We start from the raw sequence: 144,179 nt of genomic DNA, 5'->3' as shown, positions 1-144,179 counted from the left end.
CTTTGACACCAGACCCCATGAAGTTTCACGGCTTCAGTTCAAACATGGGCAAGGAAACCTCCTGCTGATTACCACCTACTCAGCTGATGAATCATTACTCCTCCATGTTGAACACCACTTAGAAGAAGCACTAAGGTTAGCAAGGGCATAGAATGTACTCTGGGTAGGGGACTTCAATGTCCATAACCAAGAGTGGCTCGGTAGCACCAATACTGACCGAGGTGGCCATGTCCTGAAAGAAATAGTTGCTAGGCTAGGCCTGCAGTAGTTGGTAAGAGAACCAACACAAGGGAAAAACCTACTTGACCTCATCCTCATCAATCTACCTGTCACAGATGCATCTGTCCATGACAGTATTGGTAGGAGTGACCACCGCATAGTCCTTGTGACAAAGTCCTGTCTTCATACTGAGGATACCCTCCATCGTGTTGTGTGGCACTACCACCGTGCTAAATGAGATAGATTCAGAACAGATCTAGCAGCTCAAATCTGGGCATCCATGAGGCACTGAGGGCCATCAGCAGCAGCATGGCCCTACATATTTCTCACTCTAACATTACCATCAAGCCAGGGTACCAACTCTGGTTCAATGAGGAGTGTAGAACAGAATGCCAGGAACAGCACCAGGCATACCTAAAAATGAGGTGCAACTTGGTGAAGCTACAACACAGGACGACATGCATGCTGTAAGTCGACAAAGTCAACAAAGTCAACTCTGGAGAGTTGTGTTGATATCCCTGTTAGCTGTACACCCTGAAAAAAGTACATTTGAAATACTGTGACACGAGATGGCTGGTCTGGATTAGGAAGAAACCTGTTGCTGGGAGAAATAAGTGGGGGCGGATCTCTCCCACAGAAACTGGTGAAAGAAGCTGGGTCTGTTTGAATACTGGCCTGCCAGCAGCCAGTGACATTAGAGCTGGGTGCTCTTAGGAAGACCAAGGGACTCATTTGTGTGTGGAGCCAGGCTGTCTAGAGAAGAGAGCAAAGTGCTAAGAAAAGACTGACACCTGTATTGTCTCCACAACGGTCCAGCAATCAAGACTGCTAGGTTATTTAACACTCACTCGGGAAGCCTGCAGAGATTGATCGGCTGCCTTTGTTCAGAGCCCAGTACATCTCAGATAAGCTCTGAAGAAGCCAGAAAGGTTCCCCGGAGGTAACAGAACCATCCAAACCCAGCCAGAATTGTGGATTAACAGGTGTATAACTGTCGAGCATTTTGGAAGTTCGATCTTCGTTCTATCGCATCCGATGTGAAAGCACGTTTGCCCACTCCTCGAGGATAAGGACTGAGAGCGAAGCCTTGCTTCTCCAACCCGACGGACTTCAACTTCAACCTGGACCTTGCATGCTTCAGCAAAGCACGAGGCCATGGAGTCGAGCTGCTGAGTAAGGACCAGCGAGCAAGGAAGGGCGGATTGGGTGAAAACTCAATTGTTGCACGCTCACCAACTGATCCACGTAAGTGTGTGAGGGGGTGTCAGTGTGTCCTAACCAAACCAGAGAGGGGTTTAGAGCTAGGTGGGTCCTGGGAGGGTTTAGCCCATGGGAAGGGATGGTCTGTTGTAAAGCTAATAAGGGAAGTGCACTGTTTTACTGGGTGTTACTGCACTGTGTGGTTCTACTTCACCAGCATCTGGCAAGTGGGATGGAGGTGTTGATCTGTTGTAATAAACCTTGTGTGATTTTGAAATTGAAACGTTGGTCGCACTATAAGACAATCCGTTGTAACTCTTTTCGCCCGAACATAAGGACAGGGTTAGTGTGTTGACTATAAGCATGTGGTAAATCTTAAACAACAGATTGGATAACTGGTCTCTGCGGAAAATCAACCCGTAGCGCAGCAAGCAAGGCAGGGTCGATTTGGCACCGGTCTCTGCCAAGTAGAAACGCTTATGTATTTGGACCCGACAGCGAGGCCTCAACAAACTCGGGAAATAACCGTAGACTGACCACTTACAGATTTGGCGACCACGAAGGGACGAAAAGGTTATGTATATATCTGTGAGAATGACCAGTGTGGAAAGTAAAAGATCTGGTATGGAGGATAGGATAGCCTCATACGTTCTTACAAAGATTTATGTGTCCCAGCAGTGGGTGCTGGGACATGTTACACTCAGACTGAGTGGACAGAGGGAAAGGAGCATAAGAAGTCCAAAGAAAAGGCAATTTGGCTCATAGGCTTGCAAAAATAGATTCAGCTGTTAAGGAAGCAGGTAAACAAGCTTCAGGGGCAGCTGGAGGAATCTGAAAGGGAATCAGATGCATGGGGTATAGTGGGTTGGCAGTTGGTGGAGGAATTAGCTCCATCAAAGCAGGAAAGGAGGGCTGTAGAAGAGAGTTCCCGGACGGCTGGGAAGTATTTACAGTGCCAGGTTACCGAGGCTAAGTTCAACGAGCAATCCTCCGAGAAGAAAATTCCCGACTAGTAGTGAAAGCTGAAGGGCTAGTTAAGGGACATTAAGGCTGCATACAGGGTAGCTAGGAGTATGAACTACAAGGATTGTGGCCACGGTTCCAGCGAGGAAAGAATTAAGAACTTGACCCAAGCTTTTTCAGGAGCCTGAGGCATGATCTGCCTTATGGTGCTGGGCAAACCGTGGGTTGAATGGGAAGGGTAGGAACGTCCACTGGTACAGGAGGAGGAAGCTCAGGTTAGGGTAGTCCCAACGGCGCCAGAGGTACAACCGAGACCGATGTGTCCTCTGCGGCAGCAGAGGTACGGTCCACTCACACCAAACAGTGACCAGGAACCATTACAGAATGATTATATGGTCCCATTCACCACACCTCAGTTACAGGCCATGGTAGCTGGGCTACCAAAGTTAAAACAGGATGGGATCCCTCGGTTCACTTCACGGAAGTCGAGCAAGTAGGGGGATTAATGGGTGTAATGATGATGAGACCCACAGGCCGATACTATTTGCCCTGGATGCGAAACTGTATCAGAACTTGTTCGCAGACATGAAAGCGAGGTGAGGCACCATAGAGAGGTTAAAGGAAGAAATCCTGAGAGCGATGGGGCATACCCAGAGTAGTCCGTTCTCACAGGTAGAGCGGACCCGACAGTTGGCCTGCGAGGCGCCAGTTGCCTTTGCGGACAGGCTACGGCCAGTGTATGCGAGGGCAACTGAAGGGGTGCAAAACCTTGCACAACTGATCGGTGCACGCAGAAATCTCTGGCTCAGGATCCTAATCGCGAACAGCTTGCCACGCGTTAAAACCAAGGCTGAAGCATGGTTCGACGCCGAGAACCTCGCAAACACGGAGGCAGGGGTGCTCTGTAAGTTAGGCATTTAAGACTGGCATTTAAGACGAGCTGCGGGGAAGAGATCAAAAGTAAGGGCAGGATCCACGTGATCAAGGCCAGTAAAGGGGATAGGAGGGAATGGTGTCAGGAAGGGGCCCCACACTGACGAGTCTAAGATTGTTTTCGGTGTGGCGAAACGGGATACTGGAGATGGGACTGCCCGCTCCAGAAAACAGGACCTGGCCAAGGAGGGCCTTCCGGGAGGAAATCCCAGTCCACCATGGCAAAAAGGGTGACCGAGGAACCGTTCGAGGTCCTGGTGGCAGCCCTCCGCACGGCGCTGGGGAAGGACAGAGGGAGGCTAGACGTTGTCGTGAGCAGCATTGTGCCGACTGAGCCTATATGCCCTTCCTCATCCTGACTCGAACATGCCCAGCCTCAATATCTGTGTTCATTCCTCTATGATGAGTGGGGCAGGCACTGTGTGACGATGGGGGTCGAGACGGTACAGGGGAAGTATTTGATGGACACCGGAGCTTCAAGCATGGTGGTCCACTCAAAGGACCTAACCAACTTGCCCTGACCGAACAAGGTCCCATTAAGTTTAATGGTGTAATGCTTGTAAGCTGGTAATGCTTGTAGCTCCATGCTGTGGATGTGGATGTGGATGTATTGTGTACTGCAGCTGCAGAGTTATAATAAACAGACAGGCAGCTTCCGGTAGCTTCCGGACAGAGCAGCCTCCATGTTAAGAAGCTGTGTGTGTGCTGTGCTCTGTAAAGATATGACAGTTGGCGACTGAGGATGGAGATTTTTCCGATGTTTAAAGCTTAACTTTTGTTGGTGAAGAATTCAGCCAGCCGACAGAAGACTTTGGAAGTTTCTGTCTTTGAAAAAAAAGCTACAAAATCCGAGGTAAACTACAGCACATGGTGAGAACAATTAGAGATTAAACATGGCAGGTGTAATCGGATATTTGAGTGAATATAGACATGACCAGGAATGTTTTAAAATGTATGTGGATCGGCTAGAAATGCATTTCACTGCAAATAACATAATCGAAGTTCCAGACAATGCAGTCCAAAACCAGGCTGTGTTGGAACATAAGAAAGTGATTTTCTTAACAGTGGTGGGTCTGGCATTATACGAAACCCTTGTAAATCTGCTTGTGCCTGACGAGCCAAAGGACACAACGCTTCAAGAGATTTTAACAAAGCTGGAGCAGCACTATAACCCCAAACCATTAGAAATTGCTGAAAGTTATCGTTTCGGGATTCGGAATCAAAAGGCCGATGAAAGTATCAATGATTATATTGTAGCATTAAAAATGCTATCGATGCACTGTAATTTTGGAAACTTTCAAAACCGTGCATTAGAGGATCGTTTTGTTTGTAGGGTGAAAAATGATGTGATCAGAAGGAAGTTATTGACGACGGATGACTTGACTATTGAGATTGCTTGTCAGACAGCGAGGTCGATGAGCATGACCGAACAATATTCCCGAGAATTAAATAACGATTACGGTCATTAGTCAACTGAGGTAAATTACCTGCAGGTTCAAAGTAAAAGACGGCCATGGCCGAAAGTCTCAGAAACTAGAAATTCTAACAGAGCGACAAAGTTATGCTATAGGTGCCTGGGACAACACATTGCTCAAAGTTGTCCATACGTGAAGGCAGAGTGTTTCTTCTGCAGAAAGATTGGACATCTTGCGAAGGCATGCCGACTGAAGGGTAAACCAGCTTTTAAAGCTATGAGACCAGCCTTCAAAGCTATGAGTAGTAATCCAAAGAGACTACATGGCTTGCAAGAACAACGACAGGACGAGGAGATGTTATAATTGCACGTCATCAGGAGCATGAGGTTAAAGGACAGCGATTCGGAAAGCATCAAAATCCACATAGATGTTGCGGGATTCACGATACCAATGGAAATTGACACGGGTGCCTCCGTGAGTATAATACCGGACTCACTGTACCATGACAAATTGCGTGATTTTCAACTGGAGAAATCCAAGATAGAGCTACGAGGCTACTAGGGAGAGAAAATTCCTGTGGTAGATCGTATCACCGTACTGGTGAAATATAAAGATCAATTTCAGAACTTGCCTCTAATAATAGTGAAAGGAGACAAGACTGCTTTACTAGGAAGAAATTGGTTAAGCTCACTGAAGCTGGATTGGAGTAAGATCTTCTCTGTGGAAGCGAGATTTTCATCATCGGATGAGGTTATCAAGCAGTATCCGAAGTTGTTCTGCGAAACGGGCATTCCGATCCAAGGCTTCAAGGTGAGTTTCAGGGTACAGAATGACGCTAGATTGGTTTATTACAAGCCACGTTCCATACCATATGCACTCAAAAAGAAAGTTGAGCAAGAACTAAAAAGACGAGAGACTGAGAACATTATTTGTAAGATAGATCGATGTAATTGAGCTACACCCATTTTGTTGTACCTAAGTCTGATGGTAAAGTAAGATTGTGTGGTGATTATAAGGTAACCGTAAACCAGGTTCTAGAGGGTAATGTCCCCAATACATTGCCGAATATAGAAGATTTGTTCACAACACTGACAGGTGGTCAGATCTTCTCAAAACTGGATCTTATAAATGCCTACTTACAGCTTGAACTAGATGAGGAGTCCAAGTCATGTTTGATTATAAACACTCATCTAGGCCTATATCAATTTAATAGGCTACTGTTTGGAGTGTCTTCCGCCCCTGCCATATTCCAAGGGGTGATGAACCAGATTTTGCAAGGTATGGAAGGGGTAGTATGTTATTTGGATGACATACTAATTTCAGCACCAAATAGGCAAATTCATAATAAGATATTAAATGAAGTCATCAAATGGCTAGAGAAGCACAGAGTACGAGTGTCTGCTCGTAAGTGTGAGTTATTTAAAAACTCAGTGGAATACTTAGGGTACAGAGTAGACAAAGATGGTTTACATCCAACCAAGGAAAAACTGGATGCAATTAGAAAAGCATCCACTCCCAGGAATGTCACTGAACTTTGTTCATTCTTGGTTCTTTGAACTGTTATGGGAAGTTCCTACCAAATTTGGCCATCGTATTACATCCACTGAATGAACTTTTGAAAAAACAGGTCCAGTGGAAGTGGTCAAAAGAATGCGATACAGCATTCAAGGGGTGGAAAAATAAATTGGTAGAGAGCACCATGTTAGTTCACTATGACATATCTAAGGAAATTAAGCTAGCATGTGATGCCTCTCCGAATGGAGTTGGGGCAGTAATCTCTCATGTATTAAGTAGTGGGGAGGAGAGACCAATTGCTTTTGCTTCACACACTCTCAATGCCAGTGAGAGAAATTATGCGCAAATTGAAAGGGAAGCTTTGGCATTAATTTTTGGGGTCAAGAAGTTTCACAAATACTTGTATGGTCGTAAATTTACCATCGTTACAGACCATAAGCCCCTAACAGCAATCCTCCATCCAAAATCCCCAGTTACAACATTAGCTGCAGCCCGAATGCAGAGCAACCATCATCAGTACCATTACAGCCATGGAAATAGCCTCCCAGGATGTGACAAAGGCGACATATTGATTTTGCTGAGTTAGATAGACAACAAATGTTCATTGTAATTGATAGCCATTCAAAGTGGGTTGAGGTGTTTCCAATGTGGAAAATAACAACAAGTAAAACATTGGACATTTTACGAAAATTCCTGCATTTGGCCTCCCTGAAGAAATTGTTTCGGATTATGGACCACAATTTCGTTCAGAAGAATTTGCACAATTCACGAGCAAAAATGGTGTGAAACATACCAAGGTTCCACCATACCATCCTGCTTCAAATGATGCAGCAGAGCGCACTGTACAAATTGTGTAAATTCTTCTGAGAGTGCAGGGGTTGACCGAACCCAAGTTAGCAGCTATTATGATCTACCCAGGGACAGCCCATATGTGCATGGCGGAAGGGTTATGGGATGTGGAGGAGGAACTCGGGGACGGGATACATCCGATGGGCCGGGACATCTATATGGATGGGTCGAGCACCGTGTCCGATGGGGAGCATCTCACCGAGTGTGGGATCTATGACCCAACCTCTAAGGTTGAGAAGGCCATAAAGCTCCCCAACACCATGAGCACTCAGCACGCCGAACTGGCAGCAGTGGCCTATGTGGTGACCCATCCCGACGAGTTCCCTACTCCAGACACCATTTGCTCAGATTCGATGTTCAAGTGCAACTCCTGCACGGAATATTTGACAATCTCGGTAAGGCGAGGTTTTAAGTTTGCCGATAAGAGACCTCTGGCCACAGCGTGGCTGCTGCACAAGATTTTAGAGGCCACGGGCACACGAAGGGATTACTTTTTCCACAAGATGAAAGCTCACTCCAAAACAGAGCCGACAGGGGAAGGGAACCAAAAGGCCGACGAGCTAGCCAAAAGGGCATTTTATGGGATCCAGGTAGAGCAGGTCCAATAGCGGCAATCCGGGAAAGGGGAGGCACACAGGAGGTAGCTCTAGCCCCGGATCTCAAACAAGCACAGGCCCAGGATCCCGTTCTTAAATCCGTCCTGCTCGGCAGAGAGAAAGGGGAAAACGTAGAGGGTCCCTTCGGTGCTGCAGACATTTACATCCGGGACGGAATGCTGTTCAAGAGGGACCGGTGAGTGGTCCCAGCACAGCACCGAGAGGAATTCCTCCAGCTGGCCCACAGGGGCCCAGGGGTAGGACACCTGGGGCCAGAAATGATTGGCAGAGAGTAGAGGAGGCAGGGTGGTGGCCACAGCTGAGGGAGGATATCCGGGACTTCTGTGCACGTTGTCTGGTGTGCACAGCAAACAATCCCGATCCCCATCGCAAGAAGGCTCCCCTGGGACACACCAGGAGGGTGGAGGGGCCGTGGCGATCATTGCACATCGATTTCATCAGGCCCTTACCCACCACTAAATCAGGGAATAAATACTGTTTCGTCCTTGTGGACGTCTTCTCAAAGTGGGTTGAAGCCTTCCCTTGCCGGGCGGCCATAGACCTGACCACTGCTCGGATCCTGGTAAAGGAGGTATTCTCCAGGTGGGGGCTGCCCCAGGTAGTGGAGTCTGACCAGGGAATCCACTTTACGGGTCAAGTGATGCAAACCACCCTGAAACTCCTGGGGATAGAGGGGAAATGGCATGTGGCTCACAACCCACAGTCATCGGAGATAGTGGAGCGCATGAACCAGACCCTGAAGGAACGTTTGAGGAAGGAGGTGGCCCATAAACCTGGGGTGAGGTTCTGCCTCTGATTCTCATGGGGTCTGGGCCAGGCCCTCCAGGAGCACAGGGTACACCCCTTACGAGCTGATGATCGAGAGGACCATGCGCACTCAAACCCATGTGTTGTCGCCGGTCCTCATAGAGACACAGCTCCGGGAGGTAGACCAGGATAAGTTTGTACAGCAGCTGTACAGTACTTTAAAACAAGTTCACATGCAGGCAGCAAGCAGCCTGGGGAGGCAGCACCAACAGAATCGGCTGTTGCTCGAGCCCCAGTACTTACATGATGGGAGGTGGGGGACCAGGTAATGGTCCGTAATTATGCCTGAGTTTGAGCCACTGTACAAGGGGCTGTACAACATCGTTGACAAGGCAAGCCCCATGGTTTACACAGTGAAGCTCCTCGGATGCACAAAATGCTTCCACATCAACCATAGCAAGCTGGTCAAGCCCGATGATAGAAGGACCAGGGCTAAAAGGCACCAGGGCACCATCATGAGCCTGGTGGAGGTGGGTCTCCCTCCCCTGATATTAGACAATGACAACCCGGTGGACTGGGGGTAAGGAGGAGCAGTCGGATCCCACGGCCTTGAGTGCCATGGTCACCTCCCTACTCGCCCACCGCGAGCCACAAGAGGCCCCAAGTGTAGAGTCATGGGGCCACCGGGCCCACAGTGCATACAGTTTGTTTCACATTTCATTTTGTTATGGGTTTGTGTCTGTCCTGCTGCTTGTGTATAATCTGATGGAACTGTGGAGGAGAAAATACTCTCACAGAATGGATTTTTGCTTGTGTTTTGTGTTATAGGAAAGTAAGGAAGTCCAAAAAACACCAAGAAAACGGCAGGAACGTTCGCTGTTCCTAAGCTGGTTTGGAATTGGCAGCTTGGAAAGGGGAGATACCGAGGGGTCCATCCTCTACGGCTGCACCGGGGGAAAGGACCCACCATGGTACGGGGGGTAGGACTGGGGACACCGATGGTGTGGCAGCCTACTGACCATGATGTGAACTACTCGGTCACCTCGGTTATCTTAAACCTGACCCAGGTCCACATGCCACGATGGTGTCCTGCAGAGACCGAAAGGCTTTACGAGGTTCTGCTTAAAGAAATGTTCAGGAAGTTGTTATGTATAGAAGAACTCCACGAGGCTGAGTACTGTGAGCTAAACCTAGTGTGACCTTAGTCTTCTTTATTACAACTCCAGGGTGCCTAAACAACATGGCAGCCAACCTTTTATACTGGCCCTGCACGTGTGTGCAGGTGACCATTAGGACTCCAACAGTCGTGCCCTCTGGTGGCAAGTATTAGATAGTTACATACATAACAGAAATTCTATGAGTTCAGTTAAGGTGGCGTGAATCAGGACAGTGTGTATGATCTGACCTCAGGTCAGCGTGGGGATTCGGAAAGGTACAAGGGGGGCTGTTTAACGACGCATAGCATTTAGCACTGGCACGTCCATTGTTAACGGTATAGATGATGCTCAGTTGCAAATGCAGGTAAATACCTTGAGGGATCGGTTGCGCAAGATACTGTGAGAAGGTAACGCGAAAGAGGGGTCAGAGTTGCTGGATAATCAGGCTATGACCATCCATTTGAAGGAGATCATAGCCGAGCTGGAGTCACATGCTCAAATGATTAACAGTTTGATCGGAATGCCTCAGCTCCGGCAGCAAGGAATGATACGTGTGTGTTGTACGGTGCTTGGCTGCTGAATGAAGGATGCAGTAATTTGGAGGACCTTCAAGACCGCGTTTCTTCATGGATCAGCTACTGACACGTCACCGCGCTCAGCCCGTACAAAGGTTCCATGAGCCCGTGCCAACACCGACTCACCTCAGAGGCTTACCCAGTCCCGGTAGATTGTGGCCGGTCCAACGCTACAGTAATGGGGGTTGTACTTCGGATGCTGGTGATGAGCAGGTCACCACGACCGGCACCAGTATACCGAGTACAGAACATTGGCGTTCTGAGGGATGGGGTACACGTGCGACATCATGGGGTCCCACCGTTTGTTGTAAAGTGGTGGTCCACCATGACTGACACAGACCTTAACGGGTGCCAGAGCAGGGGAGCGCACGTGGTACTATGTCCTCAGTGTTTGTATGTTTTTGATCAACTGGTGTGTGGGTTTAACTCAGAGGGCGCAGAACCCATTCATTGCACCATGGAGGTGATGGCCCAGAGCGACGCTCCACCCCATGTAGCTTACACGGGCTCAGTACCGAGTGTGTAACGACACTTGATGCCCAGTTACAGATCAGATGTTCTGCTTCAAACCCCACACCGAGGTCCAGATAGCCCAAGAATGCATTATCCCCATCGCGGAACCCACCATCCGTGATTTGTACCGGTATGTAACTCAGTTTGGTTATGAGATTCCACTCTGCCCGACCACTTCACAAAACTACTCAAAGAGGTTGAACTATCCCAAAAACACTTTTACACCCTGGTACAGCAGAACCGGGAAATAGAAAAGGAGATAAAACAGCTTGTATCTCCACCATGGTGGGAATTTGGCGTTGACATCGAGGTCCCTCCATGGATTGGGGTCATTTCTCAAGTGTTGGTGTTAACTCAATGTGTGATAACCGTGTACCTGGTTACTTTATCCTGCACAAAGCGTGGAAAGGCGCTCAGAAATCGGCGGCTAGCGTTGATCGACAACCAGCCCCGAATTTGAAACGTCTCTTGCCTGTTTCCGCAGGATATGTGTAAATACCGATGTATTTCATCTGGCGAATGTACATATGTATTTTCTGTAACTGTTTGTAAGGGCACTCAAAACCTGGTTGCTGATAGTTGATTAAAGTTTCGGCCATGGTGGCGATTTTCCTGGTTTTAAAGGAACATTCATAATGCCCTTTGTAAAGTGTGTTGTAAATGTTATATGCTGTAACCGCAGAGGGGGACCCACGGGGAGTAGGTAACTTCGGTTTGGTAGGGGTATCACGAGGCACTCTCCTGGGAAGGATAAGGAAAAGGATATGGATGATATTTTCTCCATAGAGGACGGTGTTAATATCAAAGGGGGGTGTAAGTTGACAAAGTCAACTCTGGACTGTTGTGTTTATATCCCTGTTGGCTGTACACCCTGAAAAGGACTTTTGAAATACTGTGACATGAGATGGCTGGTCTGGATTAGTAGGAAATAAGTGGGGGCGGATCTCTCCCACACAAACTGGACTGCCAGCGGCCAATGACGACAGAGCTGGGTGCCCTTAGGAAGGCCAAGGGACTCTTTTGTGTGTGGAGCTAGGCTGTCTAGGGAAGAGAGCAAGGTGCTAGGACAAAACTGACACCTGTGTTTGTTATATCCTTGGATGCTCTAATAATGACTCCACGAGGCAATGTGTTGTACTTGAACTGTAGTGATCTTAGTCCTTTATTGATAACTCCAGAGTGAGGTTCACACCTGGTGGCCTGCCTTTTCTACTAGGCCAGGCACACCTATACAGGTAACCTACAAGTCTCCCACTGCTGTGTCCTCTGGTGGCACACCTTGTGATAGTACAAACAGTAGCCATGTAGGATACATGACATCACTCTCCCCCAAGCCTTTCGTGCAAATCGCCTCTGCATTGACTGTGCTCTGGGCTTAGCTCTATCTGGTTGACCCTTGGCGGGTCGTTTCAATCTTGGGTGAGTGGTTGGTGCAGTAGAGTGCAGGTGGTTGCTGTTTGTGTGTGTCCCTGACCACTCCATTCTCCCCCTCCCACATATAGGTTATGCCAGAGGCTCAGTGCATTCATATTCATTCAAGTTCAGAAAAACAAGTTTGCATTAATTTGTGGTTCAGTTGTGAGACCGGTACATTCGACTGGTGAGATATATTATCAATGCGTAAAAGGGGATCGGTAATCGGTGCGTAAGGACAAACTCGTTCCAGAACTGCTGGATTGTGTCCCTGCAGTCTGATGGCGGCGCGGTGCCTAGTGCTGGCAGTGGGAACCTGGTTGTCTCAGGTTGCCTGCTCTTGGAGCTGTTGCCGTGGTCCCTAGTGTCGGGCAGCTTCACAGATGCCTGTGACCTCCCTGTCCTTTCTTGCGCCCTGGGTCGCTGCTGCTCCCTGAGGAGCTGTCGTCTAGCAGTGTACAGGGAACTGCTGACTCGCTAGCCTGGGCGTTGTTTGGTTTGGGATCCTGGGTGGTCTCGGTCCCCTTTGGGAGGACTGTAGCAGGTGACCCTTCGTTCTCGGGTATGGCCTTGGTGGCGATGGGGTCTGGGGTCTGCGCCTTAGCACAGTTTGCTCTTTCAGGCTCATGGCGGTTGATGCCATCGGGTACCTGAGAGGTGGAGCCGATCTGGGGCAGGGTATCGATACCGGTGCCGTTGCCCTCTTGAGATCACTTGCTCTGCAGCTTGTATATATTGGCTGCTTGTGGTCATACTCCATGGTGCATAACTCTGGTCCCGGGGATGCAGGCGACAGCATTGGGTAGCTCGCTGGACCTGTGTGCTCCCGATGGGTGTCTGTCTGCTGCATTGGCTGTGCGCAGTTGAAATTCTACATCGCACAATGTTCATTACTTATTGTGAATACCCTGTAGCTCCGATTGCGAATGCGTGACTTTTCCTCGCTGGTTGCATGTACACAATTCTGATCATGAATTACACATTTTGTCTCTCACTTACAGTTGCTATTACATTGCTTGAGTGTGTGGAACTGTCCCTTTAATTGTAGTGGTTTGCAGGCCTCCTTTAAGAGAGCCTTGCTTGCTTTACCCCAATCCTCTTCTCCGTTTGGTGCCACGTGTTGCTCCATCAGCACTGCACTTCATGGTCTGGCCGCGGCCATCTTTTTCTTCAGCACATCACCCCGAGGTTTGGGCGCCATCTTTCCTCCATCCATGATGTCGACAGCGGTGATCCTCTTCTCCCCGGGTTCTGCCACTGAAGCTGGGAAGTCGCCTTTGGATCCGATTTTCTTCCTCCGGAGTCCTGCCACTGGAGCCTGGAAGGTGCGCTTGGGTCGTCTCAGCTGGATCATCTCCACGCAGTCGTGCTGAGTGGTCTGTGCCTCGGGTGCTGTGCTGGCCTGTTTTCTGGTGCCGGGCTTGCTGTGCCTCTGAGCGCGGAGGACGTCGATTGCTGGAGGGGTGAAGTCTTCCCACTTCTAATGGATCTTCTCCATCCACCTTCTTCCGAGTAGCGTTGGTCCATCACCTGCAACAATCCACAGAGGTAACTTGTGCACCGCGCCATCATGGAGTAACTTTACATTCACACTACCAACGACTGGGATAAGTTCATTGGTGTAGTTGTGCAGCTTTGCCTGAACCTGGACTAACTTGGGTTGTTCAGCTTGATTGTCCCATAGCCTCTCAAAGGCTTCTTGATGCATTACTGACTGGCTCGCCCCCGTGTCCACTTCCATGAAGATTGGAATGCCATCTATCTCGACTTCCATCCTCAACGGGGAACACTCGGTGGTGCAGGTAAACATGTTATATACCTCATTATGGGGTTGAGCTGTCTCTCTGACTATCGTTTCATAATCCGCGCTGAATTCATGGCCATCTGCAGACTCTCCATCGACACAGTGAGTCATATTTCTCTTACACATTCACTTGAGGTGGCCCTTTGTGCTGTAGCCCTTGCACACATAGACTTTACAGTGGCACTGGTCAGCCCTAGTGATTCCCTCCGCAAAGCCAGCATGGAGCTACTCGATTAGTCCCCGCCCCCTCCCCCCCACCGGCCGACTCTTGAGTTAAGGGACTCAGGGGCCTGTTCTCTCTTCCCTGAGAGGGTTTGCGTTCTACAGTCCAGCGTCTAAAAGGCGCCACTCGGTCCACAGTACCTGCTGGGTCTGAGTCCTGAGGATGAGTCATCTGCCTAGAACCGCAGGTCGAGGTCATGAATGCCTGGCTCACAGAAAAGGCCTTCTGAAGTGTGACTGTGGTATCCGCCGACAGTAGCTTATGAAGAAGGCCCTCATGGCCTGCAGCGCTTCGTTGAGGTGGTCGCTGAAATCACACGGTGCCGCCAGCCTCCTGAGATATGCGGCGTATTTCGCGATTTCCTGGCCTTCAGGCCGTCGGTGGGTGTAGAACCAGTGTCTGGCTGTGAGGATGCTCTCCTTGGGCTTGAATTGCTCATGGATCAGTCGTACATCTTGGTCGTTGTCTTCGCTGGTGCCAGCAAGTCCCTGATGAGGCCATAGACAGTGGGCCCACAACTGGTTAGCAGGATAGCTCTGTGCTTATCAGCCAGTGTGGTCGGGTCATCTCCTGCCAGGTCATTTGCCGTGAAGAAATGGTCGAGCCTCTCCACAAAGTCGTCCCAATCATCACCATCGGTGAACTGCTGCTATGTACCAAGGGTAGCCATTTTCACGTGAAAGTCCATAATCTCGTCGCCAATTGTTATATCCTTGGATGCTCTGATAATGACTCCACGAGGCAATGTGTTTAACTTGAACTGTAGTGACCGTAGTCCTTTATTTGCTAACTCCAGAGTGAGGATCACACCTGATGGCCTGCTTTTTATACTAGGCCAGACACACCTGGACAAATCTCCCATTGCTGTCCCCTCTGGTGGCACACCTTGTGATAGTACAAACAGTAACTATGTAGGATACATGACAGTATTGTCTTCACAACAGTCCAGCAATCAAGACTGGTAGGCCATTTAACTTACTCGGGAAGCCGGCAGAGATCGATCGGCTGGCTTTGTTCAGAGCTCAGTACATCTCAGATAAGCCCTGAAGAAGCCAGAAAGGTTCCCCGGAGGCAACAGAACCTGCCCAACCCAGCCAGAATTGTGGATTAACTGTTGAGCATTTTGGAAGCTCGATCTTCGTTCTATCGCATTCGCTGTGAAAATACGTTTGCCCACCTCTCGAGGATAAGGACCGAGAGCGAAGCCTCGCTTCTCCAACCCAACGGACTTCAACTTCAACCTGGACCTTGCATGCTTCAGGGGCCGTGGAGTCGAACCGCTGAGTAAGGACCAGCGAGCAAGGAAGTGAAGATTGGGTGAGAACTCAATAGTTGCACGCTCACCAACTGATCCACGTAAGTGTGTGAGGGGCTGTCAGTGCACCCTAACCAAACCAGAGGGGGTTTAGAGCTAAGTGGATCCTGGAAGGGTTTAGCTCACAGGAAGGGTTGGTCTGTTGTAAGGCTAATAAGAGAAGTGCACTGTTTTACTGGGTATTACTGCACTGTGTGGTTCTACAGAGATTTAAACCAGATGAGGAGAAATTTCTTCTTGTAAAGTCCTGTCCCCTCAGTACAGATTCACATGAGGCATGTAGTGAAGTCAAGGTCACTCTGGACCTGCACCTTTATTTTACAGCTCTGGAATGCTGCACTTGCCTGAGACCTGTGCTTATATACCTGTCTCTTGCAAGTGCACCCCTGGTGGTGAGGTATGCTGGTGGTTACAGGTCATATCTTATTACAGTCATGTATAGCATGTTAGGATACAGTTATATATAATAATGTAAGATACATGACATCACCCTCCCCCAAGGTCTTATTGTCTTTATAGGTTCAGTCTCTAAGATGGTCTACGCTCTCGCGTGGAGCGTCTGAGTTGTGGTTCAGTTGTTTGCCTTGGTGTCCGTTTTTCTTTGGGTGTGGTTGCTGGTATCTCGCCTGGGCTATCTGTTTCGATTGGTGTGATTGTTGTTGACTCGCCTGGGCTGTCTGTTGAGATTGCCCTTTCCTCAGGTTGTTCCCTCTGTCTGTCCACCAGGTGTGGTGCGAGTTCCACATTGTAGTTTGCCTCTGGTTCCGCAGTGTTGTTGGTAAATCTGCTTTTGACTTGGTCTACATGCCTCCGGCAGGTTTTGCCATTGTCCATTTGTACTACCAGTAGCCTGTTTCCTTCTTTGCCTGTTACTGTCCCTGCAAGTGATTTGGGACCCCTGCCATAGTTTAGTACAAACACTTTGTCCCCTTTCTCATTCCATCTCCCCCTCGAATTTCTGTCATGGTACTCAGTCAACTTACGGCGCTTTGCCTCAACGATTTTGTGCATGTCTGGGAGGATTAATGAGAGCCTTGTTTTTAAAGTCCTTTTCATCAACAGTTGCGCGGGGGAGATCCCAGTCAGTGAGTGCGAACGAGATCTGGATGCCAGCAGCAGTCGCGACAGGCGATCCTGCAGCGTGGGACCTTGAATTTTAAGCATGCCTTGTTTAATGATTTGCACTGCTCTCTCCGCCTGGCTGTTGGAGGCCGGCTTGAACGGTGCCGTCTTGATGTGATTTATGCCGTGGTCAATTATAATGTCTTAGAATTCTGCGCTGGTGAAGCATGGACCATTGTCACTGACCAATGTGTCAGGGATTCCATGCGTTGCAAACATGGTTGTGAGGCTCTCCACAGTGGTGGAGGTTGTGCTTGAGTTTAAAATGGTGCATTCGATCCACTTTGAAAATGCATCTACAACTACGAGGAACATTTTGCACATGAATAGGCCCGCATAGTCTACGTGCACCCGCGACCACGGTTTGGTAGGCCAGAGCCAGGGGCTCAGTGGAACCTCCCTGGGGGCATTGCTGAGTTGGGCACAAATGGTGCACCTTCGGACGCAGAGCTCCAAGTCCGTGTCAATACCAGGCCACCAGACGTGGGATCTGGCTATGGCATTCATGAGAACGATCCCCGGGTGCTCGCGGTGGAGCTCCCGGACAAATGCCTCTCTGCCTCGCAGAGGCATGACTACTCGGCTGCCCCACATCAGGCAGTCTGCTTGTTGTGATAGCTCATGTACGCGCCTGTGAAATGGTTTTAATTCCTCGGGGCAGGCATCGCGAGCCTCTGCCCAGTCCCGGTTAGGACACATCTTTTTACTAAGGATAACGTGGGGTCGCTGGCCGTCCAGGCTCTGATTTGGCGAGCTGTCATGGGCGAACCTGTGGACTCAAAGGCATTGATTGCCATGACTATCTCACAGTCCTGTTCATCAGACCCTTCCGTGGTCGCCAGGGGTAGCCTGCTGAGTGCGTCGGCACAGTTGTCTGTGCCTGGTCTGTGCCTTATTGTGTAGTCGCAGGATGCCAGCATGAGTGCCCACCGTTGAATTCGCGCTGAGGCGTTGCCGTTTATTGCCTTGCTCTCGGATAGGAGGGACATGAGGGGCTTGTGGTCAGTTTCTAACGCGAACTTGGCCCCGAAAGGTATTGGTGCATCTTTTTGACACCGTACACGCACGCGAGCGCCTCCTTCTCTACCATTCCGTACCCGCGCTCCGCCCGCGAAAGTGACCTGGAGGCATAAGCTATGGCTTGTAATTTGCCCGCACTATTGACATGTTGCAAAACGCACCCGACCCCATACGCTGACGCATCGCATGTGAGAACTAGCTTTTTACCTGAGTCAAAGAAAGTGAAAACACTGTTGGAACAGAGAAGGTTGCGTGCCTTATTGAAGGCGCGTTCCTGGGCGTCCCCCCAAAACCAATCGCACCCCTCCCTGAGTAGCACGTGGAGAGGCTCCAGCAGCGTGCTTAAGTTCTGCATAAAGTTCCCAAAGTAATTGAGTAGCCCGAGAAAGGCGCGCAGTTCTGAGACATTCCGGGGCCTGGGTGCCAGGCGAATTGCTTCTGTTTTGGACTCTGTTGGGCGGATTCCATCAGCGGCAATCCTTCTGCCCAAAAATTCAACCTCGGGTGCAAGAAACAGGCAGTTGGATTTCTTGACTCGTAGGCCTACCCGATCCAACCGCTTTATACTTCCTCGAAATTACGGAGATGGGAGTCGGTGTCCCTGCCCGTGATAAGTATGTCATCTTGAAATACAACCGTCCCCGGGATGGACTTGAGCAGACTCTCCATGTTGCGGTGGAATATGGCAGCTGCCAACCTGATGCCGAATGGGCATCGATTGTACATGAAAAGGCCTCGATGTGTGTTGATGGTGATGAGTAGCTTGGATTCCTCGGTCAATTCTTGTGTCATATACGCAGATGTGAGGTCTAATTTTGAGAAAAGTTTACCTCCAGCTAATGTGGCAAATAAGTCCTCTGCTCTGGGCAGCGGGTACTGGTCCTGTTGGGAGACTCTGTTTATGATAGATTTGTAGTCCCCACAGATTCGTACGGATCCATCAGGCTTCATGACAGGGAAGATGGGACTTGCCCAGTCGCTAAATTCCACAGGTGATATAATGCCTTCCCGCAGAAGCCTGTCTAGTTCGTGTTCAATCTTTTCCCTCATCACATAGGGTACAGCTCTGGCCTTGTGATGGACCGGTCTAGCATCTTGTGTGATGTAGATTTTGACTTTGGCCCCTTTGAAAGTGCCCACACCTGGCTGAAAGAGATGTTCAAATCACTTTATAACTGTTGAGCAGGAGGTCTGTTCCTCGAATGACATGGCATGGACATCATCCCATTTCCAGTTTAGTTTTGCCAGCCAGCTTCTCCCCAGCAGTGCTGGGGGGTCTCCGGGGACAATCCACAGGGGAAGTCGGTTCACTGTCCCTTTGTGTGTGACAGGGAGCATGGTGCTGCCGAGGACTGATATGATTTCTTTGGTATAGGTCCTTAGTTTGGTGTCGACCCTTGTGAGTTTTGGTCTGTCTCTTTTATGCGGCCACAGTTGTTCGAATTATTGAGCGCCCATGAGAGACTGACTCGCTCCCGTATCCAGCTCCATGTTGACAGATATCCCGTTGAGTAGGATCCTCATCATTATAGGAGGCGTCCTGTTGTAGGAGCAGTGGCCATTGATCGTGTTGACCCGCTGTACATCGGTGTCCCGGGTACTGTCCCCACCATCTTCTGGTCCGCTTTCCGACCCATCCGATTTGTATACCAGCTGAGCTGCTGTTTTTTTGCACATGCGGGCCAAATGCCCTGTATATTCACAATTTCTGCAAACAGCCTGCTGAAATCAACATCCCCTTGACGAGTGCCCACCCCCACAACTCCAGCACAAACCTATTCCATTGTTCAAAGTGTTTCCAAAGAATGAGCTGCGTCTGGCTGATCTCTCTTGAGCTTCTCTCAGTTTGTAGTTGATTGCTCGCATTGTGGGTTGATGAGGTGTGAACGGTCGTTCCTGTAGCCCTTGATGGCTTCTGCCTGCTGTCGAGAGCCTGTTCTCCCGGTTTTGTCTGTGTGTGGTGGTAGCAGCTTGTTTAGTGCTGTGAACTTCTTGTTCCAATATTTCGTTAGTTGTCGTACCTGTAAATCAACCTCGTTTCTTCTTCCCCTACCAAGAATGTCTGTGCAACCAGTGCTGCTGCCTCTAAGGTCAGGTTCTTGGTCTCTATGAGCTTTCAGAATATGCCTGTGTAGGCCTATTCCTTCAATGAAAAAGTCTCTCAGCATTTCTCTCCTCAGTTCATCGGAGAACTCACATAATCTAGCCAACCTCCGAAGTTCCGCCACGAAGTCGGGTATGCTCTGGCCCACACAGCGTCTGTAGTTGTAGAACCTGTGTCTGGCCATGTGTAGGCTGCTCGCTGGCTTCAGGTGGTCTCTTACCAGTGTGCTCAATTCTTCAAACAACTTGCTTGCTGGTTTCTCGGGTGCCAACAGATCCTTCATTAAAGCGTATGTTTTCGAGCCACAGCTAGTCAAGAGATGGGCTCTTCTCTTGTCTGCCTTATCGTCGCCTAACCAGTCTTTGGTTACAAAGCTTTGCTGGAGCCTTTCTATAAAGTCCTCCCAATTGTCTCCCGCATTGTACTTTTCATCTGATCCGTTGTTCGCCATTCTGTGGATTCTGTAATCCAGTAACCCGTCGCCACTGTTAAGTCCTGTCCCCTCAGTACAGATTCACACGAGGCATGTAGTGAAGTCAAGGTCACTCTGGACCTGCACCTTTATTTTACAGCTCTGGAATGCTGCACTTGCCTGAGACCTGTGCTTATATACCTGTCTCTTGCAAGTGCACCCCTGGTGGTAAGGTATTCTGGTGGTTACAGGTCATATCTTATTACCATCATGTATAGCATGTTAGGATACAGTTATATATAATAATGTAAGATACATGACACTTCTCTCAGAGGGTTGTAAATCTGTGGAATTCGCTGCCTCTGAGAGTTTTGGAAGCTGGGACATTGAATAAATTTAAGACAGAAATACGCAGTTTCTTAAACGATAAGGGGATAAAGGGTTATGGGGAGCGAGCGGGGAAATGGAGCTGAGTCCATGATCAGATCAGCCATGATCGTATTGAATGGTGGAGCAGGCTCGAGGGGCCGTATGGCCTACTTCTGGTCCTATTTCTTCTGTTCTTCTGTACTTCACAAGCATCTGGCGAGCGGAGTGGAGGTTGTAATAAACCTTGTGTGATTTTGAAATTGAAACGTTGGTCCGTGTCTCACTATAAGACAATTCGTTGTAACTTTTTTTGCTCAAACATAAGGACAGGGTTAGTGTCCTTGTTATAAGCGGGTGTTAAATCTTAAACAGCAGATTGGATAACTGTGAAAGACCTATTGGCACCGGTCTCTGCAGAAAATCCACCCGTAGCACATCAAACAAGGCAAGGCTGATTTGGCACCAGTCCCTGCCAAGTAGAAACCCTTACCCTACAGCGAGGCCTCAAAAACCTCGCGAAATAACCATAGACTGACCACTTACAAAGCTAAGCAGCAGAACCAGCATGCTATAGACAGAGCTTAGTGATCCCACAAACGACGGATCAGATCAAAGCTCTGCAGTCCTGCCACATCCAGTCATGAATTAAACAACTCAAGGGAAGTGGAAGCTCCATGAGCATCCCCATCCTCCATGATGGCAGAGCCTAGTACGTGAATGCAAAAGACAAGGCTGAAACATTTGCATCCATCTTCAGCCAGAAGTGCCAGGTGGATGGTGCATCTCGGCCTCCTTCTGAGGTCCCCACCATCACAGAAGCCAATCTTCAGCCAATTTGATCCACTCCACATGATATCAGGAAACAGATGAGTGCACTGACTATAGCAAAGGCAATGGGCTCCGACAACAACCCGCCTGTTGTGCTGAAGACTTGTGCTCCAGAAACAAGACTTGGCTATAACTAGCCAAGCAGTTACAGTACAGCTGCAACACTGGTATCTACCCGACAAAGTGGAAAATTGCCCAGGTATGTCATTAAATTTGTGCTTGGCCATTTGCCACATTTTGTATTTCAGTATTGATTTCCTTATGGACATGCCACAAAGTGATATTCATTTAATTGTACCATTCATAGTATAGAGATCAGTGTCAATATAATTAAAATGGAACTGAAGAGTTTGGCAAGTTTATGCATTAATGAGAGTATTTTTCAGCAGCATATATTTGGCTTAATGTAGAATTATTTTGGAACAATGGTAGTGGGACTGTAGTATTTAAATGTACAGAGCAAGAATCTAAAATGTCCAGATCCAATCAGTTTGTATTAGTGATTTGGACTTGATGGTGACACATAGAAAGAACTCTTCCAGATGCATATGAAGTATCATTGGGTTTGTTTCTTTTTTCCTTGCTGCCGCTTCCTTTTCAGGCATATTGACCACAAAAACGTGACTTATGATTAGTCCCAATTTAAAAAAATTTTCTTCCGGACCTTGATTTAGCATCACTGTTGCCTTGTGCTGGAACAATGCAGACACTAGCAGTGTGAGTGAATCGCACGCAGCTATACTGCTCCACTTGTCCCGCTGCTCGATCGGGTAAGTGAGAGCAGATTGGGCTGTTCGCTATTTACTAATAATGGGCCCAATTTTGGCCAGTACAAATTTCTGGCGCACTCACCAAAGATCTGCTGCTTTTGTGGAGCGATTAGGGTGCCATAAATCTCCAGGCCCATTTTGCTCGCTCCCCAGCCTCTCCCCGATGGTGGCGCAGCGAGGCAACTCGATTCGGGGGCGGAGCCAGGTCCTGATGCTGAAAACAGTGCCGGGACCTCTGCACATGCGTGCTAGAGTATGCACACACGTGCAGTAGCTCCTTGCAGCCCGACGCTGTGTGGGAGGGGCCGAAGCACGGCGTCCCACAATGGCAAGGAGAATTCACAGAACACCAAAGAGGAGATCATTGACAGCCAAAAGTGCCCAGTGTGTGAGGTCATCTTCCCCATCAACCTGGAGGACTTTGATTTCGAGCAGCACGTTGTGAAGCACTTTGTTTATGAGTGTCCAGTGTGCCAAAGCACCTTTCCAGAGAACAGACAAGCTGCCTATGAAGACCATGTACAATCCCATTTTATGGAGGTCAACTGAGGGGCAAACAACAAACCAGTTTGAGTTCTACTTTATAAAGATGCCGTCGAGACCAGCCTTTCCTCTCCCTCCCCCACTCCCGACCCGATCCGCAGCCTTCCCCGGCTGATTTCAACTAAAGGTAGGATTTAATACAATTTTTTAAATGTTGTTCAATTGTTTACCCTATTTTTATGTAGTTAATTGAACTTTTATATTCAATGTTTGCTGCTTGGTGCTTGGTGCAGGTCCTACCTGCGCCAATTTGTTAACTGTCCGCAAGGTTTTTCAGAGCTGGCCACATACGCTGACCTAAGTGGATTTGGAGTAACTTTTAGCTGGCCAAAATGGCATAACTGGCCAAAACTGGCGTAAGTGTCTGGGAACGCCCCCTTTTGAAAAAAAACTGAACTAAAAAAAATCGTATCTAACTGACTTACTCTGGAGAAAATATTTTGGGGAAAATAGTATTTTTTTAACTTACGCCAGAAAAAACAACTTTCTCCAAAAAACTTGATGCACGGCATGGCCAAAATTGGGCCCATTAACACTTAAAATGTGCTAGCATATTTTATTGAATTGACGCATCATTGAAGCTGATCTCACATCAATTCTGAGAGATCAATTTGCGCTCAGATTGGTTCCCTTTAACTGCAGTTGTACAACAGATTCCACATCAGTGGAACACAAAAACTACATTGGATTGACCTACATATGTGGTTTAACTGGCCCTTAACCATTACTAAAACACTGTAGAAGAACACATTAGGAATAAATAAAACATTTGTGGAGGCCAAATATGTAGGAGTAGTTTAGATTGCTAGAAGTGTTAAAATTATATGCAGGGCCTTTAATGCTTCAAACATACAGCATACCAAAACCTCAAAGGTTTGGCTGTCATCACAATTGTAGCCTAAGGAAATATGCCCAGAGCTGGGAAGGAGAATTCCCAGACAGAAGGACGTAGCATCAGGATCAGCAATGAAGATGTGGGCTGAAATGGATGTTGTGAAGCTGATATCTTACTTTCTTCCTAAATGAACTGAACCTTTGGTATAGCCCTAAATATTGTACAACATTTTTATAAGTTTCAATAGTTATTAAATTCCTTTGTAATCCATTCTTGAGTGATTGTGACTGATCATTAACAGTCGTGTAAATCGTAAAGATATTAAAGATATCTAATTCATCCACATTTTTGCACAACAAGGCACTGTACCTGTGCCAGTGCTATCTCACTGCTCTTTTCCCTTATACTTTTATATTTTTCCTTTTCAAATCCTTATCCAATGCCCATTTAAATGATGTTATAATCTCTGCCTGATTAGCCACTCGTCGTAAAACATTCAATATTCTAATAACAATCTGTGGAAAAATGTTTTCTGACTTCTGCTTTAATTTTCCTCGTAATTAGCCTAAGCTTATATCACTTGTTACTGATTAACCAACCAGTGGGAATAATCTTTCAATACTTGTTCTCAAAAGATTTTATAATTTGAAAAAAGCTGTTTATTTCTCCAGTGTATTAAGAAGAGTATGTCTAGGCTGTCTGCTGGGATGAAATTGGGCTCAGTAGCAATCATTTTTTGGGTGCTACAAGACCCCTTATGCGTCCAAAGTGGCGACCGTGACACACTCGTGTGCACTTCCGATGGGAAGTGTGGCGGGCGCCATATTTGTCAAGGGGTTAGCGTGCGTGCACGTAGCATCTACCGGCAGTATGCAGAGGAGGGAAGATCATGACATCAATCAGCGTGCAACACTGATTTGACACCAGTGCTGCCATTTGGGAGCTCCACACTCCAGCTGATGCCCTCTCTTACCCTTGCACAGCTGATGATGTTAAGCAACATCAAGGAACCCCGCCACCAGCACTATTCAATGGATCACCAACTAATACAGCTTAGTTGCTGGTTTATTTCTTCTGGTTGTTGCTGCAACTATACACATTTTGGGTGCTTTCTGTAGTTGGTTAAAGTTTCAATAGTGTACAGGGAGTGGGATGGCAGGTGCAAAAGTACTTTTTTTCAGACCTAAAGGCTTCCCCACAGATCAATTGCTCCCAGACATGGATGGACTAGTGGGCCTTCCTCTTGGCATTGGGAGAATGAACAGCGGCCACGCAGAGGAGGACAGGCTGCTAGAAGAGGGAAGAGGAGGAGGCAAAGGGCTTACAGCAGGAGACCATATCCATAGAGGGTCTTTAGGGAGAAGATCTGTTGGAGAACTGATTGCTGGAGTGCTCTGATGCCCTTTGTGTGTCAGTGAGTGTGGTGCAATCTGTGTGGGTGATGTGACTGTCATGGTTGAATAACTGGCAGTGTGTGCAAGTTGTGAGATGTCGGTTTGAAGCTTTCAACAGTGCTAAGTGTGTGAGGGTGAGATGAAGCATATGAATATTAGGTATGAGTCCTTAAATTGATAGAGATTGTTGGTATCCAGAGCCATGATGGCAGCAGTAAGGGCTTCCATGGCAGCAAGCTGAGATTACATGACAGCAGTCTGAGCTTCCACTGCAGTATTCAGGTGTTGGGTGGATGCTGCTCGTATGGCAGTGAAAGCTGAGACATCGACCATCAGATGCAGCATCATGGTTAGTTCTACAGGTGTGCTGCTGAAGGTAGCCACCTGTTCCATGTTGGAATGGATGGACCCCAAGCTCTGTGCAAAGCCCTGTGCCAAGTTGGTGCTGGATTGTCCATGCTGCTTGACATTGTGTGCAGGATCTCTGGCAGGCTGCCCAGTGCACCAAGTATTTGGGTGTGTACATCCATCAGCCGCCTTCTGCAGCCTGGACCATCGAAGTCCTCATCTGGTTCCTCTGCAGCAGAACGAGTGAGTAGCCTCGGCCTTCCTTGTGCTCGCCTTTCCCCCTGCCCTGGCCGTAGCTTACTTGTGCTCGATGTCTTACCATGAACACATCTCACCTCGATGCTATCCTCTAAATTATGCGCAGTGTCAGTATATGAACTGATGGCTGCGACTGTGAAATCGAGTGGTGGTGTGTCTTCACCTTTGCTGTCTTATTGCCCTTCTTCCACTGCTTGGGCAGGTTCTCGTTCTTGGATATCTGAAAGGAAAAAGGAACAAGGATAGGGGTGTGATGAGGGTGGAACGAGCAAGTAAGAAGTGCATGCTTACACCATCAGCAGCTCCTCTGTCAGAAGAGATTGTGGGATAAGGGAAAAGTGGGATGAGAAAAGGAGGCTTATATGTGTGGATACCTTCATCTTCAATGACTCCAGCCCCACCGGTCGCCACTTCCTCAGCAATGGCCTTTCCCATAATGGCTAGCATTGTCTCCTCCACATGGGTTAGAGCATGCAGGTGCACCTCCCCCCCTCCGGTTAGTTCCTACTGCCTCTGGTTGTGCGCCACTTTCTCCTGCAAGAGAGAGGGAAGTATGTCAGTGAGTGTGGTGCAATCTGTGTGGGTGATGTGAGTGTCATGGTTGAATAGCTGACAGTGTGTGCAAGTTGTGAGGTGTCGGTTTGAAGCTTTCAACAGTGCTAAGTGTATGAGGGTGACTTGAAGAAAATGAATATTAGGTATGAGTCCTTAAATTGAGCGAGATTGTTTGTAGGTGAGCATTGGAGTGTGGTGAATTAAACAGTGGCTGAGGTTAGTTGTGCAGTTAGTAGGATATGGCATTTGAAGATACATTCACTGACATTGGTTACTCGTGTGAGATCATTCAATTTCTTCCTGCGCTGCATCCATGTTCTTAGATCTATAACCTTAGCATTGTCCTTCTCTGTTATCTCTTGCCACTGCCTTCTGAGCATATATCTGGAGGGGCTCCAGCCCCCCCTCACTCCCTGAGCTACAGGATATCTCTCTAACATTCTACCAAGACCTTGGTGTCTGCTCTGTCCCATGGTCAGTCATTGTTGATTGTTGCCCACCACACTATTCTCAATGATCTCAGTGCCTACTCTAGCCGTAATGCTTTAAGATGTGCAGTCTAGCTTTAAGTATTGCTCGACAGAACCGATATTGGGTTTGCTGTTGATGTGTTCAGCTAATGAGCAGAGCATGGAGCATTGGCTGCACACAGAAATCATTATAACTTAACTCCCTACATATCTTGACCAGTTAACCTTGATTAGTTTAGTGACTCATTTTCCAACTGCAAAAAGACAATTTAATGCTTTCTCATTTTTTTCCTTCATGGCTAGGACAAGTGACTTCTATGTCCACTGCCTGTCCATCAGTCTACTCTCAATCATTAGCAAAGTGATGGAAGGTGTTGTCGACGGCACTTATTCACCAATAACCTGCTCACCGATGCTCACTTTGGGTTCCGCCAGGACCACTTGGCTCCAGACCTCATTACAGCCTTGGTCCAAACATGGACAAAAAAGCTGAATTCCAGAGGTGAGTTGAGAGTGACTGCCCTTGACATCAAAGCAACATTTCACCAAGAGTGCCATCAAGGAGCCCTCATGAAATTGCAGTCACTGTGAATCAGAGGGAATACTCTCCACTGGCTGGCGTCGTACCTAGCACAAGGGAAGATAATTGTGGTTGTTGGGGTCAATCATCTCAGGCCCAGGATGTTGCTGTCGGAGTTCCTCAGGGCAGTTTCTTCGGCGCAAGCCTCTTCAGCTGCTTCATCAATAATGAGTGGGGATGTTCGCTGATGATTGCACAATGTTCAGTTCCATTTGCAGCTCCTCAGATAATGGAGCAGTTTATCCTCACATGCAGCAAGACCTGGATGACATTCAGGCTTGGGCTGATAAGTGGCAAGTAACACAAATGCCAGGCAATGACTATCTCCAACAAGCAAGAGTATAACCACCCCCCTTGACATTCACCAGCATTACCATCGCCAAATCCCCCACTCTCAAACTGGTAGTCACCATTGACCAGCCACATAAATACTGTGGCAACAAGAGCAGGTCAGAGGCTGTGTATTCTGCGGTGAGTAACTCACCATCTCAAAGCCTTTCCACCATCTACAAGGCACAAGTCAGGAGTGTGATGGAATACTCTGCACTTGTCTGGACGAGTGCAGCTCCAACAACATTCAATAAGCTCGACACCATCCAGGACAAAGCAGGCCACTTGATTGGCACCCCATCCACCACCTTAAACCTTCACTCCCTCCACCACAAGAGCACCATGTCTGCAGTGTGTACCAGCTACAAAATGCCCTGCAGCAAGTCGCCAAGGAGACATCATCTCCTAAACCCGTGACCTCTACCACCTAGAAGGACAAGGGGAACAGGCGCATGACAAAACCATCACCTCAATTTCCCCTCCAAGTCACACACCATCCTGACTTGGAAATATATCGCTGTTTCTTCCTCGTCATTGGGTCAAAATCCTGGAACTCCCTCTCTAACAGCACCGTGGGAGTAACTTCACCATACAGACTGCATCAGTTCAAGAAGGCGGCTCACCACTATCTTCTCAAGGGCATTTAGGGTGGGCAATAAATGCTGGCATTGCCAGCGACTCCTTCACCCATGAACAAATAATTTTTAAAAATGCAAGGTTTTCTGAAATAGAGTTGAGAATTTTACCGCTGAGCGAAGACTGACACTTCGGCCCCAAATTTCCCAGCTGCTTAGAGTGGCGTAGTTAGATGTGGTGCGTCGACTTCGTGGGGGAAAAAACGTGCGAAAACTTACCGGGATAATTTGGCCGTTCCTGGATCTCTGTGGGCCTGTGGCGTGGTGGCGCTGAGAAACCAGCGGGGTGTCATGTATGTAACCATCATGCAACGGTAATCTTAATGTAACTGTAACCTTCATGCAACTCCTGTACACTGTACTTATACCCTAGAAATGCATACCCTGACCACAGAGGGTGAACTTGTGGGAGACACTCCTCACCTGGGTTGTCCAGGTATAAAAGGGGAGGTCCCACCCAGGATCAACACTCCTTGGTCCTGGCAATAAAGGTTAAGGTCACTTAGTGACTGTGTCTGCGGTACATGCCTCGTGTGAATTTGTAATACGGTGCAGGGACACCACATTTGGTGATGAGAAACGGGAATCACTGATCCACAAAGATGGCCACCGGTAGCACAGAAGAACGTTACTGTGTGGGTGAGGACTGGGACAACTTCGTGGAGTGACTCCAGCAGAGCTTTGTCACGAAGGACTGGCTGGGAGTGACAGCGGCTGACAAGCGGAGGGCGCACCTACTGACCAGCTGCGGACCACAGACGTATGCGCTGATGAAAGACCTGCTCGCACCCCAAAAGCCAGCGGACAAGTCCTTTGAAGAGCTCAGCCAGCTGATCAGTGAGCATCTCAAGCCGGCGAGTAGCGTACACATGGCCCAGCACCGGTTCTACACATACCGGCGTCGGGAGGGACAAAATATCTCGGACTTCGTTGCGGACCTGTGGCGTTGTCCAGTCTTTGTAAGTTCACAGATGCCTGCAAGGGGGAGATGTAAAGAGATTTCTTCATTAAGGGCATAAATCATGCCGGAGTTTTCAGGAAGCTCATAGAGACCAAGGACTTGACTTTAGAAGGGGCAGCGTTGATAGCTCAGACTTTCATGGCAGGGGAAGAGGAGACCAAGCTAACTTACGCATGCAGCCCTGGTCCCAACATGGCGATGGACCAGGGAGTTAACATGATGAACGCAGCTCAGGACCCCGCAGGCAGGCAAGGACATTTAAAAAACGCCCAAGCAGCAACAGACTCGAAGGTGAGCCCGCAGCAGGGACAATGGGGTACTGAAGTTGCATGTTCAACCATGAACTCATTGAATGGCGGTGCAGGCTTGAAGGGCCGAATGACCTACTCCTGCAACTATTTTCTATGTTTCTATGTTTCTAATGGAAAGGGGATTGGCAATTCACACCATCACGAGGAACAATGCATCCCACGATGCGACCATTAACACCCACCATCAGAGTGCTTAGAAACAATCAAATGGGCAATCAGAAAGGAATGCCTGGTATCAGTCCTTTTGTTAACAACAATCTCAGCTTATGCTGGAGGTGCGTGAGTAGACATACTGCGAAAAGCTGCAGGTTTCAGCAACATACCTGTAGGATTTGTAACGTCAGTGGACACTTGGCCAGGATGTGCAAAAAGGCTGCAGCGAGGCTAATCTACAAGACCGAGGAACCAGATGAGGGGTCTGCAATGCAGAATGATGCCTGGGGAAAAGCCATGGATGCTGAAGTTCAGCAGGTCCATGTGGCTGACGTCCACAGCTCATACATTAAAATGCCACATGATGATGAAAGTTTTATTGAATGGCATCCCGGTGCGCATGGAGCTGGATACGGAAGCTAGCCAGTCACTTATGAGCACCCAACAATTTGAGAGACTATGGCCACACAGAGGTAGCAGGCCCAAACTAGAATGCATTGACATGCAGCTACGGGTGTACACCAAAGAGATCATCCCAGTGCTAGGCAGTGCAAACTTGGTGGTAACACATAATGGATCACAGAACCGGCTGCCACTCTGGATCATCCCAGGAAATGGGCCCGCGCTCTTGGGGAGGAGTTGGCTAGCTGAAATGAATTGGAAATGGGGGGATGTGCACGCCATTTCATCTGTGGAGCAAAGTTCATGCTCACAGGTCCTACAAAAATTCAGGTCGCTGTTTCAACCCGGTGTCAGAACGTTCAAGGGCACTAAAGTAGTGATACACATCACTCCGGACGCCAGACCAGTGCACCACAAAGCCAGATGCGTGAGAAAATTGAAAGTGAATTGGACAGGCTGCTCAGAGAGGACATAATTTCGGCTGTGGAATTCAGCGACTGGGCAAGTCCCATCGTTCCTGTGCTTAAAGTAGGTGGCTCGGTCAGGATTTGTGGTGACTACAAAGCTACCATCAACCAAGTGTCGCTGCAAGACCAATACCCGCTCCCGAGAGCGAAGGACCTTTTTGCCACGCTGGCAGGTGGCAAGCTGTTCACGAAGCTGGACCCCACTTCTGCCTACATGACTCAGGAACTGGCTGAAGAATCCAAGCTTCTGACCACCATCACGACGCACAAGGGATTATTTATCGACAACAGGTGTCCGTTTGGCATTCGTTCGGCAGCAGCTATCTTTTAGAGAAACATGGAAAGCTTGCTCAAATCCATCCCTGGCACAATTGTATTCCAAGACGACATCCTTATAACAGGTCAAGACACACAGGAACACCTCCACAACCTGGAGGAGGTACTACGCTGACTGGATCGGATAGGCTTGTGGCTGAAAAAGGCCAAGTGTTTTTGGCCCCAGAGGTCAAGTTTTTGGGCAGGAGGGTTATCGCAGACGGAATCCGGCCCACTGAATCAAAGACGGAGGTGATGCTCCGGGCGCCCAGGCCCGGCAACAGGTCTGAGTTGCGATCGTTCCTGGGACTTTTGAACTATTTTGGGAATTTTCTGCCGAACTTAAGCACATTATTGGAGCCGTTACACATGCTCATCTGTAGGGGTTGTGAATGGTTTTGGGGGGACTGTCAAGAACGGGCTTTCAATAAGGCGAGGACCCTGCTGTGTTCTAACAAACCGTTGACTTTGTATGCCCCCTGTAAAAAACTGGTTTTAACGTGCGATGCATCATCCTACGGGGTTGGGTGTGAGTTGCAGCAGGGTAATGATGACAGCCGACTCCAACCGGTGGCTTATGCCTCCAGGTCACTCTCCCAGGCAGAGTGTGGATATGGCATGGTCGAAAAGGAAGCACTTGCTTGTCTTTACGGTGTGAAGAAGATGCACCAGTACCTTTTCGGTAGATGGTTCGAGCTAGAAATGGACCACAAGCTGTTAACATCCCTGTTGTCCGACAGCAAGGAATTCAATGCCAACACGTCAGCTCGCATACAGCGATGGGCTCTCATGCTGGCTGCGTATGACTACACCATACGGCACTGGTCAGGCACCGAAAATTGTGCTGACGCGCTCAGCAGGCTCCCTCTGGCCACCACCGAGGGGGCGTCGGAGCATAGCGCTGAGATGGTCATGGCCGTTGAGGCTTTTGACACCGCAGGCTCCCCCATCACAGCCCGCCAGATCAAACCCTGGACCAACAGAGACCCCCTCCTATCCATGATAAAGAAATGTGTTCTAACTGGGGATTGGGCGCCCGCACACAGGGCGTGCCCCGAGGAGGTCAGGCTGTTTCAGAGATGGAGCCTGCTATGGGGCAGCTGGGTAGTCATGCCCCAGAAAGGTAGGGAAGCCTTCATCAGGGAACTCCATAGCGAGTGCCCTGGCATCGTGTTAATGAAGGCCATTGCCCGGTCACACGTGTGGTGGTCAGGGATTGACTCAGACCTGGAACACTGGGTTCACAGGTGCACGACATGTGCCCAGCTGGGCAATGCCCCCAGGGAGGCTCCACTCAGCCCGTGGCCCTGGCCCACCAGGCCATGGTCACGTATTCATGTGGACTATGCGGGCCCTTTCATGGGGAAAATGTTTCTGATCGTTGTCGATGCATACTTGAAATGAATCGAGTGCATCATATTAAACAGAGTCGGCGAGAGGTGCGTGGAGAGGCGTCGGGATTCCATTGGTGAAGCCTATAAAAGGCACAGCAGGGAGTCCGGGGCCCAGAGTCGGCGAGAGGTGCATGGAGAGGCATCGGGAGTCGGTTGGAGAGGCCAAAAAAAAGGCACAGCAGGGAGTCCGGGGCCGAGAAACGTCAGGAGTCCGTTGGTGAGGCCTATAAAAGGCATGACTTGTGCAGCTACAGGGAGAAGGCAAAAAAGAAGTAGAAAGAAACAGAAAGGTGACGTCACAGCCAAGGGGGTAAGTGATTGGCTGGTGATTGGTGAGTAGTTTTTCTTTTTTCTCTTCGATAACAGTGAGCAAACTTTAGCATTGTTGTTGCCTATCTAAGGGTTAAGTCATGGCAGGACAGCTCGGTCACGTGTTATGCTCCTCCTGTACCATGTGGGAACTCAGGGAGGACTGAGTGTCCCTGACGACTACGTTTGCGGGAAGTGTATCCGCCTCCAGTTCCTGACGGACCGCGTTGCAGAGTTAGAGCTGAGGGTGGATTCACTCTGGAGCATCCACGATGCTGAGAATGACGTGAGTAGCACATATAGCGAGTTGGTCTTATCGCAGGTGAATGGTCCACAGCCAGATAGGGAATGGAAGACCAGCAGGAAGAGCAGTGCAAGGAAGGTAGTGCAGCGGTCCCCTGTGGTCATCCCCCTGCAAAACAGATACACTGCTTTGAGTACTGTTGAGGGGGATGACTCATCAGGGGAGGGCAGCAGCAGCCAAGTTCATGGCACCGTAGCTGGCTCTGTTGTACAGGAGGGCAGGAAAAAGAGTGGGAGAGCGATAGTGATAGGGGATTCAATTGTAAGAGTAATTGATAGGCGTTTTTGTGGCCGCAACCGTGACACCAGGATGGTATGTTGCCTCCCTGGTGCAAGGGTCAAGGATGTCTTGGAGCAGGTGCAGGACATTCCAAAAAGGGAGGGAGAACAGCCAGTTGTTGTGGTGCACATTGGTACCAACGACATAGGTAAAAAAAGGGATGAGGTCCCACGAAACAAATTTAAGGAGCTCGGAGCTAAATTAAAAAGTAGGACCTCAAAAGTAGTAATCTCGGGATTGCTACCAGTGCCATGTGCTAGTCAGAGTAGGAATCGCAGGATAGCGCAGAAGAATACGTGGCTTGAGCAGTGGTGCAGCAGGGAGGGATTCAAATTCCTGGGGCATTGGAACCGGTTCTGGGGGAGGTGGGACCAGTACAAACCGGACGGTCTGCACCTGGGCAGGACCGGAACCAATGTCCTAGGGGGAGTGTTTGCTAGTGCTGTTGGGGAGGAATTAAACTAATATGGCAGGGGGATGGGAACCAATGCAGGGAGACAGAGGGAAACAAAAAGGAGACAAAAGCAAAAGACAGAAAGGAGATGAGGAAAAGTGGAGGGTAGAGAAACCAATGGCAAAGAACAAAAAGGGCCACTGTACAGCAAAATTCTAAAAGGACAAAGGGTGTTAAAAAAACAAGCCTGAAGGCTTTGTGTCTTAATGCAAGGAGTATCCGTAATAAGGTGGATGAATTAACTGTGCAAATAGATGTTAACAAATATGATGTGATTGGGATTACGGCGACGTGGCTCCAGGATGATCAGGGCTGGGAACTCAACATCCAGGGGTATTCAACATTCAGGAAGGATAGAATAAAAGGAAAAGGAGGTGGGGTAGCATTGCTGGTTAAAGAGGAGATTAATGCAATAGTTAGGAAAGACATTAGCTTGGATGATGTGGAATCTATATGGGTAGAGCTGCAGAACACCAAAGGGTAAAAAACGTTAGTGGGAGTTGTGTACAGACCTCCAAACAGTAGCAGTGATGTTGGGGAGGGCATCAAACAGGAAATTAGGGGTGCATGCAATAAGGGTACAGCAGTTATAATGGGTGATTTTAATATGTACACAGATTGGGCTAACCAAACTGGAAGCAATACGGTGGAGGAGGATTTCCTGGACTGCATAAGGGATGGTTTTCTCGACCAATATGTCGAGGAACCAACTAGGGGGGAGGCCATCTTAGACTGGGTGCTGTGTAATGAGAGAGGATTAATTAGCAATCTCATTGTGCGAGGCCCCTTGGGGAAGAGTGACCATAATATGGTGGAATTCTGCATTAGGATGGAGAATGAAACAGTTAATTCAGAGACCATGGTCCAGAACTTAAAGAAGGGTAACTTTGAAGGTATGAGGCGTGAATTGGCTAGGATAGATTGGCGAATGATACTTAAGGGGTTGACTGTGGATGGGCAATGGCAGACATTTAGAGACTGCATGGATGAACTACAACAATTGTACATTCCTGTCTGGCGTAAAAATAAAAAAGGGAAGGTGACTCAACCGTGGCTATCAAGGGAAATCAGGGATAGTATTAAAGCCAAGGAAGTGGCATACAAATTGGCCAGAAATAGCAGCGAACCCGGAGACTGGGAGAAATTTAGAACTCAGCAGAGGAGGACAAAGGGTTTGATTAGGGCAGGGAAAATGGAATATGAGAAGAAGCGTGCAGGGAACATTAAGACGGATTGCAAAAATTTCTATAGATATGTAACGAGCAAAAGGTTCGTGAAGACAAACGTTGATCCCTTGCAGTCAGAATCAGGGGAAGACATAACGGGAAACAAAGAAATGGTGGACCAATTGAACAAGTACTTTGGTATTCACTAAGGAGGACATAAACAACCTTCCGGATATAAAAGGGGTCAGAGGGTCTAGTAAGGGGGAGGAACTGAGGGAAATCCTTATTAGTCGGGAAATTGTGTTGGGGAAATTGATGGGATTGAAGGCCGATAAACCCCCAGGGCCTGATGGACTGCATCCTAGAGTACTTAAGGAGGTGGCCTTGGAAATAGCAGATGCATTGACAATCATTTTCCAACATTCCATTGAATCTGGATCAGTTCCTATGGAGTGGAGGGTAGCCAATGTAACCCCACTTTTTAAAAAAGGAGGGAGAGAGAAAACAGGGAATTATAGACCGGTCAGCCTGATATCGGTAGTGGGTAAAATGATGGAATCAATTATTAAGGACGTCATAGCAGCGCATTTGGAAAGAGGTGACATGATAGGTCCAAGTCAGCATGGATTTGTGAAAGGGAAATCATGCTTGACAAATCTTCTGGAATTTTTTGAGGATGTTTCCAGAAGAGTGGACAAGGGAGAAGCAGTTGATGTGGTATATTTGGACTTTCAGAAGGCTTTCGACAAGGTCCCACACAAGAGATTAATGTGCAAAGTTAAAGCACATGGGATTGGGGGTAGTGTGCTGACATGGATTGAGAACTGGTTGTCTGACAGGAAGCAAAGAGTAGGAGTAAATGGGTACGTTTCAGAATGGCAGGCAGTGACGAGTGGGGTACCGCAAGATTCTGTGCTGGGGCCCCAGCTGTTTACATTGTACATTAATGATTTAGACGATGGGATTAAATGTAGTATCTCCAAATTTGCGGATGACACTAACTTGGGTGGCAGTGTGAGCTGTGAGGAGGATGCTTTGAGGCTGCAGAGCGACTTGGATAGGTTAGGTAAGTGGGCAAATGCATGGCAGATGAAGTATAATGTGGATAAATGTGAGGTTATTCTCTTTGGTGGTAAAAACAGAGAGACAGATTATCTGAATGGTGACAGATTAGGAAAAGGGGAGGTGCAACGAGACCTGGGTGTCATGGTACATCAGCATTGAAGGTCGGCATGCAGATACAGCAGGCGGTTAAGAAAGCAAATGGCATGTTGGCCTTCATAGCGAGGGGATTTGAGTACAGGGGCAGGGAGGTGTTGCTACAGTTGTACAGGGCCTTGGTGAGGCCACACCTGGAGTATTGTGTACAGTTTTGGTCTCCTAACCTGAGGAAGGACATTCTTGCTATTGAGGGAGTGCAGCGAAGGTTCACCAGACTGATTCCATGATGGCGGGACTGACCTATCAAGAAAGACTGGATCAACTGGGCTTGTATTCACTGGAGTTCAGAAGAATGAGAGGGGACCTCAAAGAAACGTTTAAAATTCTGATGGGTTTAGACAGGTTAGATGCAGGAAGAATGTTCCCAATGTTGGGAAGTCCAGAACCAGGGATCACAGTCTAAGGATAAGGGGTAAGCCATTTAGGACCAAGATGAGGAGAAACTTCTTCACCCAGAGAGTGGTGAACCTGTGGAATTCTCTACCACAGAAAGTTGTTGAGGCCAATTCACTAAATACATTCAAAAAGGAGTTAGATGTAGTCCTTACTACTAGGGAGATCAAGGGGGGTTGTTTGCTAGTGCTGTTGGGGAGGAGTTAAACTAATATGGCAGGGGGATGGGAACCAATGCAGGGAGACAGAGGGAAACAAAAAGGAGGCAAAAGCAAAAGACAGAAAGGAGATGAGGAAAAGTGGAGGGCAGAGAAACCCAAGGCAAAGAACAAAAAGGGCCACTGTACAGCAAAATTTTAAAAGGACAAAGGATGTTAAAAAAACAAGCCTGAAGGCTTTGTGTCTTAATGCAAGGAGTATCCGTAATAAGGTGGATGAATTAACTGTGCAAATAGATGTTAACAAATATGATGTGATTGGGATTACGGAGACGTGGCTCCAGGATGATCAGGGCTGGGAACTCAACCTCCAGGGGTATTCAACATTCAGGAAGGATAGAATAAAAGGAAAAGGAGGTGGGGTAGCATTGCTGGTTAAAGAGGAGATTAATGCAATAGTTAGGAAAGACATTAGCTTGGATGATGTGGAATCTATATGGGTAGAGCTGCAGAACACCAAAGGGCAAAAAACATTCGTGGGAGTTGTGTACAGACCTCCAAACAGTAGTAGTGATGTTAGGGAGGGCATCAAACATGAAATTAGGGGTGCATGCAATAAAGGTACAGCAGTTATAATGGTTGACTTTAATATGCACATAGATTGGGCTAGCCAAACTGGAAGCAATACGGTGGAGGAGGATTTCCTGGAGTACATAAGGGATGGTTTTCTAGACCAATATATCGAGGAACCAACTAGTGGGAGGACATCTTAGACTGGGTGTTGTGTAATGAGAGAGGATTAATTAGCAATTTCATTGTGCGAGGCCCCTTGGGGAAGAGTGACCATAATATGGTGGAATTCTGCATTAGGATGGAGAATGAAACAGTTAATTCAGAGACCATGGTCCAGAACTTAAAGAAGGGTAACTTTGAAGATATGAGGCGTGAATTGGCTAGGATAGATTGGCGAATGATACTTAAGGGGTTGACTGTAGATGGGCAATGGCAGACATTTAGAGACCGCATGGATGAACTACAACAATTGTACATTCCTGTCTGGCGTAAAAATAAAAAAGGGAAGGTGGCTCAACCGTGGCTATCAAGGGAAATCAGGGATAGTATTAAAGCCAAGGAAGTGGCATACAAATTGGCCAGAAATAGCAGCGAACCCGGGGACTGGGAGAAATTTAGAACTCAGCACAGGAGGACAAAGGGTTTGATTAGGGCAGGAAAATGGAGTACGAGAAGAAGCTTGCAGGGAACATTAAGGTGGATTGCAAAAGTTTCTATACATATGTAAAGAGAAAAAGGTGGGTAAAGACAAACGCAGGTCCCCTGCAGTCAGAATCAGGGGAAGTCATAACGGGGAACAAAGAAATGGCAGACCAATTGAACAAGTACTTTGGTTCGGTATTCACGAAGGAGGACACAAACAACCTTCCGGATATAAAAGGGGTCAGAGGGTCAAGTAAGGAGGAGGAATTGAGGGAAATCTTTATTAGTCGGGAAATTGTGTTGGGGAAATTGATGGGATTGAAGGCCGATAAATCCCCAGGGCCTGATGGACTGCATCCTCGAGTACTTAAGGATGTGGCCTTGGAAATAGCAGATGCATTGACAGTCATTTTCCAACATTCCATTGACTCTGGATCAGTTCCTATCGAGTGGAGGGTAGCCAATGTAACCCCACTTTTTAAAAAAGGAGGGAGAGAGAAAACAGGCAATTATAGACCGGTCAGCCTGACCTCAGTAGTGGGTAAAATGATGGAATCAATTATTAAGGATGTCATAGCAGCGCATTTGGAAAGAGGTGACATGATAGGTCCAAGTCAGCATGGATTTGTGAAAGGGAAATCATGCTTGACAAATCTTCTGGAATTTTTTGAGGATGTTTCCAGTAAAGTGGACAAGGGAGAACCAGTTGATGTGGTATATTTGGACTTTCAGAAGGCTTTCGACAAGGTCCCACACAAGAGATTAATGTGCAAAGTTAAAGCACATGGGACTGGGGGTAGTGTGCTGACATGGATTGAGAACTGGTTGTCAGACAGGAAGCAAAGAGTAGGAGTAAATGGGTACTTTTCAGAATGGCAGGGAGTGACTAGTGGTGTACCGCAATGTTCTGTGCTGGGGCCCCAGCTGTTTACATTGTACATTAATGATTTAGACAAGGGGATTAAATGTAGTATCTCCAAATTTGCGGATGACACTAACTTGGGTGGCAGTGTGAGCTGCGAGGAGGATGCTATGAGGCTGCAGAGTGACTTGGATAGGTTAGGTGAGTGGGCAAATGCATGGCAGATGAAGGTTAATGTGGATAAATGTGAGGTTATCCACTTTGGTGGTAAAAACAGAGAGACAGACTATTATCTGAATGGTGACAGATTAGGAAAAGGGGAGGTGTAACGAGACCTGGGTGTCATGGTACATCAGTCATTGAAGGTTGGCATGCAGGTACAGCAGGCGGTTAAGAAAGCAAATGGCATGTTGGTCTTCATAGCGAGCGGATTTGAGTACAGGGGCAGGGAGGTGTTGCTACAGTTGTGCAGAGCCTTGGTGAGGCCACACCTGGAGTATTGTGTACAGTTTTGGTCTCCTAACTTGAGGAAGGACATTCTTGCTATTGAGGGAGTGCAGCGAAGGTTCACCAGACTGATTCCCGGGATGGCGGGACTGACATATCAAGAAAGACTGGATCAACTGGGCTTGTATTCACTGGAGTTCAGAAGAATGAGAGGAGATCTCATAGAAACGTTTAAAATTCTGACGGGTTTAGACAGGTTAGATGCAGGAAGAATGTTCCCAATGTTGGGGAAGTCCAGAACCAGGGGTCAGAGTCTAAGGATAAGGGGTAAGCCATTTAGGACCGAGATGAGGAGAAATTTCTTCACCCAGAGAGTGGTGAACCTGTGGAATTCTCTGCCACAGAAAGTAGTTGAGGCCAATTCACTAAATATATTCAAAAGGGAGTTAGATGAAGTCCTTACTACTGGGGGGATCAAGGGATATGGCGAAAAAGCAGGAAGGGGGTACTGAAGTTGCATGTTTAGCCATGAACTCATTGAATGGCGGTGCAGGCTAGAAGGGCTGAATGGCCTACTCCTGCAGCTATTTTCTATGTTTCTATGTTTCTATGTATGGCGAGAAAGCAGGAATGGGTTACTGAAGTTGCATGTTCAGCCATGAACTCATTGAATGGCGGTGCAGGCTAGAAGGGCCGAATGGCCTACTCCTGCACCTATTTTCTATGTTTCTATGTTTCATGCACGACGTCCATCACCATGGAGAGTCTGCGTATGGTTTTCGCGACCCACGGCTTGCCGGACATCCTGGTCAGCGACAATGGCCCGTGTTTCACCAGCCATGAATTCCAGGAGTTTATGTCGGGCAATTGGATCAAACACATCCAGACAGCGATGTTCAAGCTGGCTTCCAATGGTTGGGCAGAACGCGCGATCCAAGTCATAAAACAGGGCATGCTACGCATCCAAGGACCCTCCCTCCCTCCAGTACCGCCTATCGCGCCTCCTGCTGGCCTACAGATCCCGCCCACACTCACTCACGGGAGTTCCGCCAGCGAAACTACTCGTGAAATGCACGCTTGAAACGCGACTGTCCCTCATTCACCCAGCCCTGGCAGACATTGTTGAGGGCAAGCGCCAGTCCCAAACCGAGTTTCATGATCGAAACTCAAGGGGGAGCTGTATAGAAATGGATGACCCGGTATTTGTTCTTAACCATGCTTTGGGACCCAAATGGCTTGAGGGCACAGTAATTGGCAAAGAAGGGAACAGGTTCATAGTGGTCAGACTAAACAATGTGCAGATATGCCGCGAACACTTGGACCAAGTAAAGAAAAGGTTCAGCATAGACATGGAGGAACCTGAAGAAGAACATGAGATGTCACCCACACCACTGCCAGTGGACGAGCAACAAGGACAGTCCACAGCATGCACAGTCCCTGCGGCCAGCCCGGACAGGCCGGAATCACCTCAGGTGACAGAGATGCATGCCCAGGCTCAGCCACCAGAACCACAACTGCGGCGCTCCACGAGACAGCGTCGGCCACCTGAAAGACTTAACCTTTGACACAAAAAGATGTAAGAGGGAAAGTGATGTCATGTAGGTAACCATCATGCAACGGTAATCTTAATGTAACTGTAACCTTCATGCAACTCCTGTACACTCTACTTCACCCTAGAAATGCATACCCTGACCACAGAGGGTGAACTTGTGGGAGACAATCCTCACCTGGGTTTCCAGTTATAAAAGGGGAGGTTCCACCCAGGGTCAACACTCCTTGGTCCTGGCAATAAAGGTTCAGGTCACATAGTGACTGTGTCTGCAGTACATGCCTCGTGTGAATTTGTAATACGGTGCAGGGACACCACATGGGGGGGCGGAGCTTGGGCCGCGCTTGGTTAGCACAGCCGGCAGGGGGGCAGGCTTGGGCCCCGCGTGTCCTCGAGTGCCGGCAGGGGGACGGATGACCATTTGTGCGGGCGCGCATGCGCAATGCACGTTAAAGCGTGCGCGCAGGCGCAATGGGGCAGGAACCTTGGCACTCGCCCATTTAAAGGGAGAGCATCCTCAGTGCCTCAGCAGCATTAGCAGTAGGCCATATTAGAAGGTAAGGTGTGAATTGTGACTTTTGGGTGGCTGATTGAGTAAAAAGGAGTGCTGCAAAGATGCATGAAAGGTGAGAACTGTGTATTTTCAAGATCACCTGAGTGTAAATCCAATACACCAATGACGCAAGAACATGCAACAAGGACGAAGAACTTCTTGCATGAGGAGGTGGAGAAACTAGTCACTGTCATTGAGGACAGATGGCAGGAGCTGGATATCATTAAGGGTGGTCTCGCAAAAGTTCCACCCAAAGAAATGAGGAGACGCTGGAACCTAGTTGCAGAAGAATTCTCCACAGGGGTGAAGACCGCAAGAACTGGAAGCCAGTGTAAAATGAAATGGCAGGACATTAGTCAAGTGGCGAATGTAAGTATTATCTTGAGTTTTAAATGAAATTGCAATTGTTATTGTGAACATCTGTATATGTCCCATCCATCAGAAGCTCACCATGTGGCAAAAATTATATTTTCATCTGTTCAGAAGAAATTGGCCCACAACAAAAGGGAGAGAACTAGAACAGGAGGAGGGCCGGCATATCTGCACCAACTGTCACCCCTGGAACAGAGGGTCGCTGCCTTGCTGAGTCGCACCTGCAGAAAAAGAATCAGCTCTGCACAAGCTGGGCCCACACGCGAGGGTGAGGGTCAATCATGAAAAAGCATCGTCAACCTTCAAATCAACCTGCTACATGTGAGACTACTCATTCCACCCATCCTGCCCCCTCCTTTCCTGCTAACCATTTGACTGATCTGTTGTATTTTGCAGGTCGTGGCCCCCCCCCCCGACAGCTCCGCAGGTCAGGCTATAAAAGAACTGGAGCAGCATACCACTTCAACCCTGGGACGTCGTGGCCCCCCGACCTGCGGGCTACAAAAGAGCTGGAGCAACATATCACTTCAACCTCCAGCACGAGTTGCTCCAAGGATTTTGAGATGGGCGACTGGGTGACGTCATCAAAACCCTGGTTGCTGCTTTGGAGCATGGGCAGGAACATTGGCAGAGCCCAGGTACAGAGGAGTGGGAAGGTTGGGGTGGAGGAGCGGCTAGTGTTTGTGGCGGAGGTGCAACAGATGAGGGTATGGGGTCCAGAAGAGCCGAGGGCCCAGGGGCAGCACGGGCCAGCCCACACTGCGATATGTGTGCATGCTCGGTTCGTGCAGCAGAGCAGGTCTCCAGTCATCTTGGATAACCCTTGCCACTGGGCCAAGACCTAGCTCTGTCAAGCCTGTGTGGTGGCTGGTCTGCAACAGCCACCACACGTTAAAAAAATCCACGCACAGGCATCTTCCACCCCCTCAATTGGAGTTTAGGACTGGAACATCGGGTCCTTCATCGAAACACCTGTGAACTCGTGGAAGCAAGTCATCCTCGTTCATGATGATGATGATGTATTTTGCATAACAAGAAGATAATCCTGAACATCCTGAAGATCAACAAGAAGATCCAGATGCGTCCGCTCCAGACCAAGGCGGGTGGGGGGAGGAGGGGTCCATGGATCTGAGTTCACGGGAGAATGTTGATCCTGATATGGATCAGTCCAGGGCATCACTTTGCCAGACACCTCCATGAACTCTGCCATGACATTCCTTGGTTTCACACCTTCCAAGGTTGTGGGTCCCAATGTAGATGGTGGAATGCAGGTTGGAACATCCAGGGCCCCACCGTCCCAGTCTGTGCCTCGCACTGGAGGGGTGCCGCTATGCAGACTCATGGCGAGAGGAAGGAGAAGCCGACCAGTCTCTCCTGAGATGCAGCCTTCATCAGATGTACATCAGGTTATGTCATTGGGTGAGGATACCAATGCCCTTACCCGATCACTCGTGGCTGCCATCACTGGGGTGCGTGATGAGGTTGCGACACTGTCGGGAGAAATATCAGCACTGAGACGGGAACTGAGGGGGGACATGTCAGAGGGAGTGCAAATGATGGCAGAGACCATGAGGGAGCTAGCTGCTGCAATAAGGGCACACAGGCCTGACAATCAAATGCCACTCCCACTGCAATCCCCACACCAACCTCTGTTGAGATTCAAGCTGGGCCCCCAGCACCCCCACACCCCCCATCCCCCCATCACCATCACTGCCCCTATGAGGAAGTGAGGAAGTGCACAGTCCCCAATATGTGGGTTAGAGATGGGTGCAGCCTTTCTTTGTTGTTGTTGTTGTTGTTGTTGTTGAAGTGCATTGTAAACTTTCCAATCAAAGATTTTTTGCATTAAAACTGAATCATGTTCCATTATCACCACACAACATTCAGGAACAACTGTAAAAAAAAAACATCCCTCACCCCTGCAGTCATGCGTGCCTGCCGCCCCTAGCCCTGGCCGAAGGGCTAGCTGGTGCGTTCTGCAGTTGGCAAGGCAGCACTGCTCTATTTTCAGTTTTATCTTTCATTTATTTTTGATAATGTTGTGAAGATGTTGTGCTGAAGTTGTTTTGATGTTGTGCTGATACTGTAAAGTTTAGTGCTTTAGAATCCTCTAACTCACCTTTGCCCCCCTATCTATGGCTATGTACGCTGATTTCTTAAATATAGGTAAGGTTTTTCTGTGCCTACAAAAGTGGCCACATATACTGGCCTAAGTTAGTTTGGAGTAACTTTTAGCTGACCAAATTTGCTTCCATGGCCAAAACAGGCGTAAGTGGCTGGTCAGGCCCCCTTTTGGAGAAAAAAAACTAAACTTATAAAAATCCTAACTAACTGACTTACACTGGAGCAAGTTAAACGGGGAAATTTGCGATTTTTAAGTTACTCCAAAAAAAGCTACTTGCTCCAAAAAAGCGGGGCAACTCCTAGGGAAATTTGAGCCCAGAAAGTTTAATCTAGTACTGGGAGATGATTATGTGTACCCCATGGGAGGAAGATTTATTTTGTGTGCTTCAGATAGTAATTATCAACACACTCTTTATAAAGGCATTTTTTGTTTCGCTATAAACAGCATACAGAGGAAATTATTCCCCAGAAAGATGGATGATTGATAAGAGGAAATGTTGAATTGTGTATTTGTTTTTTCAGATGAAAAGATGAAAAGTAATTGTTTCCAATAAGGGAGTACTAAAAGAGTGAATGAATAGCTAGAAAGTTGACAAGTAGACGGCTTAGCACCTGCCACATTTAATTCAGGCTATTTGAATGAAATCACAACAAAAATTGCTATTAAATAACATTCTGGATGCAAAATTCAGTTCTATAGCGCCCGTTTTTTTGACGCTACAGGTGGTGTTTTGGGTCCAAAATGGTGTCCACACACTTCTGGTGTGAGCTGCGCTGGACGCCATTTTGGATTGGTCGCTAGGATGGGCCCATTGCTACAATAAAAGCCACTACAAAACAAACATTCCGAAGCAAATTTAGAAATGATACCATCCAATAGTAAATATTAAAGTCAACTTTCGCTTGGTGCCTGATTGTTTTGTGCCTTTGCCTGTCCTAGTGCTCCTACGCAGTGCTATCCCAGTGGCTGCAGCATGGCTGGTGAAAGGCTGATGACTTTCAGTGGGGGAGACTGCAGGTGGCCTTAGAGGAATACAGCAAGCAGCTCTGGGCCTAGAAGGCCTGGCTTTGGATTGCACCATCTCGGCATGGGTGGCAGCAGTCTGGGCTGGCTGGCTGACAGGAGGAGTGGCAGTGGTGGGAGGAGGAACGCTGTCATCCTGAGAGTGGACAGCTGGTTCGTAACCCATGGGGCCACTGCCAGTCCCCGGGGCAGTGCCTCAGCAATCCTAGTAATGTGTTGCCGGACAGATTGCTGGACTGCTGTGACACATGGCAAGCCCCTTTCAACACTGGTAAACGCAGCCACAATGGCAACAGTTTGAGCTTCCGCTGCAGCACTCAGATGTTGGGTAGTTTCTGCTTGTGCTGCAATGGAAGCTGAGATATCAAACATCAGACATTACGTCATAGTTGGGTCTACAGGTGTGCTCATGGAGTTGGCCATCACCCGTGTGGGCCACCATCCATCCTCCCTTAAACAGGGACAAAGGGATAGACTGAGTAATTGCAGTAACCTCAGTGGTGCAAACATAATTGGAAAAGATCCTGAGGGGCAGGATAAATCTTCATTTGGAAAGACCTGGATTAATCAAGGGCAGTCAGCATGGATCTGTTAAGGGAACATCGTGTCTTACTAACTTGATTGAATTTTCCGAGGCGGTAACCAGGAGGGTCGATGAGGACAGTGCATATGATGTAGTGCATATGGATTTTAGCAAAGCTTTTGACACGGTCCCACATGGCAGACTGGTCACGAAAGTAAAAGCCCATGGGATCCAGGGCAAAGCGTCAAGTTGGATCCAAAATTGGCTCAGTGGCAGTAAGCAAAGTGTAATGATTGATGGGTGTTTTTGTGACTGAAAGGCTGTATCCAGTGGGGTTCTGCAGGGCTCAGTGCTGGGTCCCTTGCTTTTTGTGGTATATTTCAATGATTAGACTCGAATGTAGGGGGTATGATTAAGAAGTTTGCAGATTATTCAAAAATAGGCTGTGTGATTGATAATGAAGAAGAAAGCTGCGGACTGCAGGAAGATATCAATGTACTGGTCAGGTGGGCAGAACAGTGGCAAATGAAATTCAATCTGGATAAGTGTGAGGTTATGCATTTGGGGAGATTTAACAAGGCAAGGGAATACACATTAAATGGTACGCAACTGAAAAGTGTAGAGGAACAAAGGGACCTTGGAGTGCATGTCCACAGATCCCTGAAGGTAGCAGGCCAGGTAGAAAAGGTGGTTAAGAAGGCATATGGAATACTTGCCTTTATTAATCGAGGCACGGTATACAAGAGCAGGGACGTTATGCTTAAATAGTATAAAACACTGGTTAGGCCGCAGCTGGAATGCTGCGTGCAGTTCTGGTCACCACATTACAGGAAAGCTGTGATTGCACTGGAAAGGGTGCAGAGGTGATTTATAAGTATGTTGCTTGGACTGAAGAATTTTGGCTATGAGGAAAGATTGGAGATGCTGGGTCTGTTTTCTTTGGAACAGAGGAGGCTGAGGGGCGACCTGATTGAGGTATATAACATTATGAGGGGCCTGGATAGAATGGATAGGAAGGACCTGTTTCTTTTGGCAGAGGGGTCAACAACCAGAGGACATAGATTTAAAGTAAATGGGGGGAGGTTTAGAGGAGATATGAGGGGAAATTTCTTCACCCAGAGGGTGGTGGGGGTCTGGAACTCACTGCCTGAAAGTGTGGTAGAGGCAGAAAGCATTTTAAAAATACATGGATGTGCACTTAAAGTACCGTAACCTACAGAGCTACAGACCAAGAGCTGGAAAGTGGGATTAGACTGGAGAGCGCTTGGTCCTCTGGCGCGGACACGATGGGCTGAAATGGCCTCCTTCCGTGCTGTAAATTTCTATAATTCTATGATTACAACAGTGTCAACACTTTAAAAGTACGTAATTCGCAGTGAAGCGTTTTGGGATGTCCTGAGGCTGTGAAAGGTGCTATATAAATGCAAGTCTTTCTGTGTTAAACACAAAGATCAATGTCTCCCCTGAGTTCCCTGTTGGAGGAACAGTAATTATATTTTAAATTTACATAATGGGCCAGAATTTGCTGAAACTCTAATGGTGTGTGAATGATACTCCCCCTTATTAATGTGTAAATCATCCAGAATCTTGTAACGAGGAAGATACCCTTTGAATTGAGAATTGCCATAAGTTGCTGGCTGATTTACCACCATTAATGATCTCCTATTAGCTGCGTGAAAACGCATCTCATCCTCAACCTCCCTGTGAGTGTCAAGAAGTTGCTGCATTTGTGTCTTAATCACCTGGTAAACTCGCCACAGAAAGTTACGGCTGGTACTTAACAGCGTAAGTACATTTTTAACAATATAATAATTGTTAATGACTGATATCAACCACTCTTGCCCAGAAAGTAAACAATTATAAGTGTGGAGTCTCATTCCTTCAAATTATGATTTGTTTTAGGAGATTTAAAAAAAATTTCAAATTTACAATTTTGCATTTTTTTTCTTTTCCTTTTTGTCACTTTTTCCTCTCTTAGTCCAATCTTTCCGCCCCTCTCTTTATTTATCTTTCTGTATCTGATTTGACTCTAGTTCACCCTATTTCCATCTCCGTCATTCTTCTGGTCATTTCTCAATCCTTAAATCTTATTGGTTAAGGAGATGGACTGTGGGTCCACTGAGGTTGCAGATGCCCCGTTGCCCTCACTGCACCATTATCAGCTCGCACTTCCAGCAAGTTACAGAGCAAAAAATGTCTATGATTCTGTGATTAAACTTCTTGTGGAACTAGATCCAGGTCCTCGGGGCTATATTGCTGGCATTGACCGCGATGGCTAACTGCTCCCATTGCCTTCGCACAGTTTGTCTGGAGGGCCTCTGTGGTTAGAGGACCACCCTCCTCCTGTCCACCTCCTGCACAAAGGAGTCTAGTGCTGGTTGTGGGAACCTTGGAGCATGCTGTCTGCCCTGTTGTACTACATGTTACAGTGGTGTTTTGATTATTCTGTCATCTTTGTTGTTGCCCATCAGAATGTATTTAAAAAATCAACGTGTTCTTCAATGTAGTTAAATTTTCCAGTTGGAGTGTCACTGCAGGTGTAGTATGCCATGGATCAATTTACTTCGCACACACATAGGCCTCGACATTAGCCTCCCATGATGGGTGGGAGAGTCAGGAGCAGGTTAAAAATTTTTAAGTAGGGCAAATGTCTCCAACCCGCCATCTACGTGCCTGCCACCATTTTCACGCCGGCAGGTATTGTGGCGTGCAGGTATTCTGCTGTGGAGAGGCGAGCACTTCATTAACATATTTAATTCTGGCTCAAGAAGGTAAGTGCCTTTTTCAGCAGTCCTTATGGGCCAGGTGGAGCAAGAGTAGTCTCACCTCTGCTGATCCAACCTCTCTCTCCCCCCTGCCACAATTGCAGGCCACCCCCCAAGCACCGATCTCCAACCTTCCCCCTTCCAATTGCTGGGAACCATCCCGAGGTTGCAGCCTCTTGCAGCTTTTTTTCCCGCCAGTCAGCCTGTCAATCTGACCAGCTGCCGGGCAGAAACTGGAAGAAAAAATTCAATGAGTTCTTGGCTGATCTGTATCTTAACTCCATCCACCTGCCTTGGCTCCATATCCTTGTATACCTTTGTCTATCAAAAATCTATCGATCTCAGATTTAAAATTATTAATTGAGCTAGCATCTGCTGTTTTGAGGGAAAGCGTTCCATACTTCATCCACCCTTTGCAAGAAACAGTGTTTCTTAACTTCTCTACTATGTTAGCCACGACTCAGTTGGTAGTTCTCTTGCCTCTGAGTCAGAAGGTTGTGGGTTCAAATCTCACTCCAAAAACTTGAGCCCAAAAATCTAGGCTGACATGGCAGGGGAGTGCTGCACTGTCAGATGTGCTGTCTTTTGGATGAGATGTTAAACCGAGGCCCCGTCTACTCTATAAGGTGAGTGTATAAGATCCCATGGCAATATTTTGAAGAAGAGCAGGGGAGGTATCCCTGGTGTCCTGGCCAATAATTATCCCTCAATCAACATCACTAAAAACAGATTATCTGGTCATAATCACATTGCTGTTTGTGGGAGCTTGCTGTGCGCAATTTGGCTGCTGTGTTTCCTACATTACAACAATGACTATACTTCAAAAAATACTTCATTCGCTGTAAAGTGCTTTGGGACATCCTGAGGTCGTGAAAGGCACTATATAAATGCAAGTTTTTCTTTCTTTCTTGAATGACCTGTCACTGATTTTAAGGTCCCCTTTTCCTCGACTCCATTACCAGCAGAAAAGGTTTCTCTCTAGCCTATCAATTCCTTTAAAAATCCTAAAACCGCAATCAAATCATCCCTTAAGCATCTATATTCCAGGAAATACAAGCCTAGTTTATGTAATATTTCCTCTAATCTAACCCTTGGAGCTTTGCTAACATTCTGGTGAATCTGCACTGCACTCCTTCCAATGCCAATCTATCCTTTCAAAGTGCCCAGAACTGTACACAGTGCTCCAAATGTGGTCTAAACAGGGTTTATGTAGCTGTACCAAAACCTCCTCCCCTTTATATTTTAGCTGTGCTGTTATAAAGGCTGACTTTCCATCCGTTAATACGTATGGAAAGGTTATACTTTCCAGACTCTAGTTAAATGTGGGATTGGAAGATCTCCAAAAATGGATACCAAAACTCAGTATCACGTGATGACAGCACTGGAAAATGTATGTTACAAAGTCATCAGCGAGACTCTCTGTGACAGACATCCCATGAAAAGAGCAGCAAGAGTATTCTAGAAAGAGGGGAAGTTCAAGATCTTTATGTGAAAAGTTAGTAATTTTCATAACTATCCATGTGCCTTTGGGGGAGTGTATGGAAAAGAATACCCTTTGTAGTCTTGTTCAAAAAGCTGACAATTATTGATGTCCTTTAAAGATCACATAACCTTCAATGGAAATTTGAATATGATTTTTCACTACCCTCACATTTTGATTCTCAAAAGGGAAGTGAACTTGTTGTTTATCCTTGATGTCACTTTATAGAGGAGCAAGCAGTTCTGGTTCTGTGTGTCTCTTGAAGGGCAGATTTTTGTTCAAATGCTAACATTTCATCACATTTCTTGATATTTCTTTTGTTCACTTGGAAAATGGAAATTCATGTGTTGCATGGTTGGTGAAAAAATGGAACAAAACATTGTACAGAAATGATATTTGCCTGTTTTAAAATGATTCCTGTTGTTATAGCTTTCCATTATGCAAGAAGGAGTTGTGTAATTGAGAATTTAGTCCAATTAAGTATAATGAGAAGACCAATTAATTGATTTACTAATCAATTACAGGTTATAACTACTTGACTGCCCTTCATAATTATCATTGCATCCCAATCGACTACAGTCAGATTGCACTCTCATCTGCTGAATCCCATTGTTGATTTAATGTGACGTATCTGAAGAGCACAAGGTCAAGCAGCACTTTCTTATTGTCCTTCAGAACAACTCTGTTGCAAGAACTGGTGAAAGAAGAATGAGTGTAGAGCGTTTCTGATACGTCCTTACTATACAGTATAAATGCACACAAGGCCCATGCTTGAGAGAAGGTCAGTCTGTGACCTGTCATTTATTTCATAACCCGTTCAGTCTCGCCCCCCCCCACTCCCTTCCATTCAGCCACACCCCCCTCCCGTTCAGCCCCCCACCTCCTTCCCGTTCAGCCCCGTTGCCTCCCTCCCGTTCAGTCCACCCCCCCACTCCCTCCCATTCAGCCCCCCTCCTGTTCAGCCCCCCCTCCCGTTCAGCGCCCTCCTCCCTCCCGTTCAGTCCCCGCCTCCCGTTCAGCCCTTCCCCCTCCTCCTCCCTTCCTCCTCCTTCCAGAATTGTATGCGTATACGGGGATCACGTGAGCCTGGACCACCAATCGCAATTTAGTATTCTCATTCATATTAATGGGAGCTCTGAGCTCTCATTACTATCAATGAGAATATCCCTAAAATCAAATAAAACACAAGCATAAATTAAAAAAAACACTTCATTTTAAAAAAATTATTAGAAATTGCAGTAAATTAAGTGGTCGAAATTCAGTCCTGCCATTTTTGAGGTGGTGTCATCGTCTGAATGGAGATTTAACCGCTAGGCAGCAGATGTCGCCACCAACCGTAAAATTCAGTTTTCCCGCCTGAAAAAGGGATTTCAGCGGTAAATCAGGCGTTGCATGCTACTCAGGAGGTGGTAAATGGCGGCAAGTGAGGTGGCAGCATCCAGGCGGCAATCATCATTTGTAACTGCGCCACAGACATACTGCCGCCACCTGGATCCAATTGAGGCGGTGATTGGGCGCGGCACCGTCTCGTGCGTATATTCCCTTCCTACGCACTCACTCACAGGGTGAGGATGGCAGATGCAGCAGCAGCTCGCCAGCGCGTTCACCACTTCTCGGACGCCGCCGTCGACGCATTGCTTGATGCCCTGGAGAGGTGTTGAGAATTACCGAGGACGGAGGCTAGAAGGAGGCCACAGCCCCAGACATTTCGAAGGCTCTGGCGGGAAGTCGCTGAAATAGTCTCAGAAAGTGACACGGTGCCCAGGACAGCGACCCAATGTCACAAGAAGTGGAACAACATGACTCGGTTGCTGAGGGTGAGTATTTTTTACAGTAAACTGAGCATGCCGTGCTCTGAGCTCAATGTGCAGTCTCTCCTCAATGTGAATGTGTTGGACCCCATGCTCTACGTGGGTGAGACCAGAGGCAACGCTCGCATTTGCAGCCTCACCCACTCCACGGGCCTGCATGCTGTTAAACTTCCTACTCCGTTGTAGAGACCCAGCCCTCATCTTGTTACCCCCTCAGTCTTCATATGCATCTGGAAGATGCTATCCTCACAGTAACTGTTAGGTCCTCGCCCCCCTCCCCCACCAACCCCCCTCATTCAAGCATTACCATAGCAAGTACTCGCAGTTAATGGAAGTTACCTCGAGCTTTAAAGACTCTGATAAATTAACACGTTCTGAACTATGTTAGGCTCTTTGGACATACGGATAGAAGGGCATAAAATCGCAGGCCAAGCTCGCACAGATCAGAACAGAGCAGATGCAGACTGGAGAAGGAGACTTTGAGGTGCAACACTTAACTCCTGGAGAAGAATGCATATCGGCCCTGATGGGCGCACAAGTGGGTGTGGTGGTGCTGGGTCAGACCGAGCCCCTTCGGGACAATGATGGTATGTTGAGTTCCTTTGCAGCCTGTAGCAGGCCATTTAGCCCTGACACCACAATTCTTCACCATTTTCCAAGAGACTGGCATTTCCAAATGTCTTTCCCACTCATGGCCTCTTCCCCTGCAGGTAACCATTCTTCTCTGGCTTTGTACTATCAGATGATGACACAGATGGCCAGGGGCCTGCACATCAGCCTTCGACTATGGGTGATGGTGGATAGGAGGCAGAGGCAGAGGACACCTCTATGGACGTGACAGAGAATCCAGCAGCCTCAGAGAGCGGGGCCAGCAATTTTTTGGCGTGGTCGGGATGATGGAGGTGGGTAATGCTCTTGGACCTAGTGGCCTACAGCAATGCCACGGAGGAGGGGAAAGCTGGGAACCAGCTCAGCAACACTCTGATGATGAGCCTGAATTAAAGGGTCTTGCAAGACATTCATTGCGGATGCACAGCGATCTGCTGGGTGCTTTGGCAAGAGTGCCCGAGAGTATCGATGCTCTAGCTGTAAGGATGGAGGAATCTGCCTCAACTGTTGCACATGAATCTCAGCAGCCCATGGAGCCCTTCCTTGGTAGATACCAACAGATGTTGAATGCTTCAAGTGACCATGGGATCCCAGAAATGGTGGCATGGGCTATAGCTGATGTGGCAGTAGCCATTGAGCACCAGGCCAAAGCCATGGTAGGCCTGCAGACTGTCATGTCGTCAGTGCGTGGTGACATCAGTCAGCTCTGTGCTGTGCTGCAGACACAGTCTGCCCTGATGCAGAGCCAACTTGATGCCATGCAGGCACTGACCGCTGCCATCGTGTCTGGGGCCCCATCAGTTCAACTGGGACCTAACATTGCCGAAGAAGGGCAGCAATATGTACTCAGCCAGATTGCTCCAGATGCTGAGGCTCTACCCCGGGGGAGTAGCAGTGTGTCGGGCCCATTGGAACATGATGTCCTCTCTCAGGATAATATCATTCCGCCCTTGCCCCTGCCACTCTCTGCAACCCATCCATCATAGAGTGCTGCCGCCCATACTGAGGGACACAGTCTGCAGCGGGAGGGGAATGTCCAACTAGGCCATCAGCTGTGGTTGCGGTGCCAACAGAGCGACCTGCTACCAGCCTTGCTGCAGGCATGAGACCCCATTGAGGAGGAGAAGAGAAGGGATGTGCTAGTGGCTTGAGATGGTGACCTTGCTCGAATATGAACTCATGTAAATAGTTACACTTGCATGAGCAATTAAAGACTTGTGTGTGATATTGGCCAGAGATGCTGTTCTTGTTCGAATATGAACTAATGTAAATAGTTGCATGTGGATGTGGGTGAGAATGTTTCAGGGGGTCTGGTTTCAATTATTGTTTGCTGTGAGGCTCCTTTCTACCTCCTCATCATCGTCATCCTCCTGAGGTGGATCATCCATCCCTACTGGTAATGGCTGGCCTCTCATGATGGCCACATTGTGCAGCATGCAGCACACAACGGTGAAGATGGAGACTCTATCAGGTGTGTACTGAAATGTCCCTCCAGAGCGGTCATGGCAGTGAAAACACTGCTTCAGAACCCTGATAGTTTGCTCCTTACTGGTCTTGGTTGTGATATGGCTGGTGTTGTAGTGCTGCTCGGCAGGTGTGGTGGGATTGCGGAAGGGTGTCATCAGCCAGGTGGCGAGACCATATCCTTTGTTGCCAATGAGCCAGCCTTCATGCGATGGCTGGAACAATCGTGACACAGTGGTTCCCCACAGGATGACGGCATTGTGGCATCTGCCAGGATAGCGGGCATTGACAGTGATCGCAGACCAGCTGAACATTGAGGGAGTTGCCCTTTTGATTGTGAAACACCTCTCCATTGTGAGGCGGGGCCTACACTGCCACATGCATACAATCAATGGCCCCCTGATCCTCGGAAAAGCCCGCTATCCTGGCAAAGCCACGGAAGCAGTCATCCTGGCTCTGCCTGGACATGTTGAACTTTATGTAGACCATTCGTTGGCTTTACAGAGCGTCGGTCACCAGGCGAATGCAGCAATGTACTTTAAACTGCGAGATGTTGCATCTGTCGCCTACAGGAGACTGGAAGGAGCTGATAGTTTCGAAGTTGAGGGCTACTGTCACTTTCACTGCCACTGACAGCGAGGTCCTGGTGCCGATGTCATTTTCGAGGTCTGTCTGCTGGAGGTGACAGAGCTCAGTGACCACCTCTTTGCGGAACCACAGCCTTCTTATGCACTGCACCTCGGACATATCAAGGTACGAGTAATGTATATGGTAAACCCTGCATTGGTACAGCCTCCTGCCCCAAGGTCTGGGGGCTCTCCTGTGAACCCACATTGGCCTGATGTTGTCTCTGTAGCCGGCGCCTTTCAAGTCTTCACCGCAGGATGACGTGGTTGCCATCACTGCCCCCATTAAGTTGCAGAAGGTAGCTGTGATATGCTAGTCACCAATGGATGTGACCTGAAACACACCAATGTTTGCGAAATGCTAGTTGTGAAGTTGAGTAGTTGCAGCACGCCAACACCTACACACTCGAGGCTCAATTTTCCCCAATGCTGTTTTTTGGCGTATTGCAAGAGTTACACCCATCTTTTTGGGCTCCGACTACTCCAAAAATAACTAGCAAGTTTCCCCGTTCTATTTTTTGAAATTGCCGCCGCACAACCCGTCCTTTAGCTTCAGGAGTTGGAGCCGAATGTCTGCGCTGAAAAAAATGATGCCCCCCCCCGCTTCTGCGCATGAGCAGAAAAAAAAAAGTTTTTTACGTGACTGCTTTGGGCGTGCACGCCCAGTACAGCTCCCGGTCTGCATTCGGCCATTGATAAAGAGCCAGTTGTGTGTGAGAACTTTAATTCTCAGTGGAAAAATCGGAGCTGCAATATAACTTGCAACGCAGCTCAAGGACCAAGAATTTCTTACAGGATGAAGTGGAGGCAACAGTTACTATAATTGAGGCCAGATTGCACGAGCTGGACACCAGCAGAGGTCACATAAAAGTTTCACCCAAAGAAATGAAGAAACGCTGGAACCAACTTGCAGAAGATTACTGTGCAATGGTGCCAACCCCGAGGTCTGGAGGCCAGTGCAAAAAGAAGTGACAGGACCTTGATCAAGTAGTTAGTGTAAGTAGTATTTTCATTTATTCAATGGAATTGCAATTGTAAATGTGACCATCTGTATGTCCCACCCAGCAGAAAGACACCCTCTCTAAAAAGTTATATTTTCATCTTTGCAGAGGAAGGTGGCAAACAACAAAATGGAAAGAACTCGAACAGGAGGAGGTCCGGCAAATCTGCACCCACTGACACCCGTGGAAGACAGGGTCGATGCTTTGATGGGGCCTGCCTGGAGAAAAGCAACCACCATTGCACAAATTGGGCCCACATTCGAGGGAGAGGGTAAGTCCTGCAAATTCCACAGTCTGGTTTTGCTAAATGTTAAGTACTGCACGGGCTAGCCATGTTTTGGTTCATGGGGATGTCTCCGTCAGCTACGTTTCGGTTGATGCAATGTGCTATCATTCATCGTGGTTCTTCAAATCAGCCTGTTACCTGCGCTGTGTGAGCCGACTCATGCCACCCTGCCCCCTCTTCTGCTGCTAACCATTTGTCTATTCTGTTATATTTTGCAGAACTTCAGTCCAACCCTGATGAGGCTGAAGCTGATGCAGAAGAAGATTCAGATGCAGACGCGCCTGAAGAGGAGAACATCTTCCAATCCCACCTTCCAGATCAAGGGCATGGGGGTGAGGGGGAGGGACAGTGGGAGGGGATAGATAAAATCCCCACTATTGTATTCATTCTGGAGGAGGTGCAGGTGCCGCCCATTGAGGTGCCAGGCCCTTTCCTGAGAGGTACGAGTATTGGGACATTCCATGGTTTCTCACATTCCGAGGTTGAGGATTCCAGTGGGGTGCAGCGAGCCACACCCAGGGCCCCACCGCCTGAGGCGGCGGAACCCAGTGGGATGCAATGAGCCACAGCCAGGGTGAGGAGGAGAAGGAGAGCTTGACAGCACTCTCCTGAGCTGCAGGATCTAACAGATATGGTTCAGGTGATGGCAATGAATACGGACAGCACTGACCTGACGTGATCACTCCGGGAAACCATCAGTGGGGTAGGTGATGAGGTATCGGGACTGTCAAGAAAAGTAACCACATTCTCACGAGAAATGGGAACACTATCCGGGCACACGAGGGAGGGAATGTCGCCGGCAGCTGAAACAATGTCGGTGCACATGAGGGAGGGAATGTCACAGGTAATTGATACACTGTCGGTGAACAAGAGGGAGGGAATATTGCAGGTCGTTGATACACTATCGGTGAACAAGAGGGAGGGAATGTTGCAGATAATTGATGCACTGTTGACGAACATGAGGGAGGGAATATCGGAGGTAGTTGAGACACTGTCAGGGCACATGAGGGAGGGAATGTCGGAGTTAGCTGCTGTAATAAGAGAACACACCCAGACCTCCCAACCATTGACAAAGACAACTGCCACTCCCACACCAATCCCCAGACCAGCCTCTGAAAAGGCCCAATCCTGGACTGCCCATCAAGAAGTGAGCGTTACCTGAGATGTTCGAAAGAATAAGCTTGGAACCAACCCAGGAAACGCTGTGCCACCGCCTGCGGGCAGGGGTGGAATCAAGAAGACCAAGTGCAACCTTTCTTTGCTGCATTTGTTGTTGTTATTATTGTTGTTACTGTTGTAACTTTTCTCAAATTAAAAGTTTTTTGTAAGTTATGTAAATTTACAGCTTTAAAAGTGAGCTTAGCGTTTGTAAGTGATCTTAAAATTTGTAAGTGATTTTAAAGTTTGTAAGTGATCTTAACTGAAAACGTTAATGTTTGATACAAAATATTTTTATTAAAATTAAGTTAAGTACAAACAAGTGTTAAACTTTTGAATAAAATATATTTTAAACTATAACTGAATAATTTACATTATTTGTTCCATTATTAACACAACTTTTGAACTAAAGAAGAACCATTTCCATTATTTGTTCCATTAACACAACACAACATTACGGAACAGATCCAAACAGTAAACATGGTCCATTTGGAATGTTGCCACTGAGCCTTCAGGCAGCAAAGCATTTATGGATGAACTACTGGAGCAAGGCTCGAGCAATCGGTAAAGGGGCATGATGGCCCGCCCTCCTCCACCGTTGTGCTCCGGGTTCAGGTAGTTGCATGGCTTCTTCGTCCTCCTCCTCCTCGTCATCTGCATCTTCCTCCTCATCATCAGCCACTCTCATCTCAGGTGGGTTTTCGACTACCAGCTGCTGCTGCCTCATGATGGCTAAGTTGTGCAGCATGCAACAGACAATAGTGAACTGACCGACAATCTCAGAGGAGTATTGCAAGTAGCCTCCGGAATAGTTCAGGCATCGGAAATGCTGCTTCAAGATACCAATGGTCCTGTCTATTATGCTGCCCGTCACAATGTGCGATATGTTGTATTTCCCAATCAGCTTCCGTCCGGGTTACACGTAGGGGTGTCAGGAGCCAGGTGGCAAGGCAGTCAGCTCTGCCCTTCTGGCTGCTGCTGAAACATGGCAGATATAGTGCTCTCGCGTAGGATGAATGCATCATGGGTGCTCCCAGGATATCTTGCATCAACTGACATGATGCGATGCATGTCGCCACACACGAGCTGCACATTCATGGAATGGAAGCCTTTTCTTTTCCTGTACATCTCTGAATCCTCCCAAAGCTGCTCACAAGGCGATTATGGGCAAAATCAATGTAGCCCTGTACCTTTGGGAAGCCAGCAATCCTGGAGAAGTTCACAGCCCTGTCACGCATTTCCTGGGCGGTCATGGGGAACTTTATGTAGTCATTCCTCCGAGCATATACTGCAACAGTCGCCTGCCGAATGCAGATATGTGTTTCATGTTGAGAAATGGAGCACACATCCCCAATTGTGGCCTGGAATGATCCAGATCCATAGAATGAAAGTGCAGCTGTAACCTTCACTTCAACTGAAAAAGCAGTCCTCCTGATGCTTCTAGTTTGCAGGTCTGCTTTTACTAACTCACAGATCTCAGTTCCAACTTCTTTGCAGAACCACAGCCTTCTCACAGTCTGCATCACTCAGGTGCAGGCATGAACACCTGTTTCGATATACCCAGCGTGGGTAAGGCCTCCTACTGATCATCTTACGTGCTCTGAGGTTCCTCATGCAATGACGTCGAATCAATCGTCTCCTCTGCAGCACCATGATGCAGAAGGCTTGCACGAGGTATGGCATTGTCAATATTGCCCCCATAGTTAAATTGTACCTTTGCAAGAAGCTCAAAACAGCAGGACAAGGAGATAAAGCTTCTCTCTTCTCTCTCTCCCCAAGGACAACGCCCTAGTATGGACCTCACCCTGGTGTGCGCATGCGCAATAGGCTTGCTTAGAATGGGAAGCTAGGCATTCAATGAGGACATTTGGGGCAACAAATTCGAATGAAATTCTTTCATTTTAGATTCTTTTCAAAGTATCACCCTACCACCGGCCGAACGTCTCCTCACCGGGCTTGAGTGTCGGCCGGCAGAATCGCTCCCTCGCCTGAACATAGGGGCTCGGCAAACAGCCCCACTCCACCCACATCCCCCCCCCCCCCCATCCCTGGGGTTCTTCTTTTGAAGCTGCTGCATAGTGTAAGCCTTCTCATCCCTTCAGTTCAGCTTCCACCACCTCCCACCCCCTCCCCGGGCTTCTTTTGAACCCTGAGCCCCTGTGTTCGGGCGTGTGACCGATTCTGCCGGCCAACGCTTCGACCCTTGAGCCCAGTGAGGAGACGTTCAGTGGTGGCATGGTACTTTGAAAAAAAAATCCAAAATTAAAGAATTGCATTAGACTTCCATTTTCTCCATTTTGAGTTTGAAAAATATTAAGCTTCGTGATGCATTTTCAATGTCTTCTTGACTCCCTCCAAAACTTTGCATAAAAACAATGGTGTCTTTCTGCGCCGATTTTTTAATGTGCGCTGGTTTTTCTTAAGTACCCAGAAGGTTTTTTTTGGAGTGGTCATATACGCTGTCTTAGGAAAAATGTAAGTTGGCCAAACTTGCAGAAATCTGAAAAACCGGCGGAGATATCAGGTTACGCACCCTATGACGCAAAAAAATACTAACCTAAAAAAATTGTAACGAACTAAGTTACGCTGGCGCAGAAACTTTGGGGAAACTTGTATATTTTAATTTACAACAAAAAAAGCGGCACGCGCCAAGAAAACGGCGCAGAAAACTGGGGAAAATTGAGTCCTCTTTGAGGAGAGAACACAGCACTGACTGTGACCTCTGTGACCTGGCTGCAACTCCCTTTAACTACCGCCCCAGAATCTTTATCTCGACTTGAGAACGGCAACTTGTTGTGGCGTGTTCCCCGCCAGCCGGTGACTGAGGCGGCAAAAGTGAATTTGGCGAGACCGGTGCCAAGGAGGCGTACACGTACTGACATCAGGATTTCCATGGCGGTCGTCGGCAAGGCGGAAAATCTTTACGCCCTTGAAAAAGCAGAACCGAATTTACCCCGCCTAATGTCGCAGCCCAGCTGTTTACGTCCCGTTGCCACCTCTCAGCTGGTGGAAGCAACCGAATTTTGACCCCATAAAGTTTTGGAGAAAAATATATTCATTTGAAATTTTTTTTTAAACGTTTTGATCGTGTTAAAATTAATTTACCTTCATAGACAGGGTTTTTAATATAAAAATACGTAATAACAGTTAATTTTTCTATGTTTTAAAATTCTTAGGTGGATAAAAGGAGGCTATATGCCTGCTTTTACTAGGCTTAAGCGTTTTAAGAACATTTGCTGGGCAATAGTTGGGCAAGGAGCCTCAATCTCCACCTGCAAATGTCCCTTTGCTGGGGATGTGTGTAATCTGTCAAAAGAAATTTTGCAAATCATATGCACCCAGAGAGGCCGCAATTTTCAGGCTATTATTTAAATAGTGTTACATTCCTGGAGAAAGGGGCACCTTATTTTGCAGTGATATTCTGATATTTATGCTTGTTTTAGTACCATCACACTATCACTATAAAACAAATCTCAATATCGTAACCATATCTAAGTATCTAATACTCCACAACACAACTGACCATTCCAACCTCAGTCCTTGATTTCAGCTGATTTCAACCGAGGAGACGTTGGATTGCGGACAGCCATTTTCCCCACAGGAAAGGAAAATCAAAGATTGAGTCACCTCTGGGCTCTCGTGACTGCACCGGTGGACATGTGGAAGCTGATCACTCTTTTGTCTGGGGATGTGGCTCAGTTCCCGTACAAATCTCGCCCTGCCTTTCTTGGGCATTACAACATGATTACCCCATAGTAAACAGTTGGACTGGATGGAAAGCTCATCTTTGCAACGGCTGTACGGTTTGGTTTCATCACCCATTTCCTTGGGGATGGTCGACCAGTCCCCGTTAAGAACAGCATGTTTTACAAGCGATAGGGTCGGATCTTGGCTGGTGCAGGTCTTAACTTGTTGAGCAGTGACAAGCGACCCTTCACTCTCAAAGGCATCCATGACCATGAGTAGCTCTGAGGGTATTGGCGTTTCCACCTCCTGTGTGGGCAACGGTAACCGGCTCAATGCATCAGCGCAGTTGTCGGTGCCTGGTTTATGGTGAATGACATAATCATAGGCAGATAATGTCAGCGCCCACCTCTGGATGTGGGACGACGTGTTGGTATTGATACCTTTATGTTCCGAGAACAATGATGTAAGCGGCTTGTGATCGGTTTCCAACTTGAAACAAAGCCCAAACAGGTGCATGTTTTTTACCCCATAAACACATGCTAAAGCCTCTTTCTCTACCATGCCATGGGCTCTTTCTGCCTTGGACAAGCTTTGAGAAGTGTATGCAACTGGTTGTAGTTTGCCTGACTCATTGGCTTGCTGGAGTACGCAGCCGACCCCATAGGACAACGTATCACAGGTCAAAACTAGATGCTTACATGGGTCATACAGTACCAGTAGCTTGTGGGAACACAACAGATTTCTAGCCTTCTCAAAGGCTCTGTCTTGAAGTTCACCCTACACCCAGTCATCTCCTTTCCTGAGCAGCTTGTGCAAAGGCTCTAATACTGTGCTCAATTTGCGTAAGAAGTTACCAAAGTAGTTGAGAAGACCCAGGAACGAACGCAGCTCTGTCACATTCTGGGGCCTGGACACATTTTTGATGGCCTCTGTTTTCACATCTGTAGGCCTGATTCCGTCTACAGCAATCTTTCGTCCAAGGAATTCGACTCCGGTGCCATGAAAACGCACTTCGAATGTTTCAGACTGAGTCGCACTTTGTCCAGACGACGCAGAACTTCTTCCAAATTATGCAGGTACACGCTCGGCGGTGTCACGACCTGTGACTAGGATGTCGTTTTGGAATACCACGGTCCTGGGGACGGATTTCAATAGGCTCTCCATGTTTCTCTGAAATATGGCTGTTGTCAAACGAATGCCAAAAGGGCACTTGTTGTAAATAAACAGTCCTTTGTGCGTGTTGATGCTTATAAGTTTCTTTGATGATTCAATCAGTTCCTGTGTCATGTAGGCTGATGTTAGATTCAATTTGGTGAACGATTTTCCCCCAGCTAGCGTTGTAAACAGGTCATCAGCATTTGGTAGCGGGTACTGATCTTGTTTCGAAACTCGGTTGATCGTGACCTTGTAGTCTCCACAAATCCTGACCGTGCCGTCGCTCTTCAACACCCGAACAATGGGGCTGGCCCATTCATTAAATTTGACCGGTGAGATGACCCCCTTGCTTTGTAGCCTGTCCAATTCGAGCTTGACTGTTTCTCTCATCATGTGCGGGACCGCCCTGGCTTTGTGTTGGATGGGCCTTGCGTCTGGGCGTAGGTGAATCTGACCTTGGCTCCCTTGAAACTGCCAATTCCCGGTTCAAACAGTGAGGGAAATTTGCTTAGCACTTGAGCACACAAATCATCATCCGCTGATGACAAAGCTTTGATATCGTACCATTTCCATTTTATTTTCTCGAGCCAACTCCTGCCGAATAACGATGGGCCATTTCCCGGGATAATCCATAATGGTAGATCATGAACTGTTCCCTTGTACGACAATCTTACTGCTGTACTACCGATCACTGGTATGAGTTCTTTGGTGTAGGTACGCAACTTCGCATTTATCGGACTCAGCTTGGGTCTCTCTGCCTTGGTCTCCCACAGCTTTTTGAAAGTCCTCTGGCTCATTATCGATTGACTCAAACCCGTGTCTAATTCCATGGATAGTGGCACGGCGTTTAATTTTACCTCCATCATTATCGGTTGGCTCTTTGTTAGGAACGCACGTATGCTGTACACTTCCTCCTCGGAGCTCTCAAATGCCTTGGGCTGCATCGCCAGATCCACGCTGAATTGACCATCATCCACTTGGTGTGTCGCAGCTCGCTTGCTCTGCTGTGAACACGTCCATTGAAGATGCCCGGTCTTTGCACACCCTCTGCATACATACTGCCTGAAGCGGCACTGATGGGGTCAGTGATTGCCCCCGCAACGCCAACACGTTGAGCTCGGATTTGAGCCCGATGGCGAGCTTTGAGCGGCTCCCGTTCTCGCATATGCAGTCGAGTAGGCCCTCGATGGTGAACTTTGAGCGGCTCCCGATCTTGCAGATGCAGTCGAGTAGCTCTGCCGGCCATCGATACAATTTTGTGCACAGTGCTTGCCATGGAGTTCCTGTTTTGTCGCGATATCTACTTCGTGCTTTTCTGCGTGGACATGCAAGCCTGGGCGATGGTGATGATCTTGCCTCTCCGCAGCCAGCAGCTTATTTAAGATCGCCTCGTGGTTGACCCCGATCACGAAAAAGTCACGCAACATGTCTTCCAATGCAGGCCCAAATTTTCAAGGCCCTGCAAGACGTCTTGGGTCAGCAACAAATGCCGCTACATCCTGGCCTTCTGGACGAACATGCGTATAGAAGCGATATCCGGATAGGAGGATTCCTTCTGTGGGTTTAGGGTATTCCCGAACTAGAACACACAGTTCTTTGTAATCGTTTTCTGTAGAAAGAGTGGGTGAGAGCAGATTCTTGATGAGTGCATAGATCATGGGGCTACAGACGGTGAGAAGAACTGCCCTGCGCCTCTCTGCATCCTTGTCTTTGTTTAGGTCGATTGCCACGAAATACTGGTCAAGATGATCCGTAAAATCTCCCCAATCCTCTCCCTCATTGAATCTTTCGAGAATTCCAACAGTACTCGATCGTGCTGTGCTCGCCATACTTTTACATGGGTTCGTATTTGCCTCATCGCCAGTTGTGGGGTATGAAATGATACAATGTGAGCCAGTGACTAGGTGTAACCTGGTCAGTCTTTAATGGCTTCTAGAATTGAAGTTACAATGGTGAAGTTCAGGTTATATACCGGGTCCAGCATGAGTGTACCTATGACCCTAGGACCTCTGATAGTAGTGCCCCCTGTTGGTGGGCAGACCTTATGTACATACATTACAAATTCATTCAAAGGTTAATTGCTATTCCGGCTGTCGATCAGGTTGCAGATATTGTGGCTCTGGTAGTTTCTGTTCCTGGAGATTTTTTCTATACGTTCCAAATGGCAGCCTTTGCTTCTTTGCACTTTTTGAAATTGTGACAGAGACAGGTTGTGATGGCAGGTAGTGTATGCTAGACATACACCTGAATTCCCTGAATTCGCGGTTGGCAGCATAGCTAAAGAGTACGCTGCTGACATCCGCACAAAATCCGCACTTGCCTCATGTGAACCCCGCCCCCCGCCACCCCACTTTGTGAAGTTGCTCTCAAACGGTGCAGAGTTGTGTGCAGCGTAGTGGCCCACAGATCCTAGGGGGCACTGTTGTACGTATGCAAACCTGGGACTACATGAAACGGTGTTCCTTTCACTTCCTCTTAGCCAATCAGGAAACAGAGGAGATTGCTGATTTGCCCACAGCTCATTTTAAATAATTTAATAGCCAGAAATGCTATTTTATTAGTAAATTAAGATCATTGCAATTGTATTTAATACACAAACCAAGATTATAATACACAAGCCTATCATTCCAATCTCCTCTATGAGATTAACTAGTTTTGATTAATTTAAAACATCTAAAATTGAAAGTTTAAATGTCTGATATCATGAGGAAATCATGAAAGTGAATTAAATCCTATCTAAATAGAAGTTGGGAAATCATTAAAGCAAAACTAAAAAGGCTTTTAGGCAGCAAAGACGGTGATACAAAATGGCCCTATTCATTTTAAGTTTGTATCCGCTCAGACACAAACCACTGCCACACTGTAGCATAAACTAATACAATTTTCTCATTTACCCCCTCTCCCCTCCCCTTATGCTGTACAACAGGCTCCTGCGCCTGTTTGTTCCAGGCGTAAAAACTTTCAGGTTAATTGATACACATTAGGTAGGCAATTACCCCCACATGCCTCTTCCTTGGATTTAACACTATCCTTAATTTCCCTTGTTAGCCACTGTTGAGCCACGTTCCCCATTTTATTTTTACGCCAGACAGGAATGTATAATTGTTGAAGTTCATCCATGTGATCTATAAATGTTTGCCATTGCCTATCCACCATCAACCCTTTAAGTATCATTCGCCAGTCTATCCTAGCCAATTCACATCTCATACCATCAAAGTTACCTTTCTTAATGTTCAGGACCCTAGTCTCTGAATTAACTGTGTCACTTTCCACCTTAATGAAGAATTCTACCATATTATGGTCACTCTTCCCCAAGGGGCCTTGCACAACAAGATTGATAATTAATCCTCTCTCATTACACAAGACCCAGTCTAGAATGGCTTGCTCTCTAGTTGGTTCCTCAACATATTGATCGAGAAAACCATCCCTTATACACTCCAGGAAATCCTCCTCCACCATGTCGCTACCAATTTGGTTAGCCCAAATCTATATGTAGATTAATATCATCCATGATAACTGCTATACCTTTATTGCATGCATCCCTAATTTCCTATTTGCTGCCATCCCCAACCTCACTACCACTGTTTGGTGGTCTGTACACAACTCCCACTAGCATTATCTGCCCTTTGGTGTTCCGCAGCTCTACCCATATGGATTCAACATCATCCCAGCTAATGTCCTTCCTTACTATTGCGTTAATCTCCTCTTTAACCAGCAACGCTACCCCACCTCCTTTTCCTTTCTGTCTATCCTTCCTGAATATTGAATACCCCTCGATGTTGAATTGCCAGCCTTGGTCACCCTGGAGCCATGTCTCCGGAGTCCCAATTACATCATATCCGTTAACAGCTATCTGCGCAGTTAATTCATCCACCTTATTACAAATGCTCCTCACGTTGAAACACAGAGCCTTCAGGCTTGTTTTTTTAAAATTATGTTATAATGTGGCCCTTTTTGATTTTTGCCGTTAATTTCTCTGCCCTCCACCTTTCCTTATCTCCTTTCTGCCTTTTGCTTCTGTCCCCATTTTACTTCCATCTGTCTCCCTGCATAGATTCCCATCCCCCTGCCATATTAGTTTAAACCCTCCACAACAGCACTAGCAAATACTCCCCCGAGGACATTGGTTCCAGTCCTGCCCAGGTGCAGACTGTCTGGTTTGTACTGGTTCCACATCCCCCAGAACCTGTTCCAATGTCCCAGTAATTTGAATCCCTTCCTCTTGCACCATTCCTCAAGCCACGTATTCATCTTAACTCTCCTGCTATTTTGACTCTGACTAGCACGTGGCAATGGTAGCAATCCTGAGATTACTACCTTTGAGGTCCTACTTTTTAATTTAACTCCTAGCTCCCTAAATTCAGTTTGTACGACATCATCCCATTTTTTACCTGTATCATTGGTAACTATATGCATCATGACAACTGGCTGTTCACCCTCCCCCTCCAAATTGCCCTGCAGCCGCTCCAAGACATCCTTGACCCTTGCACCAGGGAAGCAACATACCATCTTGAAGTCTCGATTGTGGCCGCAGAAACACCAATCTTATCCCCTTAAAATAGAATCCCCTACCACTATAGCACTCCCACTCTTTTTCCTGCCCTCCTGTGTGCAGCAGAGCTGCCCATGGTGCCATGAACTTGGCTGCTGCTGCCTTCCTCTGATGAGTCATCTCCCCCAACTGTACCCAAAATGGTGTATCTGTTTTGGAGGGAGATGACCGCAGGGGACCCCTGCACTACCTTCCTTCCACTGTGCTGCCTGATGGTCACCCATTCCCTATCTGCCTGAGTAACCTTTACGTGCGGTGTGACCAACTCACTAAACGTGCCATTCATGACATCCTCAGCATCGCGGATGCTCCAAAGTGAGTCCATGCGCAGCTCCAGTGCTGCAATGCGGTCTGCCAGGAGCTGCAGTTGGACACACTTCCTACACACATAGTAGTCAAGGACACAATAAGGGTCCCTGATTTCCCACATATCACAGGAGGAGCATGACAGGGGTCTGGGCTCTCCTGACATGACTTAACCATTACATTAATTTAATTTGGTAACAATGACAAGGTGTCTTCCTGCTAAGGAAATAAAAAGAAAAAGAAAAAGATTAAATACTCACCAATCCACCAGCCAATCATTTACCCGCTTGGCTATGACATCACACTTTGATTTCTTTTTACTTCTTTGTTTACTTTCTGCCCCTGCACCAGCTGGCCTCCCGATCTGCTGCCGCTCCCAGTCGTTGCCGCCACCATTTATCTTCCTGCGCTGCCCGCTCTCGCGATGCTGGCCTCCCGATCTGCCGCCGCTCCCAGTCACTGCCGCCGCCCTTTATCTTCCTGCACCGCCTGCTCTCACGAAGCTGGTCTCCTGATCTGCCGCCGCTCCCAGTCGCTGTCTCTGCCCTTTATTCTGCTGCGCCACCCGCTCTCGCGATGCTGGCCTCCCGATCTGCTGCCCATTGGATGCTGTGCTTGGAGAGACAGTTGGATGCTGTGCTTGGAGAGACAGTTGGATGCTGTGCTTGGAGAGACAGTTGGATGCTGTGCTTGGAGGACTATATGCATTTGTGGATGGGTGAACAAAATGAGTCCATTGGCTCTTCTGCTTTGTACTTCACTTGTGATTTGAGCCCCTATGTTAAAATATTGCTTTGTGGGAGCAGGACAAGGGGGCATGTGTTCAAACTCGTAAAAGGTAACATTGGGACTGATTTCACGGAGACAGTGTTCAACACTTCCAGTCAGAGTGGTGGCGGCGTAAACCCTGGATGCATTTAAGAAGCAATTAGATGCTACAAAGGAATGGCTGTAGGATGCTTCTGCATGTAGGAAGTGATGTGGGCCAAATGTGTCTCCAACCAGATCGGTTCGGCGCTGCGCTGGGTCCTTGGACGCTACTCCTTTTATCCCCGTTGCTGCTGGTGGTGTTTTCACCCAGGTCAGATTGGCACCAGATAGGTAAACCAGAAGAAGAACGCTGCCTCCATGGGGTAGACTTCGTCATAAAAATGAGTTAGTTTGGCGTCTCCGAGACTCCCCTTGCAGAATAAATGAATGCCTCATGACCCTTTGGCAGACCCTAGCCTGGAAACAGTTCATTACGGTCATCAGTGCATATGCCCCAACACTGGAAGCTACAGACGAGACCAAAGAGAAATTCTACTCGAGCCTTAAACAATCCCTGTCCCAAGTCCCAATAGGTGACAAGCTGATCCTCCTTGGCGACTTTAAGTTGGGAAGGACACAGACCTCTGGGGAGGTGTGATCGGTAGGGAAAACCAACTTCAACGGTACCCTCCTCCTGATTAAATGCTTAGAACATGGCCTTGTCATAACCAACACCTTGTTCCGTCAGAGAGACAAGTACAAGGCCTCATGGCAACCCTCGCTCCAAGCACTGGCATCTGCTAGACTACGTCATCGTCCGAGTGAGGGACCGCAAGGACGTCCGCATCACCCATGGCATGACAGGAGCTGACAACTGTTGGACGGACCACCGCCTAATCCGTTCTGTCATCTCCATCAATGTAGCCCCAAAACAGTGATGGCAGCAAAGCCCTATTCAGCCAGCGCCTCACAACCAACCTGACGACTCCTGGTGACCCAAAGACGCAGAATGTCCACAGCACCTGATTTTCCCTGAAGGCTCCCATAATTATCACCTGTGAAGAGACGCTTGGTCACTCGACCAGGAAACATCAAGACTGGTTCGAAGAGAATGACCAGGAGATCCAGGAGCTAATAAGCAGCAACACAGGGCATTCTTGAACTGGAAACAGCAAAACAACTCGAAAGCAAGAAAGCAGCTCTATAGACGTCTGAAGGCCAAGGTCCAAAATAAAACTCGTGACCTAAAGAACAGATGGTGGTTGGAGAAAGCACAGGAGGTCCAGCAACCAGCCGACAAACACGACATGCGTAGATTCTTTAGCGCAGTCAAAATAACCTACGTTCCATGCACTCAAGGTCCTCCCCACTGAGGGCCAAGAATGGAGAGGCACTCATCAAGGACAGAGAGGCAGTCAGTGCCCACTGGAAGGAGCACTTTAAAGATCTGCTTAACCGAGATTCTGACTTTGACGTGAGTGGCATTGACTCCACCCTGCAGCTTGCTACCCTCCACCATCTCAGCACAACCCGAGTCCGGCATGAGGTTGAAAAGGCCACCTGACAACTGAAGAACAACAAGGGCTCAGGAGCAGATGGAATCCCACCGAAGCACGAAAACATGGCAGAGAAGTACTATTGGCATGAATCCATGAACTCATTTATCTTATTTGGAAGGAGGAGAGCATGCCAGAGAATCTCAGATACACCTTAATTGTGACCATCTACAAGAAAGGTGACAAGTCCAATTGAAGTATTTACAGAGGAGTTTCCCTGCTGTCTGCCACAGGGAAAGTCATCACAATAATTGTCCCAGTGGCTAAAGAGCTCCTCGCAGAGTCACAACGCGGATTCCGCCCACTAAGGGGCACAATGGACATGATCTTCACCACGCGTCAAATTCAAGAGAAATGCAGGGAGCAGCACCAGCCTCTGCACATGGCCTTCTTTGGCATCACAAAGGCCTTCAACACTGTCAACTGTGAGGGATTATGGAGCGTCCTCCTCAAATTCGGCTACCCTCAAAAGTTTGTCACCATCCTCCACCTCCTTCACGATGCTATGCAAGCCGTGGTCCTGACCAACGGATCGATCACAGACCCAATTCACGTATGGACTGGGGTCAAGCAAGGCTGTTTTATTGCACTAATGCTTTTCTCGATCTTCTTAGCTGCAATGCTCCATCCCTCCCTCAGTAAGCTCCCCACTGGCGTGGAGCTAATCTATAGAACAAACGGGAAATTATTCAACCTCCATCGCCTGCAATCCAAATCCAAGGTCGTCCCATCCTCTGTCATTGAATTACAGTATACCGATGATGCTTGCATCTGTGCACACTCGGAGGTCGAACTCCAAACCATCGTCAATACCTTCACCGTTGCGTACGACAGTATGGGCCTTACACTAAACATCCATAAGACAAAGGTCGTCCATCAACCTGCCCCTGTCACACAGCACTGACCCCCAATTATCAAAATCCACGATGAGGCTTTGGACAACATGGACGGAACAGTAGTGATACCCGCCCTCCTATATGCTTCAGAGACATGGACCATGTACAGCAGGCACCTGAAAGCACTGGAGAAGTACCACCAACGCTGCATCGGCAAGATCCTGCAAATCCATTGGCAGGATACAAGCACCAACGTCAGTGTTCTCGCTCAGGCCAACATCCCCAGCATCGAGGCATTGACCACGCTCGATCAGCTCCAATGGATGGGCCACATCATCCACATGCCCGATACTAGACTCCCAAAACAAGCGCTCTACTCAGAGCTCCGACACAGCAAGCGAGTCAGAGTAGGCAGAGGAAACACTTTAAGGACACCCTCAAAGCCTTGTTGAAAAAGTGCAACATCCCCATCGACACCTAGGAATCCCTGGCCCAACACCGCTTAAAGTGGAGGAGAAGTATCCGGGAAGACGCCGAGCACCTCGTGACTCTTTGCCGTGAGCAAGTGGAAGTAAAGCGCAAACAGCAGAAGGAGCGCATGACAACCCAAACACCCCACACATTTCTCCCTTCAACCACCGTCTACCCCACCTGTGACAGAGACTGTAGGTCCCGCATTGGACTCATCAGTCACCTGAGAACTCATATTAGTGTGGAAGCAAGTCATCCTCGACTCCGAGGGACTGCCCAAGAGAGTCTATCTCCTTAACCAATGTGCTTTAAGGATAGAGAAAGAAACAGAGGAACGATGGGGAAGGAAATATGGTAAATTAGAATGGGTGGAATCAGTGTCAAATTAGATACAGAAAGAGTTGTAAAGAAAGGGAAAGAAAGACTGGATTAAGAGAGAGGAAAAAGAGAAAAAGTAAGAGAAAAATTTAATTTTATGTTAAAAATTTAAAAAACCTCTAACAGGAAGGAGACTCCACAATTTCAATTGTTTCCTTTCTGGGCCAGAGAGGTTGAGTGGCGTTGCAGGAACATAAATCTCATTATTAAAAGGGTCCTAATTTACTGCGGCAAGGTTCATTCGGATTAACAGCGTAAATGCAGCAATTTCTTCATGGGGAAGTCGTCGCCAAGATCTCGTTTTCACAAAGCTAATGGCAAATTGCCCAGCAATTTGTAGTGATTCACAACTCATGGCGTGTTTCTTCCTCACCACAAATTGCTCGGTTATTTACACACTAATAATGACATGCACATTGAACTCACCATTATTTTCTTACCAAATTCTGTGCCAATGTTTTGCAATATAGAAGCATAGAAAACCAAACAAAGTGCTTTGGAGTATGTCTTGGTAATTATATTTAATGCATATGCAGGATTGTTGCAGTGCTGAAAAGGATCTTTTAGAAAAAGTTTGAAATTCAATAGACTAACTTAGTAATGGCTTAAGCTGTCAATTACGAGGGCTTTATGTTAATTATTGCACTGCTGATCTGGCAGTCAGCGTATTCAGTCTCCCAAGGGTGTGTTCTGCTGCTTCAGTCACCCTAAATGACAAGATTCCCTTTGAAAGCTATGCTCTAATTCATAGATTAATGATGGTGATTTATCTTAAAGGGGCACTCATTTAATTTATGAAAGCATTTTTGGCTAATTTATTTGTTTGATACAGAAAAGAGATGTGTTTTTTCACCCTGATTTAATGTGCAATGATATAACAGCATGATTCAGATTTTTACATAAGTGGTGTCCCTTTAAATGATCACTGGCAGAATGATTGTCCAATTCAGTACCTCATTCCTACTCCCTCCTCCATCTCCCCTTCTACACACATGTATTGTATTGAATGAAAATATTGCAATAAGGCAAACTGGAATGAAAGAAACTGGAATGGACACTTAGGGCTAGAAATTCGCCGACTTTGCGACCGGATTTTTGCCGATATTTCACCATCTTTGGCGAAAAATCGGTCGGTGGGAACTTCTGGCACCTTTTTCTGACGGCGCTTTCCACGTATTGCTGGGGAGAGGAGCAGCATCATGCAAGATCCGACACAGCGTTTTCGCCCAAAATTTGGCTCATCTCCGCACCCGTATTCTGCCCCCAGAATAATGGCAGGCTAAAACCTGTTGCACAGCACTGCCAACAGCGGTAAGTATGAAAACCTGCAGAAAAGGTAAGTTAAGTTTTTTATTTTTTTATTCTTTTTACGCGATTTAGTAGGTTAGGGTTTTGTGAATGTTTTGTGAATTTTTTTTGCAATTTTTGGGGGGTTTTTTTGTCCGCCCTTCCAAGGACTCTCGCAGCGCTATCGGCCTCGGACTGAAGTTGCCGAAATTCACGGTTTGTGCCGCGAATCCTCGTGCAAATCCGATTTTTACCGCTGCACAAATTAAAGGCTGAATATCCGGCCTACCGATGGTAGCAAAGCGAAAACGGTAAATTTGGCAAAAAAATACCGTTTTTGCTGAAAACTGAATTTCTAGCCCTTTAGGTTGGTATTTACTGGGCTGGTGCATTACTGCTGCCTGGATAATCTCTGCACACTCCTTTTTTTGAGTAATGGCATAATGTACCAGAATCAACTCCAAATTTTCCTCTTATAATTCCTTTTTTTTTGACCACTTGACTTTCTGGAGTCATTGACAGCAAAACAATAATCCAGAACCATTGGCTCCCAGTTAATTAGAAACTCCCATCATTGTGTTCAAATTCCTTCATGGCCTTGCTCCTTCCTACCTCTGTAACCTACAACCTCCCTCCTCACCCTCCTCCCTCCTTCTCCACCCCTCCTTCCCCTCCACATCCCTCCCCCCTCGCCTCTCCCCCCTTCCCCCCTTCCCCTGCCCCCCCAAACTCTCTGTTCCTCTGATTCTAGTCTCTTGCTGTCTTCCTTAACCCCACCATTAACAGCCATATTTCGGCTGCTTAGGCTCCATATTCTAGAATTCCCTCCCTAAACACCTCCATCTCTCCACCTACTTAGCCTTCTTAAAGACTCTCTTTAACACTTGCCTTGTTCACCGTGTTTGTCGCCTCCCCCAATATCTTCTCCTTTGGCTCGGTATCAATTTATTTTGGATTATGCACCTGTGAAGCACCTCCCATAATTAAAGGGCTTCCTTCCTTACCCTTGTAAAATACACTGACACAATATTAAAGGTGCATGTTTGTGCTGGAGCACAAAGTTCCCACATGAAGTAATTTTATACCAGTTTGTTAGCACTGTTATTATAATATTTGATTAAATAATTTGTGGCATTTCTTTTGCTGTGTATTATTTTATTATTTTCAAGGGTAGTGTCATGTATTCAACCAGCATTGTAACCCATGTATAATCTGACCTAAGTTGTACACTGTGAGAACAATGACCACTAGGTGGTGAACTTGTAGGAGACACTCCTAACCTAGACCTTCACATATAAAAGGGGAAGCTCCACCCACTTCCAGCACTTGAGTGTTAAGAAATAAAGGATAGGTCACAGACTGACCTTCTCTCAAGCTCGGGCCTCGTGTGCATTTATACTGTATAGTAAGGACGTATCAATGGCGACAAGAAACTGGGATTTAAACCACGCGAGCATGGCCACTAGCAGAACAGACGAGAGGTACTGTGTTAAGGAATGGTTGGGACAGAGATTCAACATTGTTAAAGCAGCACACAGTTCTCCAGGCAGACAAGGGCAGTCGGGCAAGCCCCAACATGTAGTCGAACCCAGAGGGGGAGTTCGACCGAGACAATGGCAAGTTGAACGGCGATTCACGCCATTGCAAGGGACAATGCGGCCAGTAATGGGGTCATCAACACCTGTTAATGGCATACTCAAGAGCAATAACAGGGGCAGTCAGGGACGATCGACTGGCAAGGGAGCTTTTGTTTCAAACAGCAGCTCATGCTGGAGGTGTGGAGGCACACACTCAGCCGGAGTTTGCAGAGGTGAGCAAAATACCTGCAGCAATTGCAGAAATGAACGCTGGGGAAAATCGCTGGAAGCTGAAGTTCAGCGAGTTCATGTGGAGCACATACACAGTTCATACACCAGGACGCCACCGATAATGATGAAAGTGCTCCTCAATGGCATCCCAGTATCAATGGAGATAGACACGGGGGGCCAGCCAGTCCCTGATGGGTATCAAACAGTTCGAAAAGTTGTGGGCGTCCAAAGCCAGGAGGCCAAAATTATCGCCGATTGACGCACAGCTACGGACTTACACAAAGCAGATCATTCTGGTGCTAGGCAGCGCCACTGTAATCGTGACCCACAAAGTGTTGGAGAACAGACTGCCACTCTGGATTGTCCCAGGGGACAGTCCCGCACTACTGGGGAGGAGTTGGCTTGCTGTCATGAACTGGAAATGGAGCGATGTCAATTCAATTTCCTCTGTGGAGCGAGTATCATGCTCACAGATCCTGGACAAATTTGACTCATTATTTCAACCCGGCATTGGCACTTTCATGGGGGCCAAGATAGTGATTCACATAAATCTGGACGCCAGGCCAGTACACCACAAGGCCAGAGCGGTGCCGTACATGATGCGGGAAAAGATAGAAGGCGAATTGGAACGCCTGCTGAGGGAAGGCATCACCTTACCAGTCGAATTCAGTGACTGGGCGAGCCCAATTTTGCCGGTGCTCAAGGCGGATGGGTCGGTCAGGATATGTGGTGATTACAAGGCCACCATCAATCGGGTGTCACTCCAAGACCAGTACCCGCTACCGAGAGCGGAGGACCTCTTTGTGACGCTATCCAGTGGCAAACATTTTTCAAAATTGGACCTGACCTCAGCTTACATGACCAGGAGCTGTAAGTCGAAGAAGCTGACCACCATCATGACACACAAGGGGTTGTTTGAGTACAACAGATGGCCGTTCGGGATTCGCTCGGCCGCCGCAATCTTCCAACGAAATATGGAAAGCCTCCTCAAGTCGATTCCAGGGACGGTGGTTTTTCAGGACGACGTCCTCATTACGGGTTACGATACTGAAGAACACCTCCACAACCTGGAGGAGGTGCTATGCAGACCGGACCGGGTAAGGCTGCGACTGAAAAAGGCGAAGTGCGTCTTCCTAGCTCCAGAGGTAGAATTCCTGGGGATGAGGGTAGCAGCAGATGGGATCAGCCCTACTGCATCCAAGACGGAAGCGATCCAGAGAGCACCCAGACCCCGTAACACGACGGAGCTGCGTTCATTCCTGGGGCTCCTGAACAATTTTGGTAACTTTCTTTCCAAATTGAGCACGCTGCTAGAGCCGCTACACGTGCTGCTACGCAAAGGTCGTGAATGGGTCTGGGGGGACAGCCAGGAAAGGGCTTTTAATAGAGCACGCAAATTGTTATGTTCCAATAATCTGTTAACGCTATATGACCCATGTAAGAAACTTGTGTTAACGTGCGATGCGTCGTCCTATGGTGTCGGGTATGTGTCAATGCCAAGGGTCAGTTACAGCCGGTAGCTTATGCCTCCAGAAGTCTGTCCCAGAAAGGGGCTACGGGATGGTAGAAAAGGAGGCGCTCGCATGTGTATATGCGGTAAAGAAAATGCAGCAGTACCTGTTTGGCAGGAAATTTGAGCTGGAGACAGATCACAAACCCCTAACGTCCCTTTTCGCCGACAACAAGGCCATAAATGCAAACGCATCGGCCCGCATACATAGGTGGGCACTCACGTTAGCCGCCTATGACTACACAATTCGGCACAGACCGGGCACCGAAAACTGCGCCGATGCACTCAGCAGGCTCCCACTAGCCACCACTGAGGGGGCTACCGAGCATACTGCTGAGATGGTCATGGCTGTTGAAGCTTTCGGTTGCGAAGGCTCACCCGTGACAGCCCGTCTGGACAAATAGAGACCCGCAATTGTCTCTAGTCAAGAAATGTGTCCTGAATGGGGACTGGGCAGCCACGTACAGGGCATGCCCTGAGAAATTTAAACCATTTCACAGGCACAAGGATGAACTCTTGATTCAGGCCGATTGCCTACTGTGGGGAAACCGCGTAGTCATGTCCCAGATGGGCAGAGAGGTGTTCATCAGAGAACTCCACAATGGGCACCCGGGCATTGTCACGATGAAGGCAATTGCCAGGTCACACGTTTGGTGGCCAGGGATAGAGGCAGATCTGGAACTTTGTGTTCGCAGGTGCAACACGTGTGCCCAGCTGGGCAATGCGCCCAGGGACGCCCCCCTTAGTCCCTGGCCGTGGCCCACCAAGCCTTGGTCATGCATCCATGTGGCTATGCAGGTCCTTTCATGGGAAAAATGTTTTTGGTTATAGTAGACGCCTACTCCAAATGGATCGAGTGTGACATTTTAAATTCAAGCACATCCTCTACCACGGTAGAAAGTCTACGGGCAATGTTCGCCGCCCACAGTCTACCGGACATCTTGGTCAGCGACAATAGCCCGTGCTTCACAAGCACTGAATTCCAGGACTTCATGGCAGGCAATGGAATTAACCATGTCAGAACGGCACTGTTCAAACCGGCCTCAAACGGCCAGGCAGAACGAGCAGTGCAGATAATCAAACAGCGGATGCTCAGAATCCAAGGGTGTTCCCTGCAATGCCGATTATCACACCTCCTGTTGGTCTACAGATCCCGACCACACTCGCTCACAGGGGTTCCACCCGCAGAGCTGCTAATGAAAAGGTAGCTCAAAACCCGGTTATCCCTTATACACCTCACCATGAAAGAAATTGTCGAGAGCAGGCGCCAGTCACAATATGACTACCATGATAGGAATGCGAGGGCGCGATGTATTGATGTAAATGATCCTGTTTTTGTCCTCAACTATGCTGCAGGGCCCAAATGCCAAAGAGGGAAATAGGATTCTGGTCGTTAAACTTACCCAATGGACAAATCTGCCGCAAAATGTGGATCAAACATAAAGGAGGTTCAGCAACCCCATAGAAGAAGCAGAGGAAGAACACGATGTAGAGTTCACTCCTCCACAGGTGACCGAACACCGGAACCAAAGGGAGGAGAGCCCAGTCACTGTGGGCAGTCCGGATAGGCCTGAGGCACCGCAAACAGCAGACACTCAGGCCAGCGCCCAACAACCGGAGCCCCAACTCAGGCGCTCTACAAGAGAGCGTAAACCACCAGAGACTCAACCTGTGATCCCAATAAGACTTTGGGGGGGGAGGTGATGTCATGTATTCAACCAGCATTGTAACCCATGTATAATCTGACCTAAGTTGTACACTGTGAGAACAATGACCACTAGGTGGTGAACTTGTGGGAGACACTCCTAACCTAGACCTTCACATATAAAAGGGGAAGCTCCACCCACTTCCAGCACTTGAGTGCTAAGAAATAAAGGATAGGTCACAGACTGACCTTCTCTCAAGTTTGGGCCTCGTGTATATTTATACTGTATAGTAAGGACGTATCAGGTAGTGCTGTCCCTCCTCATTCCTTTTTGGTCTCTCTGGACCGTAGATCTGGTGTGGCCAAGGAGCTGGACAGTTGGCCTGCTCTCTGGCCTGTGGAAATGTCAGTCTGCAGCTGGCTTTTAGTAGCAGCCCAGTGTTGACTTTCTCTCATTCCCCTTCTTTCCTACTGGGTGGTGCTGTTCGGAGCAGTGACACAGTGGATAGGGATACCGTGTTTGCATCGGAACATAGGAATCCTGCATCCCACCATTACTTGTAGCAACTAGAATCCATATAAGCTGTCACTTTCATGAATTCCAGATATCTGCGATCATTAATCATAATTTTACTCCCTTGAATTTTGTGGGGATGGGGAGAGAATTCTTTGAAGCCACTTGCTTAAAATGGTGATGGTATTTGCAGGACTTTTGCAGTTTCCTTTATGTAGATAAAGGAACTGGGATCTACGTGTAAGTTAGGACAGATGTCACAGAGAGGACCCCACAACCCCTAAATAAGTGTAATTGAACTGAATAAATATAAATATAAGAATTGAAAGTTCATGTGACTTTCTTTCTAAAATGCAAGATTTTGATTTTACTATTGTTAACCCTTTTTAATGCACAGTTGGTCTGATGAGAAACATTGCAATTAAGTACTGAGACTTACTGTTTAACATGATGCAATAACTAATTCAATTGTTTATTCTCATTTTAAAATCAATAAACCATGTTAAAATAAGACTGACATTTATTCTAAAAATGTATATCTCCAGTAATAGCAAATAAGCTTTTAAAGTTTAAAATGATTTTCTTTTCAAATTTCATTGCCAGGTTACAGGTCATACAGTTACAGAAAGAAAAATTTCAAATTCTATTTTTAAATAGACATAATCGAAGAAACATTAAGGGCAAAAAAGACAGGGGACTGAATTCTAGAATTGCACAGCCATTCGTTTATAGTGAGCGAAAATGCCCGAGTGCCACAATCTCCTGCGCCCAGAAGTTGGTGATGTCATCTGGCTGTGTAGCGCCCCGAATCCAAACTTTGGTTCTGCCCCCTGCAGCATCGCCATGCGTCAACACCGCCAGCTGCAGGAGACATTGTAAGCGAGGCCGACTGCTTGGGGAGTGGTGTTAAAAGGTAATGCTGCTTGGGTAAGTAAAAAAATTTGTTTTCAGCTCTGAGATGATTTTTTTTTTGTCCATTTTGTTTTGCTGCGATTGATCAGCCCTGCACTCCGTTAGAGTGCTTGAGACTGATCGTCACGGATCGCGGCTGCCGTCGGTGACCATGGAAGTATACTTAATGCAGAGTCTGTAGCAATGGCCCTTCCCTTTAAGGAAAGGAAGGAGGCTCCGATCCCGGCAGCGCTACACTGGACATTGGGCAGCCCTGTACTGCTGTCGCCTCTCCTGCATGGTTTAGTGCTCCAAGGGAAGTGGTAGCACTTGATTTAGTGCTACACTTCCTTCCTGGAGCGCTTACCTGAAAGTTCACGCCAGCTTCGCTAGTGTAGCGCCCGCTGATACTTTTGCACTTCCTCATTTTTCCAGTGGTAATTAATTTTATCCCGATTATTGGGCTCAATTTTCCCCAGAGATTTGCGCCGTTTTTTTGCCATGCGCCACTTTTTTGGGCCTAAATTTTAAAAATCCAAGTTTGCCCAAAGATTATGCGCCAGCGCAACTCAGTTAGTTATGATTTTTTTTAGGTTCGATTTTTTTTTGCATCACCTGATGTCTGCGGCAGTTTTTCACAATTATGCAAGATTGGACAACTTACAATTCTCCGAGGATGGCATATGTGGCCACTCCCAAAAAATCTTTTGGGCACTTAAGAAAAACCAGCGCACATTAAAAAATCAGCGCAGAAAGACGCCATTGTTTTTAGGCAAAGTATTGGAGGGAGTCAAGAACACATTAAATATGCATCATCAAGCTTAAATTTTTCCAACTGAAAACGCAGAGAATGGAAGTTTCATGCAATTCTTTAAGTTTGGATTTTTTTTTAAAGTGCCACGCAACCACCGAACGTCTCCAAACCGGGCTCAAGGGTCAGAGCATCGGCCGTCAAAATCGGCCCCTCGCCCGGACACAGCGGCTCAGGTTTGGCTTCAAAGGAACCCTGGGGGGGGGGTGTGTGGCGGGGTGTGGAAGCAGAAATGAAGGCATGGGAAGCCTTACGCTATTCAGCAAGCAGCATCAAATAAAGCCCGGGGGGGGGTGGGGGGGGGGATGGTGTTTCCCGATCTAAGCAAGCCTATTGTGCATGCTCAGACCTGGGTGTGGTCCATACTAGGGCATCGACCTTGGGAAGAGAGACAACAAAGAAGCTTGTCCTGCCTGCCATTTTGAGCTTCTTGCAAAGGTACAATTTAATTATGGGGGCAACACTGACAATGCCATACCTCATGCAAGCCTTCTGCATAATTGTTGCGTATGCAATAACTCAATAGGCTTAGTACCATGAACTCAAACAGGTGCGACCTGACTCGACTTTATTAGCTCTCAAAGTGAGTATTAAACATGGAGGCATTCTTTATATACAAGGGCTACACATGTGTGTCTGTGGCCCAATGACCTCCGACGATCGCGCCTTGTGGTGGTAGATAAACCGATAAACCCAGGTACACATACATTACATCACTCCCCCCCAAGATCTTGGTATCAGTCCTATTTATAAATTGAGATGGTCCGGGGCTTTCCGTTTCCTAGTTGATCGTCTCCTCAGTTCAATTCCAGATCTGGGTGAGCTCTTCGAGTCATTCATGACTTGAGGCTGGGTAGCAAATCTAATGGGAGTGTCCATGTCAGGGATTGAAGATCCAGATTCATTGACAACAGCAGAGTGGCTGAATATGAATCGATTGGTCATTGATGGTGTCATCTTCAAGCTGTTCCGGTTCATCTGTGTGCCGCAATTTCGTCTGATCAATGTGCCTCCTGCATGTTTGCCCATTGGTGAGCCTGGCAATAAGCACCCTGTTACCCTCCTTGGCCGTAACAGTGTCAGTGACCCACTTGGGGCCTTGACCATAATTTAGCACATACACAGGATCATTGGTCCATTGGTCAGTTTGACCTGAAACACCCTACTCCCCTCTTTGGCTGCGACCGTGCCAGCGAGACATTTGGGACCATGTCCATAATTGAGCACAAACACAGGATCATTGATCTCAATTTCAAGTGACAAATTTGCGCGGTCCTGATACACACTTTGTTGATGCTGCTTGGCCTCCACGTGATCATGTAGATCAGGGTGGACAAGAGAGAGCCTTGTTTTAAGCGTCCTTTTCATGAGCAGCTCAGCTGGGGGAATCCCGGTGTGTGAGTGGGGTCTGGTGTGGTAGCTGAGCAGTACTCGGGACAATCGGGTCTGCATGGAGCTTTGCTTCATGGTCTGAACTGCCCGTTTGCCTGGCCGGTGGATGCGGGCTTGAACGGGGCAGATGTGATATGTTTGATCCCGTTGCGGGTCATGAATTATTTGAATTCAGCACTGGAGAAGCACGGCTCATTATCGCTGACTAGGACGTGTGGCAAACATGGCTCGTAGGCTTTCAATGGTAGCCATGGATGTGCTTACAGACATTATTGCACATTTAATCCATTTTGAGTAAGCGTCCGCAACAACCAAAAACATTTTGCCTAGGAATGGGCCCACATAGTCTACATGGATCCTCGACCACGGTTTGGATGGCCATGACCACAAACTTAGCGGTGCCTCTCTGGGTGCATTGTTCAACTGAGAGCAAGTGTTGCACTGGCACACACATGACTCTAAATCTAAGTCGATGCCAGGCCACCACACATGGGATCTGGCTATGGCTTTCATCATTATGATGCCTGGGTGTGTGCTGTACAGTTCACAAATCAATGTGTCTCTGCCTTTCTTGGGCAAGACTACGCGATTGCCCCACAAAAGACAGTCCTCCTGCAGGGACAGCTCATCTTTGCATCTGTGGAACGGCTTAATCGCTTCCTGCATCTCCACTAGGAGACTGGAACAGCTCCCATGGAGGACACAGTTTTTTACCATGGACAATAAAGGATCCTGGCTGGTCCAGGTCCTGATATGGCGGGCCATAACGGGGGATTTCTCATTCTCAAATGCCTCCATGACCATGAGCAAGTCTGCAGGCTGTGCCATTTCCACCCAGTGGTGGGCAATGGTAGTCGACTGAGAGTATCTGCGTAGTTCTCTGTGCCCGGTCTGTGGCGGATTTCATAGTTGTATGCTGACAGCGTGAGCGCCCAACTTTGGGTGCGGGCAGAGGCATTGGTATTAATCCCTTTGCTCTCCGAGAATAGCGATATGAGCGGCTTGTGGTCAATTTCAAGCTCGAACTTGAGGCCAAATAAGTACTGGTGCATTTTCTTTACCCCGTATATGCACGCCAGAGCCTCTTTTTCAACCATGCTCTAGGTCCTTTCGGCCTTGGACAAACTCGTGGATACATAAGCGACCGGTTGCAAAATCCCCAATTTGTTAGCCTGTTGTAACGCACACTCGATCCCGTATGACGACGCAGTGCAAGCTAGCACTAATCATTTACAAGGGTTATACAGGACGAGCAGTTTGATTGAACACAACAGATTTCTGGCTTTCTTAAAGGCAGCCTCTTGTAAATTACCCCAGACCCAGTCATCTCCCTTGTGCAGTAGCGCATGTAGGGGTTCTAGCAGGGTGCTTAACCCAGGTAGGAAATTACCGAAGTAGTTAAGGAGCCCCAGGAACGACTACAGCTCCATCACGTTCTGTGGTCACGGTGCATTCTTGATGGCCTCCGTCTTGGCGTCGGTGGGTCTGATGCTGTGTGCTGTGATTCTCCTTCCTAAGAATTCAACGTCCTGTGCCAGGAAAACACACTTCGAGCGTTTCAACCTGAGCCCCACGCGATCCAACCGACGAAGAACCTCCTCCAGATTCTTCAAGTGCTCCAAGTTGTCCCGACTTGTAACCAATATGTCGTCCTGGAAGATCACTGTGCAAGGAACCAATTTTAGCAGACTCTCCATGTTCCGCTGGAAGAACGTTACGGCCGACCGAATCCCGAACGGGCACTGGTTGTAGATAAACAGACCTTTGTGCGTATTGATGCAGGTGAGCCCTTTCAAAGACTCCTCCAGCTCCTGCGTGATGTAGGTCGTGGTCAGGTCCAGCTTGGTGAAAGTCTTCCCTCCAGCCAGGGTCGTGAATAGATCGTCTGCCTTTGGTAGCGAGTACTGGTCCTGCAGAAAAAAACGGTTAATCGTTACTTTATAGTCCCCGCAAATTCTAATCGTACCATCCTCCTTGAGTACCGGGACAATCGGACTGGCCCTGTCATTGAATTCCACCGGCGCAATGATGCCTTCACTTTGCATACTGTCCAGCTCGATTTCCACTTTTTCACGCATCATGTACAGTACTGCCCGAGCCTTCTGGTGGATGGGTCGCGTACCGGGAATCAATTGGATCTGCACTTTCTCCCCCGAAAAGCTTCCAATGCCTGGCTCGAATAAAGAAGGGAACTTGCTTAGAACTTGGGTACATGCGGTGTCGTCCCAGTTCTAGCGCATTTTCCCCAGCCAACTTCTGCTAAACAACGTGGGGCCAACCCCTGGCACAATCCACAGCGGGAGTTCATGTACTGCTCCATCATAGGAGACGTTGACTTCAGCACTGCCAATTACAGGGATTAGTTCCTTGGTGTAAGTAATTAGTTTGGTGTGAATGGGGCTGAGCTTGGACCTGTGTGCCTTCTTCCCCCACAGCATGTAGAAGGTTGTTTTATTCATTATGGACTGACTTGCCCCCGTGTCCAGCTTCATCGACACTGGAATACCATTCAGTTCAACTTTCAACATTATTGGTGGGCATTTCGTCATGAACGTGTGTACCCCGTATACTTCTGCCTCCTCAGTACGAGTTTCCAATTCCGTCTGATCCACTGTGGATCGATCTGCCTCTGCACATGGTGGTTTGCAGGGTTTGCAGGGTTTGCAGCTCGCCTGCACATACGTTGGAGATGTCCCGTTGTTCTGCAGCCATGGCACGCATAGTTCTTAAAGCGGCATTGATGGGGCCGATGATCACCCCCGCAGCACCAACAGGGTGTTAACTGCCTCGCATTAACAGATGATGGCGGACTGTAGGTCAATTAAGGTCAGGCCAGAGCAGCCGGCGTGTACATTCTGCCTTGTACATTTCTACTCAAAACTGACTTTACTTTAGGCACAGTACTGGCCGAAATGTCTTTGTACTGCGAAATCTGCTTGGTGTTGTTGCTGGTGGACATAAATGCCGAGGCTATCGTTATGGCTTTACTCAGATTCGGAGGTTCTACAGTCAACAGTTTGCAAAGGATTGTCTCGTGTCCGATGCCCAGCACAAAAAAGTTTCTGAGCATTTGTTCTAGGAATCTCTCATTGAAACATAGAAATATAGAAACATAGAAAATAGGTGCAGGAGTGGGCCATTCGGCCCTTCGAGTCTGCACCACTATTCAATAGGATCATGGCTGATCATTCACCTCAGGACCCCTTTCCCGCTTTCTTTCCATACCCCTTGATCCCTTTCGCCATAAGCGCCATATTGAACTCCCTCTTGAATATATCCAATGAACTGGCATTAACAATTGTCTGTGGCAGGGAATTCCACAGGTTACCAACTCTCTGAGTGAAGAAGTTCCTCCTCATCTCAGTCCTAAATGGCCTACCCCTTATCCTCAGACTGTGTCCCATGGTTCTGGACTTCCCAACATCGGGAACATTCTTCCCGCATCTAACCTGTCCCGTCCCGTCAGAATCTTATACGTTTCTATGAGATCCCCTCTCATCCTTCTAAACTCCAGTGTATAAAGGCCCAGTTGATCCAGTCTCTCCTCATTTGTCAGTCCAGCCATCCCTGGAATCTGTCTGGTGAACATTCACTGCACTCCCTCAATAGCAAGAACATCCTTCCTCAGATTAGGAGACCAAACCTGAACACAATATTCCAGGTGAGGCCTCACCAAGGTCCTGTACAATTGCAGTAAGACCTCCCTGTTCCTATACTCAAATCCCCTAGCTATGAAGGCCAACATGCCATTTGCCTTCTTCACCACCTGCTGTACCTGCATGCCAACTTTCAATGACTGATGAACCATGACACCCAGGTCTCGTTGCACCTCCCCTTTTCCTAATCTGCCACCATTCAGATAATATTCTGCCTTTGTATTTTTGACACCAAAGTGGATAACCTCACATTTATCCACATTATACTGCATCTGCCATGCATTTGCCCATCACCTCACCTGTCCAAATCACCCTGCAGCCTCTTAGCATCCTCCTCACAGCTCACACCACCACCCAGTTTAGTGTCATCTGCAAACTTGGAGATATTACACTCAATTCCTTCATCCAAATCATTAATGTATATTGTAAAGAGCTGGGTCCCAGCACTAAGCCCTGCGGCACTCCACTAGTCCCTGCCTGCCATCTGAAAAGGACCCGTTTATCCCGACTCTCTGCTTCTTGTCTGCCAACCAATTCTCTATCCATGCCAGTACATTACCCCCAATACCATGTTCTTTGATTTTGCACACCAATCTCTTAGGCATTTTGAAAGTCCAAATACACCACATCCACTGGTTCTCCCTTGTCCACTCTACCAGTTACATCCTCAAAAAATTCCACAAGATTTGTCAAGCATGATTTCCCTTTCACTAATCCATGCTGACTTGGACCGATCCTGTCACTGCTTTCCAAATGCGCTGCTATTTCATCCTTATTAATTGATTCCAACATTTTCCCCACTACTGATGTCAGACTAACCAGTTTATAATTACACGTTTTCTCTCTCCCTCCTTTTTTAAAAAGTGGTGTTACATTTGCTACCCTCCAGTCCATAGGAACTGATCCAGCATCAATAGACTGTTGGAAAATGATCACCAATGCATCCACTATTTCTAGGGCTGCCTCCTTAAGTACTCTGGGATGCAGACAATCAGGCCCCGGGGATTTATCGGTCTTCAATTCCATCAATTTCCCCAACACAATTTCCCACCTAATAACGATATCCTTCAGTTCCTTCTTCTCACTAGACCCTCGGTTCACTAGTACATCCGGAAGGTCATTTGTGTCTTCCTTCGTGAAGACAGAGCAAAAGTATTTGTTCAATTGGTCTGCCATTTTTTTGTTCTCTATTGTTAATTCACCTGAGTCCGACTGCAAGGGACCTATGTTGGTCTTCATTAATCTTTTTCTCTTCACATAGCTATAGAAGCTTTTGCAGTCAGTTTTTATGTTCCCGGCAAGCTTCCTCTCGTACTCTATTTTCACCCTCCTAATTAAACCCTTTGACCTCCTCTGCTGAATTCTAAATTTCTCCCAGTCCTCAGGTTTGCTGCTTTTTCTGGCCAATTTATAAGCCTCTTCCTTGGATTTAACACTATCCTTAATTTTCCTTGTTAGCCACGGTTGAGCCATCTTCCCTGTTTTATTTTTACTCCAGACAGGGGTGTACAACTGTTGAAGTTCATCCATGTGATCTATAAATGTTTGCCATTGCCTATCCACCCTTTAAGTATAATTTGCCAGTTTATTCTAGCCAATTCGCACCTCATGCCGTCGAAGTTAGCTTTCCTTAAGTTTAGGACCCTAGTTTCTGAATTAACTGTGTCACTCTCCATCTTAATAAAGAATTCGACCATATTATGGTCACTCTTCCCCAAGGGGCCTCGCACAACAAGATTGCTAATTTGTCCTTTCTCATTACACATCACCCAGTCTAGGATAGCCTAGTTGGTTCCTCGACATATTGGTCAAGAAAACCATCCCTAATATCCTCAAGGAAATCCTCCTCTACTGCATTGCTACCAGTTTGGTTAGCCCAATCTATATGTAAATTAAAGTCGCCCATGATAACTGCTGTACCTTTATTGCACACATCCCTTATTTCTTGTTTTGTGCTGCTCCCAACCTCACTACTACTGTTTGGTGGTCTGTACACAACTTCCACCAGCGTTTTCTGCCTTTTGGTATTCCGCAGCTCCACCCATACCAATTCCACATCATCCAAGCCAATGTCTTTCCTTACTATTGCATTAATTTCCTCTTTAACCAGCAACGCCACCCCGCCTCCTTTTCCTTTCTGTTTATCCTTCCTAAATGTTGAATACCCCTGGATGTTGAGTTCCCAGCCTTGATCACCCTGGAGCCATGTCTCTGTAATGCCAATTACAGCGTATCCATTAACTGCTCTCTGCGCAGTTAATTCGTCCACCTTATTCCAAATACTCCTCGCATTGAGGCACAGAGCCTTCAGGCTTGTCTTTTTAACATACCTTGCCCCTTTAGAGTTTTGCTGTAATGTGACCCTTTTTGTTTTTTGCCTTGGGATTCTCTACCCTCTACTTTTACTATTCTCCTTTCTATCTTTTGCCTCTATCTCCCTCTTGTTTCCCTCTGCATCCCTGCATAGATTCCCATCCCCCTGCCATATTAGTTTAACTCCTCCCCAACAGCACGAGCAAACACTCCCCCTACGACATTGGTTCTGGTCCTGCCCAGGTGCAGACCGCCCGGTTTGTACTGGTCCCACCTTCCCCAGAACTGGTTCCAATGCCCCAGGAATTTGAATCCCTCCCTTCTGCACCACTTCTCAAGCCACGTATTCATCTGAGCTATCCTGCGATTCCTACTCTGACTAGCACGTGGCACTTGTAGCAATCCTGAGATTACTACTTTTGAGGTCCTATTTTTTAATTTAGCTCCTAGCTCACTAAATTCGTCTCGTAGGATCTCATTCCATTTTTTACCTCTATCGTTGGTACCGATGTGCACCACGACAACTGGCTGTTCACCCTCCCTTTTCAGAATGCTCTGCACCCGCTCCAAGACATCCTTGACCCTTGCACCAGGGAGGCAACATACCATCCTGGAGTCTCGGTTGCAGCGCAGAAACGCCTATCTATTCCCCTTACAATTGAATCCCCTATCACTATAGCTCTCCCACGCTTTTTCCTGATCTCCTGTGCAGCAGAGCCACCCACGGTGCCATGAACTTGGCTGCTGCTGCCCTCCCCTGATGAGTCATCTCCCTTAATAGTACCCAAAGTGGTGTATCTGTTTTGCAGGGGGATGACCGCAGGGACCCCTGCACTACCTTCCTTGCACTGCTCTTCCTGTTGGTTACCCATTTACTATCTCGCTGTCTATCCTTTACCTGCGGTGAGACCAACTCACTAAACATGCTATTCACGTCATTCTCAGCATCGTGCATGCTCCAGAGTGAATCCACCCGCAGCTCCAGTGCCGCAACGCGGTCCATCAACAGCTGGAGGCGGATACACTTCCCGCACACGTTGTCGTCAGGGACACCGGAAGCGTCCCTGACTTCCCACATGGTACAGGAGGAACATAACATGTGTCTGAGCTCTCCTGCTATGACTTAGAAACATAGAAACCTAGAAAATAGGTGCAAGAGTAGGCCATTTGGCCCTTCGAGCCTGTACCGCCATTCAATGAGTTAATGGCTGAACATGCAACTTTAGTACCCCATTCCTGCTTTCTCGCCATACCCCTTGATCCCCCAAGTATTAAGGACTACATCTAACTCATTTTTGAATATATTTAGTGAATTGGCATCAACAACTTCCTGTGGTAGAGAATTGCACAGGTTCACCATTCTCTGGGTGAAGAAGTTTCTCCTCATCTCGGTCCTAAATGGCTTACCCCTTATCCTTCGACTGTGACCCCTGTTCTGGACTTCCCCAACATTGGGAACATTCTTCCTGCATCTAACCTCTCTAAACCCGTCAGAATTTTAAACGTTTCTATGAGATCCCCTCTCATTCTTCTGAACTCCAGTGAATACAAGCCCAGTTGATCCAGCCTTTCTTGATATGTCAGTCCCGCCATCCCGGGAATCAGTCTGGTGAACCTTCGCTGCACTCCCTCAATAGCAAGAACGTCCTTCCTCAAGTTAGGAGACCAAAACTGTACACAATACTCCAGGTGTGGCCTCACCAAGGCCCTGCACAACTGTAGTAACACCTCCCTGCCCCTGTACTCAAATCCCCTCGCTATGAAGGCCAACATGCCATTTGCTTTCTTAACCGCCTGCTGTACCTGCATGCCAACCTTCAATGACTGATGTACCATGACACCCAGGTCTCGTTGCACCTCCCCTTTTCCTAATCTGTCACCATTCAGATAATAGTCTATCTCTCTGTTTTTACCACCAAAGTGGATAACCTCACATTGATCCACATTATACTTCATCTGCCATGCATTTGCCCACTCACCTAACCTATCCAAGTCACTCTGCAGCCTCATAGCATCCTCCTCGCAGCTCACACTGCCACCCAACTTAGTGTCATCCGCAAATTTGGAGATACTACATTTAATCCCCTCGTCCAAATCATTAATGTACAATGTAAACAGCTGGGACCCCAGCACAGAACCTTGCGGTACCCCACTAGTCACTGCCTGCCATTCTGAAAAGTATCCATTTACTCCTACTCTTTGCTTCCTGTCTGCCAACTAGTTTTCAATCCACGTCAGCATTTAACCCTTAGATAAACTTAAATTGGCAACAACAATGCTAAATGTTACTTACTGATAAAGAAGGACAAAGAAAAACTACTTACCAATCACCAGCCAATCACTTACCACCTTGGCTGTGACGTCACCTTTCGATTTCTTTCTACTTCTTTATTGCCTTCTCCCTGAGCTGCACAAACTCACAGTGTCCTGCAAGGCACCTTAGTTCGGCGACGTAACTTGCCACTTCCTGGCCCTCCGATTGTTGACATGTGTAGAAAAGATATCTTGCTATCAAAATCCTTTCCTTAGGATTTTGGTCTTCCCAGACCAGCGTACAAAGTTCTTCGTAGGATTTCTGTGTTGGTTTTGCCAGGGCCAGGAGATTCTTCATGAGGCCATAGGTTGTTGTCCCACAGACAGTTAGGAGGATCGCCCTTCGTTTGGTCGCGTTCTTGTCCCCTTCCAGCTCGTTGGCCATGAAGTATTCGTCGAGTCTCTCCACGAAGGCCTCCCAATCATTCCCTCTGAGAACTTATGCCAAATGTTCTTTGCATTTTCGCGCGGTTATTCGTTACCTCATTGCCAATTGTTACACTCATAATAAATGGTCAGACTGAGCACTGTGTGTAATGAGCAAGTGTGACCTTAGCTCCTTTATTAAGGTTCCAGAGTGCAGGTTTCTCGTGGGTGACCTGCTTATATACTGTGCTCTCAAGGGATGCTGGGATCCCTTGGGACTCCAACAGGTGGGCCCTCTGGTGGACAGGTCTGATGCAGGTTACGAGGGGTTAAATACATAACAGGTACTAAGCTTATTATTTCGAATATCTCCGTTAATACGCACTTCTTGATGGGGGGAGCAGTCGGTAATGTGGAAGGCCCGGCTTTGGCTTCTTCAGAGGCTGCTCTTGGGATTGGAGTGGGAGTGGTAGTTGATTCTGTCAATGGGCGCGGGGTCTGGATGTGTTCCCTTATTGCAGCAGCTAATTCCGACATTTCCTGCCTCATGTGCCTGACAGTGTCAGCTACGTGCAACATTCCCTCCCTCAAGTTCACCGACAGTGTATCAGCTATCTGCGACATTCACTCCCTCATGTTCCCGGACAGTGTTCCCATTTCTCATGAGAGTATTGTTACTTCTCCTGACAGTCCTGATACCTCATCACCCACCCCACTGATTGTGTCCAGGAGTGATTGCGCAAGATCAATGCTCTCCCCACTCATTGCCATCATCTGAACCACATCTGTTACATCCTGCACCTCACGAGAGTGCTGTTTCCCCTCATCCACTTGGGTGTGGCTCGTTGCATCCCACTGGGACCTACAGCCACCGATGGTGGGTCCCTGGGTGTGCCTCGCTGCACCCCACTGGAATCCCCAGCCTCGGACTGATGGAAAACATGGAATGTCCCAGCTACACTCATACCACTCAGGAAAGGGGCTGACACCTCAATGGGCACCACCTGCATCTCCTCCAAAGTGAGTATAACAGTGGGGGCTTCATCCATCACCTCCCTCTCCCCCTCACCCCATGCTGTTGGCTGGAAGGTGGGATTAAAAGATGTTCTCCTCTTCAGGCTCATCCGTGTCTGAATCTTCTTCTGCATCGTCAGGAATGGCCTCAAGTTCTGCAAAATATCACAGAACAGACAAATGGTTAGCAGTAGAGGAGGAGGCAGGGTTGGTGTCATGAGTAAGCTCACACAGTGCAGGCAGCAGGCTCATTTGAAGGACCACGATGAATGATAGCACATTGCATCAACTGAAGCGTAGCTGATGGAGACATCCCCAGGAATCAAAGCTTGGCTAACCCATGCAGTACTTAACATTTAGCAAAGCCAGACTGTGCAATTTTCAGGACTTACCCTCTCCCTCGAGTGTGGGTCCAGCTTGTGCAGTGGTGGTTGCTTTTCTCCAGGCAGGACTCATCAACGCAGCGACCCTCTCTTCCAAGGATGTCAGTGGGTGCAGATTTGATGGGCCTCCTCCTGTTCGAGTTCTTTCCCATTTGTTGTGTACCACCTTCCTCTGCAAAGATGAAAATATAACTTTTTAGAGAGGGTGTCTTTCTGCTGGGTGGGACATATACAGCTGGTCACATTTACAATTGCAATTCCATTGAATAAATGAAAATATTACACTAACTACTTGACCAAGCTCCTGCCACTTCTTTTGCACTGGCCTCCAGATCTCGGGGTGATCACCATTGCACAGTAATCCTTTGAAAGTTGGTTCCAGCGTTTCTTCATTTCTTTTGGTGAAACTTTTATGTGACCTCTGCTGGTGTCCAGCTCATGCCATCTGGCCTCAATTATAATAACTAGTGTCTCCACTTCATCCTGTGAGAAATTCTTGGTTCTTGAGCCGTGTTACATCTTGTATTGCAGCTCTGATTTTTCCACTGAGAATTAAAGTTCTCACACACAACTGGCTCTTTAAAAGTCGCTGAATGCAGATAGTGAGCTGTACTGGGCATGCGCGTCCATAGCAATCACGTCAAAAACACCCTTTTTTTTGGCGCATGCGCAGAAGCGGGGGCCTCATTTTTTTCGGTGCAGACATTAGGCTCCATCCCCCGAGGCTACAGGACAGGCTGTGCGGCGCCAATTTCAAAAAATAGATCGGGGAAACTTGCTACTTAATTTTTTGGAGTAGTCGGGACCAAAAAAAAAGGCGTGAATCTGGCAATATGCCAAAAAACGGCATTGGGGAAAATAATTGTCACTAAAAGTTTCTTCACCACCGACATTACGCTGACTGGCCTGTAATTGAGGTTTATCCCTCTCCCCTTTTTTTAATAAAAGTGTAACATTTGCAGTCCTCTGGCACCACCCCCATATCTCAGGAGGATTGAAAAATTGTGGCCAAAGCCTTGCAATTTTCACCCTTTCTTCTCCATCTAGATTGAATGACTTTTCCACTTTGAGTATTGCCAACCTTTAAAGTACCTCTTTATTTATTTTTATCATATCCAATATCACTGCTACATATTTTTCGACTGCTATATTGGAAGCATCCTCTCCTCTACTGAAGACAAAGATTGAGGACCTCAGCCATGCCCTCTGCTTCCACAACAAGATCTCCTTTGTGGTTCCTAATCAGCCCACCCTTTCTTTTACTACCCTTTTACTATAACTATGTTTCTAAAAGAGTTTGGGTTTCCCTTTTATGTTAGCCATAAATAGATTCTCATACTCTCTCTTTGCACCCTGTTCACTTTTTTAGATCCCCTCTGTACTTTCTGTATTCAGCTTGGTTCTCCACCGTATTAAGAACCTTACAATTGTTGTAAGCCTCGTTTTCTGTTTCATTTTAATCCTATGCGGCTAGACTTTCCACTTTTACCACTACCACCCATACCTCGGCGGTATTCGGGCGGTGTGCACTTCTCGACTTTTCAATATCGGCTGAAAATACTGCGAAGATCCAAAGCCACTAGTTTCGGTTTTTTTCCCCCAGCGGTAGCGGTAGTGGTCGGCAGGAGCAATATTTTTTCCTCATTTCAGGCCGGCGTCTGTGGCAATGACCTTATTGTGCATGCACATTTTTTTTTCTTCTTTATTCCGTGATTCGGGAGTCAGGGGTAAGCCCAAGCACGCACAGATGAGGAAGGGAGGGAAAGAGAGAGAGAGGGAGAAAAGAGAGACTGCCTGCCTGTTCTGGACTCATCTCAGTTTCAGAGTTTTTTTTTCTGATTCATCCAAAGAGATTATTATATATAATGGATAGTAATGAGGATCAATTGATGATGGAGGCCAAGGTAGGAGGGAGGAAGAGGGTGAAACATTTTACAATGGATGCCCAAGCTGCCTTGGTCCACAAAGTGCAGGCACGGTGGAACCAATTGACCTGAGGTGGCCGTGGGAAACCCAGCCCACCTGTGTAGCAGCGAATATGGGCAGAGATTGCCGAGGCAGTGTCTTCAGTTGCCCAGGTCCGTCGGGGGCCAGTCCAGTGCCATAAGCGCTGGAACGACCTTGTTTCGGCCACGAGAGTAAGTAATAACTTTAATAACTTTAATCATGCACTGACTCATTAATTAAAATATAAATCTGCCACATTGTGATGTTGTTAATCTTGGTAAGCTTGGTGTCATGCATTAATTAATATCAACGATATTATTATATTCTTTTCCTGTACGAAGATGTGTTTATCAGGCATCACTTATATGCTAACGGTGCATTAATGGGACATTGTTGAAAGGCATTGAGGGTGGGTAATTGTGGATGTCTATCTGTGTGCTGCATACAAGTACCTGGGCAATTATCTTATACCATGCTATTGTCACCGTTTCAGAAAAAAATTATTTTCAATCATGGGGAACGTCGGCGCACCAGTGGAGGGCTGACAGAGCTGGAAGAGCTCACGGACCTTGAGGAACGGGCCGCAGCCCTCACAGGGGCACATGGTTACTCGGCCACCCATGGGGGTGCAGATCCGGTTTTGGTGCCACGTAAGTCACGCATAATCCTTGGGCCGTGCAGCATTCATGTAATATAGTCATGTGAACATAATGTATATTGGTTCAGTATACACTAAGGAGGACACAAACAACCTTCCGGATATAAAAGGGGTCGGAGGGTCTAGTAAGGAGGAGGAACTGAGGGAAATCCTTATTAGTCGGGAAATTGTGTTGGGGAAATTGATGGGATTGAAGGCCGATAAATCCCCAGGGCCTGATGGACTGCATCCCAGAGTACTTAAGGAGGTGGCCTTGGAAATAGCAGTCATTTTCCAACATTCCATTGACTCTGGATCAGTTCCTATCGAGTGGAGGGTAGTCAATGTAACCCCACTTTTTAAAAAAGGAGGAAGAGAGAAAACAGGGAATTATAGACTGGTCAGCCTGACCTCAGTAGTGGGTAAAATGATGGATTAATTATTAAGGATGTCATAGCAGCGCATTTGGAAAGAGGTGACATGATAGGTCCAAGTCAGCATGGATTTGTGAAAGGGAAATCATGCTTGACAAATCTTCTGGAATTTTTTGAGGATGTTTCCAGTAGAGTGGACAAGGGAGAACCAGTTGATGTGGTATATTTAGACTTTCAGAAGGCTTTTGACAAGGTCCAACACAAGTGATTAATGTGCAAAGTTAAAGCACATGGGATTGGGGGTAGTGTGCTGACATGGATTGAGAACTGGTTGTCAGACAGGAAGCAAAGAGTAGGAGTAAATGGGTACTTTTCAGAATGGCAGGCAGTGACTAGTGGGGTACCGCAAGGTTCTGTGCTGGGGCCTCAGCTGTTTACACAGTACATTAATGATTTAGACGAGGGGATTAAATGTAGTATCTCTAAATTTGCAGATGACACTAAGTTGGGTGGCAGTGTGAGCTGCGAGGAGGATGCTATGAGGCTGCAGAGTGACTTGGATAGGTTAGCTGAGTGGGCAAATGCATGGCAGTTGAAGTATAATGTGGATAAATGTGAGGTTATCCACTTTGGTGGTAAAAACAGAGAGACAGACTATTATCTGAATGGTGACAGATTAGGAAAAGGAGAGGTGCAACGAGACCTGGGTGTCATGGTACATCAGTCATTGAAGGTTGGCATGCAGGTACAGCAGGCGGTTAAGAAAGCAAATGGCATATTGGCCTTCATAGCGAGGGGATTTGAGTACAGGGGCAGGGAGGTGTTACTGCAGTTGTACAGGGCCTTTGTGAGGCCACACCTGGAGTATTGTGTACAGTTTCGGTCTCCTATTTTGAGGAAGGACATTCTTGCTATTGAGGGAGTGCAGCGAAGGTTCACCAGACTGTATCCCGGGATGGTGGGACTGACATATCAAGAAAGACTGGATCAACTGGGCTTGTATTCGCTGGAGTTCAGAAGAATGAGAGGGGACCTCATAGAAACGTTTAAAATTCTGACGGGTTTAGAGAGGTAAGATGCAGGAAGAATGTTCCCAATGTTGGGGAAGTCCAGAACCAGGGGTCACAGTCTAAGGATAAGGGGTAAGCCATTTAGGACTGAGATGAGGAGAAACTTCTTCACCCAGAGAGTGGTGAACCTGTGGAATTCTCTGCCACAGAAAGTTGTTGAGGCCAATTCACTAAATATATTCAAAAAGGAGTTAGATGAAGTCCTTACTACTAGGGGGATCAAGAGGTATGGTGAGAAAGCAGGAATGGGGTACTGAAGTTGCATGTTCAGCCATGAACTCATTGAATGGTGGTGCAGGCTAGAAGGGCCGAATGGCCTACTCCTGCACCTATTTTTCTATGTTTCTATGTTCTATCCTAAGTGATGTAATTAATGTTGGGACCATGAAATCCTATTATAATGCCATGCAGTCTCTGTAAATTCTATTCATATTCATTGCATTTAGCGTATCTCGGTGATATATACTGCAGTAGTGTTGCTCCTCTGCATATGATCGCGCAATGTAAGTGTTAAAATGTCATCCTGACCTTCCCTCCCTTCCCCTTCTGCTTACCTCTTCTGTTATGTTTTCTAGCTGTACATGCAGAGGCCCCTGGTGCACCAATTCTTGTTCAACTGATCTTGGCCGGAGAGGACACCAAGGAGGATGATAATGATGATGACACTGTCCGACTTCTCGACCCCCTCAAGATGTGCCGTTGGATGTTGCAGAGAAGTGGGGTGGTGGGGGGGGGAGGGGTGGGGCGGGAACTGAAGGGTCCATTATACTGCGACCACCTCTTCCTCAGCCGAATCCATATTTTATGGATTCGACTCCAAGGAAGTAACGGGACCGAGCGGTGTGCAGCAGGGCACACTGAGTGTTACAGCCCCAGTGTCGAATCTGCGGAGGGGAGGGGAGGCGTGCTCAAAGAGATGCAGACGTTGACCTGGGCATGGTTGTGCAGTCTAGGGTGAGCGTCGACATTGGTCGAGAGCTCCTCCAGGCTATTGGTGGCCGGGCCGGAAACATTGCCACGCAGTCAGCACGCCAGTCGGAAGAAATGGCGGCGCTGATTGCGGTGATGCAGCGAACCGCCGAGTCCGTTGAAGGCATGCGGCAGACGCTGGAATCGTTCTGTGGCACTGAACCCCAAAATGTTGTCCCACCAATGCCGACAGCACCTGGGAGTCAGGAGCATAGTAATACTTCTGACTCCAAAGATAGGTCAAGGCGCCCTGCTGCACAACGCACTGGTCCCAACTCGGGCAGGGGCAGGGTAGGGGTAATGGCAAAAAACAATTGGGGGAAGGTTAGAAGGGAAGGGGGAAAGGCGGTGGAAATGGTGGCCGTAGGTAGATTTTTTGGTGGGTTGATGGGAGCGGGAGCGGGGAGGAAGGTTGTTAATCAAAATGTTTTAAATCTGAATGAAAAATTGTTGACTGTTGAGGTGGGGGGCAGGGTGTTGTGGATGTTATGGGTTTAATGTTTAATGTTTTAAATCTTGTTGCTTTGTTTACATTCTGTTGCACAGTTACTTTAAAAAAAAATATTTATTATTTATTAATTTACATCAAAAGAATCATTTTTCAAAATTAATAAAATATTTTATTCAACTTAACAATTATTGTGCAGTGTCTCACTCACTTTTACAAAATGAGGGGTTAACAATAAATAAAAAGGTTGCAAACAATGGCCAGGCAAGGTTTAAACTTAACTCTCACCGTTTAAGCAAAGTGTTCATTTATAAGCAGCTGACGTAACAGTTTTGCAACTGTGTAACTACCAAGGGGCTTCACCTGCGATGTAGGGGTGGGTGGTGTCATAGGTTCATCGCAAGACATCTCCTCGTCCTCCTCGACCTCCTCTTCCTCCCCTTCCTCTTCCGCTTCTTCCTCTGCCTCGTCCCTTCTATTGTGAGATGGTCCTGCAGTCCCCTGTGGAAATTCCTGTCCCCTTCTGATTGCTAAGTTGTGCAACATGCAACACACCACAATGAACTCCGCAACCTGCTCCGGATGGTATTGTAGGCTTCCTCCAGAGTGGTTCAGGCATCTGAAGCGCTGCTTCAGCACTCCAATTATCTTTTCGACTACAGTGCGTGTGGCTATGTGGCTGTTATTGTATCGATGATCGGCATCTGTTTGGGGCGAGGCTGGATCCTTTGTCACCAAGCATCCAGCATTGACCTTGTGACGCTTAAAGAGGTTTGAGACAATGCTCTCACACAAGATGTGCGCATCATGAATGCTGCCTGGAAAATTGGCATTTGCTGCCATGATTATTTGCTTGTGGTCGACAAAGAGCTGCATGTTCTGAGAGTGGAATCTCTTTCGGTTCTGAAACACCTCTGCATCCTCTAAAGGTGCTCGCAGGGTGATGTGCGTACAGTCTATTGCATCCTGGGCCTTAGGGAAGTTTGCTCTTCTCAAAAAACCCAAAGTCCTCTCATTCTGTGCCTCCCTGGTCATTGGGAAGTTTATAAAGTCAAACCTGTAAAGTCCTGTCCCCTCAGTACAGATTCACACGAGGCATGTAGTGAAGTCAAGATCACTCTGGACCTGCAACTTTATTTCACAGCTCTGGAATGCTGCACTTGCCTGAGACCTGTCCTTATATACCTGTCTCTTGCAAGTGCACCCCTGGTGGTGAGGTATGCTGGTGGTTATAGGTCATATCTTATTACAGTCATGTATAGCATGTTAGGATACAGTTATATATAATAATGTAAGATACATGACATCACCCTCCCCCAAGGTCTTATTGTCTTTATAGGTTCAGTCTCTCAGGTGGTCTACGCTCTCGCGTGAAGCGTCTGAGTTGTGGTTCAGTTGTTTGCCTTGGTGTCTATTTTTCTTTTGGTGTGGTTGCTGGTATCTCGCCTGGGCTGTCTGTTTCGATTGGTGTGAATGTTGTTGACTCGCCTGGGCTGGCTGTTGGGATTGCCCTTTCCTCAGGTGTTCCCTCTGTCTGTCCACCAGGTGCGGTGCAAGTTCCACATTGTAGTCTGCCTCTGGTTCCGCAGTGTTGTTGGTAAATCTGCTTTTGACTTGGTCTACATGCCTCCGGCAGGTTTTGCCATTGTCCATTTGTACTACCAGTAGCCTGTTTCCTTCCTTGCCTGTTACTGTCCCTGCAAGTGATTTGGGACCCCTGCCATAGTTTAGTACAAACACTTTGTCCCCTTTCTCATTCCATCTCCCCCTCGAATTTCTGTCATGGTACTCAGTCAGCTTACGGTGCTTTGCCTCAACGATTTTGTGCATGTCTGGGAGGATTAATGAGAGCCTTGTTTTTAAAGTCCTTTTCATCAACAGTTGGGCGGGGGGGATCCCAGTCAATGAGTGCGGACGAGATTTGTATGCCAGCAGCAGTCGTGACAGGTGACCTTGCAGTGTGGGACCTTGGATTTTAAGCATGCCTTGTTTAATGATTTGCACTGCTCTCTCCGCCTGGCCGTTGGAGGCCGGCTTGAACGGTGCCGTCTTTATGTGATTTATGCCGCGGTCAATTATAAAGTCTTGGAATTCTGCGCTGGTGAAGCACGGACCATTGCAAAGCGACGTAAGCTGACTGAGTACCATGACAGAAATTTGAGGGGGAGATGGAATGAGAAAGGGGACAAAGTGTTTGTACCAAACTATGGCAGGGGTCCCAAATGGCTTGCAGGGAAAGTAACGGGCAAGGAAGGAAACAGGCCACTGGTAGTACAAATGGACAATGGCAAAACCTGCCGGAGGCATGTAGACCAAGTCAAAAGCAGATTTACCAACAACACTGCGGAACCAGAGGCAGACTACAATGTGGAACTCGCACCACACCTGGTGGACAGACAGAGGGAACAACCTGAGGAAAGGGCAATCCCAACAGACAGCCCAGGCGAGTCAACAACAATCACACAAATCAAAACAGACAGCCCAGGTGAGATACCAGAAACCACACCCAAAGAATGAGCTGCGTCTGGCTGATCTCTCTTGAGATTCTCTCAGTTTGTAGTTGATTGCTCGCATTGTGGGTTGATGAGGTGTGAACGGCCGTTCCTGTGGCCCTTGATGGCTTCTGCCTGCTGTCGAGAGCCTGTTCTCCCGGTTTTGTCTGTGTGTGGGGGTAGCAGCTTGTTTAGTGCTGTGAACTTCTTGTTCCGATATTTCGTTAGTTGTCGTACCTGCATTGTAAATCAACCTCGTTTCTTCTTCCCCTACCAAGAATGCCTGTGCAACCTGTGCTGCTGCCTCTAAGGTCAGGTTCTTGGTCTCTATGAGCTTTCGGAATATGCCTGTGTAGGCCTATTCCTTCAATGAAAAAGTCTCTCAGCATTTCTCTCCTCAGTTCATCGGAGAACTCACATAATCTAGCCAACCTCCGAAGTTCCGCCACGAAGTCGGGTATGCTCTGGCCCACACAGCGTCTGTAGTTGTAGAACCTGTGTCTGGCCATGTGTCGGCTGCTCGCTGGCTTCAGGTGATCTCTTACCAGTGTGCTCAATTCTTCAAACGACTTGCTTGCTGGTTTCTCGGGTGCCAACAGATCCTTCATTAAAGCGTATGTTTTCGAGTTACAGCTGGTCAAGAGATGGGCTCTCCTCTTGTCTGCCTTGTCGTCGCCTAACCAGTCTTTGGTTACAAAGCTTTGCTGGAGCCTTTCTATAAAGTCCTCCCAATTGTCTCACGCATCGTACTTTTCATCTGATCCGTTGTTCGCCATTCTGTGGATTCTGTAATCCCGTAACTCGTCGCCACTGTAAAGTCCTGTCCCCTCAGTACAGATTCATGCAAGGCATGTATTGAAGTCAAGGTCACTCTGGACCTGCACCTTAATTTCACAGCTCTGGAATGCTGCACTTGCCTGAGACCTGTCCTTATATACCTGTCTCTTGCAAGTGAACCCCTGGTGGTGAGGTATGCTGGTGATTATAGGTCATATCTTATTACAGTCATGTATAGCATGTTAGGATACAGTTATATATAATAATGTAAGATACATGACAAAACCTTAATCCGTAAAGCACTTCTGACACCTGCCGAATGCAGCGCGCTGAGAGATGCAGCAAATGTTGCCAGCTGATGCCTGGAAGTAGCCCGATGCATAGAAGTAAAGTGCCGCAGTCACCTTAACCTCAACAGGCAGTGCTGTCCTGATGGTGTTGGTAGGCTGCAGATCTCCTTTAATAAGCTGGCATATCTCATTGATGACTTCCTTTAAGAACAGGTCCAGATATGCCCGCTTATCCCTGTAAATGCGTTGGGGGTAAGGCCTCTTCCTCCTCCTCAGCAGTATGCCATCTCTTTGATTGGGCTCATAATGCTCTTCAATTAACCTTCTTCCAGCTCTATTCCGCAGCATGTAATTAGTAGCAATATTGGCAGAGATATTGCAGGCCCCATTCCTTTACAAGTCCTCTAAACTGTTATATAAATTATTCAATTTTCCTTAAACAGCCAAAAACATAATCCAGATAGACTACTATATCCTCAGATTATAAGCATTGATTTCAAACACCCTTAAAATCCACTCATGAATGACTTTTATGCTCCCACCAACTTAAAGCAGCCTTTTCTTCAAGTTCATCCATTTTAAACCAAGGCGTCCATACTGCTGGGTTAAGGTCAGGTGAGTGCAGCTTTTTCAGGACGGTACATTATTCCAGCGGTTATTTGGCCGAATTGCCGAATTTAGCGCCCGACGGTATTTGAGCGGTGCTTATTGAAGTGCTGGGAAAATCAGCAAATACAAATGGGTGGGCGGTACCGTTTATGGCCAGTGGTAATAGACTGACGAATTTACCACCGGCGATATATGGGCGGTAACTGGGTGCTAGTTTCCACTTTATGGATGAAATGGGCGGTAATGGCTTAGTGAACGGTAAATGGGCTGTAATACGGGCAGTAAATGGGCGGAATGTTGCCGAAAGTCTAGCCCAATATTATGTCTTTAGTCATCCAGAGGTTCGAGCTTTAGATGCCCTTCCTTTCCCCCTCATGTGAATGTGTCTACTCTGTACCTGAACCATCTCCTCTTTGAAGCTCTCCCATTGTTCAATTATTGCTTTGTCTGCCAATATTTGATTCCAATCCACTTGGGCCAGATCCCTTTTCAACTACTGAAATTAACTCTCGCCCAGTTAAGTACATTTATGTTTGATTGTTTCTTATCCTTTTCCATAAATATTCTAAACCTGCTGATATTATGTTCCCCAAATGCTCCCCCAGTGCAACATTCTCCACTTGCCCCACTTCATTCTCCAGCACTAAATTCAGCACTGCTTCAAGCGTCTGTTGTTGAGCTGTGATGTCCCCCTCTGGATGAATAGCTTATTTACACTGTGTTTTATCCCATTAATCAGTCGGTCCCAGCATCAGAAAGGTCACATTATGCAGACATTAGCAACTGAACATGTTCTGAATTATGTTAGAACATCATCCTGCATAACAGGTAGGTGGCTAAAATGCAGCTTTTTCAAATCATTGTTGAATCATTTTAAAATCCAGCCCACAGTTCCTGTTAGGGGAGAATGAGATGCACTCAATTTATTGTTACTGCTAGTGTTCTTTTTCCAAAGGATATTTCATTTTTTAGTGATGATCGATGCAATTTTCACCCTCAGAAATTCTGAGTAAAGATCAGAAGATATGTCTTTGTCTGTGGCCTGAATGATAATCTGCCATTGTCCGCATGCCTGACACAAGACTCCCAAAGCAAGCTCTCTACTCGGAACTCCTAAACGGCAGGCGATCCCCAGGTGGGCAGAGGAAATGTTTTAAGGACACCCTCAAAGCCTCCTTGATAAAGTGCAACATCCCCACTAACACATGGGAATCCCTGGCCAAAGACCACCCTAAGTGCAGGAAGAGCATCCGGGAGCATGCAGAAAACAAGCGCATGCAGCGGAAGGAGTGTGCATGAAGGAATGCAAAATTCATAAGAAACCCCCCCTGTGTTTGGGCTCATTCAAAAGGAAATTTAAGTTGGGACTGTCTACCGAAAAAGTTGGAACTCTAAAGTGCTTATGGAAGAAACTACAAACTTTAATAGAATTTTGGATTTTAAAAGACAAACTCAAGGCTGTGGGCGGACCTATAGAACTAGCAAGAGACAGTCTAATCAAGTAAAGCTACCTGGGTGTGAGGGCTGAGTTAACCTGTCTGGAAGAATGAGTATTCGAAAATCCTTCCCCCACAAGAGACATTAACATCACAAAATCACCCAGAGATAGCTACCCATCAACATGGGTCTGGACAACCATTTCAGCATATACATCACAAAGAGGCCCAATCCAGCCTGTGTGCGAAAGACTAAGCATAAAAGGACATTGCAATTACCAAACTAATATTTCCATCAGGAAACAGTTTTCGAACATCAACCCACCCAAGACATATCAACTTTTAACGAGCCCGACAAAATGTTACAAAGAAGAACCAAGCCCGCCAAAATTATACAAAGGGTTTTGAACAGATTTGGCGGCAAGATTAGAACACTGAAATCGTATAACCGACCCCTGTTTTCAACAGAGTTGAGGTGGTTGCTAGGTAGCGACAAGGCTGCTACCACCTCAGGTGACACTTTGACTGACAGACTAGTACTACACTACGTTGTGTCATCAAGACAAGGAGAGAAACCAACGCGACAGTTGTAAACTAACTTCTCCAGCCTTGAAGTCCTGAAGTCCTGAAGGAAGGAAGAACATCAACATCGCAGCAGCGACCCACCACAGTCAACATGGTATCAAGGGAAAAACAAAACAACAGCGATCTACCGTTAACTGTCAAAAGGTTTGGTAAGCATCGTCCCTGCCTGCCCTGGAGTCTAACCTAGCTAGAATAAGTATTGGGAGGTGGGAGGTATAATTTTACTGCAACCCCCGGAGGTATAATTTTACTGCAACCCCCTTTGAATGTGTAATGTATGATACTTTATTAGAATGATTATAAGTTTGACCTTGTACCTTTCCTTGTATTGTTCTTTATTAGAGTGATTGTAAGTTTGGCCTTGTATTTTCTTACTAGAGTAATAAGCCTGTATTACTTTGACTGTAATAAAATCAAAGTTCTTTGCATCAAACCAGTGTCCTTTGCACTTTTGTCACACCCCCCAAATAAATCCAGAGTACAGAACCCAAGGGAGTGGGAGCGATTTGAACCGCTCAAGTAGGTCAGAAGGGAACCTGACCCCCTCATAGAGAGCACCACTCCCCTTACATGTGGCAAACCAGGCTCCCAACCCACCCTTTCCTTCAATGACTGTCTGTTCCACCTGTGACAGAGACTGTAATTCCCATATTGGACTGTACAGTCACCTGAGAACTCACTTAGAGTGGAAGCAAGTCTTCCTCAATTTCGAGGGACTGCCTACGATGAATCTGCCAGAATGGTGATTGAACTGATAAAATACAGAAAGCGATTAGGAACATGGGCTAGTGAAAGACTTGCTAATGGCATCAGCATCCAGGCTCCAGTGGTCACTGTGGTGTTGCTTTATTCTCATTGAAGGGGCCGATGGAGAGTGTGATATCATCAATTACCAATTTCAAAGATGTCAGTCAGATAGCAGTCTCTGGATGCAGTACTTCAAAGAAAGGAGTTGCCACATTCACCAATACTGACAGGTGGCAGATGATTTTTCTATTTGAGACATGCAGAGCAAAATAAATCCATTGAACATTGAACAGACATCTTGAGTTACAGATCAGGAGCTGGCATTATGATTTTATGTTGTGAAAATTAAAGTGTCTTCATCAATTGATGTTCATTAAATCAAGAATATGACTGAATCAGCAAAACTGAATCAAACTTAAGTGCCCTGGGACATGGTTGGTTTTCAAATACTTTTAAATAAAGCATTAATGTACGATTACAATTATATTATTTACTTTTTAGAATCTTTGATATATGGCATGATTACTGTCTCAGTGCATGAGATGTCAGTCTATTAGTCTGCGGCTGTCCCAGTGTGGATAAGGTTGGAGATACAGTATTATTTTTTGCCTTAAATTTGTTACGTCTCATTCTCTGGGATTCTCTCTTTCATTCGCTCTCCTTTCTCTTTTCCATTAAGACCCTCCTTAAACCCTAATCCTTTTCCATTAATGCCCTCCTTAAACTCTAACTCTTTGACCAAGCATTTGTTCACCCCTTCTAATCCCTCGCTCTTTGGCTCAGTGTCTATTTTTCATCACACCTCTGTGAAGCATTTTTCTACATTAAAGGCGTTACATAACTTTGAGCTCATTGCTCTTGACATCCATTATGACATGTTGTACTGATTCGCGCAGGGAGCCAAATCCCTATTAGAAGAACTAATCACATCTTTAGTTTTATTATAGTTTTATTATAGTGCTGGCAACTCTACTTAAAGGGGGTTTGTTGCCATGTTAAGTTTTCAGGAGATTCAGATCTTTGTATAGCCAAAAAGAATTCACTTCAGCCCACATGAGGTGTTGCCCAGGCTACTTGCTACTAATCCTCAGCTGATTTAGTTTTCAAGAGCTCCTTAACTGAAACTCTGTCTTCGACGTGAGTGTCCTCGACTCCATCCCGCAGCATGCTACCCGCCACCATTTCAGCACAACCCCAGCCCGGCACGAGGTAGAAACGGTCATCCGTCAGCTGAAGAATAACAAGGCAACAGGAGCAGATGGAATTCCTGCCGAAGGACTAAAGCATGGTGGGGAAGCACTATTGGCATGAATATATTACCACATTTCTCTTATCTGGAAGGAGGAGTGCATGCCAGGAGATATCAGGGACTCCGTAATCGTGACCATCTTCAAAAAAGGGGACAAGTTCGACTGCGGTATGGAGGAATCTCCCTGCTGTCAGCCACAGGGAAAATCATTGCAAGAATCCTCCTCAACCGCCTTCTCCATGTGGCTGAAGCGCTCCTCCTAGAGTCGCAATGTGGATTCCGTCCTCTAAGAGGTACAACGGACATGATCTTCACCGCGCGACAACTACAAGAGAAATGCAGGGAACAGCACCAACCCTTCTAAATGGCCTTCTTCCACCTCACAAAAGTATTTGACACCGTCAACCATTTTCCATACCTCAGGAGCCAACTATTAGCAAAAGCAGACATTGACGAGGTCGAACACAGCCTCCAGTGCACCAGCGCAGCTTTCAGTCACCTAAGGAAGAGAGTGTTTGACGACCAGGACCTCAAATCTGACACCAAGCTTATGGTCTACAGGGCAGTAGTGATACCCACCCTCCTGTATGGCTCAGAGCTCAGAGACATGGACTATATACAGCAGACACCTCAAAATACTGGAGAAGTACCACCAGCGCTGTCTCCACAAGATCCTGCAAATCCATTGGCAGGATAGATGCACCCAAGTCAGTGTTCTCACTCAGGCCAACATCCTCAGCATCAAAGCACTCGATCAGCTCCGTTGGGTGGGCCACATCGTTCACATGCCTGACATGAGACTCCCAAAGCAAGCGCTCTACATGCAGCTTCAACATGGCAAGCGAGCCCCACATGGGCAGAGGAAACGCTTCAAGGACACCGTCAAAACCTCCTTGATAAAGTGCAACATCCTCACTGACCCCTGGGAATACCTGGCCCACGACCGCCCAAAGTGGAAGAAGAGCATCTGAGAGGGCACTGAGCACCTCGAGTCCCATCACTGAGAACAAGCAGAAATCAAGTGTAGACAGTGGAAGGAGCGTGCGTCAACCCAAGCTCCCCACTCACCCTTTCCTTCAACCACTGTCTGCCCCACCTGTGACAGAGACTGTAGGTCCCGCATTGGACTCCTCAGTCATCTGAAAACTCACTTGTAGAGTGGAAGGAAGTCATCCTCAACTCCGAGGGACTGGCTATGATGATGATGATGATGATGGAACCAAGCCTGTCCAATTACATTGCTCAATAAGCCAATACCTCTCCTTTTAGATTCGAAGAACGGGGTTTGTGCAACAATTTGAATTTTCTTCAGTAAAGAACACAAACAAAATTACTTTCTTCTACTCTTTAAAACCCAAGTGAGGATCAAGAACAGGATATTTGGTTACATCCTCAATACAATGCGTACTGAGTCTAATAACGATGGCTCTGGTCTTTTAATTCTTTCGAGCACTTCTTTTTAAAATAAAGCTTTCACCCCCTAAAGGTTAATCAAAAAATGCAGATCCTAGACTATCTTGTGATGTTTACTGATCCATGACTTTTAACTTTTAACATTGTTATTACCAGTTTAAGTGTATCTAAGGGTTAAGACATGGCAGGAGAGCTCGGTCGGGTGTTATGCTCCTCCTGTACCATGTGGGAACTCAGGGACACTTCCGGTGTCCCTGACGACTATGTGTGCGGGAAGTGTATCCGCCTCCAGCTCCTGACGGTCCGCGTTACGGAATTGGAGCTGAGGGTGGATTTACTCTGGAGCATCCACGATGCTGAGAATGACGTGAGTATCACGTGTAGTGAGTTGGTCTTACCGCAGGGAAAGGGTCCACAGCCAGATAGGGAATGGAAGACCAGCAGGAAGAGTAGAGCAAGGAAGGTAGTGCAGGGGTCCCCTGCGGTCATCCCCCTGCAAAACAGATACACCGCTTTGGGTACTGTTGAGGGGAATGACTCATCAGGGGAGGGCAGCAGCAGCCAAGTTCATGGCACCGTGGCTGGCTCTGCTGCACAGGAGGGCAAGAAAAAGAGTGGGAGAGCGATAGTGATAGGGGATTCAATTGTGAGGGGAATAGATAGGCGTTTCTGCGGCCGCAACCGAGACTCCAGGATGGTATGTTGCCTCCCTGGTGCAAGGGTCAAGGATGTCTCGGAGCGGGTGCAGGACATTCTGAAATGGGAGGGAGAACAGCCAGTTGTCGTGGTGCACATTGGTACCAACGACATAGGCAAAAAAAGGGATGAGGTCCTACGAAACGAATTTAAGGAGCTAGGAGCTAAATTAAAAAGTAGGACCTCAAAAGTAGTAATCTCGGGATTGCTACCAGTGCCACGTGATAGTCAGAGTAGGAATCGCAGGATAGCGCAGATGAATACGTGGCTTGAGCAGTGGTGCAGCAGGGAGGGATTCAAATTCCTGGGGCATTGGGACCGGTTCTGGGGGAGGTGGGACCAGTACAAACCGGACGGTCTGCACCTGGGCAGGACTGGAACCAATGTCCTAGGGGGAGTGTTTGCTAGTGCTGTTGGGGAGGATTTAAACTAATATGGCAGGGGGATGGGAACCAATGCAGGGAGACAGAGGGAAACAAAAAGGAGCCAAAAGCAAAAGACAGAAAGGAGATGAGGAAAAGTGGAGGGCAGAGAAACCCAAGGCAAAGAACAAAAAGGGCCACTGTACAGCAAAATTCTAAAAGGACAAAGGGTGTTAATAAAACAAGCCTGAAGGCTTTGTGTCTTAATGCAAGGAGTATCCGCAATAAGGTGGATGAATTAATTGTGCAAATAGATGTTAACAAATATGATGTGATTGGGATTACGGAGACGTGGCTCCAGGATGATCAGGGCTGGGAACTCAACATTCAGGGGTATTCAACATTCAGGAAGGATAGAATAAAAGGAAAAGGAGGTGGGGTAGCATTGCTGGTTAAAGAGGAGATTAATGCAATAGTTAGGAAAGACATTAGCTTGGATGATGTGGAATCTATATGGGTAGAGCTGCAGAACACCAAAGGGCAAAAAACGTTAGTAGGAGTTGTGTACAGACCTCCAAACAGTAATAGGGATGTTGGGGAGGGCATCAAACAGGAAATTAGGGGTGCATGCAATAAAGGTGCAGCAGTTATAATGGGTGACTTTAATATGCACATAGATTGGGCTAGCCAAACTGGAAGCAATACGGTGGAGGAGGATTTCCTGGAGTGCATAAGGGATGGTTTTCTAGACCAATATGTTGAGGAACCAACTAGGGGGGAGGCCATCTTAGACTGGGTGTTGTGTAATGAGAGAGGATTAATTAGCAATCTCATTGTGCGAGGCCCCTTGGGGAAGAGTGACCATAATATGGTGGAATTCTGCATTAGGATGGAGAATGAAACAGTAATTTCAGAGACCATGGTCCAGAACTTAAAGAAGGGTAACTTTGAAGGTATGAGGCGTGAATTGGCTAGGATAGATTGGCGAATGATACTTAGGGGGTTGACTGTGGATGGGCAATGGCAGACATTTAGAGACCGCATGGATGAAGTACAACAATTGTACATTCCTGTCTGGCGTAAAAATAAAAAGGGGAAGGTGGCTCAACCGTGGCTATCTAGGGAAATCAGGGATAGTATTAAAGCCAAGGAAGTGGCATACAAATTGGCCAGAAATAGCAGCGAACCTGGGGACTGGGAGAAATTTAGAACTCAGCAGAGGAGGACAAAGGGTTTGATTAGGACAGGGAAAATGGAGTACGAGAAGAAGCTTGCAGGGAACATTAAGGCGGATTGCAAAAGTTTCTATAGGTATGTAAAGAGAAAAAGGTTGGTGAAGACAAACGTAGGTCCCCTGCAGTCAGAATCAGGGGAAGTCATAACGGGGAACAAAGAAATGGCGGATCAATTGAACAAGTACTTTGGTTCGGTATTCACTAAGGAGGATACAAACAACCTTCCGGATATAAAAGGGGTCAGAGGGTCTAGTAAGGAAGAGGAACTGAGGGAAATCTTTATTAGTCGGGAAATTGTGTTGGGGAAATTGATGGGATTGAAGGCCGATAAATCCCCAGGGCCTGATGGACTGCATCCTAGAGTACTTAAGGAGGTGGCCTTGGAAATAGCGGATGCATTGACAGTCATTTTCCAACATTCCATTGACTCTGGATCAGTTCCTATGGAGTGGAGGGTAGCCAATGTAACCCCACTTTTTAAAAAAGGAGGGAGAGAGAAAACAGGGAATTATAGACCGGTCAGCCTGACCTCAGTAGTGGGTAAAGTGATGGAATCAATTATTAAGGATGTCATAGCAGTGCATCTGGAAAATGGTGACATGATAGGTCCAAGTCAGCATGGATTTGTGAAAGGGAAATCATGCTTGACAAATCTTCTGGAATTTTTTGAGGATGTTTCCAGTAAAGTGGACAAGGGAGAACCAGTTGATGTGGTATATTTGGACTTTCAGAAGGCTTTCGACAAGGTCCCACACAAGAGATTAATGTGCAAAGTTAAAGCACATGGGATTGGGGGTAGTGTGCTGACGTGGATTGAGAACTGGTTGTCAGACAGGAAGCAAAGAGTAGGAGTAAACGGGTACTTTTCAGAATGGCAGGCAGTGACTAGTGGAGTGCCGCAAGGTTCTGTGCTGGGGCCCCAGCTGTTTACATTGTACATTAATGATTTAGACGAGGGGATTAAATGCAGTATCTCCAAATTTGCGGATGATACTAAGTTGGGTGGCAGTGTGAGCTGCGAAGAGGATGCTATTAGGCTGCAGAGTGACTTGGATAGGTTAGGTGAGTGGGCAAATGCATGGCAGATGAAGTATAATGTGGATAAATGTGAGGTTATCCACTTTGGTGGTAAAAACAGAGAGACAGACTATTATCTGAATGGTGACAGATTAGGAAAAGGGAAGGTGCAACGAGACCTGGGTGTCATGGTACATCAGTCATTGAAGGTTGGCATGCAGGTACAGCAGGCGGTTAAGAAAGCAAATGGCATGTTGGCCTTCATAGCGAGGAGATTTGAATACAGGGGCAGGGAGGTGTTGCTATAGTTGTACAGGGCCTTGGTGAGGCCACACCTGGAGTATTGTGTACAGTTTTGGTCTCCTAACTTGAGGAAGGACATTCTTGCTATTGAGGGAGTGCAGCGAAGGTTCACCAGACTGATTCCCGGGATGGCGGGACTGACCTATCAAGAAAGATTGGATCAATTGGGATTGTATTCACTGGAGTTCAGAAGAATGAGAGGGGACCTCATAGAAACGTTTAAAATTCTGACGGGTTTAGACAGGTTAGATGCAGAAAGAATGTTCCCAATGTTGGGGAAGTCCAGAACCAGGGGTCACAGTCTGAGGATAAGGGGTAAGCCATTTAGCACCGAGATGAGGAGAAACTTCTTCACCCAGAGAGTGGTGAACCTGTGGAATTCTCTACCACAGAAAGTAGTTGAGGCCAATTCACTAAACATATTCAAAAGGGAGTTAGATGAAGTCCTTACTACTCGGGGGATCAAGGGTTATGGCGAGAAAGCAGGAAGGGGGTACTGAAGTTTCATGTTCAGCCATGAACTCATTGAATGGCGGCGCAGGCTAGAAGGGCTGAATGGCCTGCTCCTGCACCTATTTTCTATGTTTCTATGTTTCTATGACCAAGGCATGGAATATGAGCAGATTGTTTGACTGAAAGAAAAACAATGTTAATTTGCGCACCTGGTATAATCTAAAGGGCTTGCTTAAACAAGGTGCACATAAACACTCCTTAGATATCAAAAAGGCTAAAATCCCTTCGTGCAAAAATGTTACCATTTTATTATTTGCAAAAGGTTGACAGCATCGGCAAGAACTCTGAGCGTTCACGAGGATCAGAAGGTTTGGTGTTTCTTCAGGGTAAATTGGACAACTGGGTGAAGATGTTACAGGTCAAGCTTAGCCCTGGTATTATTTAAGCTACGACATCTGTCTGAGAAATCACAAAGGAATGTTTTGTATGAATAAGAGAACACCTGTAATCTCTTATTTCTGAGTTACTCCAAAAGCAATTAATGTTTGGGATACTGAACCATGTAGAGACAGAAGGCATCAGTTTCAATTACCAGTCTGTTCTGCTAGAGGTCTCAGCACTTTAGTTGGCCGCGGTGTCCCTGGGCTAGAAGGAGGTAAATTTTCTATTCCTGATCCCTATCTAGTGACCCATTAGTAGAAAGGATGCATGCCTGAACAGCAAGTTAGGTCAGAATCAGTCTTACCTCCCACAGTCAGAAGGCCTGCTGACAAAGTATAGACTCGTAAATTAAAAATGCCTAGTGTGTGTGAATGAGGTGCTGGAACCCATGGAGTTGTGCCTCAGGGAAGAAAAGATCATATTTTGATTTAATAGACACAAACTATCTTCAGTTTGTCTATTTGAGTTCTCTTGACATAATGCTTACTGTTCATATTAATACAAATTTTGTCATCTATGTGGATGTATAAAAATTTGGTGCTGCATCACGTGTTCAGATATTTAAACATACTGCTGTATTCATACCTTTCACGTGGATCAATGTGCCAAAGTGCTTCACAGATGATGAATCACTTTGAAGTGTGGTTACAAATGTATTGTTAGCAAATGTGGCAGCCAAGTTATGCATAGCAAGGTCCCAGAAACAGCAAATGAGGCAACTGACCAGTTAGTCCATATTGGTAGTGTACATTGAGGGATAAATCATAGAATCATAGAATAGTACAGCACAGAAGGAGGCCAATCGGCCCTCCACATCTATGCTGGCTTCTTCAAAGAGTAAACCAATTAGTCCCACTCCACTGCTTTTTCCCCATATCCTTGCAATTTTTCTTCTTTCACTATTTATCCAATTCTCTTTTGAAATGTATAATTGACTCTGTGTCCACCACCCTAGCAGGCAATGCATTTCAAATCCTATGCACTCATTGCGTAAAAAAGTTTTTCCTCATGTCACCTTAAATCTGTGCTCTCTCGTTATCGACCCTTCAGTATTTATTCTATATAAACCATTCATAATTTTGAACATCTCCAACAAATCTCCTCTTAGCTTTCTCTGCTCCAAGTAGAACAACCTCAGCTTCTTTACTCTATCCATGTAACTGAATTCGCTCAACCCTGGAAACATTCTAGTAGATCTCTTCTGTACCCTCTCCAAAACCTTCACATCCTTCCTGAAGTATGGCACCCAGAATTGGACACAATACACCAGCAGGGGCTGAACTAGTGTTTTACATAGGTTTCGCATAACTTCCTGGCTTTTGTACTCTATGCCTCTATTTATAAAGCCCAGGATCCCATATGTCTTACTAACTGCTTTGTTAACCAATCATGCCAACTTCTAAGATTTGTGCACAAGCACGCCCAGGTCTCTATTTTCTTGCAACCCCTTTAAAATTGTATCATTTAGTGTGTATAGTCTATCCTCATTTTTCCACCCAAAATGCATCACCTCACACTTCTGTGCATTGAGTTGAATCTGCCACGTGTTCATCCATTCCACCAGCCTGTCTATATCTACTATCTTCCTCACTGATTGCTACACTTCCAAGTTTCGTGCCATCTGCAAATTTTGAAATTGTGCCCTGTTGCCACAAGTCCAAGTCATTAATGTATAACAAAAACAGCAGTGGTCCTAATATTGAACCTTGGGGAACACCACTATATACCTCCCCACAATCCGAAAAACAGCCATTCACCACAACTCTTTGTTTTCTACCCATTAGCCAATTTTGTAACCACTGCCCCTTTTATCGCATGAGCTTCAATTTTGCTAACAAGTCTAATATGTGGTACTTTATCAAATGCCTTTTGAAAGTTCACATATACAATATCAACTGCACTGCCCTAATCCAGTCTCTCTGTTACCTCAGCAAAAAACTCAATCAAGTTCATCAAACACGATTTGCCCTCAACAAATTCATGTTGGCTCTTCTTTATTAACCCATGCTGTCCAAGTGGCTGTTAATTTTCTCCCGGGCTATTGTTTCTAAAAGCTAGCCCACCACTGACATTAAACTGATTTATCCCTCTCCCCTTTTTTGAAGTGTGTAACATTTGCAATCTTCCAGTCCTTTGGTACCACCCCTGTATCTAACGAGGATTGGAAGATTGTGGCCAGCACCTCCGCAATGTCTATCCTTACTTCCCTCTGAAACCTAGGATGCATCCCATTCAGATCATGTGACTTATCCACTTTAATTGCAGCCAGCCTTTTTCTTACCTCCTCTTTATTTATTTTATCTCATCCAGTATTCCAGCAACCTCTTTATTTACTATAGCTTTAGCAAAGATCTCTTCCTTGATAAACACTGATGCAAAGTACTCATTTAGTTGTTACTTTACAACAGTGATTACACTTCATTGCTTTGGCATGTCTGCTGGTCATGAAAGGTGTTATATAAATGCAAGTCTTTCTTTCTATCTCTTTCTCGCTCTTTCTTTCTTTTTCCCCTTCTTTCTTCCTTTCTTTCTTTCTTTTTCCCTTTCTTTCTCCTCAGCCATGCCTTCTGCTTTGGCCATGCCTTCTGCCTCCATCAATAGATCTCCATTTTGGTCCCTAATCAGCCCCACTGCTCCTCTGACATCCCTTTTACTGCTAATATACCAATAGAAGACCCTTGGATTCCTCTTCATGTTAGCTGTCAATCTATTCTCGTGCTGTCTCTTTGCCCCTCGTACTTCCTTTTTCACGTCTCCTCGGTACTTTTTATATTCGGCCAGATTCTCCCTTGTATTATCAAGCTGACATCTGTCATACACCTCCTTTTTCTGCTTCATCCTAGTCGTCTACTCCTTTGTCATCCAGGAATGGCCAGGACACCAGAGAGCTCCTCTGCTCTTTGAATGGTGCCATGAGACCTTAGTTCTGTCCAAAAGACAGCACCTCTGACAGTGCAGGACTATCTCAGTACTGGACTGGCATGTTGGTTGATCTTTAGGGAGCCCTATGCCTTGGAGAGAAACTCAAAGCCTTGCTTCTGACGAGAGAAGGAGCAGAACAAAGTGAAAACTTCCTCCTTCCCTGCCAAGGCATCTCCTAACATTTGGGACAGAGGAAGGCATGTATTTCTTGTGTGAAACTGATACTTGGGGTAAGAGTGATATGGAGAGCTGTAATAACAAGAACAGGAAGGTGGCAGAGAGAAAAAGCAGGAAGGTGGAGGGAACCATAGAAATTTGTGGCACAAAAAGCATCATTTCTATACCGGCCCATTACTGGAGCAATCCAAGACTAATCACACTGCTGTACTTTTCCCAATAGCCCTGTATTTTCTTTTCTCTCAATTGTTTACCCACTCTTCTTTATTCTCTGTGAAAAAACAACTCCCAACTCCCAACCTCTCTCATCACCCTCTTAGTGACAATGTTAAACTGATGACCCCTTGTCACTGGTTACTCAATCACTGGACATGGTCTTTTTCTGTTTGCCTTATCAAAACACTTCAAAATTTTAAGAAGCTCTATTAAATCTCTTGTTATCCTTCATTGCTCTAAAAGAAATTGTTTCAGTAGCTCAAATTTATCCTTATAACAGTAATTTCTCATTCCTGGCAATATCCTGTTGTCAAATCTGTTATGTCTCGCTCTGTTTGAAGTGAGATAACTTTGTTTCGATCTAAAAATGTAACACATTTTGTGACAGCTCACACTGAAAAATAACCACAGTCATGTATGTTTAACAGTGCAATGTCTGTAAGCTTGTAATGTTTATAGCTCCACACTGTGGATGTGGACGTATTGTGTACTGCAACTGCAGAGTTAATAATAAACAAAACCAGACTGTTCTGGAGGCTTCTGACAGAGCTGCCTGTCATGTTAGGAACTGTGTGTGCTGAGCTCTGTGAATATATTACATTTGGTGAAGAGATGGGATTTTTCGGATGAGTAATAGCTTAAATTTTGTTGGTGAAGGAATCAGCCAGCCGTCAGAGAGATTTTGGAAGCTTCTGTCTTTGGAAAAAGCTACAAAAATCTGAGGTAATTTACAGCACACGGTATGAACAGCTAGAGATTAAAAGGACCTGTGTAATGGGACATTTGGGTGAATATAGACACGACCGGAAATGTTTTAAAGCGTATGTGGATTGGCTAGAAACGTATTTCACTGCAAATAACATAATCGAAGTTCCAGGGAATGCAGATCAGAACCGGGCTTTGTTGGAATGTAAAAAAGCGATCTTCTTATCTGAAGCGGGTCCGGCATTGTACGAAACCCTTGTAAATCTGCTTGTGCCTGACGAGCCAAAGGACACAACGCTTAAAGAGATTTTAATGAAGCTGGAGCAGCACTACAATCCCAAATTGTTAGAAATTGCTGAAAGCTATCGTTTCGGGATTCAGAACCAAAAGACTGATGTTTGTATCAGTGATTACATCGTGGCATTAAAAAAGCTATCGATGCACTGTAATTTTGGAAACTATCAAAACCGAGCATTATGGATCGTTTTGTTTGTGGGGTGAAAAATGATGTGATCAGAAGAAAGTTATTGACGACAGATGACTTGACTTTTGAGATTGCTTGTCAGACAGCGAGGTCGATGGGCATGGCCGAACAATATTCCCGAGAATTAAATAATAATTACGGTCATCAGTCAACCGAGGTAAATCACCTGCAGGTTCAAAGTAAAAGACGGCGGGGGCCCAAAGTCTCAGAAACTGGAAATTCTAACAAAGCGTCGAAGTCGTGCTATAGGTGCCTGGGACAACACATTGCTCAAAGTTGTCTATACGTTAAGGGAGAGTGTTTCTTCCACAGATAGACTGGGCATCTTGCGAAGGCATGCCAACTGAAGGGTAAATCAGCGATCAAAGCTATCAGTCCAGCATTCAAAGCTATGAGTAGAAATCCCAAAAGACTACATAGCATGGTAGAACAACAACAGGATGAGGAGATGTTAGAGTTACACATCATCAGGAGCACGAGGTTAACGGACAGCGATTCGGAAAGCATCAAAATCCAAACAGCTGTTGCGGGATTCAAGATACCAATGGAAATCGACACGGGTACATCCGTGAGTGTAGTACCGGAGTTGCTGTACCTCGACAAATTGCGTGATTTCCAACTGGAGAAATCCAAGATAGAGCTGCGAGACTGCTCGGGAGAGAAAATTCCTTTGGTAGGTCGTATCACCGTACTGATGAAATATAAAGATCAATTTCAGAACTTGCCTCTAATAGTAGTGGAAGAAGACAAGCCTGCCTTACTTGAAAGAAATTGGTTGAGCTCACTGAAGCTGGATTGGAATGAGATTTTCTGTGTGGAAGCGAGATTTTCATCAACGGATGAGGTTATCAAGAAGTATCCGAAGGTGTTCTGCGAAACGGGCAGTTCCATCCAAGACTTCAAGGCGAGTGTCAGGGTACAGAAGGACGCTAGATTGGTTTACTGCAAGCCATGTTCTGAACCATATGCACTCAAGGAAAAAGTTGAGCAAGAATTCAAAAGATTAGAGACTGAGAACATTATTTGTAAGATGGATCGATGTAATTGGGCTACACCCATTGTTGTTGTACCTAAGTCCGATAGTAAGGTAAGATTGTGTGCTGATTATAAAGTAACCAGAAAACAGGTTCGAGAGGGTAATGTCCCCAATACATTGCCGAATATAGAAGATTTGTTCACAACACTGATAGGTGGTCAGATCTTCTCAAAACTGGATCTTACAAATGCCTACTTACAGCTTGAACTAGATGAGGAGTCCAAATCATGTTTGACTATAAATACTCATCTAGGCCTATATTAATTTAATAGGCTACCATTTGGAGTGTCTTCCGCCCCTGCCATTTTCCAAGGGGTGATGAACCAGATTTTGCAAGGTATTGAAGGGGTAGTATGTTATTTGGATGACAGACTAATTTCAGCACCAAATAGGCAAATTCATAATAACATATTGAATTAAGTCCTCAAACAGCTAGAGAAGCACAGATTACGAGTGTCTGCTCGCAAGTGTGAGTTATTTAAAAACTCAGTGGAGTACTTAGGTACAGAGTAGACAAAGATAGTTTACATCCAACCAAGGAAAAACTGGATGCAATCAGAAATGCACTCACTCCCAGGAATGTCACTGAACTTTGTTCATTCTTGGGTCTTTTGAACTATTATGGAAAGTTCCTACCAAATTTAGCTACAGTATTACATCCACTGAAAGAACTTTTGCAAAAACAGGTCCATTGGAAGTGGCCAAAGAATGCGATACAACAGTCAAGGCGTGTAAAAGCAAATTGGTAGAGAGAACCATGTTAGTTCACTATGACATATCTAAGGAGATTAAGCTAGATGACTCTCCATATGGAATTGGGGCAGTGATCTCTCATGTATCACGTCGTGGGGAGGAGAGACCAATTGCTTTTACTTCACGCACTCTCAGTGCCAGTGAGAGTAATTATGCACAAATTGAAAGGGAAGCTTTGGCATTAATTTTTGGGGTCAAGAAGTTTCACAAATACTTGTATGGTCGTAAGTTTACCATCGTTACAGACCATAAGCCCCTAACAGCAATCCTCCATCCAAAGTCACCAGTTCCAACATTAGCTGCAGCCTGAAAGCAGAGATGGGCTTTGATTTTGTCAGCATATACATATGATATTGAATATAGACAATCAGCTGATCACAGTAATGCTGATGCAATGTCTAGATTGCCTTCCCCATCACAAGTTACACCTGACAGGGAAGAAGTGTTTTATTTTTCATACATTGATGAACTGCCAGTCACAGCTGAAGAGATTGGTAGAGCAACCAAACATGATTCAGTGATGCAAAAGGTGTATGATTATATTGCAAATCGATGGCCAAACCAGGTAACAGACAAAGATACACATCCATTCTTCATTCGTAGGAATGAATTATCAGTCGATAAAGATTGTAGCATGTGGGGTACAAGAGTGGTTATACCAAATAAATTCAGGTCCAAATTATTTGGAGACCTCCATGACCAGCACCTGGGAATGTTCTTGACCAAGAGTTTTGCATGCAGTTATTTATGGTGGCCAGGTCTTGATAAAGATAGAGAGTAGATCGTGAGTCAGTGTACGACATGTCAATCGGTAAGCAAGCAATCACCATAAGTACCATTACAGCCAAGGAAAGGGCCTCCCAGGATGTGGCAAAGGCTACATATTGATTTTGCTGAATTAGAAGGACAACAATTGTTCATTGTGATTGATAGCCATTCGAAGTGGGTTGAAGTGTTCCCAATGTGGAAAATAACAACAAGTAAAACATTGGACATTTTACGAAGATTATTTTCTTCATTTGGCCTCCCTGAAGAAATTGTTTTGGATAATGGACCACAATTTTGTTTAGAAGAATTTGCACAATTCATGAGCAAAAATGGTGTGAAACATACCAAGGTTCCACCATACCATCCTGCTTCGAATGATGCAGCAGAGCGCACTGTACAAATTGTAAAACGTGCCCTCATAAAACAAATGTTCGATCCAAATCCAAGGAAATGACAGTTGTCATTGGATCACAAATTGGCTAATTTTTTGATTACATATCGAAATACTCCTCATAAACTATTGGTAGAACTCCAGAAGAGTTGTTTCTCAAATGACAGCTATGAACCAGATTCTCGTTGTTAAAACCAAATTTGGCACAGTCCGTAGAAGAGACACAATTAAGACAGAAAGAGAATCATGTTAGAGATAGAGTAAAAGAGAGAAGTGTGAAATTAAACCAGAAGATGAGAGTGAAGAACCATCACCATAAATGGTTAAAGTGGTTACTAGGAAGAGTGGTGAAGATATGTGGTCCTCGCACATATTTGGTAAAGATGTTTGATAATGGACAGGTTAGGTTTGTTCATATTGATCATATTTTACCTGCAAACATGGAAGGAGTTGAAGGTGGGAATGATTCAATTATTTCTGACTCATCAGATAGTTTTGATACACCAGGAGCAAATCCTAAATCTAATGTACTGGAAACAAATCCTGGAGAGAATCAAAATGAAAGTGAGTTCAAATGAAAATCAAGGAAATTCCATGGAGGAAAACGTTCCTTAGGATGAGCCTCGAATGACACCATGAAATCGACATCATGTTTGGAAGGTTCTGTTCGAGAGCGAAGGTATACTCTTCAAAACAGAAAACAAGTGGTAAAGTTAAATTTGTAAATATGGAAAAAAAAAGTCTATATCCTGTGTTATGTATAAAAATGAAAGTTATGTATGATGTTTGTTATAATAACTTCTTCATCAAAGAGAGAAAAGTGTCATGTCTGTAAGCTTGTAATGTTTGTAGCTCCACATTGTGGATGTGGACGTATTGTGTACTGCAACTGCAGAGTTAATAATAAACAGAGCTAGGCTGTTCCGGAGGCTTCCGACAGAGCTGCCTGCCATGTTAGGAGTTGTGTGTGCTGTGCTATGTGAATATATCACAAACAGGGTTTTCAATCTTGTGATTTTTGATTCTCTCACCATTTGCATTTCTCCAATTTGACAGTTATATAATTGATTCATGAAGATGAAGCAGTGGGAATGGGGAGACAGGTAGAGACTGAGAAAGAAGGGATAGTGAGGTGAGGGGGGAAAAGCAAAGGTGGTAACACCTCCTGTCCCCCTTTGGAATGCACGGACAAGTCGGCACAGGAGGAGGCCAGCATTTGTAAAGTTGAGTGTAAAATTTAAAAGTTTGTTACTTGCGAGCTGGAAAGTGAGGATTACTTTGTGACTTACAGTCAGATTGGAAGTACAAAACAAATCTACTCGTAAATGGATTATTTAAAATCTCAGTATCTACTTCAGTGTCTCAGTTCTTACTGAGTTTGTCAGTGTTTTTCCATGATAAAGTGTGTCACTGGATATTAATGCATTTAAAGAGTAAAGATTCAAATCCTTTTGTCAAATGTATTAACTGTACACAAATATTGACAATTTGATTGAGAAAGGAAAGAGGTTGCTGAGCTTTAACTTTTGAAACCTCAGCCTTAATAGTCTCCAATGCATGCGGATGAAAAGAATTAATACAAATGATTGTATATTGCAGAGGAAGGCATTCTTATGTTTTGTGGTTCTGCAGATAGCGATAGCCAACTAGCTGCAACACAATCAAACGAGCCTGAATCAATAATCACCCAATTACATGAGGGCTTTCATGTTTAGAACCCTTCATATCAGCATTTGTGCAACAATTAGGTCACACTTTAGGTACTGTTAGTTTGCTGTCTGCAAAATGAAACAAAAGAGTTGCATTTACATAGCGCCTTTCATAACCTCTGGATGTACCAAGTTGCTTTACAGCCAGTGAAAAACTTTTGAGGTGTCGTCGTTGTTGTGGGAAATGTGGCAGCCAAGTTGCACACAGCAAGCTCCCACAAACAGCGATGTGATAATAACAAGATAATCATGTTTTTAGGTGTTAGGCGAGGAATAAATGTTTGCCAGGATAACTCCCCTACTGTTCTTTGAAATGGTGCCATGGGATCTTTTCCATCCATGGGAGAGGGCAGATGGGACCTCAGTTTAATGTCTCATCTGAAAGATGGCACCTTCGACAGTGCAGCACTCCCTTAGTATATGTTCCACGTCTCTGGAGAAATACCACTAACGATTTCTCCACAAGATGCTGCAAATCCCCTGGGAGGACAGATGAACCAACGTTAGCGTCCTCGATCAGGCCAACATCCCCAGCATCGAAGCACTGACCACACTCGACCAGCTCCATTGGGCGGGCCACATTTTTGGCATGCCTGACACAAGACTCCCAAAGCAAGCGCTCTACTCAGAACTCCTACACGGCAAGCGAGCCCCAGGTGGGCAGAGGAAACATAGAAACATAGAAAAGAGGAGCAGTAGTAGGCCATACATACCTTCGAGTCTGCACTGCCATTCAATATGATCATGGCTGATCCTCTATCTCAACACCATATTCCCGCTTTTTCCTTATACCCCTTGATGCCTTTTGTTTCTACAAATCTATCTATCTTCCTCTTAAATATATTCAGTGACTTGGCCTTCTCAGCCTTCTTTGGTAGAGAATTCCACAGGTTCACCACCCTCTGAGTGAATAAATTTCTCCTCATCTCGGTCCTAAATTTCCTATCCCGTATCCTAAGACTGTGACCCCTTGTTCTAGATTTCCCTGCCAGGGGAAACATCCTCCCCGCATCCAGTCTATCTAACCTAGTCAGAATTTTATACATTTCAATGAGATCCCCTCTCATTCTTCTAAACTCTAGTGAATACAGGCCGAGTCGACTCAATTTCTCTCTTGTTACGACAGTCCTGCCATCCCAGGAATCAGTCTTGTGAACTTTCGCTGCACTCCCTCTATGGCAACTATATCCTTTCTTAGGTAAGGAGACCAAAACTGCACACAATACTCCAGGTGCGGTCTCACTAAGGCCCTGTATAACTGTAGTAAGACATCCTTGCTCCTGTACTCAAATCCTCTTGCAATGAAGGCCAACATACCATTTGCTTGCTGCACCTGCATGTTTGCTTCAATGACTGGTGTACAAGGACACCCAGGTCCCTCTGAACATCGACACTTCCCAAGTCGTCATCATTTAAATAATACTTTGTCCTTATGTTTTTCCTACCAAAGTGGATAACTCCACATTTATCCACGTTATACTGCATCTGCCATGTCTTTGCCCACTCACTCAACCTATCTAAATCGCCTTGCAACGTCTTTGCATCCTCCTCACAACTCACAAACCCACCTAGTTTTGTGTCGTCAGCAAACTTGGAAATATTACATTTGGTTCCCTCATCCAAATCATTTAAATATATTGTAAATAGTTGGGGCCCAAACATTGATCCCTGTGGTACCCCACTAGTCACTGTCCGCCACCCCGAAAAAGACCCCTTTATTCCTACTCTCTGTTTCCTGTCAGTTAACCAATTTTCAATCCATGCCAATACATTACCCCCAATCCTATGTGCTTTAATTTTGCACACTAACCTCTTATGTGGAACTTTATCAAAGGCCTCCTGAAAATCCAAATATACTACATCCACTGGTTCTTCCGCATCTATTCTATCAGTTAACTCTAATAGGTTTGTCAAACATGATTTTCCTTTCATAAATCCATGTTGACTTTGTTTAATCCCATTGATATTATCTAAGTGTGCCACTATCGCATCCTTTATAACAGACTCCAGCATTTTCCCTGCTACTGATGTCAGGCTAACCGGTCTGTAGTTCGCCGTTGTCTTTCTCCCTCCTTTTTTAAATAGTGGGATTACATTTGCTACCCTCCAATCTGCAGGAACTGTTCCATAATCTATAGAATTTTGGAAGATGACAACCAATGCATCTACTATTTTCATGGCTACATCTTTTAGTACTCTGGGATACAGATCATCAGGCCCTGGGGATTTATCTGCCTTCAGTCCCGTAAGTTTCTCTAGCACTATTTTCTTACTAATAATCATTTCCTTTAATTCTTCTTGCTCACTAGATCCTTGGTTCCCTAGCATTTCTGGGACGTTATTTGTGTCCTCTTCCATGAAGACAGAACCAAACCAGGGTTCACAGTCTAAGAATAAGGGGTAAGCCATTTAGGACCAAGATGAAGAGAAACTTCTTCACTCAGAGAGTGGTTAACCTGTGGAATTCTCTACCGCAGAAAGTTGTTGAGGCCAGTTCGTTAGATATATTAAAAAGGGAGTTAGATATGGCCCTTACAGCCAAAGGGATCAAGGGGTATAGAGAGAAAGCAGGAAAGGGGTGCTAAGGTTGAATGATCAGCCATGATCTTGGTGAATAGCGGTGCAGGCTCGAAAGCTAAATGGCCTGCTCCTGCGCCTAATTTCTATGTTTCTATGTATTTATTTCATTGTTCTACCATTTCCTTGTTCCCCACTACAAATCCTCCCGTTTCTGTCTGTAAAGGACCTACATTTGTCTTCACTAATCTTTTTCTTTTTACATACTTGTAGAAACTTTTGCAGTCGGTTTCTATGTTCCTTGCAAGGTTACTCTCATACTCTATTTTTCCCCTCTTAATCAATCTCTTGGTCTTTTTTTGCTGAACTCTAAACTGCTCCCAATCCTCAGGCTTGCTACTTTTTTTGGCAACTTTGTATAACTCCTCTTTGGATCTAATACTATCCTTAATTTATTTTGTTAGCCATGGTCGGGCCACTTTTCCTTTTGTGTTTTTACGCCAGAAAGGAATGTATAACTCTTGCAATTCATACATTCATTCCTTAAATAATAGCCATTGCAGGTCCACTATCATGCCTTTTAATGAATCTTCCCAATCTATCATAGCCAATTAATTCCTCAGATCATTATAGTTTCCTTTGTTTAGATTTAGGACCCTAGTTTTGGATTGGATTACTTCACTTTCCATCTTAATAAAGAAATCAATCATGTTATGTTCACTCTTCCCTAAAGGACACCGCACAACAAGACTGTTAATTAACCTTATTACAGATGATTCGTGCATTCAGCTACAATGCTTTTAAATTTGTCTTTTTAACACTATTAGACATCTTAACATTATTTTGCACTCTAGCCCTATTTGTCTTATCGCTATTTTTTTCTTACCTGGACCCTATTTGTTAGTGCATTCTTTTGTTTGTATGCTCTGTCCCTTCCTGATATAATCTGGTTATCCTTACCACAATCACTTTCCTGCATTGCTTCCTTTTCTTTACTCTTTATCATTCTAGATTGCTCTCCACTGCGACTGTCCTCCCACGTCACCTCCCTTATTTAGTTTAAAGCCCTGTCGACCTCTCTAGTTATTCAGTTTGCTAGAACTCCAGTCCCAGCAGAGTTCAGGTGTAGTCCGTCCCCACGGAACAGCTCTCTCTTTCCCGAGTATTGGTGCCAATGCCCCACGAATTGAAACCCACTTCTCCCACACCAACCTCTGAGCCACGCATTGATCTCCCTGATTCTATTGACACTATGCCAATTTGCTCGTGGCTCAGGTAATAATGCAGAGATTATTACCTTTGTGGCTCTGCTTTTCAATTTAGTCTCTAGCTGTTCAAAATCTCTCATTAGAAGCTCTTTCTTAGTCCTACCTATGTCATTGGTACCTACGTGTACCACGACAACTGGATCCTCCCCCTCCCACTCCAAGTTCTTCTCCAGCCTGGAGGAGATGTCCTAACCCTGGTGGGCAACACGGCTTTTGGGACTTTTGCTCTCGGCTGCAGAGAACCCTATTTATCCCCCTAACTATACTGTCCCCTACTACAACCACCTGCCTCTTTATTACCCCGACTTGAATGGCTTTCTGCACCAGTCTGTGCATCCACCCCACAGTCTGCACACTTGTCCTCAAGGGTTGCAAGAACCTCAAATCTATTGGACAAGTGCAGGGACTGAGGCTCCTGCAATACTACCTCCTGGATCCCCTTACGTGCTTCACTCACAGTCACACCCTCCTGTCCCTGACCACGTGTCAATTCTAAAGTATTTAATCTAGAGGGTGTGGCTGCCTCCTGGAGCAAAAGGTCCAGGTAACTTTCTCCCTCCCTGATGTCTCGCAATGTCTGCAGCTTGGACCTCAGCTCCTTAACTCTGAGCCGAAGTTCGTCAAGCCGCAGACACTTACCGCAGATATAGTCGTCCTGGACCAAAACGCCCAGAAGCTCCCACATATTGCAGCAGCAACACATCTCCTGTTTTCCCATTATTTTATTTAACTAATTAGTTCAGCATTAATCAAAGTATTTACCCTATATAGTTTATTAAGTTTTTTAAACAAATAAAGATTAGTTTTAAGCATTTAGTTATATGCTATATGTTAATTTAAAAGAAAAACTTAGCCCACAATCACTACCAATCACTTACCTGCCTTACCTGTGATGTTACACAGCAGAGTTCTCCCCACCCAGAGCCGTGTGATCTCCTGAGAGAAGCAAAAAAACAGAAAGAATCCCAGGCCAATTGGAGAAAAAATCTAGGAAAATTTCTCTCCAACCCAATCAGGCGATCAAAACTAATCCAGGAGATCACACTGGCCATATGCTGTGGACTGCTGTGGCTTTTATCCCCACTCATGGACCTCAGTCTGCTCCCGCTCAGGTATGCCGCTGGTCTGCGGAAAATGTAAGGAAAAACAAGGCAAAGCTGCGGAATACCAAAAGGCAGAAAACGCTATGGGAGTTGTGTACAGACCACCAAACAGTAGTAGTGAGGTTGGGGACAGCATCAAACAAGAAATTAGGGATGCGTGCAATAAAGGTACAGCAGTTATCATGGGCGACTTCAATCTACATATAGATTGGGCTAATCAAGCTGGTAGCTATGCGGTGGAGGAGGATTTCCTGGAGTGTATTAGGGATGGCTTTCCAGACCAATATGTCGAGGAATCAACTCGAGAGCTGGCCATCCTAGACTGGGTGTTGTCTAATGAAAGAGGAATAATTAGCAATCTTGTTGTGTGAGGCCCCATGGGGAAGAGTGACCATAATATGGTAGAATTCTATATTAAGATGGAGAGTGACAGTGTTCATTCAGAAACTAGGGTCCTGAACTTAAGGAAAGGTAACTAAGATGGTATGAGACGTGAATTGGCTACGATAGACTGGCAAATGATACTTAAAGGGTTGACAGTGGATAGGCAATGGCAGACATTTATAGATTACATGGATGAACTTCAACAATTGTACATCCCTGTCTGGAGTAAAAATAAAACGGGGAAGGTAGCTCAACCGTGGCTAACAAGGGAGATTAGGGATAGTGTTAAATCCAAGGAAGAGGCATATAAATTGGCCAGAAAAAGCAGCAAACCTAAGGACTGGGAGAAATTTAGAATTCAGCAGAGAAGGACAAAGGGTCCAATTAGGAGGGGGAAAATAGAATATGAGAGTAAGCTTGCAGGGAACATAAAAACTGGCTGCAAAAGCTTCTATAGATATGTGAAGAGAAAAAGACTAGTGAAGACCAACATAGGTCCCTTGCGATCAGAATCAGATGAAATTATAATAGAGAACAAAGAAATGGCAGACCAATTGAACAAATACTTCGGTTCTGTCTTCACTAAGTAAGACACAAATAATCTTCCAGAAATACTAGGGGTTCAAGGGTCTAGTGAGAAGGAGGAACTGAAGCAAATTCTTATTAGTCAGGAAATTGTGTTAGGAAAATTGATGGGATTGAGGGCAGCTAAATCCCCAGGGCCTGATAGGCTGCATTCCAGAGTACTTAAGGAAGTGGCCCACGAAATAGTGGATACATTGGTGATCAGTTTCCAACATTCTATTGACTCTGGATCAGTTCCTATGGATGGAAGGTAGCTAATGTAACACCAATTTTTTAAAAAGGAGGGAGAGAGAAAACAGGGAATTATAGACCGGTTACCCTCAAATCGGTGGTGGGGAAAATGTTGAAATCAATTATTAAAGATGAAACAACAATGCATTTGGAAAGCAGTGACCGAATCGGTCCAAGTCAGCATGGATTTATGAAAGGGAAATCATGCTTGACAAATCTTCCAGAAAATTTTGAGGATGTAACTAGTAGAGTGGACAAGGGAGAACCAGTGGATGTGGTGTATTTGATCATTCAAAAGGCTTTTGACAAGGTTCCACACAAGAGATTAGTGTGCAAAATTAAGGTACATGGTATTGGGGGTAATGTATTGACGTGGATAGAGAACTGGTTGGCAGACAGGAAGCAGAGAGTTGGAACAAACGGGTTCTTTTCAGAATGGCAGGCAGTGACCAGTGGGGTGCCAGTGGTTTCAGTGCTGGGACCCCAGCTATTTACAATATACATCAATGATTTAGATGAAGGAATTGAATGTAATATCTCCAAGTTTTCTGATGACATTAAGCTGGGTGACGGTGTGAGCTGTGAGGAGGATGCTAAGAGGCTGCAGGATGGCTTGGACAGGTTAGGTGAGTGAGCAAATGCATGGCAGATGCAGTATAATGTGGATAAATGTGAGGTTATCCACTTTGGTGGCAAAAACAGGAAGACAGACTATTATCTGAATGGTGATAGATTAGGAAAAGGGGAGGTGCAATGAGACCTGGGTGTTATGGTACATCAGTCATTGAAGGTTGGCATGCAGGTGCAGCAGGCGGTGAAGAAGGCAAATGGCATGTTGGCCTTCATAGCAAGAGGATTTGAGTATAGGAGCAGGGAGTACAGAGCCTTGGTGAGGCCACACCTGGAATATTGTGTTCAGTTTTGGTCTCCTAATCTGAGGAAGGATGTTCTTGCTATTGAGGGAGTACAGCGAAGGTTCACCAGATTGATTCCCGGGATGGCGGGACTGACATATGAGGAGAGAGTGGATCAACTGGGCTTGTATCCACTGAAGTTTAGAAGAATGAGAGGGGATCTCATAGAAACATAAAATTTTGACGGGATTGGACAGGTTAGAGGCAGGAAGAATGTTTCCGTTGCTGTGATGTTCCAGAACCAGGGGTCAGAGTCTAAGAATTAGGGGTAAGCCATTTGGGACTGAGATGAGGAGAAACTTCTTCACTCAGAGAGTGGTTAACCTGTGGAATTCCCTACCGCAGAGAGTTGTTGAGGTGAGTTCGTTAGATATATTCAAAAGGGAGTTAGATATGGCCCTTACGGCCAAAGGGATCAAGGGGTATGGAAAGAAAGCAGGAAAGAGGTACTGAGGTTGAATGATCAGCCATGATCTTATTGAATGGCGGTGCAGGCTCGAAGGGCTGAATGACCTGCTCCTGCACCTAATTTCTATGTTTCTATTTTAAAACCTCCCGCCCCCACTTCACTGAACTCTCCCACCTACTAAACTCTTGTTTTCTCACTCGAAGCCTCCTTGATAAAATGCAACATCCCCACCGACACCTGGCTAAAGACCGCCCTAAGTGGAGGAATTGCATCCGGGAGGGCTCTGAGCACCTCGAGTCTCATCGCCGAGAGCAAGCAGAAAACAAGCGCAGGCAGCGGAAGAAGCGTGTGGTAAACCAGTCCCACCCATCCTTTCCTTCAATGACTGTCTGTCCCACCTGTGACAGAGGCTGTAATTCCCGTATTGGACTGTTCAGTCACCTAAGAATTCACTTTTAGAGTGGAAGCAAATCTTCCTCGATTTTGAGGGATTGCCTGTTATGATGACTCCCTCAGTACTGCACTGAAGTGCTCATCGCAAGAGTGGGATTTGAACCCACAATGGCAAGAGTGCTAGCAACTGAGCCACAGCTGACCAAAGAAGACCAATGAGTGTGCGCTGATTCAGAAAATAACTGTTACAGTTTTCAAATCCTGATTATAGACTCATGCCCCCTAAATTTCACAATTCAGGTTATGAAATTCAAAACCTGCAACCATGAAATGGTGGGTTTTGAAGACTTCTGCAAAAGTAGCTATTTCAAGAAAGGCATGTGTTTTACTTTGCATGCTCAGCGAGTGCATGTCAGGATGAAGTTACAGTGACAGGATGAATGTTCCATCTCTGCAGGGTCTCCGTTTAGCAGATTATGAAGAGTGGCAACTCTTAACAGCTGGAGCTAAGATTGAGCTGAAGGTGGCAGGCTATAGGATCTCAAAAGTAGTAATCTCAGGATTGCTATCACTGCCATGTGCTAGTCAGAGTAGGAATCGCAGGATAGCTCAGATGAATACATGGCTTGAGGAGTGGTGCAGAAGGAAGGGATTCAAATTCCTGGAACATTGGAAATGGTTCTGGGGTAGTTGGGACCAGTACAAATCGGATGGCCTGCACCTGGGCAGGATCGGAATCAATGGCCAAGGGGGAGTGTTTGCTAGTGCTGTTGGAGAGGAGTTAAACTAACATGGTAGGGGGATGGGAACCTATGCAGGGAGAAAGAGGTAAATAAAATGGAGGCAGAGCAAAAGATAGAAAGGAGAAGAGCAAAAGTGGAGGGCAGAGAAGCCCAAGGCAAAAATCAAAAAGGGCCACATTACAGCAAAATTCTAAAGGGGCAATGTGTGTTAAAAAGACAAGCCTGAAGGCTCTGTGCCTCAATGCGATGTGTATTCGGAATAAGGTGGATAAATTAACTGCGCAGATAGCAGTTAATGGATATGATGTAATTGTCATCATGGAGACATGGCTCCAGAGTAACCAAGGCTGGGAACTCAACATCCAGGGGTATTCAACATTTAGGAAGGATAGACAGAGAGGAAAAGGAGGCGGGGCGGCGTTGCTGGTTAAAGAGGAAATTTATGCAATAGTAAGGAGGGACATTAGCCTGGATGATGTGGAATCTGTATGGGTGGAGCTGCGGAATACCAAAGGGCAGAAAACGTTAGTGGGAGATGTGGACAGACCACCAAACAGTCGTAGTGAGGTTGGGGACAGCATCAAACAAGAAATAAGGGATGGGTGTGTGCAATAAAGGTGCAGCAGTTATCATGGGCAACTTTAATCTATATATTGATTGGGCTAACCAAACTGGTAGCAATGTAGTGGAGGAGGATTTCCTGGTGTGTATTCGGGATGGTTTTCTAGACCAATATGTCGAGGAACCAACTGGAGAGCTGGCCATCCTAGGCTGGGTGATGTGTAATGAGAAGGGACATATTAGCAATATTGTTTTGCGAGGCCCTTTGGGGAAGAGTGACCATAATATGGTAGAATTCTTTATTATGATGGAGAGTGACATAGTTAATTCGGAAACTAGTGTCCTGAATTTAAGGAAAGGTAACTTTGACGGTATGAGGCGTGAATTGGCTAGAATAAACTGGCAAAGGATACTTAAAGGGTTGACAGTGGATAAGCAATGGAAAACATTTAAAGATCACATGGATGAACTTCAACAATTGTACATCCCTGCCTGGAGTAAAAATAAAACGGGGAAGGTGGTTCAACCGTGGCTAACAAGGGAAATTAAGGATAGTGTTAAAACCAAGGAAGAGGCATACAAATTGGCTAGAAAAAGCAACAAACCTGAAGACTGGGAGAAATTTTGAATTCAACAAAGGAGGACGAAGGGTTTAATTAAGAGGGGGGAAATAGAGTACAAGAGGAAGCTGCAGGGCATAAAAACTGACTGCAAAAGCTTCTATAAATATGTGAAGAGAAAAAGATTAGTGAAGACAAACGTAGGTTCCTTGCAGTCAGATTCAGGTGAATTTATAATGGGGAACAAAGAAATAGCAGACCAATTGAACAAATACTTTGGTTCTGTCTTCACAAAGGAAGACACAAATAACCTTCCGGATGTACTGGGGACAGTGGGTCAAGTGAGAAGGATATCGTAATTAGGCTGGAAATTGTGTTAGGGAAATTGATGGGATTGAAGGCCGATAAATCCCTGGGGCCTGATAGTCTGCATCCCAGAGTACTTAAGGAAATGGCCTTAGAAATAGTGGATGCATTGGTGATCATTTTCCAACAGTCTATCGACTCTGGATCAGTTCCTATGGACTGGAGGGTAGCTAATGTAACATCACTTTTTAAAAAAGGAGGGAGAGAAAACGGGTAATTATAGACTGGTTAGCCTGACATTAGTACTGGGGAAAATGTTGGAATCAATCATTAAGGATGAAATAGCAGCGCATTTGGAAAGCAGTGACCGGATCGGATTTATGAAAGGGAAATCATGCTTGACGAATCTACTGGAAATTTTTGAGGATGTAACTAGCAGAGTGGACAAGGGAGAACCAGTGGATGTGGTGTATTTGGACCTTCAAAAGGCTTTTGACAAGGTCCCACACAAGAAATTTTGTGCAAAATAAAAGCACATGGTATTGGGGGTAATGTACTGATGTGGATAGAGAACTGGTTGGCAGACAGGAAGCAGAGAGTCGGGATAAACGGGTCCTTTTCAGAATGGCAGGCAGTGACTTGTGGAATGCCACAGGGCTCAGTGCTGGGACCCCAGCTCTTTACAATATACATTAACGATTTAGATGAAGGAATTGAGTGTAATATTTCCAAGTTTGCAGATGACACTAAACTGGGTGGCGGTGTGAGCTGTAAGGAGGACGCTAAGACGTTGCAGGATGACTTGGACAGGTTAGGTGAGTGGGCAAATGCATGTCAGATGTAGTATAATGTGGAGAAATGTGAGGTTATCCATTTTGGGGAAAAAACACGAAGGCAGAATATTATCTGAATGGCGGCAGATTAGGAAAAGGGGAGGTGCAACGAGACCTGGGTGTCATGGTTCATCAGTCATTGAAAGTTGGCATGCAGGTACAGCAGGCGGTGAAGAAGGCAAATGGTATGTTGGCCTTCATAGCTAGGGGATTTGAGTACAGGAGCAGAGAGGTCTTACTGTGTCTTATTGTGTTCAGATTTGGTCTCCTAATCTGAGGAAGGACGTTCTTGCTATTGAGGGAGTGCAGCAAAGGTTTACCAGATTGATTCCAGGGATGGCTGGACTGACATATGAGGAGAGACTGGATCAACTGGGCCTTTATTCACTGGAGTTTAGAAGGGTGAGAGGGGATCTCATAGAAACGTATAAGATTCTGACGGGACTGGACAGGTTAAATGCGGGAAGAATGTTCCCAATGTTGGGGAAGTCCAGAACCAGGGGACCCAGTCTTAGGATAAGGTGTAGGCCATTTAGGACTGAGATGAGGAGAAACTTCTTCACTCAGAGAGTTGTTAACCTGTGGAATTCCCTGCCGCAGAGAGTTGTTGATGCCATTGCATTGGATATATTCAAGAGGGAGTTAGATATGACCTTTATGGCTAAAGAGATCAAGGGGTATGGAGAGAAAGCAGGAAAGGGGTTCTGAGGGAATGATCAGCCATGGTATTATTGAATGGTGGTGCAGGCTCGAAGGACCGAATGGCCGACTCCTGCACCTATTTTCTATGTTTCTATGTTTCTATGATTTGAAGAGTAACATATGACATATCAATACAAAAACAAAATACCACGGATGCTGGAATCTGAAATAAAAACAGAATATGCTGGAAATTTCAGCAGGTCAGGCCGCAACTGTGGAGAGAAACAGAGTTAACGTTTCCAGTCTGTGACCCTTCGTCAGAATGTCTGACCTGCTGAGATTTCCAGCATTTTCTGTTTTTATTTTATATAGGTCATATCAAAGCCACCATCAAAAGTATTACTATGAAGATACAAAATTGTTGGGCAAGAACAGACTAGCTAGTCCATCAAGCTTGCCCCACATTCATGATGGCTGGAGGATCATAACTAAACACTTGTTTCCTTCCTCCCCCACACCTTTTCTCCTGGAGTGGCAAAAATACAGAGAAAAACATCAAGGGCCAATAAAGGACAAAATACTCTGGAAACTTCCTCTCCGACCCCATCAGTTGATCAAAACCAGTCCAGGAGATCACATGGACCAGCTATTACCTATACAGTCACTTGCCTTCTATATGATGCGATCTTTGCCCCAGTCAGGAACCGGTCCAGCTCCCTCTTGAAGGCAGAGAGTCAGCTCCCACCACACCAACCGGCAACACATTCCAGAGGCTCACTGCTCTGGGAAAAGAAGACCTGCCCAACATCCAGTCTATTTCCACTCTGACATTATAAAGTCATGTACCCTGGTCCTCCTCAATCTGTTAAAATGAAATAATTTATCAATAAGTGCACTATCCAGACCTTTAATTATTTTATAGACCTCAAGCAGGTCACCTAAGTCCACACTGCTCTAAAATAAATAGACATAGAGCCTATCTCAGTAGCTGAGGATCTTTAAGATAGAAATCATTCTTGCAACTCTCCTCTGGACCTTTTCCAAGGCACTACATCGCCCACCATGTGGCAGGACCAGAACTGGGCACGGTACTCCAGATGTGGTCTGACCAGCGAACTGTAGAGTGGCAAAATGGTGTCCTTTGATTTATACTGAATGGTTCTAGTAATACAACCCAATACCCTGTTAGCTTTAGCTACAGTTTCACTACATTGATCATGAATCTTCAGTGATTTGTGCACAATAACACTAAGATCTTTTCCCCTCTCAATCTGTTTTGGTATTGTTCCCTGAAAATGATAGTAATAAAAGTCTCAAATTTTTGAGCACAAGGAGTTGGTTCGGGATTGGCAAAATATGGAAATTTTGTTGTTGAAATTTCTCAATCTAGAAAATAAATACTGGTTAATCAAGTTAATAAAAACCCAGCCTCCAGCATAATGTATGTTTAATAAACAGAACGCCCCTTCAATATTTTATTAATTTATCATTCATTCACAAAAATCATAATCCACGTAACAAAAACAAGTTTTGTTTCGTGGAATTTTATGCTCAGCAGGAGGAGGGATATTAGTGCTGGGAACACTTTTCCAGTTCAGCATCCGAATGTCATCATCAAACACCATGGTGAGGGGCTGAATTTAGGAGCAGTTTCATGCTGTGGGCCATGCTCAATAGGAACTGGGATAAGACAATCCAAATAGCATTTAGCATAGCATGCTTAAAGCTAACAGTTAAGGAAGGCTTTATTCCATCAGTCTGGTTGGATTAAAATCTAAGTCTGAGCAAGAGTGCACCCACACTGCGCCAGATGGTAAAAAAAGGAGTATATTTTCTATTTAACCGTAAGCGCTTTAAGTGTTAAAATAGAATTTTGATACCAGATCGAGGGCTCAATTTTCCCAAGTCATTTGCGCCGGTTTCTTACCGCGCGTTGTTTTTTCTGCCGCAATTATTTAATTCAAAGATTCCCCTGGAATCTGTGCCGGTGTAACTGTTTTAGTTACGATTTTTCTAGGTTAGGTTTTTTTGACGTTCCCTCATGCATGTGCCAGTTTTCAGCATTTTTTGCAGTTTGCCCAAAAAATGTTAATCCTTGGTCGGCGTATCTGGCCACTCCCAAGAAACCTTCTGCTGAGTCAACAGAAAGCAGCGGACATTGAGAAATCGGCGATGAAAGACACTATTGTTAACACTTTAAATACTTTAAACTTTTTTTACCTTTCAACAGAGTACATGGAAGTCTCTTGGATTTCTGAAGCTTTCATTTTTTTTACTCACATGTCACCACTGAACGTCTTCAAGCAGGGCTGGAGTGGGGGGCTCATAGCATCGGCCATCAGAATCAGCCCCACGCCCGGACATAGGCTCTGGGCTTGGCTGGAAAACAAGCCTGGGGGGCGGAGGGGTGGGGGGGAGAGATGGCGATTGGAAGGCTTCTGCACTGAGCCCAGGGAGGGAGGTGCTGATCGGAAGGCTGCTGCAATAAGCACAAGGCAACAATGAGTTAGAGTGGAGGGGGAGAAGGATAGAAGTCACAAACTGCAATGAGTTGGGGGGGGTGGTGGTGGGGGGGTGAAGAAGTCCATCCATACAGACCATACAGACCTAGGGGAGAGAGAACAAAGAACCTTTCCTGCCGGTGTGTTAATAATGGAACAATTAATGAAAATGATTCAGATTTAATGTAAAATATATTTTATTCAAAAGTTTAACAAACAGTTCTTTGTACTTAACTTAGCTTTAATAACATTATTCTTGTATCAAACTTTAAAGTTTTCAGTTATGATCACTTAAAAACTTTAAGATCACTTACTAACTTTTAAACTTGTAAATTTACATAACTTACAAAAATCTTTTAATTTGAGACCAACAGTTACAACAGTAACAATACTAAAAACAACAACAATAACAACAGCAGCAGCAAAGAAAGGCTGCACCCATCTCTCCTCCACCTTATTCTAAGACCGCCCGCCGCGCTTGTTCTTGGTGACTCCAAATGCGCACCTGTTGGGCGTGGGGGGGGTGGCGGGTGGCAGGTTGCAATGTGGAGGGATCGGCTTGGGGCTCCTCTGAGGCTGGTGTGGGGATTGGAGTGGGAGCGGCAGTTGATTCTGTCAATGGGCACAGAGTCTGGGCGTGTTCCCTTTTGCAACAGTTAACTTCAACATGCCGTCCCTCATGCGCCCTGACAGTGTCTCAATGACCTGCAAAGTTCCCTCCCTCATGTTCAGCAAAACTGTCTCAACTACCTGTGACATTCACTCCCTCATGTTCAGTGATAGTGTTTGCACTATCTCTGACATTCCCTGACAACGCATCACCTACCTGTGACATTCCCTCACTCATTGTCACTGACATCGTTCCCATTTCGCGTGAGATTTCTGTAACTTCTCCCGACAGTCCCGCTACCTCATTACCCACCCCACTGATGGGGTCCAGGATTGATCGCGTAAGGTCAATGTTCTCCCTACTCATTGCCATCATCTGAACCACATCAGTTAGATCCTGCACCTCAGGAGAGCGCTTTCGAGCTCTCCTTCCCCTCCTCCCCACAGATGTGACTCGCACCCTACCACTGGGACCCGAAGCCTCAGAAGGTGGAGCCCTGGGTGTGCCTCGCTGCACCACACCACTGGAACCCACAGCCTCAGAAGGTAGTGCCCTGGGTGTGCCTCGCTGCATCATCACAGGCGGTCCCTCAACCGAAGATGACTTGCTGCCACATGAGTTCACAGATGTTTCAATGAAGGACCCGATGTTCAAGTCCTGAACTCCAATTGAAGGGGTGGAAGATGCCTATGGATTTTTTAATGTGTGGTGGCCATTGCACATCGGCCACCACATGGGCTTGACAGAGCTAGGCCTTTATCCAGTGGCAAGGGTTAACCAGGACAGTTGGAGACCTTCTCTGCTGCATGGACCTAGTGCACACACATATGCAGTGTGGGCTGGCCCATGCTGGCCCTGGACCCTCGGCTCTTCTGGGGCCCATACCCTCATTTGCCACACCTCTGCCACGATCTCTCACCGCTCCTCCGCCACAAACATTCGCCGCACCTCCTCCATGATCTCTCAGCGCTCCTCTGCTACAAAACACTCGCCGCACCTCCGCCACGATCTCCCGAGTAATGGTAAGTTCACTGGGGTCGAAATTCAGGTGCGCCAGAAAGCTGGCACAGCTATGAATTTTTGGGTGGTGCTCACCGCTGGAATCCTTGGGACAGTGAGTAGAGTCATTTTCAGGACTTTGAAATGTTTTCAAAGTCCTACAGGAAATGGATCATAATGCCTCTCTGCACCACACTACTGGAACCCACAGCCTCGGAAGGTGGGGCCCTGGGTGTGCCCATCTGCATCCCACCACTGGAACACGCAGCCTCGGACATTAGGAAACCATGGAATGCCCCACCAACATTCAAACCACTAGTCACGGAAAGGGATTGCGCCTCAATAGATGGCACCTGCACCTCCACCAAAGCCAGTAAAACAATGGGGGCTTCATCCATCTCCTCCCCCTCCCCCTCACCCCCATGCTGTTGGTCTGGAAGGTGGGATTGGAAGATGTTCTCCTCTTCAGGCTCATCCTCGTCTGAATCTTTTTCTGCATTGTCAGGGTTTACCTCAAGTTCTGCAAGATATAACAGAACACAGGCAAATGGTTAGCAGTAGAGGAGGGGTCAGGGTGGGTGGCATGTGTAGGCTCACATAGCACAGGCAGCAGGCTGATTCGAAGGACCACGATGAATGATAGCACATTACATCAACTGAAGCGTAGCTGACGGAGACATCCCCAGGAACCAAAGCACGGCTTGCCCATACAGTACTTAACATTTAGCAAAGCCGGACTGTGGAATTTGCAGGACTTACCCTCTCCCTCGAGTGTGGTTGCCTTTCTCCAAGCAGGACCCAGCAAAGCAGCGACCCTCTCTTCCAAGAGTGTCAGTGGGTGCAGATTTACTGGGCCTCCTCCTGTTTGAGTTCTTTCCCTTTTATTATGTGCCACCTTCCTCTGCAAAGATGAAAATGCAACTTTTTAGAGAGGGTGTCTTTCTGCTGGGTGAGACATATACAGATGGTCACTGTTGTGTATGCAATAACTCAATAGACTGAATACTGTTAACTCCGAACAGGTACAAACCTGGCTCTATTTTATTAGGGCCCAAAGTGATTACATTACAAATGGCTGGTCTTTTATACCTGGGCTGCACACACGTGCGCACAGCCCAATGACCTCCGACAGTGGCGCCATCTGGTGGCTAGTAAACCCAAGCATACATACATGACAGTCACATTTATAATTACAATTGCAATTGCATTGAATAAATGAAAATATTACTTACAGCAACTACTTGACCAAGGTCCTGCTATTTCTTTTTACACTGGCCTCCAGATCTCGTGGTGATCACCATTGTGCAGTAATCTTCTGCATCTTGGTTCCAGCGTTTCTTCATTTCTTTGGGTGGAACTTTATGTGACCTCTCCTGGTTCCAGCTCCAGCCATCTGTTCTCAATCACAGTAACTAGTGTCTCCACTTCTTCCTGTAAGAAATTCTTGGTCCTTGCACCGTGTTGCATCTTGTATTGCTGCAGATCTGATTTTTCCAATGCTCTCACACAGCACTCCTCCTCACACACACAACTGGCTCTTTAAAAATGGCTGATTGCCAACCCGGAGCTGTACTGCACATGCACGTCCATTGAAATAACATCAAATGTGATACTTTTTTTTCGCGTATGCGCAGAAGGTGCAGCATCGTTTTTTTGGCACAGACAGCAGGCTCCACCCCCGAGACGACTGGAAATGCTGCACGATGCCAAATTTGAATTATATATTGAGGAAACTTTGGCAAAATATTTCTGCCGCATTTATGGCCTAGAAAAACGTGCAAAACTCTGGCAATATGCCAGAAAACGAGCTTGGGCAAAATTGAGCCCCGTAAAATCAGGTGCCAGCTGTTACTGGGTGAAATGCATGAAGATCCAAAAGTTATGTGCTTATGTTTTTCCTCTTCGTAACAGTGCACAGAATAGCTGTTAACTTTTTAATTACTAGCAGTACACTTAGTTTTTTTCAAATTGTCAATTTTCTAATTGCATATCAGCCAAGCTACTCACTTTCATTGTTGAAAGTACAGAGTTTTTTTTTATTCGTTCACAGGATATGGGTGTCACTGGTGAGGTCACCATGTATTGCTCATCCCTACTTGCCCTTGAGAAGGTGGTAGTGAGCCACCTTCGTGAACCATTGCTGTGTGTCTGGAGTCACATATAAGCCAGACCAGGTAAAGACAGCAGATTTCCTTCCCTAAAGGACATTAATGAATCAGATGGGTATTTACAATAATCCGGTAGTTTCATGGTCACCATTACGGATGCTAGCATTTTATTTCAGATCTATTTAACTAACTGAATTTAAATGCCTCTATTGCTGTGGTAGGATTTGAATTAATGTCTCTAAATTACTAGTCGAGTAACATAACCACTATGCTACCACTTCCACAGCCTGTTCAGAGATCAGAGTCTGACACATAGTTATAGATAGTGATGACTGAAATTGTGAATTATGTAAAGCAGTGCAAAGTCTGAATTTTCTTTCTTTTGAATAGATATCGCTGATCAGATTTTCTGTTCATCTTGACTAAACAGCATGTGTATAATTTTTTTCAAGATATCAGTGCAGAGCACTGAAGAGAAAAGGAAGAAAGCTGAATTCGGTAGGACTGTGCCAGAAATGACAATACCAGGCAGGTATTAGACACAGCCCATCAAAAGATAAGTAATGGAAAAAGCTAATTTCCCTCAGGGGCATTTTAAGTCAGGAAAGGTGGAGATTTGGCACTCAAGGAATTTGAAAAAAAAATAGAAGCAGTTAAGAACAGTACACAACTGTATGCTGGAATGATGACTTCAAAGCTGGGAACTGAATCAGGTTTCAGGCTTCCTAGTAGATGGAGATAACCTCAGGAAATTGTCAGAAATTAAAGATTGGAATTAAGATAATTAAAGTAGATTAAATGGTTACCTTTTGAAAGTCACACACAATACATTTGAATGATAAGAATGACGTCCTTGTATTCCTTAATATCTGTTAAGTCTAATAATTACTTACTGTGTTGACTCATTCTTTCTGTCATTATTTTACTTTATTCTTCACTATCCCCAAAGTTTTACACCAAACATTTACCCTCCTCAGAATACAGGTTTGAAAACCTCCTCCAGTCCTCCCTAGAGGATGACTTAGAGACTCCCTTCTGGCCCCATTATCCTCCTGAGAAGCAGGTGTGGAGACCTATTCCTGGGCATCCTTGACCTTTTCAGAGTGCAAACTTGGAGACCACCTCCATATCTTCTTGATAGGACCCCTCTTCCTGGGCCTCCTTGTCTTCCAGGAGGATAGTCTTGGAGATTTCCATCTTATCCACCTGAAAGTACAGCCAGGGAGAACTCTTCCTTATCCATGGAAATCTCTTCTTGGGCCGCCTTACCTTCCTGACTTCCAGTCTTAGCTTGGCTCAGTGGTAGCATCCTCGCCTCAGTTAGATGGTTATAGATTCAAACCCTGTCCCAGGAATTGAGCATAGAATGCACATTTACATTTGAGTGCAGTACGGAGGGAGCATAATATTGTTTGAGATGATGGGGCCAAAATGCAGGGACCAAATAAGGCTTGTTACTGCCGTTTTGCGGCAGCCATGTGGTGGAATCGAGTGGCCACCACGTTGCAGTCAATGGGCCGCCCCGACACAAATTTAGCTCGGGGATTTTTCGGCCCGTCCTCACTTCCGACTGCCACAAGCGTATCATCAAAACACGCATCACCTGCTCTCCTGCACTTCCAGAACACTCTGACCCAAATTCAACTCAAAAAATCGTTGCCCTGCCGCGCGGTGCCCCCGACAGCTTTCTCTGTCAGTGCACCTTCCCCTGCCTGTGTGTGGCCCGGCAGCGCGGCGGCCTTTCATGGGGAGGGCCCACTGCAACGACGTCATGTTTATAATTTTGTCAGCCGAGTTCCCGATCATCCGGCAAATTATTGCCCCAGGTTCAGCCGAGCCGCCAACAGGCAACCTGGCACCCTCTTGGGTGCCAGGCCACTGGGCCGGCCGAAACCCTTCCTGGTGGCCCAGTGGCCGAAGCTAAAAAATCCCCGATTCTCTCCCCTTTAAATGAGGGTAGTGATGTCACCACCGCTTCGCCGCTGAGTGACAGCGGCGGAGACTTGATGCCACTCCAACTTCCACCTCACAGCAGGACTTACCGCTGCACTTCCACCCCCGCTGTGACCGACTTCCGGTCTGACATCAAAAAATGTAAAAGTGCCGAAAATCGATCCGACGGCCGCCTCATCGCTCCCAGCGGGAAAAACAGGCGAAAAATCATTGGTGCACCAGTTTCCTGGCATGCCTTAATTTCAGCCCCGCTGCCTTCAGGCTGAGTCATTAAACTGAGGCTCTGTATGCCTATTAAGTAAATGTAAAATACCCCATGAGCCTATCAGAAGAAGAATTGGGGAGTTCTCCTGTTGTCCTGACCAACATCTATCCCTCAATTAACAGCACCAAAACAGATTAAATGTTCATTTGTAACATTGCTGTTGGTGGAACCTTGCTTCTTCTTCTTCTTAGGCGGTCACTCGAATTGAGCATGACTTGCTTCCATGCCGAAAAGGGATGAGTTCATTGAGTTCATAAGTGTTTCAATGATGGACCGAATATTCCAGGTCTCGAACTGCATATTGAAGGGTGGAAGATGCCTGTGCGTGGATTTTTTTAAGGTGTGGTGGCCGTTGCACACCAGCCACCACACGGGCTTGACAGAGCTTGATCTTGGTCCAGTGGCAAGGGTTAACCAAGATGACTGGAGACCAGCTCTGTTGCACCGATCTAGTGCGCGCACATATCGCAATGTGGGCTGGCCCATGCTGCCCCTGGGCCCAAGCCTCTTCTGGGCCCCGATCACATCGCTCTGCAATCTCTCGTCGCTTCTTCGCCCCGACCTCGCCACTCCTGCTGTACCTGCCCACGCTCTAATTCACTGACCTGGGTTATGGTGATGTCCAATCCAGTCGCCCTCTTCACAGCAATTATTGAAGGCTACACTGCCAGCTGTGGAACATCAGCTGGAATATGGGACCATCCACAGTGTTCATGTCGTGATTGAGGTGTAACTTGGGCAATCTCTATTCAATGTTTTCTACCTCCTCAACGCATAGAAAACAGTTTGATCCAACTTTGAAATAGCATTTATTTAATGTGTTTTTGTATAATGTTTCTTGTGTAAATACTGTAGAAATTTGGGTTAAATCTACCTGACGGTTTAATTTGGGAAGTGCAGTGGTTATATGCAGATGCCCATGAATGATATTCCTCACTGATGTATCAATAGGATGTACGCTGTCAGCTGTGGCTCAGTGGGTAGGAACGACGTGCGGCAGTCTGGGAGCAGCATGACGGCCCCGAACTGCGTGGGAACATCAGCGGCAGGTCGGGGCCATAAAAGGAGTGGCATGCGTAATGCGGCAGCCTGGGAGCAGCGTGGCGGCATATGCCATTACAGGGTACAGCGTGAGCCGGTCCGGAAGAGCAATGGCTGTGGAACCTTGCTATGTATGAATTGGCTGCTGGGTTTGCCTACATTGCAACAGTGGCTACACTTTGAAAATAATTAATTGGCTTTAAACAGCTTTTGGACATCCTTCCATTATTTCTTCTTTCTGAGAAGGTAAGCTTGGAGACCTCTTCCAGGGCATCCTTATTCTCTTGAGTAGGCAGATTTTGAGTCCCAGTCCATATCTCTTGAAAGAACTGGCTGGGAGGACTCTTCCCAGGCTTCCTTATCCCCCTAAGAGGGAAGGGTTGAAGACATTCTCCTTAAAGTCCTGAAGGAACAAGCTTATTGTCATGTATGTAAGCTTGGAGTTACTAGCCAGCAGGGGGCGTTACTGTCGGAGGTCATTGGGCTGTATGCATGTGTGTGCGGACAAGGTATATAAAGCAAGCCACCATGTAATGTGGGCACTTTGAGCCCGAATAAAGTTGAGCCAGGTTTGCACCTGAGTGAGTTTACAGTATTCAGTCTATCGAGTTATTACATACATAATATTTGGCAACAAGGTAACTCAAAAACCTTCGCATGCAAAATGAGCACCATTGGAATTCTGGAGAGATTGATGGAGGGAGAGGACTGGTTGGATTTTATCAAGCGCCTGGATCAGTACTTCATGGCCAACAAAATGGAGGACGCTACTGACGCAGTTAGGTGCAGGGCAGTTTTCCTCACTCTTTGCGGTCTGAAAATCTATGGCCTCATAAAGAATCTCCTCTTTCCAACACGCCCAACTGACAAGGACTATGAGGAATTGTGTGCTCTGGTACGCGACCATCTCAAACCAAAAGAAGGCATCATCATCTCACGCTATCGATTCTACACTTATGTTCGTTCTGAGGACCAGGATGTGTCGGACTTCGTCACCGACCTAAGACGTCTTGCTGGGCCATGTAAGTTCGAAGATGCATTGGGAGACATGCTGCGAGATTTCTTCATAATAGGAAACAACCACGAGGTGATCCTTCGGAAGTCATTGGCTGCGGAGACGCTGGATTTGAACAAGGCCATCGCGATTGCCCAGGCAGGCATGACGACAGATGATAATTTAAGGCAGATATCATCGAAGAGTCGGAGCTCCATGGCAAGTACTGTAAACAAGATGATGTCATCGTATGGCAGAGCTGCTTACTTGACTGTGTATGCGAAACCTGTAGCTGCTCAAAGTCCGCCAACGGGTATAAATCCAATTTCACCCTGTTGGCATTTGTGGGGGCAATCATCGGCATCATCAGTTTCATTTTATACAGTACATCTGTAAAGGCTGTTCGAAAGTGGGGCATCTTCAGCGAATGTGTCCACAACTGAGCAAGCGTGCTGCGACTCACCACATGGATGAAGATAAGCAGTCAAGCGCGGACCTGGATATGCAACCCGAGATACCTGAGGAGGAAGTGTATGGACTGTATTCATTCCTGACAAAGAGCCAACCGATAATGGTTAAGGTGAAACTAAATGGCTTGCCGGTATCGATGGAATTGGATACGGGTGCGAGTCAGTCGATAATGAGTCAAAGGACATTCGACAAGCTGTGGGACACTAAGGCTGTAAAGCCTAAGCTCAATTCAGTCAATGCCAAATTGTGTACTTACACCAAAGAACTCATACCGGTGATTGGCACTGCAGTAGTCAAAGTGTTGTATGATGGTGTGGTTCATGATCTACTATTATGGATCATTCCAGGAAATGGTCCAACGCTGTTCGGCAGGAATTGGCTCAAAAAAATCAAATGGAATTGGAATGATATCAAAGTGTTGTCATCGGTGGATGACACTTCATGTGCTCAAGTGCTGGGCAAGTTTCCCTCGCTGTTTGAACCGGGCATCGGCAATTTCACGGGAGCCAAGGTGCAGAGTCACCTGGACTCGGGTGCAAGACCCATCCATCACAAAGCTCAGGCTGTTCCGTACATGATGAGGGAGAAGGTCGAAATTGAGCTGGACAGACTTCAACGTGAAGGGGTCATATCACCAGTCGAATTTAACGAATGAGCCGGTCCCCTTTTTCCTGTGTTGAAGAGTGATGGCACTGTCAGGATTTGTGGAGACTACAAGGTTACGATCATCGATTTTCGAAACAGGATCAGTACCCGTTACTGAAGACTGATGACCTGTTTGCAACGCTAGCCGGTGGGAAGTCGTTCACTAAATTGGATCTGATGTCGACCCGAGCTTTGTGATGGATGTGTCTTGCACCCGAGTCCAGGTGAATCTGCACCTTGGCTCCCGTGAAATTGCCGATGCCCGGTTCAAACAGCGAGGGAAACTTGCTCAGCACTTGAGCACATGAAGTGTCATCCACCAATGACAACGCTTTGATATTGTTCCAACTCCATTTGATTTTTGTAAGCCAATTCCTGCCAAACAGCGTTGGACCCATTTCAGGGAACGATCCATAATGGTAGATCATGAACCACACCATCATATGACACCTTGACTACTTCATTGCCAATCACAGGAGCTCGTCAACACGTCGAATAAACTTACGTGCATCAACGCTCATAAAGGACTGTTTATCTACAACAGGTGTCCTTTTGGAATTCGCTTGGCTGCAGCCATATTTCAGAGGAACATGGAGAGTCTACTGAAGTCCATTTCTAGAACCGTCATGTTTCAAGGTGACATTCTGGTCACAGGTCGTGACACTGCCGAACACCTGAACAACCTTGAAGAGGTTCTACATCATCTGGACAAAGTGAAGCTCAGGCTGAAATGTTCGAAGTGCGACTTCATGGCACTGGAAGTTGAATTTCTGGGGCGGAAGATTGCTGCTGATGGCTTCAGGCCTACGGACTTGAAAACCAAGGCCATCAAAAATGCACCCAGGCCTCAGAATGTGATGGAGTTGTGTTCGTTCCTTGGTCTACTCAACTACTTTGGTAATTTCTTACCTAGATTGAAGACTTTATTAGAGCCACTGCACATGCTGCTCAGAAAAGGCAACAACTGGGTTTGGGGTTTGTCTCAAGGTAGAGCTTTTGAGAAAGCTATTAATCTGCTTTGCTCTAACAAGTTGCTGATACATTATGATCCATGTAAGCGTCTCGTGTTGGCCTGTGATGCTTCATCATATGGGGTTGGCTGCGTGCTCCAATGAGCTGATGAGTCAGGTAAACTACAATTTGTTGCATATGCTTCAAAACGTTTGTCAAAGGCAGAAAGACCCTACAGCATGGTAGAAAAAGAAGCTTTAGCCTGTGTGTATGGGGTTAAAAAGATGCATCATTACCTGTTTGGTCTTCGTTTTGAACTTGAAACAGATTACAAGCCACTCATTTCATTGTTTTCGGAAAACAAAGGTATCAATACCAATGCATCGTCCCACATCCAGAGGTGGGCGCTGACATTATCTGCTTATGATTATGTCATTCGCCATAGACCTGGCACCGAGAATTGTGCCAATGCACTGAGCCATCTGCCTTTGCCCACACTGGAGGTGGAGATGCCACAACCTGCAGATCTACTGTTAGTTATGGATGCTTTTGAGAGTGAACGAACCCCTGTCACTGCTCAACAAGTTAGGACCTGGACCAGACAGGACCTGATCATATTGGTTGTAAAACGTTGTGTCCTTAGTGGTGATTGATCTGCTATACCCATAGAAATGTGGGATGGAACCAAACCTTACAACTGTCGCAAAGACGAACTATCCATTCAGTCAGATTGTTTACTGTGAGGTAATTGTGTTGTTATGCCTAAGAAAGGCAGAGAGAAATTTGTACATGATCTACACAGCACTCATCCCAGTATTGTCATGATGAAAGCCATCGCCAGATCTCATGTATGGTGGCCTGGAATTGACTCTGATCTGGAATAATGTGTGCATCAGTGCAACACTTGAATGCAGCTAAGCAAAGTACCAGCGGAATCTCCGCTGAGTCTGTGGTCGTGGCCATCCAAACCATGGTTGAGGATCCACATCGACTTTGCAGGTCCTTTCCTGGGAAAGATGTTTTTAGTTGTGGTGGATGCATATTCCAACTGGATAGAGGATATAATCATGTGATCCAGTAGATCCACAGCTACCATTGAGAGCCTTCATGTCATGTTTGCTACTCATGGTCTGCCTGACATCGATGTGAGCGACAACGGATCTTGCTTCACACGTCTAGAGTTTCAAGAGTTCATGAAACTCAATGGTATCAAACATGTGAGTTCAGCACCATTCAAACCTGCTTCTAATAGTCAAGCAGAGCGTGCTGTCCAAGCAATCAAGATGAGTATGAAACGTGTAACTCAGGGTTCACTGCAGACTCGCTTGTCATGCATATTGCTTAGTTACAGGACAAGACCCCACACGCTTATTGGGGTCTCCCCTGCTGAACTATTGATGAAGAGAGGTCTCAAGGCCAAGCTCTCTCTCGTCTATCCTGACTTGAATGATCATGTTGAAAACAATGTCAAAATCAGCAGTGGTATCATGATCGTGCTGCTTGTCACGCGACATCTCTGTTAACGATCCTGTGTATGTGCTAAATTATGGTCAAGGTCCCAAGTGGGTTGTCGTTACTGTTACGGCCAAGGAGGGTAACAGAGTGTTTATTGTCATGCTCAAGAATGGGCAAACATGCAGGAAACATGTTGATCAGATAAAGCTGCGGCACACGTTGAGGAAGATATGATCAGTGATCAA

This window comes from Pristiophorus japonicus, chromosome 1 (genome assembly GCF_044704955.1).
Source record: "Pristiophorus japonicus isolate sPriJap1 chromosome 1, sPriJap1.hap1, whole genome shotgun sequence".
Taxonomy (NCBI): domain Eukaryota; kingdom Metazoa; phylum Chordata; class Chondrichthyes; family Pristiophoridae; genus Pristiophorus; species Pristiophorus japonicus.
This window is presented reverse-complemented; position numbering follows the sequence as displayed.